The 144179-nt window shown below is 37.6% G+C and overlaps 2 protein-coding genes and 2 pseudogenes across 3 annotated transcripts; 1 reads left to right on the top strand and 3 right to left on the bottom strand.

The window, feature by feature from the left end:
* Positions 1-29293: 29293 nt before the first annotated feature.
* On the bottom strand, positions 29294-46972 carry LOC144366108 (uncharacterized). Its single transcript, XM_078019472.1, has 2 exons — positions 46882-46972; positions 29294-42316 (listed from the first exon to the last, which is right to left on the bottom strand). The coding sequence occupies exon 2, from the start codon at positions 37015-37017 to the stop codon at positions 34681-34683; it is 2337 nt and encodes a 778-aa protein (XP_077875598.1). The 5' UTR covers positions 37018-42316; positions 46882-46972; the 3' UTR covers positions 29294-34680.
* On the bottom strand, positions 45428-47827 carry LOC144366109 (zinc finger protein GLIS2-like; annotated as a pseudogene). The gene is made up of 2 exons (XR_013424972.1): positions 47407-47827; positions 45428-47312 (listed from the first exon to the last, which is right to left on the bottom strand). The product of XR_013424972.1 is annotated as a zinc finger protein GLIS2-like (transcript).
* A 74-nt stretch (positions 47828-47901) lies between these two features.
* LOC144366110 (receptor-type tyrosine-protein phosphatase R-like) lies at positions 47902-125314 on the top strand. The gene is made up of 4 exons (XM_078019473.1): positions 47902-48035; positions 117247-117360; positions 120000-120155; positions 124563-125314. The coding sequence occupies exons 2-4, from the start codon at positions 117256-117258 to the stop codon at positions 124812-124814; spliced, it is 513 nt and encodes a 170-aa protein (XP_077875599.1). The 5' UTR covers positions 47902-48035; positions 117247-117255; the 3' UTR covers positions 124815-125314.
* Positions 125315-131010: 5696 nt separating this feature from the next.
* LOC144366106 (spliceosome associated factor 3, U4/U6 recycling protein pseudogene) lies at positions 131011-134409 on the bottom strand (annotated as a pseudogene).
* Positions 134410-144179: the final 9770 nt, after the last annotated feature.

The following is a 144179-nucleotide window of genomic DNA, read 5'->3' as shown; positions in this document are numbered from 1 at the left end:
GATAAACATGTTAACTTCTAAGGATTATGAATAGATATTATTACTAAAATGTCCACTAATATAGTTCTAATATTGCTAACAATGCATATTTACTCAAATTACAGTTGATAATATGATTGTAAATCTCTAAAGATAATAAGACAATTTAGAGAAACATAATAAAAATATATGAAAGTATGTTGGCCAAATTTAGTAACAGATTATAGATATATTTTAAAACATGATGGTAAATAGAAATGTTCTATATGAATCTGTTTATGTTTATTCTCTTTAGCAAAATTGCCAATGAAACATTATAATCAGGCCCATTTGAAAGTTGATACCACTGTTAAATTTTATATGCTGACTTACAAATGTTATTCGAATTCATGTCGATTTTCCCTTTAGTATCTACCTGCCTTATGTCAAAATTGATTCATGGCTGAACTATGAGGATAAAAATTTAAACATTCCTTAATATTTTTGCATTGCAATTCTTAATACACCATTATACAATAATTCATCATATCTCTGATTATATATAAGGTATGAGAATTGCAATGCAAAAATAAATAAATAAATAGATAGATAGATAAGCAAAAGGAAGTCTAGTAGAGTAGATGAAGGAGAACAGAGAGGGCAGGGAGGATAAGAGGAAAAAAAGGGAGATCATATACTGAAATCAAAATTTTTGCATGTATGATTTTGTCAGTATGAATCCAACTACTATATAACTATAATGCGCTAATTACAAAAAAAGGATAGTGGTTATTCTTTTTAGAACTACAAGACAGTGGAATATATTTTGACATACATACATGGAGCCAAACTTATTCTAATTGAGATCCCATTTTTGTGGTTGTACATCATGTGGAGATTCACTGTAGTGTATTCATATATAAACATAGGATAGTTATATTCAATTTTATTCTTGAGGAGAAATTAATGACTAGAAAAGAATAAGGAATCATTTGGATTCTGGTAATTTTCTGTTTCTCATTCTGAATGCTTGTTACAGAGGTGTGTTTAGTTTTGAAAATTTCATTGAGCCATAAAACTTTCAGCTGTACACTTTTCTGAATGTATAATAATCTTCAATAAACTGTTCATTAATAGTTTACATATAATCAAAGAAAACAAAAATACTAGTAAAGTCAAATAACAAAAAAATTAAACATTTATTAGCTGCCTAAAGTTGTTGACTTTATTCTTACGATTTTCTTATATTTTGATCAAGTCTATTTTTGACCATCAACAAATATTATCTACTGGTAGAATGAAGCAGTAAGCATTCTGGTGAGCAAATAACATCATGGCTATTTGTCAAAGAAAGAAAATTAACACTGAAACAGAAATGGGACCTTGGTAAATGCCTATAGTAAGTTTTTTATTAGTAAGAAATACCTTATTATTACTTTGGTGAAAAGTGAAAAAAAATGCATTTCTAGGGGAAGTAGTAATTTAGGTTCTGACAAAATCTTGAAAACCAGTGGGAAGCATGACTATGAATTATATGAATTATCTTTTTCTGCAAGTGTCTTTTGAATTTGTCATTAAATGTTGTTTCTAGAAGCTACCTTAAAATTCAAAAGTGTTTTCCTCTACGTGCATGGAGGGGTTTGTTGCCTTTTGTAAATAATTTAATGAGATAATAGTATCTATCAAAAGATGAAGATACTGGGTACCTTGAATTGTTCCCAGCTCAGCATCATTGTCTGGAAATAGGCTATTAGCATTATGCTAATAATGCCCCCCTCCGTGAGCAGAAGATGGATAAATAACTAAAATGATGAAAGATTTCATGAGTATTTTTAAATCTAACAAAAATTAAAATTCTAGAGCTGAAAAATCCAATATATAAATTTAAATAGTTATTAATGGGATTAATAGCAGATGGAACTCAGAAGAAAAGAACAATGAATAGAAATAAAGGAAGAAAGCAAGATGGTGAATTAGGAATGAGGCAGCATTTCTCCTAGCTCAGCTATCCAGATTTCAAACAGCAGGAATACTATGTCTCCCTAAGGCTTAAAGTGAAAAATCCTAAGACTCGAGGGCAGACTGCCCTAATCAAACCAGAGACTGTTTGACTCAGTAATCAGATTTTAAAAAATCCTATCACCCTGAGTTTATCAATTGTCCACAGAGGGCTGATCCAGGAGCCCTCCTGGGACTGCAGTGTGGTGGAACCAACAGAAACTGTAAACCCAGATCCATGAGTTTGCAGTTAGGTCTGCATGGGCCTGTAAGACCCTAGCAAACCTGTGAAAAGTCAGAAACTAGGAGGATTTCACCCAGGGGAACACAGGTTAGAGGGGTTTGAGAGAGCCTAGTTCTCCCCAGCCCCGTGAGTCTTGCAGCTGGAAGGGACTGATGGGGCCAACTATAGTGGGTCAGGAGGTTAGAAGGGTGGTAGGAGGGCATTTGGCTCTTGGCTTGCCCAACCAGCTAGTCGGACACCCACCAGGCTCCCAGGGCCCAAGCCAGGTTGGCACCAGCTTAGTTGCTGGCTCTCTCCCCAGTTGGTCCACTGGTCCCCAAGTCCCTGGGACCCACCAGGTCTAGCACCAGTCTAGTACCTGCCAGTGTCCCCCAGACCCTCCAGTCCCCAATTTCTCAACCCTCTACACACCAACCAGGCCTACTGCTCTGCCTACATGGCTTATAGCTTAGCCACTTGCCCATAGGCCTTCATGCCAGGCCACTGCTTCACTGCCAGACCTGCCCCACCCAGCACCCAGCTTCACCACTAGCCCCTACGACCCAATGTCTGGCCCTGACTCACCAGGCACAGGCCATCTGGGCCCTCTGGATGTGGCAAACCAGCCCCCAGGACATGACCAGCTGCTTCTCACCTGCACACCACTCAGCCTCCCCAGAACACCACTTTACCTCCAGGCCTGGCCTACCCAAATCTATCAAGAAGGGAAATTGAGAAGTCATAAACTTCAACCTTCAACCTTGTGAGAACATAATAAAAGGGAAGAATGCACCAATGACAGCTCATACTCCCACACTTAGTTCATATCTCAAGAAAAAGTGAAAACAAAATCAGGTGGGCAAAGTCAGTGAACATCTAAACTCACTGACTGTTTTGTCCACCGTGGTGGATTTGACTTCTTAATTTCATAACATTTCACCAAGATATGGTGGTTGATCTTGTTTGTTTGTTGCAGTTCTGTTTTGCTTTTGTTTTGGTGCTCTCTATTGGGTTTTTGTTCTCTTTAAATGTGTACTGACTAATTCAAGGTCTCCTACACATTTTCATATTTGTTTCTCCCTCTACTAATTTCCTGATTTGTTTATTGTTTGTTTATTTGTTTTTTGAAAGTGTTATTTTCCCATGCTTTGTATTTTTGAGTATTAGGATATTTGATTAGCTTATTTTGATTTTGTTTTGTAGCATCTTTGCAACTATTCTATCTCCCTCCTCTCTCTCTCTCTCTCTCTCTCTCTCTCTCTCTCTCTCTCTCTCTCCCTCTTCATTTTCCTGTTCCTGACACCAAAATTCCACTCTCTCTCACCTCCTTTATATTATGCTATTTTTCTCCTTTCACATTAACAACATATCCTAAGTTACCACTGCATCTACCCTATTCACCCTTTGAAATTGCAAACACTTTTCTACACTCCTATTTTCCTTTCTCATACTCAACTCTATCCTTAACACTTACTAACATTAATTGAGATGTATAACATCTACTTCCACCACCAATGTCACAGCAATAATTAATATTGCAGAACACCTACTGTTTAATAGACAACACCTACTGTTTGATTTTAAACCAGACATAATGCATAATTATTCACTGTTTTTGCTTATGGAAATTGCTGGTCCTACTATATCTATAGATTGTACCAATTAACACTAGATATCAAAATAGGAACTAAGGACCTAGTCTACTGCTGTATATTGTTTGCATTCAGTTTTGCTATCATTAGGCTCCCCCTCCCTAATCTGTGAAGTACTAGTAACATAGAGACACACTGTAAATTCACAAGGTAAAAACTCTACAACATCAGATCCATCCAGATAGATAGATAGACAAACAATATGAAAAAAGCAAGGGAACAAACCATCCCAAATAACCCAGAACACCTAAAGAATAGACTCCATTGACACCACAGTGGAGAAAATGTCAGAGATGGAATTCAGAACGTTCATGGTTAAACTGATCCATGAGGTAAGAAATGAAATCAGAGTAAAAATATAAGAAGTGAAAGATTATTTCAATAAGGATAATAAATCAGTTGGAAATCCTCAAAATGAATTAATCAATACACCAAATTAAAACTTCAATGGAAAGTATCACCAACAGACTAGATCACTTGGAAGACAGTTTCAGGCAAGGACAACAACAAAATACATAATCCAGAAAATAAAGTTGACCATGGAGAAAAGGTTTTAAGAGACCATGAACAGAATCCAAGAAATATGGGATAACACGAAAAGACCAAATTTAAAATTTATTGGGATAGACAAAGGCTCAAAGATACAAATCAAATGAATACAAATCAATAAAATAATATCAGAAAATTTCCCAAACCTTAACAATGAAATGAAAAACCAAATACAGGAGGACCCCAAACGTACAAAATTAAAGCAGACCCACACCAAGGCAAATTATTATGAAAATGTCTTACATGTAAAATAAGGATAGATAGTAAAGGCTGCCATTTACAGGGAAACCAACCCAAGATCTCAGCTGATAACTCAGACTCTCAAACTGAGAAAGTCTTAGAATAATATATACCAAGTTCTGAAAGTAAATGCATGCCAGCCAAGACCACACCCAGCAAAATAAAGCTTGAGAATTGATGATGAAGTAAAAACCTTCCATGATAAACAAAAGTTAAGAGAATTCACAACTATAAAGACTGCACTATAAAACATACTCTATAAAATATTTCATGAAAAGTAAAAGAGAAAGCCAGCCAAAGGACGAACTACACTAGAAAACTGGTCAATTAAAAGAGAGATGAATTCAAGTTAAAAATCAGAAATAAGCAAAAATAACTGGTAATAAAAATTATATCTCAATAATAGCACTGAATGAAAACGGACTAAATTTATCAATCAAAAGACATTAACTGAGAGATTGGATTAAACAAGAAGACCCAACAATATGGTGTCTCCAAGAGTCTCACGTCCTAAGCAAAGACATCCACAGACTGAAGGTAAAAAAAGAAAAAAAAATATCACTCACATGGATCACATAAAAAAGAAGCGGTTTTTAATATTCATATCAGATAAAGTGGACTTTAAGAAAATATTACAGAAGGATCAAAGAAGGCCATTTCATACTACTTAAGGGAATTGTACATCAATAAGACATAACAATCATAAATATTTATGCCCCAAACAATGGAGCACCTATGTATATTACACAAACCCTTCTCAATATCAAGAATAAAGCCAACCATAACATAATAATACTGGGTGACTCTAACACACACATCTCATCACTGGATAGATCCTCCAAATAAAAAGCCAATAAAGAGGCCACAGAACTAATAAATACAACTAATAATTTAGACTTAACAGACATATATAAAATATTTCATCCATCGATGACTAAATATACTTTCTTCTCAGTAGCACATGGATCCTTCTGTAAAATAGACCATATCATAGGCCTCAAAGCAACTCTTATAAAATATAAAAAAATAGAGATAATACATTTAATTATATGAGATTATAATAGAATGAAATTAGAAGTCAATTAGAAAATTTAAAAAAAAATAGAAGCTACCCTAACACCTGGAGACCAAATAATTTGTATTGAATGACCAATGGATAGTAGAAGAAATCAAGGATGAAAATTTTAAAAAATACTTATGGTAAATAAGAATCATAACACAAATTATCAAAATCTTCATTGTACTGAGTGAATTCTTTAAAAGAATAAAATTTCACCAAAGGAAAAAAAAAGCCCTAGAAAAAGAAGAAATTGACACAAAATGAATGGACTACTGAGTGGGAAGTGATGGAGAAACTAAGTCACTGAGGACATGCCAGTGACTATATCTTGTTCCTGCTCTTTCCCCTCCTTACCATCTTCCATGAGATGAACAGCTTTCCATTGCATTTTCCTTCATTCATAATTTTCTGCTTCAGCAATGGACTTAACTATTTATGGACTGAACCTCCGAAAACATGAGCCCAAAATAAAGTTTTTCTCCTTGCGAGACATTTTGGTCACAGGATTGAAAAACTGCCTAAAATACTATATATATTTCCCAAATAATTCAATTCAACAAAAAATACTTGTGTAAATACTATGTGCCTGGTTATGTAGTAAACACTATGAATAACACAAAAATTAAAAAGATGGATACTTGTCCTTAACAACTTATGTAACATTTGGAAACATACAATAAAACAATATATACATGACACCGTGTACTTATTAGGTACTTCACTATACCTGACTTAAATGATGACAAATGAGATTTAAAATGTGTATTATTTTCTCCCACTTTGCACCCTGCAGTTTGTGACAGTAAAGTCTCCTCTTTTGTAAATGTCAATCCAGTATATTTTGCATTGCTAGATTTAAAGAATACATTGGAATTATTTTCTAACAATTTATAAGTCCTTCTACAAATTATCTTCAACTTATTTATATTTTGAATACTGAGCAGACAGTAAGTGCTTATTGGAGTGGGATAAAAGTTATGCTATCTATACGAACCTAAATTACAAAAGGAGGAGACTCAAGGAAGGGTATAGACCATTGACTTACTTCCCTACTGCCCCAGCATGGTTTAAATACATGTCCTATGACAGGAATGTCCCCTGATTTAAGTTCCTGCTTTATCAAGGTAGAAATACCCCTAAGTTAAGATTGATCCTGAAACTCAAACCTACATTTTACCTGGAGACCTTAGTGAATGGCATGAGAAACAGAATGTATTTTCTAGAAAGATGGAGGTGGAAATGTGTCTATCTTTATTTGCTAGGTGGCTGCAATTTTGTGCTCCTGCTGCAGTATGGCAGCAGGGAAACTAGGAGCAATAGCAGTTTCCCTTCAGACGATGCTACAGTGTGGTTTGGGTATGGTTCCTGAACATTCAGCCTCATGTCTGGTTCTTTGGATCCCCAGTGGTCCTACAAGCTCCCCATTATCTGTCCTTTTAAATACATACCTTTTCTTATTTAATTTATCCAGATTCTTTTGCTTCCTGTTAAAAGAAGCGTTGCTAAATACAGTTAGTATGAATGAAGGAAAGCAATTATGATTCACTGATATATTAAAATTGAAACTGAAAGTTTTCTGTACAGGTAAGAAATAAGGGTAATCCTGGCTATCAGAAAGTCTAGACTAGAGAGAAATCCAATTTGTAGAGAACAGACTGGGATTAATTAGAACCAACATTCAAAACTCTGTTCTTGAAATCCTGCCATCTCTGAAATCAGACAAGTCAATATGAAGAAGTCAGACTTCCAATCACTCCAGGCTCATGTAAGGAGAACCTTAATGGCTTATTTTTCTTACTTACCACTATTCCCAAGATGTTCTTATACACAGGAACTCAATAGTGAAATTATGCAAGGACAGAAACAATAACATTTCTGAGAATCTATGAAGCCAAACATATCCTATGTGTGCAGAGTTTTTATTTAAATAATGTGGTGCACGTTTTGTTTTCTCAGCTGCAGTCCATTGTAATGCAGTAATTTGACTTTTAGTTTATGAGTGATTCTTAAGTACCATTGGAGTGAATCCACCAGCTCCTGCCAATGATGAAGATTGCCTTCTAACAAGAGGTTTCTCAAGTCTAGCTACACATTGATGGGGTGTGGGAAGGTGGTTACCAAACACTGAAGCTTGGGCCTCAGCACCAAAATGTCTGAATTGTTCAGAGGTATGGCCTGACCATCAGGATCTTTTCAATTTCTGAAATGAGCCAATATTCAAAACCACATGTCTAACCCTGGCTATGCCACAAGAGCAGTTAGAAACACACCATCTCGGTCCCCACCCCTGTACTACTGAATCAGAATCTGCATCTTTAAAAGGTCGCAGATGAATGGTAGAGATACTAAATTTCAAAAAACACTTTCCTAGACCACTTTCACATTGCCTGTGTTGGGATCATTTAATAAAATGCTGAAATCACTACTGGTGAATAAATATTGCTCTTTTACCTCACATCTTTTCTCCCTTCTCCCTCCATCCTCTCTCACTTCCAGTGGTGTTGGGAGCATCCCAAACAAATGTTTCTCTTCACTTCTTCAGGTTAGTAATTTATATGCCTGAGATTACACATAAAATTTCTATTTTCCTCTGAAAATTAAACATTTCACAATTAACAACTGTGCCTTAAGACACTGAATGCACAATGAAGCATAAGCTAATATTAATTGGGGGGAAGCATACGAGGAAAAAATATTGATGAATGGTATTTTGGATTAAAAGGATACATTCTCTTATAATAGAAAAAATATTTTATCAAACTCATCATTCTAACATTATTAAATTGAACAATAGTATTATCAATTGAGATGTTTACAGAATGAAGCAACAAGTCCTTTTGAAATTTAAAAGTAGTTTTATTTACAATGTTCCAGAGCAAAGAAAAGCTACATAAAAAATTGTTTTACAAGAAAGTGGGTTGGTCATGTGGCTTTTTCTATTTTGTTGTTTTTCCTTTTTTAAAAATAAGAACCTTTTAAGAAGAAGAAATTAAGAAAGCATAGAATATAGTATCTTTTATTGCCATTAACCTATCACATGTTATAATATGGGTTTACCCTGATTATATCATAGATCCATAAATACCAGATATAAGCATACTAAATTGTAAAAGTTGGTGTTTTAGTTTAGAATGTAGAATATTTAAATCTCCTAAACAGAGAAATTACAGAACCTTTGTAACAGTTTTTAAATAAAAACCCAAGAGACTTCCTTTAGGGGCACAATTTATCATCTGTCAGACAGACCAAACTCTGATTCTTTCCCTGTTTTCCCAGAACTTGTTAATGTCTGGGCTGAGATAGGTCTCTCTGTGCCACCCAGGTCACCAGCCTAAGAATGGTCACACTTCATTGCGATTATTATGCCTATATTCCTGGAAATACATTATTTTCAAGTAGAAAAAAAAATAAGCACACAAGCAGATCTGGTTGTCCATTGTTCTATCTCCTACTCCAAAGAGTGCTGGCATGCAGTTGGAACTCAAGAAATTTGTTGAAAGAACCATCTTTAATTAAAATTGAATGACATTCACTTATATAGTTTATCCACTAGAGTTATAACAGAATAAGTTAGAAACTTTCTCATAAACGTATAACCTGTTTTAATTATATATCCATTTTTGCAATATCATTAAATGGAATTCAAACACCCATGAAAAAAAAAATGTCCCACAACTTTTTCTGGCTTGATAACTGGGATACTCAACACAGAATAAAACTAAAATTTTTCTCATAGCGCACATCAAGTACGTGTTACACAGAACTAAAAAAATTATTCCCTGTTTAGTTTTTCAGAAGCATTTCCTTCAAGGTTCTTGACATACTTCAAACAATCCCATGCCAGTCTTTATTTTAGCCACTACTGTGGCTCCTCCTATCTGAGTCTACTCCTGTGATATTGAGGACGATGCCCTTCTTAGTTTTCTAAAGTGCTAGCTGTAAAGTCATACTGAAGGATAACTTGGAGTGATCTTCTTTTCTTCTTTATCAGGGAGCATTTTCTATTCCCTGTGCCCCTCCCATAACAAAAACATTCTGTATATTGTGTATAATTGCAAGAGTCTAACTTGGAAACATCCTGTAATTTTTTAAACTCTCTTTTTTCATCACATACAACCTAAGTAAGTAAGAAGTTAACATGTGACCGAGATGAAGACTGAACACCTTTTGAGGGGATCTAGAATAATTCAGGAAAGATTTTCATACACACAGTTGTTACCCACAAATGCAATTAAAGATATAAATCAAGGGCTTTGGCAGGTGAAAGGTTTCATGTATACTCCTACTCCTTAGCTGGAAACATCTTCTCTGGGCATTATTCTGAATAACCACTTCTGTCAGTGAAGAATTGCTTCCAAGTAACACAACCCCTAAAACAGTGGTTTAAATAAATTATATGTTGCACTTCTTTCACATCAAGAAATGTCCAGAGATAAGTGTTTACTGGTATTGGTTCAGCAGCTCATGTATATCAAGATCCAAGTCTGTGCATTCCTCTTGACCCTTCCCTCAAGGTGGCTTTGTGGTCAAAACATGATGCTCCACATCCGGAACTAATTCATATTCCAGTCATGAAGAAGAAAGGGAAAAGTCATATGTCAGCTGAACCTGACCCTTTGGCAAGAAATTTTCCCAGAAACCTCACTTCTACTTGCATATCACTGCCCACAATTGGGTTACATTGCCACTGTTAATCTTCAGGAGAGGTTAAGATATTGTTTTGAATTAAACATTGCTGTCTCCAACCCCAATCTGAATTCTTTGAGTATGAAAAGGAAAATTAATGTTGTGTAGGCTACATCATCCCCACATTTTTATTATCTTTTCTTAAAATTTCACTTCTGCTTATCTCTCTCTGGCTCCACTATTTTCTCCTAAAAATATCAATATACTTAAAATGTGTATATGCACACACACGTGTATGAGATAAATTCTGATCTACCATAGCACAAAATTTATAATAAAATGAAAAATAAATGCATGTGGGAGAAGTCTTTTTTTATTACAGTAAAGTATAACAATGGTGTTTGACTCCTTAATTTTCATGCATTGTGGAAAGTAAATGGTATGCAGTTTATTCTCTCCCTTTACCTATGAAAGAAAAATAATCTAGTCCAATCTTTAAAAATGCAAATAATTCTCCTCTGATACTTAGATTAATTCTATTTGAAATTATCCATAAAGCTTGATACTGGTAAAAATTTTAATTTGTGCTAAACTGATTTGGCAATCTGATCCTCGGAGTCATATTATGCTAAGATATGAACAGATGTATATTAGAGCACCACAAAAATCAACTATTTTCTCTGCTTTAGACACTCACATGTACCTTATCTGTCTTGTGCATTCCTAACTAGTCTTTACTTAAGAAATCAGTACTCTATCTCCCTCATGATCACTGTTGGTTGTTTTTTTGTTGTTGTTGTTTTGAGCCATAAGCATTGCCTAGCAGGTTGTCCTATTTTGCCCTTTGTCATGGATGTGTGTGTTTAATTGTTGAAAATGAGAATGTACAGACATTCTTAGCAGAACACTTAGCACATAAATTGTGCTTAGTTAATTGTGGTAATCATTGTCAGGATGATTGTTCATCTGTCTTTTGATCTTTTTAAGCTTAGCCACACAGTCTGGTTTTTTTTCACATTCCTAGCAGTACAAAGTCTGGTAGTGGCTCAAAAAAAATCTGTTAAATTAATTATTTTTAAAAGTTTTAAGAGCCCAAGTCCCTTCTTTACTTCATTACCCCCACTCACCACCTTGGATTCTTTTAAAGTTTTATCTTTAAAATTTCAATTTAAAAAAGGAAATTATTAAAATTCATTTTTGCTTCTAGATTCACACACAAATGATTTCCACGTTTCGATCAGAGAAAATAGATCTTTACTCAGTTAAGATGAGGAATTCTCATAGAAGCCATCTCTGATGCTACTTTAAAAGAGGGTGGTCTTTCAAGAGACTTTTTTCAGCATGCTATTAGCTTTATATTGCTGTGTAAAATTATGCTACAAATTTAGCCTCTAAAAAATTACATTGATTTATTATTTAGTAGTCATGCAAGCAAGTGACCTGAGGATGTGTCAAATGGCATGAATCTTTGTACCATAGGAGACTCATGGGTTCTTGATGTATCTGTACCAGCAGCAATACCGACAGCATGAACTCAACAGAAAAGGAGATTACAAAAGGAAAAGTTGTTGGACCTCTAAAATTCTATTAGCAGGAAGTGAGCTAAAAGTTAGGACACAAGAGCCCAGAGGAGAGCTAAGAACCACAGAGCACTTTTCCCAGGCTTTGAAACCTAAGGAGTCTGCAGCTGGATTCAAAATTTCTTTGAATCAATGACTCCTTTTTACTTTGCACTTTCCCCTATTTTGAAACATAATGTCACAGTTATTATCCTGTTCTCTCCCACCATTATATGATAACAGCAGATGAATGTTTATTTAGTATCATAGATCCATAGAGTATGATTATGAACATAAAATTCATCCTAACTGATTTAGATTATACATGAGATTTTGAATTTTGAGCTGATGCCATAATGTAATGAAAATTTGGAGGGTATTGAATAAATATATTTTATATATGAAATAGATATGAATTTTTTAGGGGCTAGAGTGGCCGGTAGTAAATAGCATAATGGTCCCTTGAAGATGTCTTGACCCCCAAACATGTGAATATGATATTTACCTCTCCTGTGATTATGTAATATTATATATTGGGCCAAAGACAGGGAGACCATCTGGTTTAGCCTAATGTAATCATATAAGCCCCAATCTAATCTCAAAGGGAGAGAACTTTTTTTATACCTGTTGGTAATAGAGGAAGTCAGAAGAAGGATTCAATATGTCATATAAGAGGAAGTGAGAGGAAAGGGGGAAAAAACAAGAGAGAGAAATGACTTACAGTAGATGGGGTAGAGAGAGAAGATGGGAGTGAGGGGAGGGGAGAGGAGGGGGGATAGTAGAGGATAGGAAGGGCAGCAGAATACAACAGACACTAGTATGGCAGTATGTAAAAAAGTGGATGTGGAACCGATGTGAATCTGCAATCTGTATACAGGGTAAAAATGGGAGTTCATAATCTGCTTGAATCAAATGTATGAAATATGATATGTCAAGAGCTTTGTAATGTTTTGAACAACTAATAATAAAAAAATATGTCAGCGATGACATTGAAGGCAGTGGGGGCATGAACCAAGGCATTCAGGTGACATCTAGGAGCTGAGGAAAACCTTCAGCAAACAGTCAGGAAGCAAACAGAGACCTCAGCCCTGCAACCACAAGGAACTGAATTGTTAGTAACCTGAATAAGACTAAAAGTGAATTACTCCTAGACTATCCAGATAGAAATCCAGGCTACTCATCTCTTAATTTCTTAATTTCAGTCTTTTGACTAGGTATAGTAGGCAGCTGAGCTCACTTGGACTATTTACTTGTATGACTATGAAATAACCAATCAATGTAGTTTTAAGAGGCTAAATTTGTGGCATAATTTTACACAGCAATATAAAACTAACAGCATGATGAAAAAAAGTCTCTTGAAAGACCACCCTCTTTTAAAGTAGCATCAGAGATGTTCTCTATAAGAATTCTTCATCTTAACTGATTAAAGATATATTTTCTTTGATCACAGCATGTGGGAATCATTTGTGTGTGAATCCAGAAACAAAAAATGAATTTTAATTATTCCTTTTTAAATTGAAATTTTAAAGATAAAACCAAGAATTTAAAGGGGGTTAATGGGGTTAATGAAGTAAAGAAAGGACTTGGGCTCTTAAAACTTTCAGGGTTTTTTTTTGTTTGTTTTTTTTGGATTTTTTTTTTTTTTGAGCAGCTACCAGACTCTGTACTGCTAGGAATGTGAAAATGGACCAGACTCTGTAGCTAAACTTAAAAAGATTAAAAGACAGATGAACAATAATCCTAACAATTATGACCACAATTAATTTAGTACAGTTTATGGACTAAGTGTTCTTCTGCTAAGAATTTCTGTACATTCTAATTTTCAACAATTAAACACAGACATCCATGATAAAGGACACAATAGAACAACCTGCTAGGCAATGCTTATGTCTCAAAAAACAAAAAACAAAAAACAAAAAAACCCAGTGCTTTTACGGGAGATGAAGTACTGATTTCTTAAGACTAGGGACACACAAGACATGTAAGGTAAAAGTGAGCATTTAAAGTAAAGAAAATAGTGTATGTTAAGATTTTTTTCTACTTTCAAATTTATTTTTATTTTATACAAAAAAAACTTAAAAAGTGTACATATTAGTGTGATAGTATTTAATATTTCATCATATGTACAATGTGCAATGTTCAATTCAGGTTAAACATGTCTACCTCCTCAAACATTTATCATTTCTTTATGGTGAAAACTTTCAAAATCCTTTCTTCTAGCTTTTTGAAATGTGTAGGATACTATTATCATCTATAGTCACCGCACTGTGCAGTGGCACACCACAACTAACTGCACCTATGTAGCTGTAACTTAGTACCCATTTTTTAATCTTTCTCTATCCCTCTCTCCCCTGTTTCTTCTCCCCAGCCTCTGGTAACCACCATTCTATTCTCAACTTCTCTGAGATAAACTTCTTTTCAATTCTTCCTATGAGTGAGATCATGTCATTTCTTTCTGTGTCTGCCTAATTTTATTTCCCATTATGATTTCCAGTTCCATCCATATTGTGTTAAATGACAGAATTTCATGCATCTGTATAGTTGAATAGTACTTCATTGTAGGACATGGCTATCTGCTTCCAGGTCTTGGGGCCACACCTGTGGCTGGGTCGGCTCCTGGTGATCAGCCAGGAGGCGGTGCTGTGGGCGGTGACAGAGGAAGCGAACCACCTCCAGGATAGGTCCAGGACTCTTCCACCCTGGTGAACAGCTCCTGCCTTCCCTTACAGACTATTGGATGGGTGTACACGTGAACTTGCTCCACCCCTCTGACCTTTATTCTGATTGACTCCTGTGCAGTATATAAGGTGTGTACTTCCTCATTAAAGGAAATCCTTCTTTGACTGTTCTCCCTGGAGCGTTTGATTGTCCTCCAGCGAGGGAGGGCTGGGTGAGGGCAGCCAGTGGACTTTTACCTCTCTTGGATCGTCCTGGTCGGATTGTGCTTTCCCCACTTCTCCCGCCAGTCAGGAGGACGCGGGGGGGGGGGGGGGGGGGGAGGCGGGGGGCTAAAAACCTCAACACTTCATGGTATCCATGAATCACACTTTCTTTATCCATTCTTCAGTTGTGATGGATACATTGGTTGTTTTCATTTCTTGGCTGTTGTGAATCATATTGCAGTGATCATGGGATCACAGATGTCTCTTTGACATTTACTCATTTCCTTTGGATACACATCCAAGAGTGGGATTGCTAGATCATATCATAGTTTTATTTTGAATTTTTTGAGGAACTTCCACATTGTTTTCCATAATGGTTGTACAAATTTAAATTCCCACCAACAGAGTGCACATCCTCACCAGCATTGTTATCTTTAGACATTTTGATAGCAGCATTTTTTTTTTTTTTTTACTGTGGTCATGATGATTCTTCATTGTGGCTTTGATTTGCATTTCCCTGATAATTAGTGATGTTGAACATTTTTTCATATACCTGTTGAGCACTTGTAAGTCTTCTTTTGAGAAATGTCTCTTTAGATCTTATTGCCCCCTTTTTTAAAATCAGGTTATTTGGGGTTTTTTGCTATTGAGTTGTTGGAATTCCTTATATATCCTGGATGGATATCAACCTCTTGTCAGAGGTATATTTTGCAAATATTTTCTCCCATTCTGTAGGTTGTATCCTCAATCTGTTTATTGTTTCATTTGCCATGTTGAAGTTTTTTAGTTTGGTACAATTTTATTTGTCTACTTTTGCTTTTGTTTCCTGTGCTTTGAGGGTCTTGTCCAAAAAGTCCTTGCCCATTTTAATGTCCTAAAGTATTTTTTCTATGTTTTCCTCAAGTAGTTTTATAGTTTGAGGCCTTATATTTCACTATACACATTTTGAGTTGATTTTTGTAACTGATGAATGATTGGAATATACTTTCATCTTTGAGTATGTGGATATCTAATTTTCCCAGCACTATTTATTGAAAAGATTGTTCTTCAATGTGTGCTCTTAGCTGGCCACAGATGTGTGGGGTTACTTCTAGGCTCTCTGTTCTGTTCCACATGCCTGTGTTTATACCATACTATTTTCATGATTACAGATTGGTATGTTTAAAGTCACATAAGGTAATGCCTCTTGCTTTGTTCTTTTTGCTCAAGACAGCTTTAGCTATATGAAGTTTTTGTGACTCCATATAAATTTTAGGATTTTTTTGTAGTTTTTTCAAGAATGACATTGGTATTTTGACAGGATTGCACTAAATCTATAATCACTTCAAGAAGTATGCACTTTTTAATAATATTGAATCTTCCAATCCATAAATACATAATTTTCAGTGTACAGATCTTTCACCTCTTAGGTTAAATTTATTCCTAGGATTTGTTTTCTTTTGTTTTTTCATTTTGTAGCTCTTTTAAATGGGATTTTTATTTTGATTTCTATTTTAGTTCACTTGATACTGGCATACACCAATGCTACTGTTTTTTAGCTTTATTTGGATCCTGCAACTTTGATGAATTCATATATTAGTTCTAATAATCTTTTGGTAGATTACTTGGAATCTTCCAATTATAATATTCTAAATATACATAATATTATATCATCTATATATTATAACACATATAATATATAATATTATGTTATCTATAAAGTGACAATTTGACTCATTTTTCCAAATTTGATAGGCATTCTTTCTTTCTCTTCCCTGATTACTCTGTCTTGAACTTCCAGCACTGATGAGAGTAGGCATTCTTCTTGTTCCAGATCGTCATCTTTTCTGCATTCAGTATAATGTCAGCTATTGGCTTATTAAAAATGGCCTTTATTATGTGTTTTCCTTCTGTACCTAATTTGTTTAAAGTTTTTATCAAGAAGGAATATTTAATTTTATCAAATGCCTTTTCTTTATCTCTCAAAATGATCATACCATTTTTGCTCTTCATTCTGTTGATGTGGAGTATCACATTTTTTATTTGCATATGTTGAACCGTTCTTGCATCCTTCATATGAATCCGACTAGATCATGGTGAATAATCTTCTAATGTGCTATTGGATTCAGTTGGCTAGTATTTTGTTTGGAGATTTTTGAGTCTATATCACCAGGCTTATTGGCCTGTAGTTTTCTTTCCTTCCTTCTTTTCTTTTTATTTTGTTTTGTTGTATTCTTACCTAGTTTGATATGAGAGTGATACTGGCTTTGTAGAATGTGTTTGGAAGACTTTATTTTATTCATTTTGGAATATCTCAAGGAGAATCAGCATTAACTCTTCTTTAAATGTTTGGCATATTCCAGTAATAAAGCCCCCAGATCCTGGGCTTTTGTTCAATGAGAGATTTTATCTTTATTACTGATTTAATCCTGTTTCCTTTCTTTGTTGTTATCGTTGTTGTTCTATTCATACTTTTTATTTCTCCATGATTCAATCTGGGTAAGGTGTATATGTGTAAGTGTTTGTTAATTTCATCAAGGTTATCAAATTTATTTGCATATAACTAACATATTGCATAGTGAACTCTTTGTGAGCCTAATCCAACAGAAGACTTGCACCCTGACTTTACACGTGAGCCTCTGGCAACTATTATAATCTCTTCTCTAAGCTCTTTTTCTTTATACACACACACACACACACACACACACACACACATTATACTGATTCATATCCACATATTTATATTCTAAAAAATTTTGTTTTTAGATTTTTTTGGGGGAGGGGGTTCTAATGCATTTTTAAAATACATCATTTCCTACTGAGCATTGTAGTGCTTGCCTGTTATTCCAAAAACTCCTGAGGCTGAGGCAGGAGGATTGCAAATTTGAGACCGGCCTGGGCAGCATAATGAGATCATGTCTCCAAATAAAAATTAAACTGGGGATGTCACTCAGTAGTAAAGCACCCCTGGGATAAATTCCAGCCATAATAATAATAATAATAATAATAATAATAATAATAATATTATTATTATTATTATTATTATTTCCTAAACCATTGAAATTAGTCACAACCTTAAACCATCTCAGATTCCCTAGTACCCATCCCTGTAATAATGTCAGCCTTTGAAGATAATATTCTAATACCTCATATCAAAAATATCAGGAATGTACATTTTATATCAAGAAAAAACTGCTCATTAAAAAAAAGAGAGAGAGAAAAAGTAAGTGTGTGCTTTTTAGCTTACCTGTATCCATCATAATAGTTAAAACCATACCCAAGACAGAGGAGAATGCCAACAAATTTTCTTTATAAGATAATTTTCATCCACAAAAGATTTTAGATGAAGTAAAAAAAATACATTGATTTTTCAAATAAGGCTTTTTAGACTTGAAGAAAATTTATAGCTTTATTCAGATAGTTCTTCCTTAGGTTTAGAAAAATGAGGGAGGGAAAAACTAACTTCATATCAGTACATTTGAAGTCATGGACAAAATGCCTTCTAAAACTTCAGGAGACAATGCTATTAGCCAATTGAACCTACTCACTGTGGCCAATTATACTGGTGCTCAAAATACTTTCAGTCTTTCCTCGTGATGCCCTGTCCCTAAGGGAGAATTGTATGTTCTCAACTGTTCAAATAAGGCATGATCTCTGGACTTTTCTTGATCAATTAAATGCAAACTGAAGACTTATGTCCTCTTCCCCTGGCAAAAACTTTCCAAGCCACCATATTGTTCACCAGGAGCTGTCTCCCTCAGCCGTTGATTGACAATATTACAGTCAGAGATGATGGGAAAGGGCTACAGTTGATCCACAGACAAAGAAAGTGTGAACAAAACGTAAATCTTTCATTGCAAGTCACTGTAACATAAAGGTCATTTGTTATTACAGCCTAACCTAAACTACCCCAAAATAGGAGGAAGTTTCCTTCTCAACTATGGCAAAGATGACACTAAAGAGTAGAACTTCAGAAGTACACTCCCAGTGAAAGCTAGGTTAAAGCTAAGGATAGCCACAATCAACAATATTATCTAACAGTGTACTGGAGGTCCCAGTTAGCACTACGGGCAAGAATAAGAAAATAAAAATACAGTACGTAACGGAGGACTGGGATTGTGGCTCAACAGTAGAAAGCTCACCTAGCACGCATGGGGCCCTGGGTTCGATCCTTGGCACCACATAAAAATAAATGAATAGAATAAAGGTATTATGTCCAAATACAACTAAAAAAAATAAATATTAAAAAAAACACATAACAGATGGGAGAAAGATTTTTTTTTCTTTTTTGGGGGTGGGGGTGCGGGGATTAAATTCAAGGCTACTTTACCTCTGAGTTACATTCTCTGCCCCTTTTCTTTTTTAACTTTTTATTTTGAGAGGAGAGCTCACTAAATTGTAGAGACTAGACTTGAACTTGTGATTCTCCTGCTTCAGTTGCCTGAGTCATTGGATTACAGACATGTGCCACTGAGGCCAGTGAAGATTTAGTTTTTCATATGTAGATTATTTCTCTCTCCCTTTATATATACATATATGTGTGTATAAATACTACACATATATATAAGAAAATGCATATTTAAAATAATATACCCAAACTGCCATTGTAAAAAAAAAAAAACCTGAAATTCAAATACTACAATTAATCATAGATTTCAGAAATATTGCTGAATTACGGTCAACATAAAAAGCAACGCAGAATATCAATTGCATTCTTATACAACAATAGCAAACAGCTAGAAAATGAAAATTTTCCAAGTTTCTGTTTATAATAACAATAATAAGTTACCAGAAATAAATATAAGATGTCATAAGTAATGATAAAATATTATTGAAAGGTTGAAGAAGACTTAAATAAATGGAAATCTACATCCCTAAATGAACCTGTTAAATCATTAAATTACATTCAAACTTACTGGTCAGTTTATTCAAGTTAACAAAATCAATTTTCAAATGTATAAGAATGAGAAAAGACCCAAGAATCGTAAATATAATATTGGAGAAAATAATAAGATTAAAAATAAATACAATACAATACCAAAGAAAAATAATATGTATACTATAGAGATTTCTTGGCTAACTATAAAGTAAAAACAATTGAGACAATGTGGTATTGGTGCAGGAATTTAAGGGGAAAAAGGGGAGAGGAAGTGGAGGAAGAGGATAAAGTCTAGAAAGAGACATGCACATATGAAAACTCCGTGTATAACAAAAATTGCTATAGTGGCTGAATATCTCTAGTTCTTCAGGATAGAAGCAGTAAGTTATTAAGGAAAAGATTGTAAATTAACCTATAAATTTAAAACTAATGTAATCAAAGGACACTGTGAAAGAGAGAAATAAAAAGAGAAGGGAGAAAACTGAGAAAGAATATTTAACCTGAATATAAGCAGCAGAAAATTAGCAACAAAGATATATAATCACACATAACTAATTAAAACAAGTACAAGCCAATAAAAATTATCAAAAAACAGAAAGTAAATTCCTAGAAAATGAAAATAGAGGGGCCAATAAACATACGTAGATATGATAAAACTTAAGTAATTAGAGAAATACAAAGGTAAATAAGATTTCCACACCCCTCAACTTGGCAAGTTTTAAATGCCTGATAAAAGGGCAATGTAAGGTTTCATGTATTCCTGGAGGTAAAATGATGCAATTGCTCTGGAGAGCAAATTTGGTCTTATCTACTAAGATAGAGATGTACATTCCCAACTTTCCCACCTCTGCAATGCCTCCCACAACAACTGCCTCATCTCCTGGTGTGGATGCCTCCATCTTGGGACACTGTTGCTGCCACCATCACCATCTCAAGATTCACCACCCTCTATCTTGGGACACTTGCCAGGGCCTAAAGGCCTAGTGTCATGCTGCCGGCAGGTTTTACTCACCAAAATCTTGGGACATGGATGCCTCTTTCTGGAGACAAAAACCAGGGCCTGGAGATACATTATCAAGGCTTCTATAGGTTTGACTATACCTTAGGTCTTCCTGCTAAGTGTGCTGGTAGTTACATCTTGCTGCAAAGGCAGGAGAGAGCCAGGCTCTCCTCAGCTTTGTGAGTCCTGAAGCATGTGGAGATGAGCTGGACTGGCTACAGTGAGGGGAAAGTTAGAAACAGTGTGTGAGGACATCTTGCTCTTGGTTTCCCCAGCCAGCTAGTCCGGCACCCATCATGTTCCTGGGGCCAATTTGTGTTGATACTTGCTGTGTCATGACAACAATATGGTTCCTGGCTCCTCCCCGGTCTGGCATCCACCAATCCCCTGGTCCTTCCAGGTTCAGCCTCAGTCCCACACCCATCAGGGTCCTCTGGTTCCCCAGTCCCCAGTCTCCCAGTCCCTCTTTAGCCACCAACCCATACCAGTGTTTGCAGCTACATGGTCAGCTCACACTTTCAGTGCTTGGTCCTGATCTGCCTAATACAAAGCACCTCTCCACAACAGGCACACAGGTCTTGGTGCTCAGCCCTCAGGACTGCCTGGGAGAGAAGTACCTAACATCTAATAGGAACTATTTGGTTTAAAGTTGTATATTGTTTCTGTTGGGTACTGTTAATATTGATCTTTTCCTTAAACAAGAGGTACTGAAAATATTCAGGGACACTATAAGTCTATAAGGTAGAAACTGTACTATCTCAGATTCACACTTCTAGATGAAAGATACATGAATAACATGAAAAAAAAACAACAAGGGAACAAAGCACCTCAAACACACCAGGATGCTCCAATTATAGAGTCCATTGATGACACAGTAGAAGATGTTAGAGAAGGAGTTCAGAATGTATATAGTTAAACGAATCCATGGACATAGAGGATAAAGTCAGGAGTGAAATGAAAGATAAATTTCAGGAGGTGAAAAATCAATTTAATAAAGAGAGATTATAAAAAGAAATCAGGCAGCACTTCTCAAAATGAAGTAATCAGTAAACTGAATTAAAAATTCAATGGAAAGTATCACCAACAGACTAGACAACTTGGAAGACAGAACCTCAGACAATGAAGACAAAATATTTACTCTTATAAATAAAGTTGACCACACAGAGAAGATGGTAAGAAACCATAAAAGAACTTCCAAGAATTATGGAATAACACTAAAGGATCAAATTTGAGATCTATCAGAATACAGGAAGGTGTAGAGATACAAACCAAAAGGATGCACACAATCTTTTCAATGAAATAATATTGGAAATTTTCCAAAAACTAAAACTAAAGAATGAAATGAAAAATCAAATACAAGAGGATTATAGGACCCCAGATGTACAAAATTACAGCAGACCAACACCGAGGCACATTAAAATTAAAATGCCTAGTACACAGAATAAGGATAGAATTTTAAAGACCTCAGGAGAGAAATATCAGATTACATATAGGGAGAAATCAATTTGAATCTCAGATAATGTCTCAACGCAGACAGTCAAAGCTAGGAAGTCCTGGAATAATGTATTCCAAGCTCAGAATGAAAATGGATGCCAACCAAGAGTTTTATATCCAGCAAAATTAAGTTTCAGATTTGAAGATGAAATAAAAACCTTCCATGATAATCAAAAGTTAAAAAAATTCATAACTAGAAAGCCTTCACTACAGAACATTATCAGCAAAATATTCTATGATGAGGAAATTTTTAAAAGTGAAAACCAGCAAAGGGAGGAGCTACACTAAAGGAAAAGACAATCAAAGGAGAAACTAATTTAAATTAAAGTCCAGAAATAAACCAAAGTGAATGGGAATATAAATCACATCTCAATAATAATCCTGAAAGTTAATGGTCTAAATTCAACAATCAAAAGACATAGACTGGCAAATTGAATATGCTGTCTCCAAGACACTCACTTCATAGGCAGACATTCACAACCTGAAGGTGAAAGGATGGAGGAAAAAACATATTGCTCACATGGACAATAAACAAGCAGGGGTTTTTATCCACATATCAAATAAAGTGGACTTCAAGCCAAAGCTGGTAAGAAGGGACAAAGAAGGACATTTCATACTGCTTGAGGGAATTATACATCAACAAGACATAACAATCGTGACTATTCATGCTCCAAACAATGGAGCATCAGCATGCAACAAACAAACCCTTCTCAATTTCAAGAATCAAATAGACCACAGCACAATAATACTGAGTGACATCAATACACCTCTCTCACCACTGGATAGATCTTCCAAACAAAAACTAAACAAAGAAACTATAGAATTAAACAATATAATCAATTAATTAGACTTAACATACATATATGGAATATGTCATCCATCAACCAGTGAATACACTTTCTTCTCAGCAGCACATGGATCCTTCTCTAAAATAGACATATGCCACAAAACAATTCTTAAAAAGCACAAAAAATGGAGGTACTATCCTGCATCCTATCAGATCATAATGGAATTAAAATTAGAAATCAATAATAAAATGAAAATAGAAGCTACTACAATGCCTAGAGACAAATAACATGCTATTAAATAACAAATTGATAACAGAAGAAATCAGTGATTAAATAAAAAATACTTAGAGGTAAATGAAAACACCAATACAACATACCAAAATCTCTGTGTAGGAAGGCAGTGCTAAGAGGAAAGTTCATTGCATTGAGCTCATTTATTAAAAGAATAGAAAGTCAATGAATAAATGACCTAATATTACATCTCAAAGCCTTAGAAAAAGAAGAACAAATCAACATCAAAAGCAGTAGAAAACAGGAAATAATTGAAATCAATGAAATTGAAACAAAAGATACAATTTTAAAAATCAATTAAAATTTTTGGTTCTTTAAAAAAATAAACAAAATTGATAAATCCTTAGCCATGCTAAAAAAAAAGAAAGAGGGAGAAAACTCAAATTACTAAAATTTGTGATGAAAAAAAGGAAATATCATAAGACACTGCTAAAATGCATAAGATAATTAGAAACTATTTTGAAAATTTATACTTCAACAAAATAGAAAATCTTGAAGACATCAGCAAATTTCTAGAGATATATGACCTACCCAAATTGAATCAGGAGGACATACACAATTTAAACAAATCAATTTTAAGCAAGAAATGGAAGATGCCATCAAAATCCTATGAACCAAGAAAAGCCCAGGACCAGATGAATTCTCAGTTGAGTTCTATTAGAATTTAAAAAATAATAATAATAACAACAATACTCTTCAAATTATTCCATGAAATAGAAAAAGAGGGAATCCCTCCAAACTCATTCTATGAGACTAGTATCACCCTGATACCAAAACCAGAAAAAGACACATCAAGGAAAGAAAACTTCAGATCAATATCCCTGATAAACATAGGTACAAAAATTCTCAATAGGATTCAAAACATATTAAAAACATAGTGCACCATGATCAGTGGAGTTCATCCCAGGGATGCAAGGTTTGTTCAACATACAGAAATCAATAAACATAATTCATCACATCAATAACCTTAAAGACAAGAATCATATAATCAGCTCAATAGATGCAGAAAAAAATATTTGACAAAATACAGCACTCCTTCATGTTCAAAACACTAGAAAAACTAGGGATAGTAGGAATCTACCTCAACATTGTAAAAGCTATCTATGCTAAACCCAAGTCCAACATCATTCTAAATGGAGAAAAACTGAAAGCATTCTCTCTAAAAACTGGAACAAAAAAAGGATGCCTTCTATCACCACTTTTATTCAACATAGTCCTGAAAACTCAGCCAGAGCAATTAGATAGACTACAGAAATTATAGGGATACAAATAGGAAAAGAAGAACTCAAACTATCACAATTTGCCAACAATATAATTCTACATTTAGAAAACCAAAATATTCCACCAGAAAACTTCGAGAATTAATAAATGAATTCACAAAAGTAGCAGGATACAAAATCAACACCCATAAATTAAATTTATTCCTATACATCAGCGATGAATCCAGTGAAAGAGAAATTAAGAAAACTACCCCATTCATAATAGCCTCAAAAAAATAAAATAAAATATTTGGGAATCAATCCAACAAAAGAGGTGAAAGACCTCTAGAATAAAAACTACAGAACAATAAAGGAAGACATAGAAGAAAAAAGACCTTAGAAAATGGAAAGATCTCCCATGCTCTTGGATAGACAGAATCAATATTGTCAAAATGGCTGTACTATCAAAAGTGCTATACAGATTTAATACAATTCCTATTTAAATCCCAATGACATTCTTCATAGAATTAGAAAAAGCAATCATGAAATTCATTTGGAAAAATAAGACTCAGAATAGACAAAGCAATCCTTAGCAAGAATAGTGAAGGAGGAGGCATCACAATACGAGACCTTAAATCCTACTTCAGAGCCACAGTAACAAAAATGACATGATATTGGCACCAAAACAGAGATGTAGACCAATGGTACAGAATAGAAGATACAGAGACAAACCCACATAAATACAGTTATCTTTTATTAGACAAAGGTGTCAAAAATATTCATTGGAGAAAAGGTAACCTCTTTAATAAGTGCTGCAAAAACTGGAAATTCATGTTACAAAATGAAATTAAACCCCTATCTCTCACCCTGCACAAAACTCAACTCAAAGTGGACCAAAGACCTAGGCATTAAAAAAGAGACCCTGTGCCTAATAAAAGAAAAAGTAGGCCCAAATCTTCACCATGTTGTCTTAGGAGCTGACTTCCTTAACAAGACTCCTACAGGGCAAGAAGTAAAATCAAGAATGAGTAAATGGGATAGATTCAAACGAAAAAGCTTCTTTACATTAAAGGAAACAACAAAAATGTGAAGAGAGAACCTACAGAATGAGAGAAAATCTTTACCACATGCACTTCAGATAGAGCATTAATCTCCAGGATATATAAAGAACTAAAAAAAAAAAATCAACACCAAACCCCCCCAAAACCCAATAAATAAATGGGCTAAGGAACTGAACAGACACTTTACAGAACAAGAAATACAATTGAGCAACAAATACATGAAAAAATATTCAACATATCTAGCAATTAGAGAAATGCAAATCAAAACTAAGATTTCATCTAACTCCAGTCAGAATGTCAATTATCAAGAATACAAGCAACAATAAATGTTGGCAAGGTTTAGGGGAAAAGGTACACTCATACAATGCTGGTAGGACTGCAATTTGGTGCAACCATTATGGAAAGCAGTATGGAGATTCCTCAGAAAACTTGGAATGGAACCACCATTTGACCCAGCTTGGTTTATATACCACTCCTTGGTTTATATCAAAGGACTTAAAATCAGCATACTTCAGTGACACAGACACATCAATGTTTATAGCAGCTGAATTCACAATAGTCAAACTATGGAACCAACTTAGGTGCCCTTCAACAGATAAATGGATAAATAAAATATGGTATATATAAATGATAGAATATTATTCAGCCTTAAAGAAGAATGAAATTATGACATTTGGTGGTAAATGGGTGGATCTAAAGGATATCATGCTAATCAAAATAAGTCAATCACAAAGAACCAAAGACCAAATATTTTCTCTGACATGCAGATGCTAATTCACAATAAGGTATGGGGTGTGGGGTGGATAAATAGAGGTACTTTGGATTAGACAAAGGAAAGTGAAGGGAGATGAGGGGTTTGTGGGAGTAGGAAGGATAAAAAATAGAATGAATCAGACAATCAGACAATCAGATAATAGAATGAATTATTACCCTATGTACATATATGATTACATGGCTGATGTAATTGTACAACATGTACAACCAGAAGAATGACAAGTTATACTCCATTTATATATGATGTGTCAAAATGCTTCTACTGCCATGTATAACTAATTAGAACATTAAAAAAAAAAAAAAAGATGTGGATTCCCTGTGTCCAGTCTCAGCAATTCCACTCCTAAGTATGTGCCCTGGAGAACACCCAGAGAACCACCAGAAAGGAACAAGAAAGATCACCATTGTTAATATTGATGTACCATTGCTAATATTGATGAGCCTGTCGTTTATAAAATGGAAATAATATCAACACCTGCCTCAAAGGGCTTTTGTAAGAAATAAATATATTTTGACATGTAAATTTTTAGAGAAGAACTTGAAATAGTGCAAGTGTGTAATATGTGTTAGCAGTTGTTAATGAATTCATTTTTAGGACTCGCTTTTCTTTATTTTAATTCCCAGGAATTACTGCACTAGGCTCAGAGCTAGAGATATTTTCTTTTGAAAGCTCTCTTTTCTCTATAACTCATTTAATGGGCTGTTCCCTAGTTCCTAGACAAGTGTACTTGCCATGTAATACAAGGGCAGCCAGGCCTGCTGGAATCTGGGTGGGGCTTGCACAACCTCTCAGGTCATGCTTATGCTAATCCTTTTGTCCAAAGGTGAACTGGCAGCTGTCCCATCATAGGTTATCCCCAGTGAGGTCTGCCAAAGTTCTCAAAATTATTTTGATCTATCACATCAACAGATGCTAAATCGGGCCAGTGGGCATTTTAATTTCACCCCTTAATGAGATTTTTAATTGTAAGATTCTACTCTCAATAAATGCAAAAGGGAAAAGAAAACAAAGAAAGGAAGATAGGAGGGAAGGAAAAGGAAAAAAACAAGAGATTCCAAATGCTTCTTTTTTACTTTTTTGTTGGTACATTATAATTAAACATAATAGATTCATTGTGACATATTCCTGCATGCACATAAAACAATTTGATCAGTTTCATTTCCCAGGAATTTATCCCCATCCCCTCTTGCCTCCCTCTGATCCCATTCCTCTGCTGGTCTCTCTTCTATTTTCAGAAATTCCCTCTTTTTTCTTTCTTTCCTTTCCTTCTTTCTTTCTTCCTCCCCCTTTCTTTCCTCTTTAGCTTCCATATATGAAAGAAAACATATGAACCTTGACTTTCTGAGTCTGGTTTATTTTGCATGATATGACTCTCTAGGAAAAATGTATATAATTAATAACATAGAGAAATGTTGGTAATTTAGACATAAGCAAGTTTTGCTTTTTAAATAACAATGTAACTTTTTACAAAAAAATTTATATGCTGATATACTTTTATTTTATTCATTTATTTATATGTGGTGCTGAGAATTGAACCTAGTGCCTCACGCAAGCTAGGCATACACTCTACCACTGAGGCACAACCCCAACTCCTTGCCTTTTACCCTCATCTTTATTTCTTACTTCTTTTCTTTATTTGAGTAACTATTCACTTAACCCCAGAATCATTGATTGTCTGAGAAATTCTTTTCTTTCTTTCTTTTTTCTTTTTTGGCACTGGGGATTGAATTCAGGGGCACTCAGCCACTGAGTGACATACCCAGCCCTGTTTTGTATTTTATTTGGAGACAAGTTCTTACTGAGCTGCTTAGCACCTCACCATTGATGAAGCTGGCTTCGAACTTGCGATCCTCCTGCCTCAGCCTCTGGAAATTCTTAATCACAAACAAATTAATATTTAGAACTGATGGGTGCTAATATAATAAAGTGTCATATTTTTCAGCTAACATAATGACATTTTTAAATGGCCCTCTAAAATAGATATAGTTTATTCGCCAATATTATATAAAAACTTATCCTTCCACTGGTGTAGATTTTAGTCACCCTGACCATTCAGTGTGGGAGAAATTCTGAGATAGTCGCCTTCCAGGACTCTAACATGTGGCATGAAATATCTGTTTTATTTGCCAAAACAGGTAAAGCTGGCTGGCTCTGAAAATACCCTCCATCCCAGCCCCGAACTGTTTTCTATATATTTACTAGAAGATATTAGCTTTATATGAACACAAAAGATGTATATTCTTCTTATTAGTAGCCAATATATGTATTTCATAAATATTTATAAAGCATTGTAATGTGCCAGGGAAATAACTAACTTTGTTTCAAATCCTTACTTGATTTCATCTTTATTCTGTATTTACCTATGTGATTCCCATTCTCACAACTAAGACTTGCTGCTCTTCCTTCTCTCAGTCTTTCCCCACTTCCTCAACACATACATACACACACACACATGCACACACACACACACACACATACACACGATGAATATAAGGTTGGTCTGGATGAAGTCATATGGGTTTCCTTTCTTCAACTAAAGTACAATCTGATTCTTGACTTTGAAGTCCAGGTTTTGAATAAGCAATGCATACAAATAACTTATTTTCCAGTAAATTTACTTTTAATGATTTTTCATTTATCTTTATCATCTTTTATGCCCAACATTACATAAGATTTTATAAAAATAACAGTTCTTTACATTGTTTAGAAACTTCTCATTTAAACACTTAATAGAAATTTTTAGTATAAGATAATATTAAAATAGTACAATGAAATAATAATTGTTGGTTTACTATGACTTCATAAGACCACTAAAATGCAAAAAATACATTTTGTCATTTTCAGTAAAAATGCATAGCATTTAAAAAATAATAGTAACCTCAGGATCTGGACCATTAATCTGATGGTCTCTATTCTTTACAAAATACTCAATTTTTTGTTTCCTTGCTCTTTGGAGACAAAGTATCTGAGTACTTTTTTCTTATTCTTTTTTAAAATATCAACACAGGAAAAGAGAACAATTCTTTGCTCTTATTGAAACGGTATTGCCGAAGTCTGGCTTGGCACAAATCAGGAGCCACTTGTCAAAAAGAAACTAACTTTATTTTTAGAACTACAAACGCCAAACAAAACAGCTCCAGGGAAAAACCCTCAGAGCCCAACTGCCACCACCGGCTTCCACAAGCCTCTCTCCCCCACACCAGCCTCTCAACCTCCCACAATCCTCCTGCTCCTGAGGCCGATTGGCTGGGTTGCGTGGGCAGAGCCAAAGAAGTCACCCAATGAGCAGCTCCGTGGAGGAGCCAATCAGCTAGATGTTGCTGGGGCCGCTGTGAGCCAATCATCAGCTGGCAGTCTGAAGGGCAGGGAAACAGCCCAATGAACATCACCGCAGAGGAGCCAATCAGCTAGATGTTGCTGGGGCCACTGTGAGCCAATCATCAGCCGGCAGCTGGAAGTTTGCTGGCAGCTGGATCATCAGCCGGCAGCTGGAAGTTTGCTGGGGCCCCTTTGGCTGTGGCTCTCAACATCTCCCCCTCTCTGTTTAAACAACAAGCATGTGGCTTATGGACCGTGCCTGCCTTAGGTTGTCCAATACATATGGTCCTTACCCGTCTTCGGATGAGCTGACCTCAGGGCGTCAGCCTCCTGTCTTAGGTTGGTACCATTGTAATTGGATCTTACTCATCATTGACTACCGGTCCAGTATACAGCCACACCTGTGGAGAGGTCTCAGCCGGGGGGGGGGGGGTGAGGTTCTTTGCCTCACCTCTGTTGACCTCCAAATTTTAGCTGAATGATCATGACAAGCAGAAGGGAGGAAGATATACCAAGTCAGTTGACGGCTCCTTTTGGGAAAATTGTACCACCGATGATATCATCAGCAAAAATACCCCAACACTACCACAAGTCGCTGCACCAACAGATAGTTCACAATGCATACAAGTGACACATAGTTCTGTAAGCAGTTCAGTGCAAGTTCTGTAAGCAGTTCAGTGATGGCTATTGCAGAAACTGTAGATTAGTTTTATCTTTGTCTTCACCGGCACAGGGATGAAGATAGGAATTCTGGCAATAATGACTAAAGAAAAAATTAGGTAACATTCCAGAAGACACTAAAAGAAAACAATTTTTTTAACAATTTATATTATCTTCATCGGCACTGGGATGAAGATAGAAATTCTGGCAATAATGGCTAAAGAAAAAATTAGGTAACATTCCAGAAGACACTAAAAGAAAACAATTTTCTTAACAATTTATATTATCTTCATCTGAAGATAGAAATTCTGGCAATAATGGCTAAAGAAAAAATTAGGTAACATTCCAGAAGGCACTAAAAGAAAACAATTTTCTTAACAATTTACATTATAGTGAAGAGAATTATTAAATATAATGAAAACGAAAGGTGAGAGTAAACAAACAGATCTGTTAACCTCCTTTTTTGTTTACATATTAAAACAATTCTTAACAGTTATTTACCCAATTTAAATTAAACCATTTAAATCACGTGAATAAAAAAAAAATATTTGGATCCATCTTTTCATGAGCGCTCATCATATATGATATATGGAAATACGTACATTGGACATACGTACATTCAAACATATAACACAAAACACAAGTGTGCACACATAATATAATACATACAACACATAACATAATAGTAAAGGCCTTATAACTTTTTACAGGTAAAATCTCTATTGCAATGTTTAAAAACTCTATAGTCAAAAAAAAATAGAACTGATCAGCAAAACATTAACCTAGGTCTGTATGAGCTCAAAAAAATAAAATAGAACTTCATGATATGGGAAAGGGCAATAATAAAATAGATATTGAAAAAAGCATCCTGGTTCTGTCGCAGATGTAAGGATAGCCAAATTGGAGTTTTGGATATCAGCTATTATGGATTTGAGCTAAATCATCTTCTTTTTGGTCTGTAGAAATTGCTTTAGTTAATCTCTCTGGAATCCAAATCGGCTGCTGTTCTCTCTGTGGAAACACAAAAACAGACCCCCGACTCCAGACAATCACTGGGTCAGGATTTTAGTTAATCTCTCCGGAATCCAAATCAGCTGCTGTTCTCCCTGTGGAAACACACAAACAGGCCCCCGACTCCAGACAATCACTGGGTCAGAACCTTGGTTAATCTCTCTGGAATCCAAATCGGCTGCTGTTCTGGGTCAGAACCTTGGTTAATCTCTCTGGAATCCAAATCGGCTGCTGTTCTTCCTGTGGAAACACACAAACAGACCCCCGATTCCAGACAATTACTGGGTCAGGACCTTTCCATTGTCCTGTTAGAATATCTTTCCAAAGTACCTTGGGCTTATGTACATTTTTTGGACACATATGCCTTTCTGCAGCACTAAGTCCTGATGAATCCAAATTTAAAAAGTTTAGAGTAAAAAGGGTTATTTTAAGTTTATCTTTGGGGAATATATACCCCTTCCCAATTCCATCTTTTTGCTTTAATAAGTACATTTTAATAGTTTGATGAGCTCTTTCAACTATGCCTTGTCCCTGTGGATTGTATGGGATTCCTGTTATATGAGTAATGCCAAATGATGAGCAAAATTGTTTAAAAGAAGTAGACGTATAACCAGGGGCATTATCTGTTTTTAACTGTTTTGGAATGCCCACAGTGGCAAAATTTTGTAAGCAATGAGCTATAACATCTTTAGTTTTTTCGCCGGCATGAAGGGAGCCCATCAAAAATCCAGAAGAAGTATCAACTGTAACATGCAAATATTTTAATTTTCCAAATTCTGGCAAGTGTGTGACGTCCATCTGCCAAATATGGTTAGGCATCAATCCTCTAGGATTGATTCCAAGATTAACTTGTGGTAAAAAGGTCACACAATTTTGACATTGTTTTATTATTTGTCTAGCTTGTTCCTTAGTTATTTTAAAACGCTTTTGTAAAGTATTAGCATTGACATGGAATCTTTCATGAAAATTTATAGCTTCTTCTAGTATAGAGAAAATATGTATGTCACGTGTAGTTTTATCTGCTAAATCATTGCCTAAACTAAGGGCTCCAGGCAATCCTGTATGTGCCCTGATATGTCCTATAAAGAATGGATCTTTTCTGTCCCAGATTAAACTTTGTATAGTGGAAAACAAAGAGAAAACAGTAGAAGAAGGGGAAATTCTACCAGCATCTTCAAGGGATACTATAGCATTAACTATATACTGGCTATCAGAAAATAAATTAAATACAGAATCTTTAAACATCACAAAAGTTTGTAATACTGCATTAAGCTCTACCTTTTGAGCTGATTGTTTGGGTACTAAAAATGTAAAAGTTTGATCAGGTGTAACTATTGCTGCTGTACCATTATTTGACCCATCAGTGAATATATTTGGAGCATTCATGATAGGTGTTTTTCTTGTCATTTTTGGAAAAATTACAGGATGCAATGACCAAAAAGACAGTAAAGGATTAGATGGTAAGTGGTTATCAAATGAAACATTAGATTTGCACATTATTATTGCCCAAGTATTTAACTCATTAGCTAATTCATCAATTTGATTCATAGTATATGGAGTAATAATTTTATGGGGAGAAATTCCAAACACTGCCTTTGCTGTTTTTATTCCTTTGAGTATTAATTGTCCTACAGCCTCAGGATACCTAGTAAGAATAGTGTTAGGAGAATAAGATAAATGTATCCATAATAATGGACCTTCTTGCCAAAATACTCCTGTAGGAATATTTTTTGTTGGTAGTACAATAAATAATAAAGGCAAACTTATATCAATTCTATCCAAATGCATATTTTCCATATATGTTTCAATGATTTTTAATGCCTTTCTTGCTTCAGGCGTTAACATTCGGGGTGAATTTGGATCTGATGGACCTTTTAGGATATCAAATAAAGGTCCCAATTCTCCTGTTGGAATACCTAGATAAGGCCTTATCCAATTTATGTCTCCTAATAACTTTTGAAAGTCATTAAGTGATTTGAGTTGATCTACTCGTATTTGAATTTTTGGTGGACGGACCATGGTTGAGGATAATAGAACTCCTAAATAATTAATTGGAAAATTTAATTGTACTTTATCTATTGCTATCTCTAGATTATAATTTTTTAATAAGTTTGTAAGTGTGGCATAACATTCTAGCAATGTGTTTTTAGCTTTGTGTGCTAATAATACATCATCCATATAATGAAATATTTGTAGTTCAGGATTTTGATTTCTAAGTGGCTGGATTACTTTATTAACATAAATTTGACACATAGTTGGGCTGTTAGCCATCCCTTGAGGGAGTACTTTCCATTCATATCTCTGATCAGGACCTTCATGATTTAGTGCAGGGATAGTAAATGCAAAACGTGGACTATCCTCAGGATGAATTGGAATTGAAAAAAAACAATCTTTAATATCTATAACTAAAACATACCAAGTTTTTGGCAAAGCAGACAATTGAGGAGTCCCCGATTGAGCAGGTCCCATAATGACCATTTCATTGTTAATGGCTCTTAAATCTTGCAGTAATCTCCATTTACCAGATTTCTTTTTGATGACAAAAATGGGAGTATTATGGGGAGATACAGAAGGTTGTATATGTCCTTCCGCTAATTGTTGTTTGACCAGATCATGGGCTACTTGTGTCTTTTCTTTAGTCAAGGGCCACTGAGGAACCCATACTGGTCTTTCTGATTTCCATGTAATTTTTATTGTCTCAGTGGCCCTTTGTGAAAATCCAACCCATGTCTGTCTGTTCCTTGATCTATTTGTATTGGTGCTGCTATACATTGTTCTTGTCTTTCTAATCTTTTTCCTTTCCTAAAACCTTGTCTAGCCATAATAGTGGGTGCATTTTGATTGATATTATTTGTTAATGTCAAACCTAATTGATCTAAGACATCTCGTCCCCATAAATTTACGGGAAGATGATCCAATACATATGGCTGTATAGTTCCTTCACATCCTTCAGGATCCTTCCAATCTAATAGCATTGCACTTCTATCGGGATTAGTCGCCACTCCTAGGCCTCGAAGCGATTGAGTGGCTTGTTGTAATGGCCAATGTTTTGGCCATTCTTGACGAGAGATGATGCTAAGGTCTGCACCTGTATCCAGTAGCCCATTAAATTCATGTCCTTGAATATTTAGTTTTAGCATGGGGCGAGAATCTAAATTTAAAGAAAGCATAGCCCAATCTACACCTGTGGAGCCTAATCCCTTGGAACCTCTTTCTACAACATGACTGGAAAATTTATCATGTAGGCTTGGTATTATTAGTAACTGTGCTATTCTATCTCCTGGTGAAATTACTGATATACCCTTTGGAGAACTGGCTATAATTTTTATTTCACCTTCATAATTGGAATCAATTACCCCAGGACTTATCAAAAGTCCTTTTAGAGTAGAAGAGCTGCGTCCCAATAATAAGCCTACTGTTCCTTTGGGAAGAAGTCCTTTTACCCCTGTGGGAATGATTTGAACTCCCATCTCTGGAGTTAGTACTGATTTGGTGGAGGCGCAGATGTCCAACCCTGCGCTCCCTTTGGTTTGTCTGATGAGGGATCTGATGTGCTGGGCACTACCCTGATGGGGTTGCTGGGGTTGCTGGGTTCCTCCAGTGCTCCGTATATTTGTGGTTTGTGGCCCCGGAGCATTGGGGCCACCTGTCCATTTTTTGGCAACGGAGCCCGATGCCTTTGTCCACGATATTGTGGATAAACACCTTGTCCTTGTTCGTTTTTTGATAATGGAGTACCCTCTATGGTGGTTTGAGGATGGTATTCATTAGCCCAATATAATGGAGTACCCTCTATGGTGGTTTGAGAACGGCATTCATTAGCCCAATGTCTCCCTCTACGGCATCGTGGGCAAATACCCGGTATTCTACTTGTTTGATACCTAGTTTTGTTAAACCCTCCTCCTATGGGGCAATTCCTTTTAAAATGTCCTGTTTGTTGACAATTGTAGCATGTTCTTGGCCTGGCATCTAAAGCCTGTTTTACTGCAGCTGCCACAATTTGCCCTTGTTCATTAATGTCTCTGGCATCTAAAACCTGTTTTACTGCAGCTGCCACAATTTGCCCTTGTTCATTAATGTCTCTGGCATCTAAAGCCTGTTTTACTGCAGCTGCCACAATTTGCCCTTGTTCATTAATGTCTCTGGCATCTAAAGCTTGTTTTACTGCAGCTGCCACAATTTGCCCTTGTTCATTAATGTCTCTACATAATTTAATATATGTGTTTAAATCTTCCTGTTTCCATGGTCTAATGATATCTCTACACCAACGATTCGCTTGGTCATAAGCCAGTTGTTTTATAAATGGCATTGCTTGTTCTGTATTCCCAAAAACTCTGGTAGCTGTTTGAATAAGCCTATCTACAAATTCAGCGTAAGGTTCATTAGCTCCTTTTATTATCTTAGATAATTGACCTTGTAAACCTCCATGTTCTTGTAAAGTCTTCCATGCCCTGACTGCATCTATAGCAATTTGTGAATATACACCAGGATCATATGCATTTTGTTGCTGCCGATCCTCATAAGGTCCCTTTCCTAACAACATATCTAGATTTCTCTGAGGATAACCAGCTGCTGCATTTCGACTAGCCGTCTCCTTGCAAAATTCCTCATTGGCAACCTTCCATAACAGGTATTGTCCTCCATTTAGCACAGCTTTACACATACTAGCCCAATCTGCTGGCGTCATGCTTAAGTTGGTAATGGATTCGACCAAGCTTACAGTGAAGGGTGCTTGAGGACCATAGGTTGTTACAGCCTCTTTTAGCTCCTTCACTGATTTGAAATTTAAACCCTGGTAAGTTCGCTGCCCTCCTACCTCAAATACAGGGCATACTTGAGATCCTGTCTCAGGATCCCAACTATCAACTGCGGGGGTTGGGAGTCTCTTAGCATATGGAGGTGGTGCTGTTGATTGGACACTTATGCCCTCTGGTGATAGAGTGCTGTTAGTAGCAGTCTCCAGTAGAGGTGGCGCTGTTGGTTGAACACTTACGCCCTCTGGTGATAGAATGCTGTTAGTAGCAGTCTCCTGTAGAGGTGGTGCTGTTGGTTGGACACTTACGCTCTCTAATAAAAAGGTCTTATTAGCAGTCTCCTGTTTTAACTTTTCCCCTGATAGATTTTTCTGCTCTAAACTTCCTTCCTCTGTCTCACTATCTCGAAAGACCTTCTTTTTTACTTGAATCTTTTCCTCTTTCTGACTAACTTGAGAGACTTCCTCTTCTACTTGAATCAATATGTCTTCTTCTTCCTCTACCTCTGTCTGAACTGAAGGCTTTGGACTAAGCAAACCAGATACGTTCGTCCACAATGGCAATGTGCCAACTGGCAGAGTCCCTGGGTTGTTCTTTTCTATTCTTTTTAAATCTTCACCATGATGGTTCCATTGTGATATATCTAACAGCTCCTCCTTAAAAAGCCATGGGCTATATTTTTGTATTATATCAACGTATGCCCTGACTGCTCTTGATTTTACTGGGAAGCCTCCTTCCTCTAACAATTTACTTAACAGTCTTTCGGTTTGTTTTTTACTAATTGCTGATTCCGTATTTCTACTATAATACAACCCAGCAAGATAACAGCAAATAAAACCGAGACAGAATCCAATAAAAATGGAACCACACAAAATCATTATATCAGCCTTTCTATCCTCCTGACGTGTGCATCCGTCCTTTCTCCCTATCTGTTCCTCAGACGCAAATAGTTTTTCCTCAGATGTGAGTGGTTTTTCTTCCCTCTTACTCATCTCCAGGGACAGGAAAGTTAAAACAAAAACGAAGCAAAACAAAAGAGGACACTTAAAATGGCTACCCATTCTCTCGCCCTGCCCTCAGGGGCGAGCAGTTTACTTACCCTCAGTTGCTCCCCTTACGGGCCACCAAATGCCAAAGTCTGGCTTGGCACAAATCAGGAGCCACTTGTCAAAAAGAAACTAACTTTATTTTTAGAACTACAAACGCCAAACAAAACAGCTCCAGGGAAAAACCCTCAGAGCCCAACTGCCACCACCGGCTTCCACAAGCCTCTCTCCCCCACACCAGCCTCTCAACCTCCCACAATCCTCCTGCTCCTGAGGCCGATTGGCTGGGTTGCATGGGCAGAGCCAAAGAAGTCACCCAATGAGCAGCTCCGTGGAGGAGCCAATCAGCTAGATGTTGCTGGGGCCGCTGTGAGCCAATCATCAGCTGGCAGTCTGAAGGGCAGGGAAACAGCCCAATGAACATCACCGCAGAGGAGCCAATCAGCTAGATGTTGCTGGGGCCACTGTGAGCCAATCATCAGCCGGCAACTGGAAGTTTGCTGGCAGCTGGATCATCAGCCGGCAGCTAGAAGTTTGCTGGGGCCCCTTTGGCTGTGGCTCTCAACAGGTATTTTATCAGTTTTTTAAAATCAATGTTCCTTCCAACATATTAGGGTGACCTGGAATCCTGCCCGCTGCTTATTAGAAAGGCTGTTGCAATTTCCTCTTCCTTTGTCAAATCACATCAAACACTCTAATCATCTCACTACACTTTGGTCAGTTGAGCCTTCCTCATGCCCTTCATCTATGTCTCTTCCCATGACCACTTGAATCCTTTTAACTTTATGCAGTTGTAAATGCTGAATTATTTCTCCTTTCATCATAAGTCAGCTCCTCCTAGACTCCTCAATTGGCCCCAGACTCTCAGTTTGAACATTTTCCAATCAAATTACACAAAAATAGTAAAGTTGCTCCAGATTTGTTTAATAATGCTAACAAAGACACTGAATTTCCACTCAGATAAAGCCCTTTGCTAAGTAATTTTTATATACCTTGTTACCCAAACTCTCAATAATTCTATGAGGTAGGAAATTTACTAACAGGGAAACAGATCTAATGAGTGTAAGAATCAGGAACTTACATGTGATCACCTAGTTGGCAATTGGGACAGCAGCTAGTCAAAATAATCCCAAAGTCTGTGTTCTTCCTTAAACATTCATTAAATGATGACTGAGAACTGTCTGCAGCAGAATTGCTTGGAAAATTTAATAAAAATGCAGGCTACTGGTCCCTTTCCAGGCTGGATAAATTATTATCTATAAGGGAAAGGACCAGAAATAACACATTTTTAACAATACCTGCCCCTAAATAATCCTTAGGTATACTAAAGTTTGAAAATCACTAAACTGCAAGGCCCACATTCTGTGATACTAAGTACTTGATGATCTGAAATCAATCAAATCTACCATGAGGAAAATGTGTTGCTTTTGGTACTGTGCCTTCCACTTTTTAGTAAAAGGATCTATTAAAACACTAGTAGATATTAGTATTTTTACAACAAATTTGGGTGTTCCTAATACTGGCATTATGCAAACTTAGTGTGAGCCACCCTTGTTTGGTACACACTATAGTAAGGCCACTGCACAATTCTTACTAAAGAGTTGTTGGGAGGCTAATAATAGAATGTCTTAAGACTGTCTCTGATTAAAAATTATGTAAACCTCAGAATGTAGATTAAGAAACAAACAAACAAAAAAAAACCTCCTGTTCAAGATGTCCTGTTCTAGTTAATGAAAATAGTTGTTTAAACTAACTTCCAGAATTCTGTGGTAGTACTGACCACCCCGTCTGCAATCTCATAATATGATTGTTAAAAAGGTTTGCTATGAATCATTATCCAAAGTAACCAACTGCTAGAGAGACATGATTAATTATGTGCATAAATAAAATCACAGCTAACCAACAACAGCCTTTGGCCTAAAATAGTGGGAGAACTAATGGCTATAAAAGGTAAAATTAAAAAATGTTTCTTTCTTATTGGGGAGAAGGACATGAGAGTATTTTCCCTGTGGCATCAAAGGACTATGCAGCTGTTTCCCTTTAACCCTCTGCCTGGTTGTAACTCAGTAGCAATAAGCTGATTTTCAAGGTAATGGCAAAATTCTTCCTTAATCATTAGAAGTGCTAAAAATATCATGTTAAGAACTCGAAAAATTCTTCCAGCTCTGCTTACTTGCACAGTATCTTTCAGGCTAGGTTTTGTAATGGACAAAAAATTGAGAGGTATATATATGTATATTTTACACACACACATCCTTCTTCTGCCTTTCTCTCTTATTTAGGACAACAATGCAAGATAATGAAGAAAGCTTCTCGTGCAGGAAAATGAACTTTAGGTGAGATGCAGCCAGGGTAAGCTTCTCGTGCAGGAAAATGACCTTTAGGTGAGATGCAGCCAGGGTAGGCCGATTACCCAGTGACAACATGGGGTCCCCTCAGCCTCTCCTTAGGGGAAATCACACATCTGATCCTTGCAATTAAGCTTCTCCGTTAGGCAGCCAAGAGTTATCGCTAGCACCCCTTCTAAGGCATTTGTCTTTAGATGCTTTGCGGTGCTGATTGAGTTTCTACGCCTTCTTGCTTGTGCTGTGCAGGGACAACGGAACTTGAGCCCTTCTACCTTCTTCTCAGGAGCATAATGCGTGAAAATACACTATGATCATTATTGAATTTTAAGTCTCGTTTCATACTATTATCCCAAATGTGACTCTACTAGGAATTGAAATCATCTTACTTTTCATCTCACATCTAATTGACTACAATAATCATATAACTCACTGAAGGACTGCCATAGAGTTTGGTCTGTATTAAAGGTTTAGATTACCCCAGTTTATCTAAAACCCTCTTAATCAGTAGAGACAATTGTATTTCATCCTTTTGAATTTTCATAGTAATTTATCGTTCACAGAACTCTCTTGAGGTTTTTTGTGGGTAATTCTCCTTGGTTCCCTTTCCTTCCTCTCTGGGTCATAAACCATTTGTGGTTCTATGTTCCTTCCCCTACCACTTCCTCAAAGAGGGCTCCGAAGCTTCAGGGAATTCTTGCCTCTTCCTTTGGACCTGTCTGTGATTCCCTCTTCTTGTGCTACAGTCACTGGCAGCTGCTTTGCTGATACATTTCCTTATTTTCCACTTTAACATCCAAGCAACCTCTATCTCCTAAGGTAATTTGACCAGAGTAAATGGTTGTTGCCCATGGGAAAAAAACACCATTCCATTTGCTGAGAAGAAGCAGTGAAGTTTTCTGGGGTCAAAAACCCCAAAATTGAGGGTAAATGAATGAGTAATGTTTTTCAAACTTCAAGATTTCAGGGAGAGTTCCAGCAAATATATGTGATATAGTTGACACAGCACAAAATTTAATTAAATCAGTATAGTTCTGAGGTATGCATGAATAGAGAGATCAAAGGAACAGAAAAATCCCCAAATGGATCTTAGCAACAAGAAAAAGAATCATGAATCATAGGTTGAGGCAAAGCATGTCCAACATACTTGAATTTACTTACTAAGTGTTGATTAAAGGTTAGACTTAATAAATAAATACACACTCATTTAAACTTTGAAACGGAGTTTTCTAAAGTAAAAATGTGATGCTACTTTATTTTAACTCACCAAATAAGCAATAAAAATAATATTTTCAAGAACTCAATAAAATGGACTCTCAAACTAAACTTCTCAAAAATGATAATTGGCAGATATTTTCTGAAAATAACTTGGCAAAGTATTTAAAAAAATATTTTCACATACAAAAATTTATTATAAGAAATATATAAAATATAAGATCAATATTGTGTGCAAAAAAGTTAGTACAATATTGCTTATAATAACAAAAATGGAACAACAAAAATCAAACAATTAGAGGATGGTTAAATTGTGATAGATTTATATAGTGGTATATTAATAACTAATAAAAGTATGGAATCCAATGTCAGAAAAGGGTTAACTTGGTTTAAATCTATACATTCCAAAGAAAAGATTGACACTGACTTTCTGGGAAATGATCCTTCATGTCTTACACCATCTGGACTGATTAGAGTGTCTTTGTTGACCTGGAGCCGCAGATGGTTAATGCTAACATGGGATTTAGGTAGATGAATTGGGCCTTGTGTTACCAGTTTGACTCTAACGAACCCTGGGATCTCAATACCTAAGTAAGTTACAAGGCACTCTGTGACTCCATGACTGAATCCCATTAGAAACTCTGCACCTGAAGCTTGTTTGATTTTTCTTGGTTGGCAATATTGTGTTTATAGTGTTTCACATTGCTGGGAATATTAAGTGTTGGTGATACAACTCCACTGGGTAGGGTCAATTGGATGCTTGCACCTGCTCTCTCCCAGACTCTAGCTTCTGCATTCTCTTCTTTTTATGAGTTTAATCTGCATCCTTTTGCTTTAATAAAATATAACCATGAGGAAAATTACATTTAAAACAGCTTAAATGAAATGCTTCTCTTATAATGTTCATGGAGAAAAACCACAAACTGTTTGTACATAAGAACTCAACTTTATTTTTAAACAATCCCTCTTAAAAGTTTTCAAAGTATTATCCAATATGATAACTGGCCATCTTTAAGCAGTGGGATAATATGTCATTTATTTTTCTCTGACTCATTATCCTAATTAATACTTTCACATTTTTTTCATTAAAAACTGTAAACAACAACAGCAAAAACAGAACATGCAGATACACACCAAATAAAGGAAAATGTTTTTATTTTTTATAAGATCAAGAATAATATCAGTGGTTAAGCATCTCTGGATTTAGTTCCTGGTACCAAAAAAAAAAAAAAAAATCATTGAAAAGTGTAAGTAGATTTTTAGCTTGGTTTGGATTTGGAATTCTGTTTTAATAGTAAAAGATGTATAAAATATTTTAAATGTATAAAGCATAGGACATACATGAAACACATTAGTTATTGGTTTTGTGAAAATGGAAGGGAGGAGTAGCAATAAAAGAATAAATACGTGAATAAATAAAATACAAAAATAAACTGTTCTAATAATGTCATAAGATGCCTTCCTCCAATCATTAGCATTTATACTCCACACATGATTTAAGAGAAAAAAATATAACTTTAAGATTGTGTGTTTTGGTTTCATCATTTATTTTTGAAAGTTAATATCTACTTTTTAAAAAATTATGTCTGTAAACTACACATAATGTATCAAAATCCAATGCCCTTTTCCACTTACAGTTTTAAAGTTTCAAGACCAATTTCTGCCTCCTTGACATTTTCTTTCTCCTCTCTCCATTGACAGTGATGCACAACAAGGGATCAGCTCATGCAGCTCAGCAAAATGTGGAGGTACTTCTACAGTATAATCAAAAATGCCATGCATTAGTTTATCTATAGATTTATCAGAAAAATTTAGTTCTACCAGCACTAAATTTGCATAAAACGATCATTCCAATTGAGACTAACTTATCCACCTATGGAAATCATTTAAAATATCAAGGGTTAATTTGGTCTATATGGACTGAATAGAGACAGTAATAAAGTAAGAATCCTTTCATTTTAACAAAATCAGTTGCCTTGTTATTGTTGTAGTTTTAATGTCCTTTTTTACTTTTTTCTTAGATATAATTAACTTTCAGATGGCCTCTCCTTAAGATTATTGAACCAGGTGTGGTGGCCCACACCTTTAATCCCAGTAGCTTGGGAGGCTGAGGCAAGAGGATTGCAAGTTCAAAAGCCAGCCTCAGCAACTTAGCAAGGTCCTAAGCAACTTGGGGAGAACCTGTCTCTAAATTAAATACAAAAAAGTGCTGGGGATGTAGCTAAGTGGTTAGGCACTCCTGGGTTCAATCCATAGTACCAAAAAAAAAAAAAAAAAGAGCAAAAAAGTAATGATACTATCTTGCAAGTAACACAAAGCTCTTTCTGACATTTGTTTGTCAATCACAAATTTAGTTACTAACTTAGTGTTAGAACCAATGATCACTAGAACACCGTGAATACTTTAAATTTCATCAGAACTGAAGACAAATTATATTTGTGTCCCAGAATTTACAACTCTCTTCTTTTCTTTACTAGTAGCATCTTTTTTTTTCTCACAACTCACTAGAAAATGTTCACGTAAGAAATAGTCACAAAATAAAGATGCTGTAAAGAGCTACTAAGAGAAACGGGGATTTTGAATTTCATTCAGTCCATTGCATGATTTTCATTTGTTCCACTTTATTTGGACTCTGGGTCTTTAAGCTGATCTTTACAGTCATTCCAAAAACATATTTGACTAATGTAAACTAAAAGTCCAAATCAGTGAATACTGAGCTACAGGGTTTGGTAGGAATTTGTGTTATATACAAATTAGGAAAGTAACTAATCATGTTTGACATTAAAATAATACAAAACAAAAGTTTAAAAATTAAAGCAATAAACTATTTGGAAACATAATACAACTTTAGGGTAAGCTTTAAATGTATCTAGAATAATTTATGCCAGGTAAGAAGTCAAGAATGTTAATTTTATTCCTCTTTTTTTTCCCCTTAGACAGTATGGTCTGGATAATTTTGCTTATCTGTGGAATATACCAGTTTTGAGATTGTCTTAGATACTGCCTTCATTACCACAAGCTATTTTACTCTTATTTACTCTATGGAAACACACACACACACACACACATACACACACACACACACATTCTAGGGATATATATATATATATATATATATATATATATATATATATATATATACATATTATATATACACATACATATATATATATACATTCTAGGGATATATATATATATATATATATATATATATATATATATACAAACAAACAAAGACATAGATATGTCTTTGTTTGTTTGTACATTTAGCTTTAATAAATTTCTTACAAGTATAATACTTTCTAAATAAATCAGGAAAAAAAATAGTTTTCATTGCTTTAGCTGCTCCTTGTTGACTACAGAGTAATGTCCACACCTTTTCAGCCTGACATTTAAGGTCCCGCACCAGAGGTTCGGAACAAAACCTTCCTTCCTTCAATTTTCTTTTTTCATCTTTGCAACTCATTTTTATTGTTTCTTTATAAACGTCCTCTCACATGGAGGAATATATTGTTATAGTCATTAGCTTATCTCTTTTTTAAACTCTATGCTAACAGCAATGGAGCCAAGAGGAAGAAAAACATAAGCTACAATAGAAAGGCACTTAGAACCTGTTAAAATACTGATATCCTGGAATGTGCAACAATAAACCAACAACAACGAAAAGTATACTGGCCCTTCCAAGCCTGGTCTATCACCAAATCACATGCTGAGCTAATGTCACCTTCCAGTGCCCTATTCCTCTGCTCCTGGGCTTGAGTCAAACCATATATCCCCCAAGCTAAGGACTGAAGGCCTAGGGCCCTAACAGGGATGAGGGGGGTGCTTGGGTCCAGGGTGGACCCAAAGAAAGAAGACCAGCTCCTTTCTACCTTGCTCACAGCCCCATCAAGGGGCAGAGCCAGTGTGGCCTGGCCCTGTCAGGACTGGGGTTCTAAGACCAGCAGCAGGGACTGCCAGGTCAGGGTGACCCTTCTAGGACAGAAGGGCAGTCCAGGAAAGAGTGGGATCAGAACTGCTCAGAGGAACCATAGAGCTATGGAGGACCCCACTGCCATCTGGTGGCTCTTTTGTTCTATGGGTGGGGAATTGGAGGGGGTTGGCTATTTTGCAGCCTACAGCTGCTGGCAGGAAGGGAACAAAAGGCCCAGGGTTGGTTGAGTGGGACATGCTGGGATAGCCTAACTTCTGGAGATTGGGCAGTGGGATCAATAACCTATATCCTTGGCATACTCTGGCTCCTGCATAGTAGTTAGACCCTAGGGGAGCTGGCTGAGTGGGAGTCTCTTAGGATCAGGCTCAACTGAGAAAAAGCCAGAGGCAACAACATCCCAAGTCCAGCTCCTTCCTCCAGCCAGCTCTTCCCAGGCAGAGGGGCTGGGCCTGCCCGTAGCCATGCTTGGCTGCCCAGTCTCCCACAGACCCAGGCCTCAGTCAATGGCCAGAGAGCTCCCTCCACTTCCCCCCCTGCATGCTGTCTTGGTGCCTTAAGACCAGAAGCTGCCTCTTGCCTCAGTACCAGTGCCCTGTAGGCCTCTCCGTGAGGCCAGTCCCAGCTGGGATGACCAAGATGGAGCCTGGCCTGGCCCTGCCTGTTGGGCCTGGATTAAGTCCTAGCACCAGGGCTGTCCATCTGACACCTTCCCTCCCTGGCTCCATGTTTCCCATACGCTCAGGATGCCTGAGTCAGATCCTTCCAGGGTATAGGGGCAAGTGAGTGGTCAGCTGGCCCTTCACCTGGGAATGTTGCTGGCCCTCTGGCAGTGCAGTCTGATTCAGGCTGAATGAGGGATGACGGCAGCTGACCAAGCAGGCCTCCCTTCTCTAGCGAGCAGGAAGGCACCTTGTCATAGGGGTGGGTGGGGAACAGCATGGCTTCTTCCTGTGGCTTAGCCAGGGTCTGCATCTTATCTTCTCTCCCTCCAGGGGGTAGGCCAGAGGGAAAGGGGTCTAGGGTGAGCCTGCATGGGTGCTATGGCCCGGTGGGGGCTCCTCACAGCACATCACATAAAGTTGGGGGTGGTCTGGACCAACAGGAGGGCAGATACTACTTTGCCTGCTCCCAGTGTTGGGACACGGGAAGCAGTCGCTGCTGGCCTCTGTGGCTGATAAGTTGGCAAGTGAGGGAAGACAACCTGCTCAAGTTGGCCCTGGGATGAAGGAGGCACCAGGGTGGGAAACCAAGGACTAAGGGTCCGGTGGAGGATGGGCAGAGGGCTCAGAAGCTGTGGGGCAGGGGCCTGAGGGTGAGCAAGGCCTCAGCACCCAAGAGCATGGTCAGGACCAAGTCCTCACTTGGGACCTGGGAAGGCAACAATGACCTTCTAGCACCATCCTTGCTGCCCAAGGACTGCATCTGGGACTGCAGCTTCCCAGGGAGCACAGACCACCAGGCCCCAGGGCAGTAGGACATTATTGCTATTTTGCAGAAGAGTTTCTGTTCCTCAGGGTGGGGCCCAGAGCTGCTGGCTGAGCTGTCATAGCTGGTAGGTAGGTAAGCAGGCTCAGTTCACTACAGCTGGTTTGAGTAGCACAGAGCCTGGTGGGATGACCACCCAGCCAGGAGTTAGTGCCTCTGGGCTGCTGGCTGCTGAGTTGACGCCTGTGGACAGGTCCAGCACAGTGCCTGGAAGCAGGGGGAGTCCATCGGGGCTTGGCCGGGAGCGGCTGCTCTCCGTCCTTTCGAGGGGAGTCTTGCAGCCCTCTGTGCCCAGGGCCCTACTGGGCACTGACCCACGCCCTTTCTCCCCCTCTGCCTTGCCGCCAGCGGAGCCAGTGAGGAGGGAGACCACAGGCAGACCCAGTCCACCAGCCCCAAAGGGAGAGGGCAGCAGTGGGTTCTTGGCCAGATTGAGGGGCAGAACAGGACCTGGCAGCCCAGGGCCGATACCCCCACCACCCCCGCCACCCCCGCCATTGCCACCCCCGCCATTGCCACAGGCCAGGGCACTGAGGTCGAGGGGGCCAGGGGCCAGGGGCAGGGGCAGGCCAGGCAGGCTGGGGCCTCCGAAGAGGGCAGCAGGGTTGGGAATGATGACCTGAGCCCCACTAACATAGGGGCTGCTGTCAGGGGTGGGCAGTGGTGGTTTAGGGGGTGGGCGTAGCTGCAGGAGCTCCTGCTGCTCGTGAGACACGAAGTGGCCATGGGCTTTGATGTGCTTGCGCAGAGAGCTGGGGTCTGTGTAGCGCTTGTGGCAGCCAGGCATCTTGCAGTAGTAGGGTTTGTCCACGTAGTGGGTGCGAGTGTGCTTGAAGCGGTCACTCGAGTTGGAGTAGCGCTTGTTGCAGCCCTCATAGGGACAGACATAGGGCTTCTCACCTGTGTGGGACCGGTTGTGGATCTTTAGGTTCTCCAGGCGGGAAAAGCTCTTATTGCAGGTGTGGCAGCGGTGCGGCTTCTCATTGGTGTGCGTGCAGATGTGGATGAGCATCTTGTACCTGGCGTTGAAGCCACGGCCATGGCAGGCACAGCCCTCCCAGTGGCAGCAGTACCCTGCATCCTTCTCAGGCTTGACGTGATAGTCATTGACATGGTCCACCAGGTCTTGCAGGAGCTCGAAGAGCTGGTTACACTTGGCCCAGCGACACACCAGCTGCTTGGGCAGGGGCAGCTCTGGCGAGAGGCACTTGTCCTTGGAGGGTGTGAGGAAGGAGGAAGCAGGCAGATGCAGGGCCCCCCCCAGAGCCCAGGGGTAGGAAGAACTGGAAGGAGCTGGGGACACTGTCCAAATATCGCAGTGGCTGGAAGTCCTGTGCTTGTGACCTTATTTGGAAATGGGATCTTCACAAATGTAATCAAGTTAAAATGAGGCCCTGCTGGATTAGGGTAGCCTAAATTCAGTACCGGGGCAGTGGGCACTGGAGGCAGGTCCCCATTGCCCTGGCGTTCCGGGGAGAGTGAGCTGCTGCCATTGGGGGAGTCCAGTCCAGACGGTGGTGACAAGCTGAGGTCCACCAGAGGGGCTGCAGAAAAGCGTCCATCCACCTTCTCAGGAAACTTGGGGTTCAGCAGGAAGCCTGAGGGTGGGGAGCCTGGGGAGCCAGGTGTGGGGCTATCATCCACCAGGCCCAGCTCCCTGTGCAGAGTGCGGTGCCGGACCACACCCAGCACCCTCTCCCGCTTCTCTCTCGCCGCTAGGAGCTTGGTGATGCTCAGCTTCAGGTCTAGCGGCTCGTTCAAGGAGTGCATGGTGATGGGGTGCTGGCGTTGCAGGCAGAAGGGGGCACCCAGCTGATCTTTAGGCAGGAACCTCGGCGGCGGGGGCGGTCGTGCTCGCAGCTGCGGGCTCCGGCGGTCGCGGGCGGTGGGGGGCGAGCGGGGCAGAGGCCGGGGCGGGCGGGGGCCGGCGCGAGGCTCACGGGGCGCGGGCTCCCCTGGCACGGCCACCCGGCGCCCGGCCGCTCCGCCACATCTGCAGCTCGGGCAGGGAAGGTGGCCGCGGCGGCCCGGCAGTGCGAGGATGTCTTAGAGAGGTAGGGAGGAAGGAGGAGGGAGGCGGCGGGAGGAGGGACCGGCGGCCGCGGAGGAGGGCGAGGAGGAGGGGCGCGGGGGGCGGCCTCCCTCCCTCGCGCGCCGGTTCGCCAGCTCCCGCCCTCGCTGCAAACCCCTCTCGCCGCCGCGGCCCCAGGCCCGGGGCGCCAGCTGCCTCCTTCCTTCAATTTTCGTACATCTTTTCAGACAATCAAAAATCCTCCCTCATTCTCCTCTCCCTTCTGCCCGTATTCAGATCTGGATCATCCTTCAGCAGAATATTGTAATAGAACTATAATTTGGATCTGGGATGTCGCCTAATGGCACATGCATTAAAGGCTTGATCTGCAACTTGGCACTATTGGGAGGTGGTACAAACTTTAAGAAGTGGGATCTAGTGTGAGATTTTCTGGCCTTTGGGGACTTGCCCTTGAAGGACCTTGAAGGACACTGTGGGACATTGTTCTTCCCCTTTCTCTTTCACTTTCTGACCATTAGATGAATAGCTTCCCCCTACACCTGCCCCTCACTGGGGATTAAACCCAGGGACACTTTTACCACTGAACAGCATTCCCAGTCCTATATTATTATTTTAACTTTGCTATGTTGCTTTGGGCCCTGCTAAATTGCTGAGACTAGCCTGGAACTTGCAATCCTCTTGCCTTAGCCTCCCACATTGCTGGGATTACAGGCAAGCACCACCATGCCGAGAGATGTAAGCAGCTTTTCTTTGCCATGTGTACCCCACCATGAAGTGCAGCCTCACCACAGGTACAAAAGCAATTGAGCCAACCTTTACTCTGTATAAAGTTATTATCTCAGGTATTTAAATAACGACTGAGAACTAACATTACTGGCAATCAAAGTATGAGCTAACAGGATGAATGGCAGGAATAAAACAAAAATAAACAGACTTAGAGGTCATTTCTAGGTTTCTTTCCTGGAAAGTCCAAAGGTATAGAAACAAACTATGAAGGGAGAGAAGAAGGAAAACCAAAAAGTGAAAAATGATAATACTGTCATTTTGAACTATTTGAATGCTTCAATTTTGCATATATTGTAATCTACAGTAAGAGCATTTGTATCTTCTTTTTTAAAAATATTCTTTATATGCTTCAGTGGTTTTCTTAGTGATAGGTAACTATTAGGCACACAATAAATATTTGGTGAATAAATGAGCAATGCCAATTTTTCACTGACTTATCATTTTATTGATATCTCTTTTATTTAAAAATGTCTATAAATCTTGACACTTATAGTATAACCTAACTCAATTAGCAAAAGTTGAGAAGACTAACAATATCAAATATTAGAGAGGAGAAGGATCAACTGCAATGCATACATGACAGAAAGTGTAAATCAAAATGACCACTTTGGAAAAGAGTATGGTCAATTGCAATGATGAGTTTTTGGTGTGCATTATGTGGTATGTTTTAGATCTTAAATATATGTTACACCTAGTCTTATGTAGCAATTATTATTTTTAATGATTATAAAGCAAAAATGTTCAAAAAATTTGTAGGCTGATTCTAAAGTGTGTTACAGCATGGGATTCAGATTTTTGCTTTTTATCCTATTATACAGCCTACAAATAACTTTTTAAGGAGAAAAAACACTGAGTTATACATAGACATAATTTGTAGGTCTTACCCTAGAGAAATGGCAATGTTAATAACAACTAATAGCATCATATGACAGTAGGACATTTAAGATTATAATGACTTTGCTGGATTCATTTCTTGTTTTTACTTCATTAGCTTTTTTTCCTCATCAAAGTACTCTGAACAATGAACTTAGTTTGTCCAGCATATGGGAAGAATTAGACAAAAAATCTTTTATTTCACATTGTCATGCCCAAAACAATCTTTTTGTTTAGCCAGAATACTGGCTTTGTCCTCAAATTTACCAGGGACAAGCAGAGGGGGTGGTTTGTGATAAATATCAATTCAAGTGTTTTTGTTTAGTTTTTCTATGTAATTTTGCAGCATTTTTCTAGAACTTTATGTGGTCTGATTGTGACACAAAACATTTGCTCTTTGACTCAGTATGATCAGCCGAAACTATTGACCTAGATATTGAGCCCATTATTTCTCATCTCCTTTTAAGAGGTTTTGTCACTAAGCTATAAGGTCCATCTAATTCACCTTCCTGGAGTGTCCTAGCCCATGAGCCATTATACCTGCCAAGCTTTCTTTGTATATCCATCTGTCTCCCTTAGGAAATCACTCAACAATAACATTTCACTATCATATAACATGAAAAGCAAAGCTCTTTTTAACAATGTAACACTTTTAGTGGCAATGATCGTCACATCCATGAATTTTAAATATCCATTTTTCTCTTATAAATGTAAGTTTTGTGTCCTCACATTCTTTGGGCGATATCTGAAGATTTTTCTGTTCCTAAAATCAGTGAATAGCTGAGAAAAACATTTTCCAACAATACAAATCTGCCACAGTTACTTAGGAATTAAAAGAAATTCAGAGAAATTTCTACTTTATTAACATATCAAAAAAATTTTTTATTCACTGTAGGAAAGAAATCAATACAAGAATTGCAAAGAAATCTAGCAAGTAGGAGTTTACCTAGAAATGTAAATATTCTAAATGTCTTGTAGAGTCCTGTTTCTTATAATTTCAATGCCGTGGTCCCATCATCATCTCTCGCTTTGTCTCATTCAAATGACAGAAGTAAAGTGAAGATATTAATTCTACAAGTTAACAAATGAAAAGTCAATAAATGTTTCCTGAATAATATAGTAGGATAAAAAAAAATCTGAATCCTATGCTGTAACACGCTTAAGAATCAGAATTTTCTTTAAGAAATCCTGCCATGAAGACTCCTATCTCTAGCATCTCTGTAACCAATAAACATTTAGCCTCCAAAAAAAGAAAACGCATCACCACCAAGGGAGGCCTATTCCATCATTAGCCAGCTCTACTGGTTAGAAAATTATGTTAGAATTCAATTTACTACTTTGTAGCTTTCCTACATTTGCTCTGTGTCTGTCTATTAGAACAACAAGCCCATCCTTAGATTTACTTAAGGATTTTGAATGCCTGTTTAAAATATCCCCTTAGGGGATGGGGTTACAGTTCAGTGGTAAAGCATTTGCTTAACATGTGCTAGGCCCTGAATATGATCCCCAGCACTGCAAAAAATTAAAATATCCCCTTTTACTTTTTTACTTCACTAAAACATTTCCCAGAAGACAATTTTCAGTCTTTTTTCTCCAAAGAGGTTTCCAAGTTTTCCTACAGCATAGCATTTGTCAGTGTAACACTAAAAATATGGTACTTAGAAGCAGATGTAATATTTTGGATGTTAGCCATTTTATATACCATAGACTTTAAATTTTTATTACTGCAACCAAACACAATTCTAATGCTTGTATAATTCAAGGATTGTTCATTTAGCAAATATTTATCACTGGGCATGGTGTTGTATGCCGGTAATCTCAGAAACTCAGGAGGCTGAGGTAAGAGGATCACAAGTTTGAGGCCAGCCTCAGCAACTTGGTGAAGCCCAAAGCAACAAGACTCCATCTCAAAATTAAAAATTAAAAGGGCTGTGGTGTAGCTCTATAGTTATAAAACCTCTGGGTTCAATGCACAGTATAAAAAAATAATTCACCAAGTACCTACTAAATGCTAAGTTTTAGGTAGGCCTTGGGAATTTAAAATCAAAGAAGGCTTCCTTCCTTCCATCCTATAGCTGTATTACCCTATTAAGTCATGAGGGTTTATAATTAGTTAAAACTCCATCTCTTCTGCATTTGTATTTCTTCAAGCTGATCACTACTATCTATTGCTATGCAGAGAAATTTACCTCCCAAACTGTGAAGTTCACTGACTTTAATCACAATGTTCCTTTTTTAATGGGAAATTTTTATTCTCCTTTTCCAAACTATATAGTCTGCTTGTTATCCCTTTCAACTTGTATGAGGATGAGAAAAAAAAAAGTTGTATTTTTTTTCTTGAATGACCTTTGCAAATAAGACATTTGGGACAGACACCTCTCTGCTCTCCTTAAGTCATGGTGGGCACAATGGGTATTACCAGATCAGAACACATCACTGCTGTCACTTACCCAACATTGTATCAATTGCTTCACAAATCATATCAAGGGATTCACCAATTATACCAAGAGCTTTACTCAGGATACACTGTGAGCATGTTTTTCTGATTTACCATGTTAAAGATTCCATTATGAATGAATATAATGGAATATATAATTTATGTCTTGTTCTCAGTAAACTCATATTGTGATGTCAAGTTCTCCAAAGTTCTTCTAAATATAAATGTTTTATTACTTCACTCTATAATTTTTCTAGGTAATGAGATTATGTTTTCAGGTCTATTGTTTCCAAGTTCCCTCTTTTTATCTTCTGGAAATTAAGCAATTGACTCACAGTTTTCTGTCACTTTTCATCCCCCATCCTTCCCCTTTCTCCCAATTAGCACGAAAATAATGATTCTTCCTATCAAACTAGGCACTTACTAATGCTAAAAATGAAGACAGGCTCACAGAGAGAACAGAAATGGCTGAAAGGAGATGCTTCTGCATGGTGCACACCTGAGGTTTTCAGATTCCTTTCAGTTCCCTTATGATTCTTTAAATGAAAGAATACTTTCTACTACTTAATGGTAGTCCAATGACTGAAGCAGACATGAATAAAATGCCTCTGGTTGCAAATAAGGAATACATCACATGGTGGTGCATGCCTGTAATCCCAGAAGTTTGGGAGTCTGAGGCAGGGAGATCACAAGTTCAAAGTCAGCCTCTGCAACTTAATGAAGCCCTAAACAACCTAGCAAGACTCTGTCTCAAAATAAAAATAAAAAGGGCTGGGAATGTGACTCAGTGGGTAAATACACCTGGATTGAAAGGAAGGAAGGGAGGAAGGAAGGAAAGAAGGAAGGAAGGAAGGAAGGAAGGAAGGAAGGAAGGGGAACGGAAGGGAAGGGAAGGGAAGGAAGGAAGGAAGGAAGGTAAGAAAGGAAGGAAGGAAGAAAAGAAAGAAAGAAAAAGATTTTCTACATACTTTTAATGTGTGCATGAATCTCACCTGAGGATCCTGTTTAAACTGCAGATCCTAGATCAGTGGGTATGTGGTAAGCCAAAGAATCTGCCTTTCCGATGATCTTCTAGGTTGATGCCCAGATTTTCACCCACAGACTACACAATGGGGCAGTTATGGGATATTGGCAGCCTCTCAAAGCTGGAAAACATGAGGATCCAGTATTTATTTATTTATTTTTATACTGGGAATTAAACCCAGAGGTGCTTAACCACTGAACCACATCCCAAGCCCTTATTTATATTTTATTTAGAGACAGGGTCTAGCTAAATTGCTACGATGGCCTGGAACCTGCAATCCTCCTTCTTCAGCCTCCTGAGCTGCTAGATTAGAAGCAGAACCCAGTTTTCTTCCACAGCCTACACAAAGGAACGCAGTCCTACCTGTATCTTGATTTTAACTCAATGAGACTCATTTCATACTTCTACAGAGCTGTAAAATTGTTTTAATCCAATATATGTGGTAATTTGTTATAGAAGCAATAGAAAACTAATAGATTCTCCATACTAGTGTTTTCCTGAATAAAGAGCTAACTCAAATTGTCTACATAATATCATGGGTTTCTCTTTTTAAAAATTATATAATGTTTGAGTGAAACTTTTGTCCTCTGAATTGATACTTCATTTTCAATCTTCAAAACTATAAGGAAACTCATTTTATGTAAGAGTCAGTGGTGTATGTGTATGACAATATAGTATACTTTATTGCACTAACTGAGCATCTGGAATTTGTTTAAAAAGTACTCAAAATTGATGGCTTTCATTTTTATTTTAGAGTAAGATTTACTACTTAAACTAATTAAGTAGAGTCCAATTTTTAAGTGTGAAATTTTGTTGGTTTTTTTAGGTGTTCAAAATGTGTCACCATTTGTGTTTAAAAAAAAACTAATTGAAAACCTATGGAATTATTTTTTTTGTTAAAATTTTTATCCTTGTGGTATTTAAAGAAAGTTCTGCCACATTTACCACCAAATAAGTTTAAATGTCAGCATAATAACTTTTTAATAAACTCTAAATTAGTTATAATCTTGGTTGGAAGAAATCAGTACAAATATTGCAAAGGAAAAACATCAGGAATTGGGCCCCATACATGCACAATCTTTAAACTCCCAGAGAAGGGGGAAGGGATGTCAATAAAAGTATTCTGAAATTTTATGTTTCTAAATAATGGAAGTTTCATCATGCACCAAAATGAAAATTACCTAAAAATAAGTGCACATAATTTGATGGCAAAATATCTGCATCTCAAGTATGAAGTTGCTAAAGAATATAAAAATATGTTTACATAAAGATAAATATAAAGACTTATAAATGAGCTTAATCTATTCAGATATAGTGGCCTCTTCTTTATACAACATTCAACAATCTCTGTTCTAGAAAGTTGACCCCAGGAAGCAAAAGGACTAATTTTCAATGTAAAATGTTCAACAATAAAGAATATCACACTGTCTGTTTTCATCTCCCAGTGGGAGAGGAGATCAGAAAAAAATGTGAGATCAGAATGAGAAGAGCCTCAGTGGATGCCTAAATGGAAAGAAAATCAGAGAAGGGTTCCTGTATCACAATAAAGCAATAGTTAAAGCAGCATGGAACTTTCATCATCAGAGGTTTGAAGTTGCAAACAACAGAAACCCACAGCGACTTTTCGAAAATAGGTATTATTTGAGAACTTACAATGTTGTTCACAATTTTTTGCATTGGAGAGAGGAGGAAATGAGGGCAACAAAGCAAGGCCAAGTTCCAGAACCAGTTCATAAAAGTCACCACTGCTTCTGTCACTAAACATTGGAGACAGGTCTGCCATAGCTTTTGGCACTGAACATCGAAAGCCATAGTAATACTGCTATAGTAATACTGTAGTAAAGCCATAGTAACACTGCTAGAAACAGTATTACTGCCACTTCTGCTGACACTATTCATCTCCAAAATGGATTTTCTCCAAATCTTACTCCTTTGAATCAGTAACTTCTTATTCAAAGTCAGAAGAGGATATCATTCCAACCAGACTGGCAGTCATCAAAAATACAAATAATAATTAATGTTGACAAGGATAGGGGTGGGAATGAACTCTTAAACATAGTTGGTCAGAATACAAATTAGAACAGCCACTATGGAAATAAGTATGGAGTTTCCTCAAAAAACTAAAAATAAAATTACCATGTGATCCAGCTATACCACTCCAGACATTTACACAAAAGAATCAAAGTCAGTATACTTTACAGATACATGCATACCTATGTTTATAGTAGTACAATTCAGAATAACCATGATATGAAATTAGTCTAGGTATCTGTGAAGAAATGAATGTATAAATAAAATATGATGTATATATACATAATGGTATTTAATTCAACTATAAAGAAGAATGAAATCCTGTCATTTACAAGAAAATGGATGGAGATGAAGACCATCGTGCTAAGCAAAATGTCAGATTCAAAAGTATTGTATATTTTCTCTCATATGAGAAATTTAAAGGAAGAGGTGAAGGAGGACATCATGAATGTAAAAGGGAAACTTACTGTAGAGAAAGGGGAGGCATAAGGGAGAGTAAAAGGTGGTAGTAGGAAATTAATCTGATCAAACTATGTTATAAGCATTATGAATATGCCACAATGAAATGCAATATTCTGAATAATTAATATAAACATTAAAAAACTTAGAAGAGGTTGTGTATTTGTCTAGGTTGTAGAATAAAGGTTATGTGCTCACATCATATATAAAAAGTACTCTGGGGATACAAATATCAAGTATGAGAATATCTATTATATAAGACAGACTCTATCTCTCACCTAAACTATAGTTATCCCCTTGTTATCCACAGGGATTGCTTCCAGGACACCTCTATACATAAATCCCACCTTCCTGCCCCCTGTGGAGCCCAAAATTTGTAAATGCTCAAGACCCTTATATAACATGGCATAATATTTGCATATAACCTATGCACATCCTCCTGGAAATTTAAATCATCTTTAGATTATTCATAGCACATAATTCAATGAAAATGCTATCAAAGAAGCTGTTATTCTGTGTTGTATGGGAAATAATAACAAGAAAAAATGTCATTATATATTTGGCATAGATACAATTTTTCTTTTTCCGAATATTTTCTATGTGTAGTTGGTTGAATCCACAGATGTGAAAGGCCTACTGTAAGATATGGAGGGCCTACTGTAATTACGTGTGGAATCCTAGAAATATAAAGGGACTTAAGGTGTTGGTCAACCCTAGCCTCTCAGAAAAGGTATTATCCATTACAAGCAATCTGAATTAAATGAAAGGAAGCATGGAATTCGGTGAGTGTTGGTTTCCTTCAAATTAGCTACAAATTTTTGGAGTAAGAGAGGATGAAAAGATTCCTTCTACTTTTCCACTTACTCATTCTTTTTTTTAAAAGAGAGAGAGACAGAAAATTTTTTAATATTTATTTTTTAGTTATCAGCAGACACAACATCTTTGTTTGTATGTGGTGCAGGATCGAACCTGGGCCACACACATGCCAGGCAAGTATGCTACCGCTTGAGCCACATCCCCAGCCCATACTTACTCATTCTTATACTCACTACCTGAAGTACAAGAACATCAGTTGGTACTTTTAGATTATACCTATGTGTCAACCCCTGTGATGATTCTGAGTACAAGATTAAGTATAATAACAATTATGGATTTACTGAATATTAGTACAATTTTTTATTTTTAAGAGCACAAATAAAAATTTTACTATCTATCTTTATGGTAAAAATAACAAAAAAGGGCTGGGGCTGGGGCTCAGAGGTAGAGCACTTGCCTAGCATGTGTGAGGCACTGGGTTCAATCCTCAGCACCACATAAAAATAAACAAATAAAATAAAGGCATTGTGTCCATCTACAACTCAAAAAAACTTTTTTTCAAATACCAAAAAAATATAAATTAATTATAACTGTATTTTTAGCATACAATTTTGGTGCATTGTCTTCTCCATTTAATGGTTAATGAAAATATTGAAAAACACTGTAAATTGCTTATAAAATTATTTTATTCCATCTTCATAAACAACTTTATGAGGAAAATGGAACAGACTTGTTGCAGTTAGAGACTTGCTGAGGATTACACAAACATGGCAGAACTAAGGCCTCACCCAATTATATCTTAATTTCAAGTTCCAACTCCTAATTCCAAAGTTCAGCACTGATTAAAACATGCTGTAGGAGAAGCCCAGCAAAGTGTATCTTTCCCATTTTGTTTGACTCATTATTCTCTCCTAAGTATTAAAATTAATTATATCAAAACTTTAGAAGGAAAAAGTCTGAAATTGCAACTGGAAGTACTTACATAATTGTAAACCCCTGTGAGCTATTTGAGACCTTGGAAAATATTTTTCTAGAACCCCTATCTAAATAATTTGACTTCAAATAAATTATAGAGGGCTGGGGATGTGGTTTAGTTGTAAAGCACTCCTGGGTTCAGTCTTCAGCATCAAATTAATTAATTAATTAATTGCAGATCTAATAGGTCCCTGTAGAATTAGCAAGGTATTGATGAAGATTATAATAATGGGTAGAAAAGAAGTATTTGTGTGTTTATCATCTAGTCATGTGAAGTCTCACAGTGTCCAGATGTCACCTCTTCCTGTTCTGAGCTAGGAACCATCCTCTTATGTTCTCAACTGTGCTAACTTCATTATCTCCTACTGTGAGACTGTTATTATCCAATGTCATGGCTCATCAGAACCTGTTTGTGTTGAAACAATGCACATCTTCTTACCTATGCAGCTCCCTAATACTATTTGCTGAATGCTGGTTACATCATTACTGATGATTTCGAATTATCCCTCATACCGCCCATAGATATTTTCATCCAGCTGCTGATTTTCTTGTCAAAGAATAAAGATGATTAACAAATATTGTCTTATACAGAGGAGGAAGGAAACCTGGACAATACTTCATTTATGGGCCACATTAAATTTATCATTCAGAATCTTACAAAATATATGCAGAACAACACATTGTATAGTAACATTGACTGCATGGTGCCCTCCTCATAGCACCTCACCAAGAAAGACAGGGAAGGGACCCATGGGTGAAAGGAGAAGAATGTTCATATTTAAACAGGAATATGAATCCTATATCCCTCATGGCTTAAGACCAACCCAAGAGAGCATATTCTGGGAGCACTAACATTGCATAAAGATCTCAGAATCCCTGAAGACTGCACAATGCATAGTTATAAGCCTGAAAAGGAGTGGGGTTGGCCACCCTGGGTGCCATTGGTGGGGATGGGGAAGTACGGGGAAGGAAGCCTGCAAACCCACCCTACTACTAGTTGTTTACTTTTGTACTTTTTGTGCCTTGTTGCTGCCTCATCTATGTCATTATACCTGACTTAAACTCTAAAGAGATTTATATGTGTGAGGAGTCCTGAAAGTCACGAATTCTCTGTAAATACATCTACTCTGGTCTTGGTGAATTTGAGGACATTATGTGACAATTTTTCCTAGTTCTTTTGACCCTCAGTTTAAATATCTGTTCCTCTGGTTGAATTACATCTAAAATTTAGCAACTGGTTAATATCTTGCAATGGTCAATGTTTTGACAAATGCCTGTATGATGCTGCCTCAAAAGCAAATTACCAGTTAAACAAAGTATTGGATAAAATACAAAAATAAAGAAACACAATCTTCTAAGTATTTGCTGAGTAATCTTGCCTGTGGCTGGGCAAATATATATGCTAGCTGATATCTGTTTCGATCTATCCTCCTAAATATAAATGGGCAGTTTGACCTTACAGTTCTGTACTGCTATTAACTGTGATCAAAGCATCCTATGAAAAATTTTAAAGGGATCCTCAGGAAAAATAATGTCTGCTAGAGACTAGTAAGATCAAATTATGGGGAGGAGGAAAGGAAACATTTCTTTTAAGTATAAAGTTAGAAATGTCAAAAGGTTTTTATGTTTGTTATCACTACAGTGAATGCAACACGTTTAGCAGAATACAGTGAATTGTGTTACTTTTGATAATTTCATGTTGTTCCTTTTCAGTTGAACAACACAGTTAATGTTTTATCAGAAATTTACAGTGAATCTTTTATCAGAAATTTATAGTTATTCTTTTTCAATATGTGATTTAATTTCTTTCTTGGTAAATAACATAGTTTTATCTAGTCAAGTATCATCTCTAATTTAATGATAAAATAACAAGAAAAATAAAACCAGAAGCTTTTACCAAAAATTTGGATAGCAAACTTTTAAATTCTATTAAGGGAAGCGTGGATGAGTGGTCAAGTGTAGCTCAAACTGTCAGATACCTTCTGTAGTTAATTAAATGCTTATTTATATGGCATCTGCAGATACCTAAGGCACATGAAGAAAGAATCAGGAGTACTCCCAACAGAGTTTTCTTTAACTTTTGATACAGGCCAAGTTCTTTATCCCTGAGAAATAGTTTGAATAGAGAAGTGTCCTAAATTCTTCCACAGTGCACTTCCTAGCAGCTCCAAGTAATACATCTTGTCCTCATACATGAGAAAGTGTTTAGTAAAACCAGATGGCCAACTGTTTTTATGTCCCGAGGCACTAAAAACTGGGAAGAATAGATTTAAGGTCAAAAAAGTTACATATTCTAAGTACATGAACAGACTCTTGAAAAACTCTGGTTCGCCCATAATTAGATTATTTCATTTATTCTCCACCCAACCTGTACTAAGGCACAGTTTGCTATCTGAAAAATATTATTCTAATACACATTGAGCTCAAATCACCTCTATCCCTAACTTTGTGAAAGTCTATAAAAGATCTATTTTGTCATTTGAAGCACTAAGAAACCATTGGGGAAATAAATGTAAATTTTCAACCTGCTGTTATAATCAACTCAACTTTATTATTGGATATCTTCAATGTCATCCCTGAATACTCAATTCACAGATGTCCAAAAATAAGTGGGTCTTCTAGGCTAGTCCTTTCCAAAAACAAATCACCTAGAGATCTTGTCACTAAGAAGAGTGCAGCTTCAGGATCTGCATTTCTAATAAGTTCCCAGATGATGTCCATGCTACTAGACTAAGGGCAATTTTTGAATAACAAGTTCCCAGGGCTAGATGATATTCAAAATTCTACTGTTGGCACTGACTCCAGCTTCTCCCACAATTTTCTTACAACCTTCTTATTCCCTTCTCCATGACCGATCTTTTATAACCCCTACCCCAACTCCTCTTCTATTTTATATTGATGTGTCTGTCCATGGAGTGTGTAGCTTTGTCTATATCTCCAGTCTCTATGTTTCTTATTTTGAATGAAGCCTTCCACTTCTAGTTTCTGCTCTCTGGAATTCCTGCTTCATTTGTTGTCACTTCCAGAGCTCTTCATAAATGAACCAACATTTGGGTAATAAGAATATAAAGAAAGGGTGAAAGCAGACACCAAAATACCAAAGGAAGTGCAGTATAAGATAGCAATGGTGTCTTCGCGAACCTGAAATCTATTTAATAGAGATCCTAAGTTAAGATTAAATTGCTATTAAGAACACCAGATCTCATGTATGGGTCGAGAAATCAACCAGTACTTGCGAATTCAAAAAGAAAGCAATTAATCACAGCAATTAATTCTTAGTAAGGAAACTTAGTTAAGAAATATAAACTCTAAAAGTTGTATGGGAATAGATCTTGGGTTTATAAAAATAGATAAATTAGCTAAATATCATACAAACTTATAAATACAGTTTGTTAATCACTAGAACTTTTCAAAACATAAAGTTCAGAGTCGATAAACAGATTTATAGAAAGTTAATAAGAGGGAATCTTCATCTTATTAAAGTATGTCAAGAATCAATGAAGAAGGCAATGTGCAGTGTAGGGAGCTGGTTAGGATGACAACAGTCATGGAAAAATAAGTTAGATGCCAGATACATTTTAGTTGGAGAATCAGTGGGACTTAGAACCTGCCTGGCTACAAGAAAAGGAAGAAGTAAAGGATGGATTTTGAATTTTAACCTTGGATGCCTAAAAGATATTATTAGAAAAGCAATAGGGACTGCAAAGCAGGAGAGAGGGTTCAGCAGACATATTGATGGCGTTATCCTCAAGTGAATGTACCCACTAGGTACCTCAATTAATCCCTTAGCCTAGAAGCTGCATTCTTCCCTTTCATTTTTCATTTATAGAAGTCATGTCAGTATTCTCTGTTATCTCTAATGTATCTATAAATCCAGAGGGGGAGGGAATCTCAATGAGAATTTTTCCTTTCCTTTTGTAAATAAATCAAATGTCTAGCTTATGTTCTCAACTTCAGGGCATCCTTTATGGATGTTCAAAACACTGACATTATCCACAGTACTTTTTATGAATTAAGAGGCCATCAATAGGACAATTATCAATTTAATTTATATTTTATACTATGTGACCTTAATATCAATCTGTGCCCAAATTCAATTGTATTTAAAAAAACTATCTTCATTAAAAATTGTAAATGAAAGACAAAAATTGGTTTGATGTACACATTTAAGGATGAATTCTGCTACTCTATTCTCCCAGACTCAATTTATATGAGCTAAATTCCTGTTTTATTTTAAACTTGAAACAAATGAGTTTTGTTATTACCTGAACTATAAGGGTGTAAGGAACTGGGCAGACAGTATTACCCCAACTATTGAAATTTTCTTGGAGATGCTGCCTTAAATTGGTCCTTTTGTTCATTCACTTGCCCTACACTTCAGGCTCTTATCAGTGTCTTAAGCAAAGACAACTCAGACTTTGAACCCTCTGGTTTCCCTTGTGCTGGTATAACATTTTCTCCTGTGTTATACCAATATACAACTGCCATATTCAAGGATGCCTTGACTCTTGTTTTTTGTCCTAGTTTCTAACATCATTTCAAACTAAACCTTTTGTACTCAAGGATGTTTCTGGGCTTTTCACCAGCAGGAAATTTGATGATCTTTACACACAACCTAAATCATAATATTAAAGTAGTGAGGGAAACATGTGGAATACGGCAATTTTATAGATGACAAAATTGAGCACAGATAGATCTATTAATGAAGCAGGGCCGTAAGGCAAATTTGTGGCAGTTTTAAGCCTTGGAACCAAATGTTATATCTTCTACTTCAATGTTTTGTTTACCACAAAAGTTTATTTATTCCTTACCTATGATCCTAGGGCTAAGACCAAATTTAACAGTAATATTATGGTAATTATTTGTACATACATCATTCTATATTCCACCATCTTACTAAGCTTCATTACAAGGTATAGCTAATTCATTTTCACTTCTAAAACAGAGATCTTCCTGGAGTGAAATATAATAGCTACTAAAGCTATTCACTGGGAACAAATTCAAGCAACAGATAAGTAGCAATATCCATTTGAAAGGATATAGAGAATCTAAATGATGTTGAGTAGCTATCAAAATTTATAAAATGGATACAGCTCAGATATATTGTTACCTTAGTAATGCTCCTGGAGAACTACTACCATCAAGGAGAAGTTTCATGGGGTTTTATAAGAAATTAAAACTTTAACACTTCCCAGGAGCGCAGAACTAATTAGTTTGTGTAGTCATGATTCAGTACTATTTCAAAAGGATAATTCTGCATCCCAAATTGCTAAAGGGATGGTCTAACAAGCTGGAAGCTCATTTTGTCTTTGGGTTTCAATTTCTTTTGAAGATAAGTTAAACGAATATCAACAATGACACAAGCATGTCCAACCCTGAGAAGCACAGTGGGTTAAAAATCACAGGAGAATTCCAGAGTCTCAAATCACAGGTTATTCCAGCAACAGCCCACATGAATTTCACCCTTCCCCACCAAAAATCAAAACATTAATTTAAGTGCTTTAAAACTAACATGGCTTTGTGTAAAGCATTTATTGGATGCTTGTCATGGAAATAAATCAAGAGATGGTAAGAAAAAATGTCTTACACAGAAGAACTAGGATTTATGGTTCAGGTCAATATATCCTTCCTCTACCTTTTCTATTTTCCACAAGTCTCAGAGGAGAATAAGCTCAAATAATGAAACAGGAAGAATAAAAGTTGGAACATCTGACTTCCTAAGCCCCCAAGAGAAATTTATCCATAAAAAGGAAAGATAAAACTGAGTCCTGCTTGGTTTCTCATGTACACAGGAAGGCTGACTTTTTACTTTGAACTTTTTATGTGTGCATTTTAAAATAAAGTACATAGGGATATAAACAACAAAGTTTCGTATTAAATACCTTTAGAAAATTAACAAAATTAATTTAATCAGAAAGCTTATTAGTTTCCTGTTTTGTTGTTTTGAGACTGGATACAGACTTCTGAGTTAGTGAAAAGATAAGAATGTATTTTGCATTTTTGACTAACATTAGAAATTGCTGTTTCTCTCTTGAATGGTTTCTCCATTGTTAAGTAATTTTGGCATGGATGATATTTTTTCTTATAATATTTGCAATATTCATGGCAATGACAAAATGACTGCACATATATCAATCCCCCTTGCTAGACTTATAAAAATCTCAAGAGGAAAAGTAACCTAATTGATTAAACAATTACTGTGTTCCTCTACTGATGCTAAGAGTATTAAGTACAATTTTTACAGTAACTTTCGAAAGTATATATTATTGACCTCTGATACCAAAGAGTCTACCATGACACAGCACTCTACAGCCACTAGCAATTGCAGGTGGTCAACCAAAAATGTCAATTAGAAAATGATTTTAACAATCTATGCTATGAAATCACCATGATGTTTTATTAAGATATCACAGAGGCACCTGGGCCCAGTGGAGCATGCCTGTAATCCCAGTAGCTCCAGAGGCTGAGGCAGGAGGATCTTAAGTTCAAAGCTAGCCTCAGCAAAAGCAAGGCACAAAGCAACTCAGTGAGACCTTGTCTCTAAATAAAATATAAAACAGGGCTGGGGATGTGGCTCAGTGGGTAAGTGCCCCTGGGTTCAATCCCCAGTACCAAAACAAACAAACAATCAAACAAAACAGAACATGTTTCAAGTTCTGGGAACAAGGAAATGTCAGATTTTTGGCCTCCTCTTCAGTCCAGGCGCTCAGAACCTCCTCTGCCCGCCTGCCTCTAGTCTCCCTCACCAGTCACTGTATACAAAAACCTTTCTATATCATAGGTTTTATTCCATCACCTACTTCTTTAAAAACATTCAGTGACTGTCCACTCTGTTCAAGAGAAAGCCCACACTTTCATAACCCTGAGCAGAATGGCACTGTTCCTCTTTGTAGTCATCCCGCCTCCATGTGCCTGTGCCAACTGTCCACTAACCAAATTCGAATGTTCTCAGTTCCACAAGCACACCACCTGCTTGCCTGTCTCGTTATCTTTGCTCATGGGGTTTTTCCTCTAGAATGTCGCCTCACCCTCTGCGCAATCCAACTCTGATTCACACGGCAGGGTCCAGCCTGGAGGCTTCCTGCATAGCCCAAGTGTACTGACATTCTCTTAACGCACTCATTATTGATAATGCGGATTTCTCATTTGCTGGTCATTTTTCCATGTACATTTCTCCTACATTCTCATTTGTTTTATAATTTCCTTTAGAGCAGGATACATTGCCTAGACTAAAAAACATTTCCAGTATGCCTTAAAAACAAAGAATTAAGTATCAGACAATGGATTATTTGACAACTCTCCCCAAACTCTCCTTGAAGAGCTGACACTTAAAACACTTGAGATAATTTTTTAATAATTATTCTAAAAATCTAAAAGCTCATGAATAAATCTTTAAGAAAGGGCTTTTACCTATAATTCATGGTGAGATTCAAAGATAACTGGTTATAGTGTGTTTATTAATCAATTAAGAGAATTAAGAAAATGGGAATAAATAAACTCACTTTTTTGTTTTGTTTTTTAAAAACCTACCTAAGTTTGTCCCAACATTAAAGACAAAAAGAGACAAGAATATAACTGGAGGCTCACACACCACATGTTTAAGTATTTTGACGTTATGAATCAAGCTCACAAACTATTAAATAATGTTCTAATATTCTGCCTTTTAAAAAATGCATCTTTGAAATGACCTGAAGCTCAAGTTTACCTTCTCTTTCCTCTCTTGCCTCCATTCTGTATGACCAGTGGCCTCCAAAATTACCCAGGACATCTCAGCCTGCACATCTGAATGTATTCCCTGCATAGGGCCTCCCCTTGGCCACCCATTGGGCCAAGTTATATCTCCTGGCCCCAGGGTCTGCCCCCAGAGAGACAAAGAAGAGACTTTAGAATTATACCAGAAACTATGTAACTTCTAGAAGAAAAGTTAGGGCTAATCCTCCAGGACATAGGCACAGGCAACAACTTTCCCAATAGGAACCCTAAAGCTCAGGAAATAATGCCAAGTGTTAATAAATCATATTAAAAAGCTGCACAGGAAAGGAAATAAAGTGAGAAGAGAGAGCCTACAGAATAGGAGAGAATCTTTGCTAACTATTTTTCTGATAGGGGATTAATATCCAGAATATGTAAAGAACTCAAAAACTTGACACCAAAAAACCAAATAACTGAATTAATTAATGGGTGGATGAACTAAATAGACACTTCTCAAAAGAAGAAATACAAATGATAAAAAAAATATGGCTATAAAAAGATGTTCGACATCTTACTAAAGTAATTAGGAAAATGCAAATCAAAACTGCATTGAGATTTCATCTCAATCCAAACAACAATAAGTGCTAGAGAGGATGCGGAGAAAAAGGAACACTTTTACATTGTTGGGATTGTAAATTAATACAACCACTAAGGAAATGAGCATGAAGGTTCTTCCAAAGACTAGGACTGGAACCACTATATGACCCAGCTATAATTTTGTCATATGATACTGATACATACATACTCATGTTTATGGTAGCATGAATCACAATAATCAAACTATAGAACCAATCTAGGTGTCCATCAATAGATGATGGATAAAGAAAATGTTTTATATATATATATATATATATATATGAATATATATATATGAATTTTATTTATTTCTAAGGAAGAAATAAACTAATTATGTTGTTTGCAGGAAAATGGGTGGGACTTAAGAACATTATGTTAAGTGAAATAAGCCAAACTCAGAATATCATGGGTAGTATGTTTTCTCTTATATGTAGAAGCTAAAGAGGAAAAAGGAAAATAAAGTGTGTGTTGGGGGGTACATCTCATGAAAAGTGAAGGAAAACCATAGAGTATAGGAAGGGGATGGAGAAGGAGAGAGTAACCACTGGGGAACAATATTGACCAAATTACATTGTAATATCATGGACATGTATGGGTGTGTAGCAATGAATCCCAACATTATAACTATAAAGCACCAATAAAAAATGTGGAAAAAATCTGACAACACAAAAAATCTGACAACTCAAAAAATCTGACAACTCAAAAAATCTGACAACTCAGACTTAGGTGACATTTTCAAGAAGCTCAGTTCAGATAGCTTCCCACCCCAAATGAGAAATCATGTGATGTCTTTCCCCTCTATTTATCCCTGCTATCCCACCCTCCTCCCAACATGTCCCTCTCCTCCAGTTCCCAAACACACCAAGCAGAGAGATATCTCTCTTCACATAGAAAACCACAAAGATCAGGCTGAAGTTCTGCAAGCACAACATGTCTTTGGATTATTTCCATTTGGTTGTCTTCAATGGTAATGAATATTGACTCAGTGGTCCAGGAAACCCAAGTTCAGGCTGAGAGTCAGGAATTCCAGAACTCATTATTGAGCCCAGCAACATAGTGCTTAGAGTCTAAGCACTAACATCTTTGCTTTTCCTGATTTGCAAAGCAGGGATAATGATACCCAACTCAGGGCTGGAGTATGGGTTAATTAATGATTGTATGGTGCTAAGTATAAGGAGGCTTCGTGACACAGGCAGGTAACATGCCTTGTAGGAGTGATACATATTAATAATATTGTATTAGACCCCAGCACAGCTATGTCAGTCACTCTGAGGAATGTGGTCTAAGCAGAACTCCTTTATTTCATTTTATGATTATATACTAGGTTTTAGGTTCCTGCTCTAAATTCATCTTTATAATAATACAGAAATTGTTTATTTATGTTCCTCCATTAGTTCTGTAAAGGAAGGGCAGGCTGTGAGTTATTTTGAATTCTGGGTGTGTCACAGTGTTGCTTTTACCAAGTTATTTATTGGACAGACTGGAAAGGAGAGGACTGCACCCATGCCTTGGGCCTAAGGGGAAGAGAGAAGCAAGAAGCTCCCTTGTGCCCGAGGAAAAGTCAGGACTTGGCCTGGCTGCCTGAGTGCTCAGCACACCCTCATCCCAACACAGGTGACAGCTTACTGTCTCTACATCACCAGACTTTGTAGACCTTGGTGCAGAATTGCCCAAACTGTACTTTACAAAACTGCCTTCAAACAAAAAATACTGACTTTCTGCTATATAAGATAGCTACAAGGAAAGTCTTTTTTTTTTCTTTTAATTCTATCAACTGGAGCAGTGAATGAAAAAAAAATTATACTATAGCAGAACAAGAAAACTTTAGGACTTGACTTTTAAGAGACCTCGAAGGATTAGTTAATCCCGACAGTTACAAAACTAGAAAAGAGAAGCAATTGTCCCCTACTTACTGTGTCAAATTCAAATTAATACATTAATGCAAGTTTGAGGCCAGCCTCAGCAATTTAGCGAGACCCTGTCTTGAAATAAAATGAAAAGAACTGGGGATGTAGCTTGGTAGTAAAGTGCCCCTGGGTTCAATGCCCAGTAGAAAATGAGGGAAGGAAGGAAGGAAGGGAGGGAGGGAAGGAAGAAAGAATGAAATCAAACCAAATTTTAAAAATTGAACTTGAGGGCTGGGGCTGGGGCTGGGGCTGGGGCTCAGTGGCAGAGCGCTTGACTAGCATGCGTGAGGCACTCACTGGGTTCGATCCTTGGCACCACATAAAAATAAACAAATAAAAAAAAGGCATCTGTCCATCTACAACTACAAAAAAAAAATAAAATAAACTGAACTGAACTCAAATGCCTGAGTGTTAAGAAGTTTTTGAGAAATAAAATAATTAAGGATATGAAGTTGAAAGCATAAGATACAGAGAAAGCCACTTATTCATTCACTCCATAAACATTTACAAGCACCTAGTACATGCCAGACATTGTGCTAGGAAGAGAGATATAGCAGGGAACAAAAGAGACAAGAATCCCTGCTTCGTGGAGTAGATGTCGTAGGAGAGGACACTGATAATAAACAAGCAAACAAGCCAGCAGGGGAACAGGATATAATGATATGTGCTGTGCAGGTAACTCATGTAGGTGGAGGTGATAGTGTCTGAGTGACCTTTCTGCAGAGGTGACATTTAGGCTAAGATGTGAAGGACCAGCAGGAATCCTTCCTCTGAGGACCCGGATAAGTGTATTCTAGGCCCCACAAACGGGTCATGCTACATTCCTGAGGCTGGGAAGAGCTCAAGCAATTGCTTCAGGGTGGGGGTGAGCAGTGGGAGATGGGGCAGTGAGTCAGGGAGGGGCATGGTCCATTCACGAAGGTCCTGTAAACCTGTGTGCAGCCCCTTTTCAGATTTTATTTAGAGATAGGGTGCCACTGAGTTGCTTAGGGCCTCCCTACGTTGCTGAGGCTGGCTTTGAATTCTCCATCTTCCTGCCTCAGCCCCCTGAGCAGCTGGGATTACAGGCGTGCACCACAGCTCAGACTGGAGATTTCTAAGAGTGGTGGGGAACCCTTAGGAGAGTTATAAGCAGAAGAGTAATAGGATCTGATTCATATAGGAAAAGATGATTCTGGCCTCTCTCTATAAAAAACTGTAACGAGGAAAAGGACAAAAGAAAGGGGGCAGAGAGAATGAATCTGGCCAAATTATATTGTTACACTGTGTGTATGTTTGACTATGTAACAACGAGGAGTCCCAACATGATACACAACTGTAGTGCACCAATAAAAAATATGGGGAAAAGAATAGTGGGGAGCAGAGAAACCAGCTAGGGGACTATCACAGTTAGTAGTTACGTCTTTGTCCTGGGATCAGTATTTGCTCATTCTTGGGAAAACTAATGACAAATTATCATTTTGTGTGTTTTATTTCATATGTCATTGGGAGAATAAAAAGACATAATTTTTTTAAAGGACATTCCAGAACATGCTGAATAAGTAGTCATAGCCAAACATTACTTTGCACAATCTGGATTGTAGACTTATGGCATTTAGTTCTTCCTGGGCCTTTTGACAGTCCAAGTTACCTGTTGATTTCCTTCCATACTTGTGTTAATGGTTGTTCCAAAACCACAATCTTCTCAATCACAAATTCTCCCCCAGACCTATTTTTTTTTTTTTTGCGGGGGAGGAGTATACCAGGCATTGAACCCAGGGGCACTTAACCACTTAGCCACAGCCCCAGTCCTTTCTATGCTTGATTTTGAGCAGGACCTCGCTAAGTTGCTGAGGCTGGCTTTGAACTTGTGATCCTCCTACTTCAGCCTCCCAAGTAGCTGGGATTACAGGCATGTGTCACTGTGCCAGGCTCTAGACCCAATTTGGGGGAGTCACTTTATCTCTCTCTCCATAAATAACATGACTCTTGTGCCAACTTCACATTCTGAACTTCCTCTTAGTGTAGCAAGAAGTATACTCTCCAAAATGTTTACCTATCTGTGCTCAAAATCCTCTTCTCAACCAATGTGCACCTTCCCAATTATTCCCTCATTCTGAAGTGTTTTTTAGTATAGTCCCATCTCCTTTTTGCTCCTTTCTGCTTCTACAACTGCCTAATTTCTTAACATGTCACCCTTCTTCCCTTACCTTTGGCAGCCGCTAGCCTTCTCCTCCTAGGCTTTGCCTCTCCTTGGACTTGTAAACAAATTTTGGGCTCCCTCTCCAGTTGTACTGCCCACCTGCCTATCTTTCAAACACTGTACAAATTCAGCAATGTTTTTCTTTTTGCCAAATCCAATATCCCTTTCACCTATTTGTTGAATTTCCTCATCTGTGTTTTGTTTTCTACTTATGTGAATATTATTTTTCTCTTTTTAGGTTCTATCATTCATTATAAATCTCTCATCATTTATTCAACACTTAATAGACAACCTCCAGTTCTATGGGATTCTGTAAGATCCCTCACTGCCATTCTTTCTTTACCTGTCCACAATCTCTTATGAAGAGCTCCATGAAACCACAAGTATTTTTTTTTAACTTCAGATTTTAGAAAGATAGTGTCTACTTGTAGCATTATACACTGCAAGTGGAATAATTAAAGACAACAAATTGCCTCTTATCAGTGCAGGTCAGATTTTGTAGTCAAATTTTAGTACCCTCCTCCCCCATATTGATGATTGAACTCAGGGATGCTCTACCATTGAGCTACATCCCCAGCCACTAAACAAAAAAAAACCAAAAAACTCAACAGGATTTCACTAGGTGTCCAAGGTTGGCCTTGAACTTGCCCAAGCTGGCCTCTAACTGAACTTGCAATCTTCTTGCTTCTGCCTTCTGAGTCGCTGGGATTATTAGGCATGTGCCACAATGCCCAGCTGCCAAATAAGTTTTGATGTTAATTTGCCCCAAACAAAAACCTTTGAAAAATCTTCAGCTCCTAATTTGTTCTGCTGATATTCCAAATCTATTTCTCTGTCCTGCTCTCTTGTCTCTGTGTGTGTACTTTGTCTTTCTAAAACTTTCTAGCTAGTTTTCAAGTCATTGCTTCAATGCCAACATTTACTAAAACAAACATACTAAATTAACATTTAAAATTAAATTAAATTAAATTAAACATTTACTAAATTAACATATAAACAAACAAAAAACTAGATATCCCCCTGAAAACAGTTTCTTTTCTGAAGAATTTCATTGGTTACCCTTCAAAAGTAAAATCTTTTTGGGGTTGGAGGCAGGACCAGTGATTGAATTCAGGGGCATTTAAGCACTGAGCCATACCTCCAGCCCTTTTTAAAAAATATTTATTTAGAGACAGAATCTTGTTGAGTTGCTTAGGGCCTTGCTAAGTTGCTGAGGCTGGCTTTGAACTCACAATCCTCTTGCCTCAGCCTCCTGAGCTGCTGGGATTACAGGCGTGCACCACAGTGCCTGGCCAGAAGTAAAACCTTAATATCTTTTGGTTCCACTCATTTTTGCTTGCATGATGCATATGATCTATCATCCAATCTCTTGGCTTCATTCCATTCAACAAACTCTGTCTCAATCCAAGCTTGTATTGCTTAATCAGCCACCAGGGCAGTTTCTGGAATTCTGTCCCTATCTGCTTTCAAATTTATTTTCCTATATTCAATCCTTCCATCATGTCAGGAAGACCAATGCCTCTGTCTCTGAAATATTTCATTTATTGTGAAATACCTATTTTTGCTCAAGACTTTATAAAAATTTTTCTGCTTGAATTTAATGACTGGCCCCCACCCAAGGCTCCTGAAAAAAAATTCTACTTCCTAAGCTTCCTTCCTGAACCTTTCTCTCCAGCCAAACACATTCTTCTTAGGTTACTTTATCCTTTCATGTGTTCAAGTGACACCTGGATCCTGATACCTTTCTTAAGTATAAGATAGAACAATGTAGTATTAAATGCTACTGATACATTGTATCTTATTTTGTTGGTAATTTATATAACTGAATTAGCCAGTGTGGTTCCAGGAAACGTCTTCATTCTTTCCTATTTTAGCTAAAGGAAGAAACTCCCAAGGTACCTCATTAACAAGTAAGAAATGAATAAATAAATAGGACATCTACTGAATAAGGAACAAAGGATAAGCCATTGGCAGAATGTTAGCATTAAAATTACAGAAGCACTAGGGATTTCTGGTGTTTTGAATGAATGCTGAGCACATAGATATCTAAATCTCTTCCTTTATTTTATGTACTTGACATTCTTGCACTTCTTTCATTTTCTCCTGTAATCCCCTCAGTAATTCTTTCACTGCTATTTATGCTATAAAAATACAGATGACTCCATTTAGTTCTTCAGGTGAGAGTCAATGAATATTTACTCACAATCTTGAAAACATTTGCTATTTCAAATATCGTTTTTTAAAAAGATGAAGCTAGAGAAGACAACTCATTGCAAGATCAGCTAACAAGAGAGAAAGCTCAACATATGAACTTACTCAACAACTCCCTGTCCCGGAAATTCCTGCTTGGATGTCACTCTATTCCATGTCTTTACAAATGGCTAGAAGGCAGTTATAAATGTAGACATTTAAGGTTGCTAATGTACAGATAAAAATAAAAATGCAAAACAATTCATTAAATTTAAGAGTGATTCTAAAACTAAAGGAAAGAAAAATCCAACAGACATAGCTAGGTCACCTGTAAAGAATACGTACAAAATATAATAGATAAGTTAGACAGGTAAAAAAAAATAGAGCAAAAAAAGAACTGTATGGGGAAATGATATAAATAACAAGTTAGTGATAATCAACAATGTGATAAATTTCTATTTATTTATTTGGTGGGCCTTGCACATAGTAGGCAAATGCTCTACCACTGAGCTACAACTTCAGCCCTTAAGATTTCTTTTAAAATGTAAAATAATAATGAGATGAGTTAGTAAAACTGTTCCATAAGAAAATAAGAGGTAGAAGAATATTATTCATTATACATAAGCTAGTATAGTTGTTTTCATTTTTTCAGTACTATAATTTTTTATTCTATAAAAATCTAAAGATTTCAGTCACATGTCAAAACTGATATGAGCAAGCATCTCTTATCCTGGAAAACATGATGTGAAGCTCACAGGCTCAAGCTCCTCTTTGATCCAGCTCCCTCTTTCCTCTTGCTGCAGTCTCTGATGCACCTGCCTGGAAGCCAAGGGCTCCACGATGGCGGGGAGGGGGCTATCTACTCTAACTCCCCTCTAACTCCCATCCTCTAATTTCCAGATACAAAAGCTGACACCTAGAATGGACAAATGACTTAAAACAGCACAAATGGTCTACAGAAGAGCCAAAATCAGAGCTCTGATCATTAGCTATGTTCAGTGCTTTATAATTCATTTTTTTCCAGTCTTTGTAATAATCTGAGTTGAGTGTCTTTTATATGCCAGGAACTGTGTTAGATATGATAAGACACATGTTCCCTGCTCTAAAGAAGCTAACTGACTAGGAGAACTGTAATTTCTAAATAACAATATGGTGAAATTACTTGGGATATTATAAAATTCCATGAGAAAATGGAAGATTTCAGACAACACCAAATGGAAACTCAGGAAAACTCTTGAAATAGGATATTAAATTAGAATTTCAAAGATAAATAAATGTTAGGACTAGTACAGTTTAAAAATAAAATAGAGGCTGGGCATGGTAACACACACACTTGTAATTCCAGCTGCCTAGGAGGTTGAAGCATGAAGATTGTAAGATTGAGGCCAGCCTGAGCAATTTAGCAAGACCCTTCCTCAAAATAAAAAAAAAAAAGGTTGATATGTAGCTCCATGGTAGAGTACCCTGGGTTCAATCTCTAAGACCACACACATTTCAAAAAACAGAATAGAAGAAAGCCAAAGAAGGTTTTTTTTTAAAAAAAAAAAAACATTTAAAAAATTTATAATATATTATTATTTTGTAAAATATCTGAAAAAAACTTTTGAATTAACATATACATTCTGGTGAAGCATTACCTAACTCCCTAAACTTCTGGAAGTTAGCACTTGCAAGAAGTATTCTGATATTCTTTTCAGTTATTTTAGGCAAAGGTTAGGAGAGAATCCAATGGCACTCATTTGAATAGCATCATAATTAATAGGGAGATGTTTTAAATTAAAAGTTCTAAAATTCTAGCATCAATATCAAAACAGTCCCTTCTTCTCTCACTTTTTTTTGAGGGGGCGCTGCAGGTCAAACCCAGGGGCCTGCATACACTAAGCAAACACTCCACGACAGAGCTATATTCCCAGCCCTCTCTCACTTTTTAAGTTGGGCAATCTTTGTTTTAAGATTCTATAAAGCAAAATCAAAGAGTAGAAATGTTCCTCATTATTTAGGGTTCCTATTTGGATCATCTTGGTGGACAGCATATTAACTTTCATGTTTCTAAGATCTTTATTCAAAGGTAAGCAGGGCATTAGGTTAGACAGGTCTGATGTATACCAAATCACACAGGTGGCCTTGGAATTACTCCTGTAGGATTCATTTATTATAAGAACTGAGATTTCTCATGATCAAAAGTTGTCACAAAGGCTCTAAGCATTTAAGTTAGAGTTATGAGTATGTCTTCTAATCACAAATTTTACTCCCCTCACCCCCAGTTCTTCTGGACATTTTCTTCTATGTTGCTGGTTGAAAATCATTAAAAATATCCCCTGGTGGCTGATAATTAACCAATAATTAGAAAAGGACATGAATATTGACATTTGGGCTTTTCTGTACATGGTACTTGACTAAAGCTTCTAAAAAAGAGTGTCGTCAGGCACATAGGCAGAGGGAAATCAAACCAAGAAGAAATGATGGTCAAATCAATAGTCATGAGAATAAACAGAATAGTTAAAATACTAAATCCCTTGAATACAAGAAACAACTAAAAGGGTCTAAATGATGCAGTCAACAAACTGTCAATACCAAATGCTTTATTCCACCTTCAACTGTCACTTCCCCATTTAGATAATTTTCAAAAGTGTGTTTATGTATATGTGCCTAAACACACGCAAGAACATGCAAACGTATATACATTCTGAAATCAATTACCTTTTTGGCTAAATTATGGGTTAGATTCTAATCAGTACCCTGAGAGGAAAAAATAAATAAAAGGAATAGAAGTTTACAGGGATGCTTTTGTCTGAGAGCACATTACAAACAAGGCTGACACACATTCTACACATTCCATCCAATAGTTTCAAAGATATTGTGCACAGGACAAAGCAAATATATGGTATTACAGGTAAAGAGAGGGATGAACAGGCATCAAAGGTGTGTTCAGGCTGGTGGTGATGAACACCTCACATTGTGCAGAGTGGCATGGAGATTTAACACTAAAACAACACACTGGTTTTACAAACAGAGTCTAAGATAATGAGAAACCATCAGGATGAAGAACTTGGTTCACTTCTCAACCTTAGGACCTGTCAAATCTGGTATATGAAAGGTAATTCTGAGCTGTTGATTGGGAATTTGAAAGTAATCATTCTCTTCTCAAGGCATCTTTTTAAAAAATATTTATTTATTTATGCATCTTTAGTTTTAGGTGGACACATTATTTTGTTTTTATATGGTCTTGAGGATCGAACCCAGTGCCTCATGCATGCTAGGCGAGCACACTACCACTGAGCCATAACCCCAGCCCCTCAAGGCATCTTTATGTCATTTATTATCATCTAATTCATTGCCAAAGTCGGTATACTGCAAATAAGCCTAGGCCAAAGGAAAGTGGCTTTTGAGAGAAGTTTGGTTGTTTTCCTAACACTGGAAGTTCCAAGAAGCCTTATTTAGAAAGGGCTAAATTGTGGAGAGCAGTAACCAGCAGAAACTGTATTATCTGACATTTACTCTGTTGATTAAATGCTAAACAATGGTGAGGGGTGCTTAATGAGGGGGGAGAGAGCTAAATGAATATACTAACAGACAGTGGTCAGGATACTCTCAAGTATATGATACTGAAATAGTCAATAGGTTATCTAAAATAGTAATAGACACTGATCCACAATCAGATTCAACATTATTACAGAGATATTGGAAAGATATCAATGACTCAGAAGGATTTTCTCAGCAATGACTTACCTCAAGATCCTGGTCATAGTACCTGTTTTTGGAATTTTCGTATCTATTCCGGATGTCAGCATACCTACGCCGAGAGTCGAGGCTCCTGCTGCGGTTGTTGGCACACCCATTACACCTGCCACAGCCACAGCCACAGCAGTTTCCACCCCCCATGGAGGTGCTGGATTGGATCAGCCTTCAGATTCTCTCCAAAAGAGAATAGTAAGTATTGTAGAAGGCAAGTAGTATCCCCAGCTACATAAGCAGCCAGAATAGCCTTCCAATGGTCCCAAATGGGCACAGCCAGGGACCTGTGTTCTTGACAAAAGAAGGAACCCTCAACAGGGATTTCTGATCAAAAGAAATATTCTATTATAATGAGGAAAGACCCTCATCAATTCAAAAGAAGACAAACCCTGACTTTCTCATCTCTCCAGCCAAAATGATGCAAAGAGCCTCTCCTGATGGACTCAGGAAAGCAAATGAGCATCACTCTGGCTAGTGACTCCTCTTTATTATGGGGATGATGTCACTAGAGCTTTAATTTTCTCCCGATTGCATGAGCTAGTAGGAATTCAGCTTGAAATTTAAGGATGTCAGAGAACAATAACAATAATTACCACTTACGTACAGCTTTGTATTTGCCCTGTGGTTTAGAATCATTAGCGATTCCTTACAACAAATAGGTATGCTGGTCACGACCTAGGTGTTCCTGGAGGAGAGGGACCTGTCTCCACTGGAACTGGACACACAATCCTAATTTAATTATTTTCAGTCCCTGATGCTTTAAGTCTAAGAAAGTTGTGGATAATTTTAGTTTTATATGCAAGAAATTAACTTGAATATAAAGGAAGTGAAACTAGGGTGAGTAAGGAGGAGACTTTCAGTTTTTCTTCTGAGACCTTCATTTACTCCCTCTGAGTAGAGTGACCATAATATTAAGTCAGAGTTCTATTTGTGCTCCCTCTCTCCTCCGATACCCCTTCTAGAGTAAAGGCAGAGAAGCATTCTCAGTATTGGGCATCTCTCTCTCTCTCACTTAACCTCTTGTCTCCCATACATACACAACAAATTTAAAGGTGATTGAATAACAGAAAGTTAAGGTGTAATTCAGGAGACAAGAAGAATACAAAGAAGATGAAATAGGCCAGGTGCGGTGGTGCACGTCTGTAATCCCAGCAGCACAGGAGGCTGAGACAGGAGGATCGAGAGTTCAAAGCCAGCCTCAGCAAAAGCACAGCACTAAGCAACTCGGTGAGACCCTGTCTCTAAATAAAATACAAAATAGGGCTGGGAACGTGGCTCAGTGTTCAAATGCCCCTGAGTTCAATCCCTAGTAACCCCCCCTCCCAAAAAAGATGAAATAATCCATATGAAAACAGAACTTTTATCTACTCTAAATACCAAGGATTATACTTTATCCGAATACCTTCAGCAATACAATCCAAAGTAAAAACCCACAGAATAGAAAGATAATTCACACACACGCGCGCGCGCACGCACACACACACACACACACACACACACAGAGCCAATAAGCATAAAAAAGAGTTCAACCTCATTCTTAAAAGAAGAACTGCAAATTTAAATAACAGGGTGCCAACAGATTGGCACAAGAAAAAGACGGATTACAGATAGCATTCATGAAGTGACAGGAGAGTAGGTTCAGTCATTCACCGTTGGGATCCTTAAGCCGATGAAACCTTTTTTATGAACAATTTGATAATATCTACAACATTCTAAAATATGTATACTTTTAATTCAGCAATTCTACTTTTAGGGAATTCAGTCCACAGAAATAAATGATCTTAAAAAAACATAGAGACAGTGTTGTTTATGAAAGGAAAAAAGTAGAAACAACTTATATGTGTATAATTAAAGACTGGAAAACAATGATAGTGTATCTATCATATTATATATATGGGATACTATTTTAGCAATTGAATAAAGGCATAATTATAGATACTAAATACAATTGGTGGTCACAAAGATTTTCTTTTCCTTCTTTTTAAATTTTTTTTGGGGGTAATGGGTAATAGGGATTGAACCCAGGGTTGCCTAACCACTGTACCACATACCCAACCTTTTTCAGTTTTTATTTTGAGACAGGGTCTCACTAAGTTGCCTAGGGCCTCACTAAGTTTCTGAGGCTGGCCTTGAACATGTGATCCTCCTGCTTTAGCCTCTCAAGTCGATGGGACTACAGGTGTGTGTTACCGAGTCTGGATAAATTTTTTTTTTATGTTGGAATATTGTATACAGTGTGTAATCCTTTCTTGTTTAAAATCAAAATGAAACAACAACAAAAACCCACAAATGGACTGTTTTTGCTTATATAGATGCATAGGAATAAAGCACTAAAGGACAGATACAAACTAGTTACCTCTCAGGCTGTGGAGAGATTTAAGTCTTTATTTTGTATGTTTCCATACAGTTGGACATTTTTTGGCAGCAAATATAATAATTAGAAGAAAAACAATAACAGAAAGTCTTCTAGTTTGAGTTAGCACAGGAAATGGGCTAGCTGATATATGTTTATATTCTTATTCATACATATGTAAATAATCAGCACCCATAATCACTACTTCAAAGGAAGACAACATGTGGACTTGAGAAGGAAGGAAAATCAAATCAATCCCTGAAATCTCCTTTTCATCCTGGTGACCTCCAAGTGGAAAGTATCACTGGTTGATACAGATAACCTGGATTTTTCCAAAGCCTGCTGTACATAGGCTATCAACCTTTTTTTTTTCTTACAAGATCAGATAGTTAGCCTTTGAGAAAAACAACTCGGATACCAAATCCTACTGTTTATAATGCTCATACTCAGTTCACCAAAGCAATATCCTGCAGCACACACAATGCCCAACCACAACATTTCCTATGTATGCAAAGGCAGCTCTGCTGCAGCCATGTCAGGCTTTTTCAGAGACAAAGAAGTGCTCCCTGTTTTCACCTGGATCTTGGCAATCCCACAGCAAAGTGCTGGAGGAGAAGGGTGTGGTCATAGTCGCAAACCGCCACATTCTTTTTCTGGGGCCCACGCACCGCTTATTTATGTACACATGTATTTGTTGAGATTTTTGCTCTACCTGTGAAAACCTAAACAAAAATAATATTCACACTGGAGCTGAAATGGTGCCCATTGTTTTCTTCTAAAAACAAACAGACACACACACACAAAACAAAAAAAAACTGAACAGATGTATCTCATTCATGCAAAATTTATAAATCATGTTCTTATCTATAAATGCCTACTGACCCTGGGGCCTCCTAATCTAGTAAGAGTCTAGCAGGAAGAGAGACATAAATCAGCATAATAAATGCTGAGTTCCAGGCACCCTCAAGGTAACTGGCAGGGTATTGAGGGAAGAACAATTTGAGGGGGCGGGCAGAGATCACAAAGAAAAAACTATCTGGACAAGATCTTAAAGGATGAGTAGAAGTCTGCAAGTATGCAAAAAGTAGAAGAAAGTTTTTAATTTTTATTTTGAGACAGGGTCTTGCTAAGTTGCTAAGGCTGGCCTGAAAACTGCAATCCTTCTGCCTCAGCCTCCCAAGTTGCTGGGATTCCAGGTGTGCACCACCACACCTGACACATGGAAAAATAAAGTGGAAGGACTTTTTGCCTTTACACTTTCTAATGTGTGTAAAGGCAATAGAACTGACTATTAAGAAAACGGGAACAAAAATAGCCCTTCTAGACAAGCAATCAGGACTATTATAGTTTATAACAAATCAGAGAATCGTAAAAACTATGCATGCATACCTCAACCATTTTTTTAAGGTTGATATGATATTTTTATACCTTTATTTATTTATTTATTTATTTATTTTTATGTGGTGTTGAGGATCAAACCCAGCACCTCACACATGCTAGGTGAGCACTCTACCACTGAGCCATAGCCTAAGCCCCTACCTTAACCATTTCAATTTAACTTTAATCACAATATGGCTCAAATTGCTTCTCCATCTTCAAGAAATGTTTTGAATAGGCAATACTTTCAGAGAGCTCAAAAATGAAAATCTGAAAAAGTCCACAGTAAAAAGCTTGTATCTCTGATTCATGTCCTCTATACCATCACAGACATTAGGTTACTAGTTCTTTGTTGTTGTTATTTAGGTTGTAAATGGACACAATACCTTTATTTTGCTTATTTATTTTTATGTGGTGCTGAGGATCAAACCCAGTGCCTCACTCATATGAGGCAAGAGCTCTACTACTGGGACACAACCTCAACCCCAGGTTACTAGTTCTTTTTTTTTTTTTTTTTTTAAAGAGAGAGAGAGAGAGAGAGAATTTTTTAATATTTATTTTTTAGTATTTGACTGACAGGACATCTTTTGTTGGTATGTGGTGCTGAGGATCGAACCTGGGCTGCACGCATGCCAGGCGAGCGCGCTACCGCCTGAGCCACATCCCCAGCCCCAGGTTACTAGTTCTTAATGTGTACTTCCATACTTTCTTAATGTAACTACAAAAAATGTATGTTTTATTTCCCTGCCTTTTTATACAAAATATAAAATGCTTACACATTTCTTTCTCTCTTTTTCCCCTTCTCCCCAACAATGTATTCAGCCTTTTAAACCAGTAGAGATAGAGCCCAGAGACTCCTGCCACACAGACATCTATGGCTGAGATATTGAAGCCAGGTACTGGACCTATCTATGATGACAGGACACTGGGGTGAGATGAAGGCAAGATTTGACTGAATGAAAACAGTCATTCAGGACAAGGTAGGCCAAAGGGCTCAGCCATCTCTGATCACAACACTAGAAGGTACAGATAATTTAAAATGAAGTCCTAACAGGAAAGTGGAATGTTGTGTTGGCTGTCCAGAAGGATGATGCCCATAAGTCCTAGAAATAAAAGTCACCATGCGGAAGGTCGAACCTTATTTAATAAATGCTTCAGTCTCAGCACTAGGATTGGGGTTGGACTTCAGGAAGTTCTACCTCTTACAGGATGATTTTAGAACTGTCCTTGGTTAGATTAGCAGTGTGGGTGACTAAGAGGCAGTGTGGGAACCTCTTGATCAATGGTGTGGTACAGAGTCCTGGGACAGCCCATCAGTGGAGAGAATATACCCTATGACCGTGAGATAAGGCAGGAATGGGGCAGGACTAATGAGTCTGAGGCTTCTTAAGTGCTTTATATTTGAATGCACTTTGTTCAAAGAAATGAGATGTGGTTGGGGATTGGACATTCAGTGAAAAACCAGGGGACCTATGTGTAGTAGCTATGAAGAAAGAAAAAAAGAGAAAGAGAAATAATGAGAGTAGGAAGGGAAATAGAGGAATAAAACACCTCTCATAGGAGTCAACTACAGGCTGGGGATACAGCTCAGTGGCATAGCATATGCTTAGCATGAGTGAGGTCCTAGTTCCAATCCGAAGAAGAAGGAGGAGGAGGAGGGGCGGGGAGAAGGAACAATTATAAGGGAAACATGAAAAATGAAATTATTAGAAAATGTTTCTCTCTTCTGCTATCTCCAAAATGCTTGTCAAGTTGAATTGTTACACTTATGGACTAAACTAGAACAACCAGGCTAGAAACTGGAGAACACACCTCTTGGAGATTAATTGGGCAATGTTAATGTTGGCAAACTCGATGGTAGTAGGACCATCTTGGAGATAGCTGAAAATAAAGCAGATTTAGGAGCATCCCAATCTCAAGAGTGAGACTGGAGATTCACAGATGTCTCCCACATCACAGGGCGGAAATACATCAAAGAAGACTGAGATGTAGACAAGTGATTTCTGTAAAATGTGACACTAGTGGCAACATCTCTCTTTACCACAGAGTCTAGTCACTTGCAAGGTTCTAGGGATTGATCCCAGGGGCCTTGTGCTGCTAGGCAGACACTCTACCACTAAATCACATCCCCAGCCCTTACTTTTGTCTTTTGTCTTTGAGGGGAGGAGGGCTTACCTGTCTTTTAAAATATACACTTACACACACACACACACACACACACACACACTTGTAGAAAATGAAAAATAGAGACATTTTATCCAGGCATCAAGAGGTAAAAGGTCCAAATGGCTAAAGCAAAAATAGGGGTTTTGCTTGAATTAATCAAATAATTGCCATTTATTCTATTGTGGATCCACAAAGATTGAAAATTTGACAATTTCACTTATAATCACTACAGTCACATACAATTTTCTAGATCAAAATAAATGATTAGAACTGAAGAGGGATTAAAAGATTTTTATGCTAGAAATCATTGAAATTCTCATTAAGATAATTCCACTCTTTGAAGATGCTACATTTTAATTATTAATACAGTGCTCAGTATGCTTGTTTATCTTTTTAAAGACATGCTTTAATTAATAGAGAGTATTCCTTCATGTCCTGGAAATACCTCCAGAGTGGAATTAAGATATTTTCATTACCAAAATGAATTAAACAATAAATGTAGCAGAGTAAGTACATCTATGAAAATAAATATAATGAAATACAAAATAATCTACAATATTAATTCTTTCTTATATGCAAAGAGTTATTCAATTCATGTTTCCCACACATGATACATTATGTATTTTCATTTAATGAAATCACTTCTTTATGCTTTTCTCTCATATGAAATAAAATAGAAATAAATAGAAATAGAAATAAAATACTTAGCCAGATTAGAGGTGCATACTTCTAATCCCAGCTAATCAGTAAACTGAGGAGGAGGATCTCAAGTTTTTGGTCAGCTGGACCTTATTTCAATGTAAAATTTAAAAGGCTGGAAATGTAGCTCTTTCCTAGCATGCATGAGGTCCTGGGTTCAATCCAGGATGGGAAAAAAAGGGGGGAGAAAAAAAAGAAATATTAAAAATAAATACATCTTCTAATCTAAAAGTGACTAAATATTTAACACAACCACTTAAAGGAAAAATTGTTTTGTGTAAATAAATTTATAATCCCTGATAACTTTTCCTATCTATGACTTAAATTCTGGTAACATTCTGATTTGTAGTTATATTTTTTTTCCTAGTTGTTGTATTCAAGAGGCAATATTATCTTTGTAATTATAAATCCTAATTCTGTTTACACAAGCAAGTATATTAAATGTCTTCTCATTTTAATGGAATGATTCTATATACTATTATCATCTTTAAAGAATGCTGTTACAACATGTTAAAATTAGCAAAAAAATAGATAAAACAAATACAGTAACAGAACAGATATAAAGAGCAGGTAAAGTCTGATTGTTTGGGGAAATGTTAATTATTTAACTTTAATGCAAAAAAATTGAATGTTAATTTGAATAGATAGGTGTAACTCAGAGGACTGGATCAATTCAAAGAAGAATCTTTAGACAAATTTGTGGCTTTCTGCTCAGGAAGGAAGGCCGCAAAAAAACTATCTCGGCAGATCTGAGCTTTCCAGGAAATGATCAGGTTCACTGGGAACAGTGGACTAAAAGAAGGGTAGTTTGGAAGGTATGGACAGTTTCCTGGCACCCTGGCACTCATCATAGTTACGAACCAGGATTTAAGCAGAATCAACTTTTGTTTCTTAGTAATACTGGCCACGGTGGTGATTTGGGGGCGGGGGTCTGGTGCTGCTGAACTAATTGCCCAGTTGCCCCTGCCAGCCAGGATATTAAGAAACGCGCAATGGCCAACATATCAGTGGGGACTTCTCACTTCTCCAGCCCTGGAATGACAGCAGAGGGGAAAAGGTGAAGAGAGTCAGGGATCAAGAGAAAGAGTGAGGGAAAGGGACAGGTGGAGGGATGCCGGAGGGGGTGGAAGTGAGGGCAGGGCCAAGAGGAGACAACAGGCAAACCCAGAAGTGACCTCAAAACCAGATCTTCCTGTTGCCGGTATGTGGACCATCCCCGAGGGGGAGGGTGTGAAAGCAGCCTAGATAGTAGGGGCAGTTTCTGGCTGACCTATTTCAGGTGACTCTGGGAGTCAGGGTAGCCTGAACACCCTCCACCCTTGTCACTTCCTTCATGGAGTCCTGCCCTTCTCTACCTGCTCTGGCTCCTTCCTGCACTGGGATCCCGGTTCATCTCTGTGTAGCTTCAAGCCTCTGCCATTTCCAGGTGTTTGACTCACAGATTCAACCAATGGGTGGCTGGTTTCCTTGCTATCGGCCTGTGGTGCAGCAGAGCATCATGGTAGAGAGAGATGCTGCTCACCTCATGGTGGCAGGAGAGCAGAGAGAAAGGAAAAGGCCTGGGATGAAATAGTGCTCCCCCAAGGACCCACCCCCTCCAACTAGGTTCTACCTTATGGAGTTTCCACCACCTCCCAGTTATGCATTCAGCTATGAATCCCTGAATAGATTAATCCAATGATGGGGTCCAAGCCCTCATGATCCAATCACTCCCCCAAAGTCCCACCTCTGAACAATGCTACGTTGAGGACCAAGGCTTCAATACATGAGACTTTGGAGAATGTTCTAGACCCAAACCATAGCACAAGGTATACTTACTGGCCTCCCTTTCCCCAGCTCCCTGACCTCTAGGCTCAGCCTCAGAGTCACTCCTGTGCGTGACACAGCAACCAGGGTTGTTGGCTGTAGCCAGGGAGGATGACCCTGGGCTGAGACTGAACCCACATTGTTAGTGTGAAGAAGAGACTGTGGGTGCCTGTGGCTATACTGACAAACAAGGCAGGGGGTACTGCAGACCCTTGGTTGCCACTCTCCTCGGGAATTTTAATTTTTACCCCAATTCTGAATGCTGCCACAAATTACTTGCTGCTTTCCAGCAATTAACAGGAAATTTAATTGCACTATACCTACCGAGTTATTTTTTTTCCTAAATGATAGAAGGAATGGTTATTAAAGGACAAATATAAGAAATAACTTGAAACCCTAGCAAGGGCCTGTGACTGGGTTTATCAAGGTTTTCCCCTCCAAGTTTTAAACTACTTCTTATAAAGAGAGAAGAATATAATAAATCAATTTGAAAGTAAACATAAAGTGCAGGAAGGCAGGTTATTTAATTTTTTTAATTTAAATTTGATTTTTTTTAATTTCAACTTTTTATAAAATTTAATTTCCCATTTTTAGTGCTCTCCTTGATATTATGCAATTTTAGTTAGAAAGCATTCTGTATTGGAATTTCCCTAACCACTTTCATCAGGTTCTATTGAAACATAAAATATGAGCTAATAACCTTACCATGTCTTTTTTCTTGCTTCCCATTACTAAATAATTTTCTAAAAACCATTTTTTCTTTTTGGTGCTGGGGACTGAACCCCACTGCCTTGCACATGCTAAGCACACATTCTTGCAGTGAGCTGCACCCCAAGCCTAATTTTCATTTTTTAATTGTGGAAAAATAACATAAAATTTACTATCTTAACTATTTTTAACTGTATAGATCAATAGTCTTAAGTATATTCCTATCATGCTACTGATACCCACAACTCTTTTATCTTACACTAAGTAATTTTTTAACTCAATAAATAACATTACTAAAGCAAATGTCTTTTGCATGCATGGGGGATTTCTTTCATAACAAAATACCTTTCACTACTAACCCTTGTTGATCTTATAAGCTGAAGAATAAAGATGTTAACCTTCAAAGCTTGGCAGCTCTCCCTCCCACTGTAACTAGGAAATCCTCCTCCTCTCCGGCAGACAGGTGAGCACGTGAGTCAATGAATGCAGATCATACGAAATGCACTGCTCCACCTCCACTTGGGGAGAGCTTTTCTTTTAAGGCAGTAGAGTTAAATCAGAATCAGATGTTTCTGTGCAAACATCTAGATACTTAGAAGTAAACACTGATTATAACATTTTTACATGTGTTATATATAATAGGAAGAAATGTAAATGCTTTTTATGGGAAAGAACCACTAATTCCAAATATTGATGTGGTATTACTTCATGTGCCTTCAAGTTAGAGCATGGCTTGTATGGAAAAGTACATAGTAGTTAAAGGGCACTCAGGATAGTGAGAAAGAAGGCGGGTGGGGTGGTGCAGCAAAGTGCAGATTGAACTCATCCATTGGTATATATGATATAAATCTTATTGCTGATATATAATAAATATATAATAAAAGTGTTATCTTATAATAGTCTTATTATGTATAAATAAATTCTTTTTTTCTCTGTCTTTTTAGTACCAGGGGTTGAACCGAGGGACACTTAACCACTGCGCTACATTCCTAACCCTTTTTATTTTATTTTATTTTGAGACAGGATCTCACAGGTTACTCACAGTCTCATTAAATTGCTAAAGCTGGCTCTGAACTTGCGATCCTCCTGCCTCAGCCTCCTGATCAACTGGGATTACAGGCATGTGCAACCACACCCAGCTTGTATAAATAAATTTTATAATAATTGTACTATAGATTATCACATATACTAAATTATATAATAATATTACATAATATTTATTTTGTATATGAGTATACTTTATATATATACATACATATGCATATATAAAATATTCCTTTTCAGTACATGTTTTTCACTCAGGGGTTATCTTATAGTACTTTAATTTTTTAAAGTGTTTGTTTCTGGGGAGCAAAATATTGGAAATGAAGTCTTACCTTTTTAAACAGCCCAGATTCTATAGGTGAGGGACCAGCCATCTCACTGGCAGTGTGCAATGTAAGTTCCCAGGACTCCTGTTGGCTTTCATCAGGTATATTCCAAGCTCTATAAAGACAGTAGAAATAGTTATGTCATTGGCATACAGCATGCACCGCCATGCCTGGCTTCTAATAGATGGTTGGTTGCTTACCCCAAAACTATTTCCTTTATTGAAACCCCCATCAACCTCTCCCCACACACATTTCTTTTTGCTAATAACTGATTTTGTTCAGAAACCCATCCTCCTTGTGCGTCAGAGGAAACTCTGTCCAGCCCTCGTAGTCAACCATGATTGGTCTAATTTCGAGATCTGCTCCTCATACCAGTGACTGATTTAAGCATATGCCCATGCTTGTCTCTCTTGCTGACATCACCACATTGATGCCTGGGTCCCTGACTCTCTGGTGTTCATACTTTGCTCCACCATCTGGTGCAATTTTGACCAATGAGACGTGAGGGACAATTGCTGGATGAATCCTGGAAAAGTCTCTATCTTAAAAGATGATTTACAGGAAGAAACAGGTTCTCTTCCCTGAAGGCTTGCGTCATGCCTGCGCATACTGAGTATGATGGCCATCTATGGACATGAGTGGCATTGGCCTAAGGAGAATAGTCTAAGGAGAAAGCAGGACGGACATCTGATGGCAACTTGAACCTTTGAATACATTGTTGAGGGACTGAATTAAGCTGTCCTAAACTGCCCTGAACCTAAAGTTCTTGCTGTGTTAGATAGTAAATGCCCTACTCTTTAAGGCACTTGGAGTTGAGCATCATAACTGAATGCAATTGAACATCATAACTGAAGCAATGGTTGATAGATTTTTGTTGTTGTTGTTCTGGGGATTAAACTCAGGGTGCTCTACCATTGAACTTTATCCCAGGCCATTTTAAAGATTTTATATTTTGAGACAGATACTTGCTATGTTGCCCAGGCTGATCTAGAATTTGTAATCATCTGCCTTGGCCTCTGGAGTTGCTGGGATTATAGGTGTGTGCCACCATGCCCGGCTTGATAATTTTTTAAAAGACCAATATAATTAAGGCTGGAATAAAGATACTGGAGCAAGATCAAGGGCTTCACCTTTTTCTTTTTCTCCATTCTTTTTCTTTCTTTTTTGTCAGTCCTGGGAATCAAATCTTAGTCCTCACACATGCTGGGCAGGTATGAGCTACATTCCCAAGCCTAAATTCAAGGCTTCGAACAAGAATGCCAATGAAGTAGAAAGAGAATTAAAAATTGAAGACCTCAATGTTTCACAGGAGAAACCGAATATTTTATGGAATATCTACAATGAGCCAAGGAAGAAAAAGATAAAGAGGGGAAAGTACTAACATTTCAAGGCAAGGAGATACAAATCAACATGGTAATATCACAAAGGGAGTTATGGATAAGCACTATTTGGAGAACTCTATCTTCTGTATCTTTATTTTAAAAAATACTATTCTTGCCAATTGTGGTGGTATATGCCTGTTACCCCAGTGACTTGGGAGGTTGACACAGGAGGATCACAGTGTAAGGTCAGCCTCAGCAATAATTAGGGAAACCTAAAGCAACTTAGAGAGATCTTGTCTCAAAAAACCAACAAGTAAACAAAAAAACAAACAAACAAAAAAACAAGCCACAACAAACGAAACCAAAACAAAACTAAACAAAAAATCAGGCTGGAGATGTAGTTCATAGAGATGATGATAGAGTACTCCTGTGTTCAATCCCCAGTACCAAGAAACCAAATCAAAACAACAAAACCCAATACAACATCTTTGCATTATATAAAACATGAAGGTACGTTAGCAGCAATATGCTATATTTTGTCTTTCTCCAAATTTTGTACTATAAGAGGAATACTTACACAGAGTAAAAATAATTTGGACAGTATAGATGAGAATTAAAATTAAAAAGCTACACAATTTCATTCTTCCTAAGTAACCACTCTTAAGAGCTCACTTCTTGAAACATTTTATATCCTAAATAAGCACTCAAGGGAATTTAGGTAACAATTGAGAAGTACCTTAATGTTGGAAGGTATTATAGACCCACCATGGATATATCTATTTTCCTTCTTTCTTTTCTTGTTTTTTTTTGGGGGGGATGGGTGGGGGTGGTGGGAGGGTGAGGTATTGAACCCAGAAGCGCTTAAGCTGCATTCCCTGTGACCCTCCTGCCTCAGCCTCCCCAGCCATGGCACCTGGCATTAAAATCTATTTTTGTTCATTGTTCCACTAACCCTAAACCACAATGTTCATCCATCTTTCCACCCACAGATATGCCAAGAGAAACAGTAAGCAAGAGAAGACCCTTTGAACTTGAAAGTTTATTCCAACCACTGTGGACTTATACATTTTAAAAGTAAATGTGTGTGTGTGTGTGTGTGTGTGTGTGTGTGTGTGTATGTGTGTGTATGTGTAGACTGCCATTCTTAATATTTTTTCTTTTTGAAGAAAAAAATGTGACCATTGAATAACTCAAGAGACTGCAGAGAGGAAAGGGATCCACATGGGCTTCCTGAGCTTTATCATGGAGATGGGCACTTAGAATATGGATATTGGTATAGTATTATACAAAGATGTGGGTAAATTTACTTCTTATTTAATTAGCTAGCACCAAATGCTCAAACAAAATAGCCAACTGGCCATCCTCACTGTAAAAAGAACACAAGAATTAAAGACCTAAATGTGGAGTGAAAACGTATACCCCCCAACACACACACACACACACACACACACACAAACACACACACACACACAACCAGGTGAAATAAGATAGGCACTTCAGGTACAAAATGTTAAAGAGGCACTCACTCTTGGGATCATGAGCAAACTTCCAATTCTAATCCCATTTCAAGTCCCCCAAAATGCCAAATGCTCATATTTCCCTCAGAGCAAGTGCCTCCTGAGAGTTCTTACCTTGGTCCCTGCCGTGCATCATGAAGACATGCATGTGTCCACACATAGATACACTCATACAACAGCAGTGAGGAAGATGGAGATGATGGCAGAATGATAATTGATTCTGTTTCTTTATAACTATGTAGATGACCTAATAATTGCTCTTAGGTAGAAGACACTGCTCTGTCTTCTGGCAGGTGATAGGATATAGTAGAAAATCTATTTTCTCCTTATTTTATTTCTGCACAATCCCATGGACATGATTGTCTTCTTTGTGTAATGCTAGAATTTCCACAGTAGAGTCCATAGGAACTGTATAAAAAAAAATCACCATGAACACTTTTCTAGTGGCAAAATCTTCCATTCATCCCACCTTAAGCTTCAAGCTTCCATGTCCTTCAGTTATAAGTTGAACCTTTTTTGCTTATTTAATTATTATCCCACAGATATCTGCAAAACAGAGAATTTGGAACTAAATAACAAATTTGCTGCCCTGTCATTGCCATTAATGTTCAAAGTCATTTTAATTGTTTCATTTTATGCCTAATTCCCATAGTTATATGTGATTAAAATCTAACAAAATATAACTTCTACACAACTCTTCTTACTTAACATTTTCATCATTGAGTAAGAGAGTTAATGAGATAGTATTTTGTGAATCATGAAAGGACATCTGTGAAAATATTAATCTTTATAAAGCTGTTTAATTTAGCAAATTATGTTTGCAAAGACAGATGTTTTAAGGTGGTGGTGCTTAGATTTTATGAGTAATTAAATTCTTCTTTTACTATTATCAATTATTTCAATGTGAGCTCCATGTAATATGACCTTTTTTCTTTGCTGTCATACAAGGGAACTAAAGTAACAGGTGACAATTATTTAAGTTGTACAAGCAAGCATTCCATTCAGCAATGTGAGCTAAAGACAAACTGACTCTCCAAGGTTTCCAAGAAATATTTGATTTGGTAGCCACAATCTACTCTGCTACACCCCCACACCATCTGCTTTCCTCTCGTATCTGTAGGGTGAAAGCCAAAACTTTCTACAAGTATAAGTAGAATGCAGAAGAAAAAGTTCGATCATATTGTCTTTGGAAAATCTGTTTATCATAGATTATTAGTATTACTAGTTGGATGTATTAGTCTAGGTTCCCCAGAGAAACAAAACTAACAGGAAACAGAGATAGAGCTAGAAGTAAGGATAGAGATAGAGAGGAGTGGTATAAAGAGATTTATTAAAAGGAATTGGCTCACTGGTTATAAGGCTAAGAATTCCGAAGGTCAGGCAACAAGCTAGAGACCTAAGAGAACCCATGGTATAATTCCAGTCTAAGTCCAAGGACCTGAGAACCAAAAGAGGCAATGGTGTAAATTCTAGTCTGAGTCCAAATCTGAAGAACTGGACTTGAAGACAGAGAAAATTCTCTTACTTGGCCTTTCTGTTCTACTGATGACCTCAATGGATGGGAAGATGCCCACTTGCACTGGAAAAGCAATGGATTTTACTTAGTTTTCTGATCCAAATGTTAATCTCAACTATAAACACCATCATAGACACACCCAGAATAAGGTTTAACTAAATATCTGGGTATTCCCTGGCCAAACACATAAAAATCACTATCACAAGGACTTAAGAATCCAACTCTATACATTTAGAGCCAACAGAACTGAACTCCATAGATATAAAGTAACTTCCCAGCTTGGACAATTAGTGAAAAATCTAGGCTCATGACCTAAATATTCATATTTTACTATATAGCTATTATTATATTTTTATCCAACTCTCATTCTGTTACATTCCTTTTTAAATTGTTATTAAATCAAACCTAAATATGATGATTTACATATTAATAAATTTTACTTGTATATGTATATGTGCATGGTTTAATAGATATGTGGTCTTGGGAAGGTCACTAATGCACTTGAGACTCAGTTTCCTCATTACTAAATGATAGTTATTATACGTACTTCACAAGATTCATTGGTCAACGTGTTCAGTGTACTGGATCATAGCAAGTGCTATGGAATTGTTAGCTCTATTCTTATTCTTGCTACAAAAGTCTAAAATATCCAAGTTTCTCCTTCCTCTTTGGTCTTAATTGCTGGCCCAGTGTGTCAGCTGGTTTCTGTTTTTCTCTGAGAATGTAACTCATTATAAGGCTAAGAATTCCAAAGGTCTGCAGGCATTTCAGGGATTTCCACATCAAGTTCTGCAACCACAGCACAGAAAAGAGAACAGTGTGTCCAAACTCCAGTGGGCAAGGGGCAAACGTGGTTTAAACAAGTTTGGAGAGATGGACAATGAATGGATCTTGTACTGCAGATATTTTATTCTTACTCCTTGTTATTTTTGGTGTTTCATTTTAGCAAAACAACCAAACTGACATATCTGTCAATGTTCACTGAACACTTAAGCTGTGCAATCCCGCAGCACACTCAAAGGAGAGTGCCACATCTTCAGAGGTTTGCTCCACCTCCAGCTGGATGCACAGCCAGAATCTCAAAAGACCAGAATTCTCTAGAAAGTCATGCATTGAAATTATATCTTTGTGACCGCTAGCTTCTTCAAATCACCTGTAATGAGGTTATTTATGGTGAGCCAATTAAAAGGGTTGGCTGAACAACACGACATGCTGCTGCTCCTTGAGATTCTGCCTCATAACTTACCCTACTTGTGACAAAATGCTGTGATGTGGATGTTTGGGGTGTAGTAAATTTATATATCAAGACTTAGACTGGGGTTATTTATTCAAAACCACCTCTTTTTGAAATGACTTATACATCAGACTTTTAACGTTCTTTTCCCATCACCAAGGATATTTCTCATGTTTATTTTTCAGAGTTGACTTTTTGTCACTTAATGAAACTTCAATAATGCAACATATGAATACCTATGTAAATACATAGATCCATATTGTGAAAAAATTAGTGTCACAAGCTCTTTAATGACAAAAATAATACAAATAACATACATGGACAGTATTTGCAAGAAGTGTATATTAGCTTCTCACATGACTCTCAATTATTTTGAGACATCATGTTGCTGAATCTCAATATCTAAAGATAAAGCTTTAGAGGAGATAAACATGCTAACTCTTGATGAATCAAGAACAATACATCCACATAATTACAAAATAATACATGGCAGTATGTCTAGATTTAAGGTGTTTTATTTTGTACAAGTGCATGTGATATTCATGTGATATGTATAATCATAAATACATATAGACATGGCAAAATGGTGTACTTTGATCTTAAGTACATTGGATTGTTCTTTGAAGATAAAGATTAATATGATCAGAGAGATAAGTGGACCTTAGACTCTTCTTATCAAGAAATTAGGTGCCCTTAAAAAATTGCTCATGGAGCCCCTTGTATTCTTCAACTGTGGCCTTACACCACGTTTTGCCATTTTTTGTTTCCTTCCACTCTGTTATTTTCTGTTTGTCTCCATTCATTTGTTCAACAAAGTTATTGAGCACCTACTTACACACTAAGAATTATGATAGCCACTGGAGAAAATAGGGTAATGTATTTACCCTGTTTACTCACACACACAAATGAGTTATTAGAAACACAGCAGTTACTAAGAGTGTGAGGAGTGGGGAGGGTGCTTCTTTAGATAGCATAATTACAGTAGCCTCCATGAGGATGGACATTTGACCCAATATCTCAAGAATGAGGGCAAAGCAGAGCTTCCAGTTTTGGCAAACTACATTATGAGCAGAAGGAACACCCAGTAGCAAGGTTTACAAAGCAGAAAGGAGACCAGCGTATTTAGAGCCCTGGAAATAGAGGAATATAAGGCCAGTGAATTGAGCTGGAGTCATAGATATGTAGGGCTTTGTAATCCCTGGTGAAGAGTTGGGGCTTCATTCCGAAAAGCAATGGGAAAGAAGTCTTAAAGAATTTCTGCACGGTACAGATGCAACCTTATTTATACTTTTAAAATATCTCTGTGTGAAGAATGAATTGGAAAGGAACAAGAATGAAAATAGAGATGCTATAATAGTACCCAAAAACATAGGTAATGGTAACTTGAACTTGGTGCTGACAGTGGAGATGGATCCAGTGGAAAGATTTATTGCATATTTGGAGGCATCACTGATGGATCTGAGGGTGGATTGGGTGTGGAAAATGCAAGGGAAGCAAAGAATTACCAGATGCTCTCCAGGTTTTTAATCTTATACTGTTGAATGATTTGACATTCCCTTTCTACAGTGGGAATGTTAGAAGAATTGGGAAGGCTTAAGAATAATCAGAATAAGAAATTTTGGACACAAAATGTAAGATTCCTTTTAGACATGCCAGTCGAGAAATTAGGTAGCAGTTTGCTATAGGTGAGTCTGTAGAATTCAGAGGAAAGACCTGGACTCCATATAGATATTTGGAAAACATTAGCATATAAAGAGGGCATAAAACCTGGAACTGGGTAGATTTCCTAGGAAAGGAGTATGCTTGGCAAATAGAACGCATCCAGGAAGGAACACATCTCATCAACATTTAGAAGTTGATTGGGAAGAGGAGCTAGCAAAGGAAATGAGAAGGAACACCCCTAAAGTTGTAGAAAAGCAGGATTGAACAATGCCATAGAAGCTAAGAGAAGAAAGTTTCAGGATGCAAAGAGTAGTCCATTTTAGCAAATAGCTGCTGAGAATTAGGTTGAGGACACATCAATATCTTTTGGGCAGGTCAATATGGAATTCCCTGGGTGATATGGACAAGGTTGGGTTCTTTCAGTTGTTGGGACAGTGTTAGACAGGAGTGGAAGAGTGAAATAGAGAAAAGGATGAAGCACTGACTACAGATGATTGGCTTGAGGATGCAAGAAAAGACAAAGAAATGGAGAATAGGTACAGATGTGGACCCTAAGAAGATTTCATTTTCAAGATGGCTCATGGGTATTTATATGGTAATAGGAATAGCCTACTAGTGGGGAAGGAGCTGATGATAACAAAAGCAACAGCATAAGAAAATTCTTGAGACCCCAACAGGGGGTAGCAGCATAATTAGAGGATTTGCCCTTCATAAAAGCAGGAAAGTTATCTTTCACAGGGAAGATAGAGATGTAGCCTTCATAGTCACTGTATGCCAGAGTAGAGTGGCATTCATCAACAGCTTAATAAATGCTGGACATCCAATCCAAGCCAAAGAAACAACAACAACAACAAATAGTAGATCCAAAGAGCATGGAAAATGTAGTGTATGCGAGAGAAATGAGAGAGAGGGATGTGACTTATTCGTACTCCTTGATTGGTTATTGTTTATTTTACAATGGGTTCTTTATTATCCTGATCAGACAATCCAGTTAAATGATTAAAAATCATACTGGAGAGCTGGGGCTGTAGCTCAGTGGTAGAGTGCTTGTCAAGAATGCATGAGGCACTAGGTTCCATCCTCAGCAGCACATAAAAATAAACAAAGAAAGGTCTTCTGTCTATTTGCAACAAAAAATAAAAATTAAAAAAAAATCAAACTAGATGTTTCCTATGTGGTATTTTGTTCGATTTGGACATCTATCGTGATCCATTACCAATATAAATGCTCAAATGAAAAGAAAATGTGTTTTGCACCTTGGTTAATTTTAGTTTCAGACCCATGGCAGTGGCCTAATCAATTTCTTGATGCATTTCATTTTCCTTAGTTTCCATAATTATTTTGATCACTGATAAGATCACTGATTTGTTAAACCAAAACACATATTTAAGATCACATTTCTATTTTGCCTTAAAGGTAAAAGTGCTAATTGGCACTTTCTAGGGTCTAATTCACAGAGAGAGTTAATATTTGTTTACAAGGCTAGGGAAGCTGTAATGTTAAAAAAGAGAAAAAAAGTATACCCTGATGAGGTTCACATAAACACACTTTTATTGCACCCATGAAGGTAATCAGATGAATCTTCTATGGAAGATAGATTATCTGTTATTAAAATGTATTAAATGCATTTTTAATATGGGAATCAGCAAAATATTTGCAAAAAAACAATTGTTACTTTGTAGTTGTCTTTCTCAAAATATATGAGAGCCAGCAATACTCAAAAATCAAATACTTTGAAGAATGCACATTAAATATGATGCATTTGATAAGCAGATACATTTAAGATTTTTCTGTCTTTTTTTTTTTTGTATCAACTATGGTTCTACTGTTGGTAATAAATCCTGAAACTTTGTCATTGCCTTTGGAGAAAAAGAATGATAAATTCTGAGGTACTCATCTATTTCTCTAGTTTAAATGTAATACAAACAGAAGTGGTATTTATACACATTCTAATAGGGTGCATGAATAATGAATGGTGCAGCTGCATTTTTATCATCTGGTGATACAAAGTTGAAAAATAATGTCCTCAGAAGAATTCTGATGAGTTACTAACAAACATGTGAATTGATTCTCACACATTCAATGGAAGAAAAATTACTTTATTTTATCCTAGAGTTATTGTGAAAATTCCATTCATGGCTCATTAGAAAAATCATCAAAAATTGATCTCATCTTTTATTATGTTCTGAAGCTATTCCAACATCTATTTACTTGAACTTTCTTGAGACTTCAAGAGACATTTTATAATATTTATATTTAGAAAGAATTTCAGCTTAGGGAATAGAAAATTAAAGTTAATTGAAATTGGGGGTTATAACAAAAGGGACACTGAATTAGGGTCATTTAAACTGAAACCCAAATGATGAGTGAGCCAGTTGAAAGAAACAGTGACAAAGAGAATGGCATGTTGGAGTACACAGCATTCCTAAAGTTGACAGAAACCCATATGCATCCCTAGCAGTATGGTAATATAAGGGATGACTCGCATGCTCGCTGCTGCCTGCCTCCCACTTCCAGCACATTGACTATCACCAGGGCTCTAGCCCATCCTGATATTTGTTGAGAATCCCTAAAAGACATCAGTTCTCTCAAAAGCACAGTTCTTTTAACTCTGCATGACATATGCAAGAGAGAAGTTCTCTGCTCTTGTTCTCTGAGGTCACCTGCTCTGGGAACCCCATGCCTACAAAGTAGTTACAGCTGTTGGCAGTGTTGATATCCACCTGTGGCTGTCCCAAGGCTTCCTGAACTGATGCTCATGGAATTGATATTTGTACCAAGGACACTGCTGTCTGGTGGGTGCTGAAGCTCCAGCTTGTGTCTCATCAGGAGGACCCATGTGTGCTGGTTAGTTGTCTGAGCCCCCACTAGGCTCTATATGCACCAAGGAAAGGGGATTTCTCTTCTGCCTCCCTTCTGTCATTAATTTGCATTCCTTATTTATACATGTGCCCAAAACAACATGGGATTTGGGGTGTATGTTTGTTTGTTGTCTTTATTTCGGCTTCATTTCCCCAGAGTTCTGACACAAGTCTTGACCTACCCTCCTCTTGACTCTTCTTCCATTTCATTCAAGTTCCTTGTTCTTAATCCCTCTTCAGTGATCCAGCTTTCACTTTTCCTAGAACAGGTTTCTTCTGAATAAGTGTCATAGTCACTCATGGCAATACACACATGACTATGTCTAGCTAATTGGTCTTCTGAATATGACAGATCTTTAAGATTTTTTTTCAATTTTGTGATTATAGATGAATTGAAAAACGTACATGTACAATTCCAGAATCTCCATATGCCAATGAAATACTTTAGAGATAATATATCTGGCTGAACTAGCCACTCTCTTCTCCTTTATTTCTTTAAACATTGCTAAATCATTCTTTAGTAAGGAAATATGGCTCATTTGTGTTATAAAATAGAAGTATGAATACAAAAATTCAGTTTTTCTTCATAACTGTGCCCTATATAAGAACCTCAAAATTATTTAAAACTTAAAAGTGTTACAGTATTTTAATACAATTATACCTTATTATCTATATTTTTAAAATAAGCTAACTACATTGTGTACAACCAGAGAAATTAAAAGTTGTGCTCCATTTGTGTACAATGAATTGAAATGCATTCTACTGTCATGTATAACTAATTAGAACAAGTGAAAAAATGAAATGGAAAAAAATAAGCTAATGGAATAACACAACTTTGAAATTTGTATCACTCATGATATATCACTATTGACAGTTAACTATGGTCTAGATAAGAAATAAGATAGAAAAGTTCATCAAGAGACAAAACATTCTTTTTCCTACTAAACAAAATGGGTTTAACCTTCATTTTTCTCCTGAAGAATAGCCACGTCTGTCATTTAGTGGTTGTCATTTAACCTTTGTGGGTTTCAGTTTCCTTATCTATGAAATAGGAACACACACAAATATCGAATGCTAACATTTAATTGAGGGCACATTAGATTCCAGGCAACATACTATTTTAGTCAGTTTTTATGCTACTGGGACCAAAAGACCTGACAAGAACAAAGTAGAGGAGGAAAGTTTATTTGGTGCTAAAGGTTTTAGAGGTCTTAGTCCATAAATGGCCAACTCCATTGCTCTAGGCCCAAGGTAGGGCAGAACCTCAAGACAGAAGGGTGTGGCAGAAGAAAGCAGCTCAGGAGGTGGCCACAAGGAAGCAGAGAGAGAGCTCTGCTCACCAGGGACAAAATATAAATCCCCAAGTCATGTCTTCAGTGACCTACTTCCTCCAGCCACACCCTATCTGCCTACAGTCACCACCCAGTTAATCTCTATGGATTAATCCACTGATTAGGTTACATCTCTCATAATCTAATCATTTTACCTCTGATTGCTTTTGCATTGTCTCATGCAAGAGCTTTGCGGGGACACCTCTTATCTACACCAAAACACTCATTATATACCTTAGAGGATTTATCTCAATTAATCCCCTTAATAATCCTACAAAGTATATAGATTACTATCCCTTCTTTCAGAGGAAGAAACTGACCTTGAGAGGGCTAAGTAATTAGCCCAAGTTCACCGAGCTATTAAGTGGAAAAGCTACACTTCAGACCCAGATGGTCTGACTCTTAAGTTGTTGCACTTAACTGGTGTGCTGTACAGAAGGGAGATAATGTTCAAAAGTACAGGAGTGGTATTAACTCTGAAATCACTGTGGTTATTTTCCCCTGGGGTATGTGGTTGAAGTTAGTCATTTCCCCAAAAGAGCAATTGCATTCCCTGTAACTATCGACAGCTATCATTCCCCAAATATACATGATGATTCTTCATTTTAAAAATCTTTCAAATTCACCCAACAGTATCATATTTTATTCAAATCCCATCACCCACAAATAAATGTTTTTGTATCATCACAGAACCTAGCATATTTATGAAACTATAATTAAAGTCTATATATAACTTTGTATTATGCTTATTTCACCTAGTATTAAATCATGGACTTGCTTTGTTCATTCATTCAAAAAGACATTATTTATGGAGCTTCGGCCGTAAAAGCATTGTCCAGGCTCTGTGGGTCATCAGTAAGCAAAACAGCCAAAATTCTTGATCTCTTAAAGCAGACCTTTTAGTAGTGACAGTGTGAAGAGTGCTACAAAAAAAATATTGAGCAGAGTAGAGACAGACAGTTACAGAAAAGGTGATATTTTAAAAATGGCCTGATTAGAGAAGCCATCTCTGCAAAGGTAGTGTTTGAACAGAGACCTGAATAAAGTGAGGGGGTGAGCCTGCAAAGCTCCCTTGGGGAGAGAGTTTCTAACAGTGAGACATGCAAAGTCATGAGGCCAGAGGGAGCTTGGAGTGTTTGAAGAGAGCAGCAAGAAGACCAGAATAAATGGAGAGAAATAAGGAAAGAGTGGCAGAAATTGGGGGAGGGGTATTCTAGCAGGAAGATCAAGTACGGCCATATCCCATTCTAATTTTATTCTGAACAAATTGAGATGCCCCCAGAGGGTTTTAGGAAAGTACCGACATGATCTAATTATAATGGAATTTTATTCAGCCATAAAGAAGAATGAAATTTTGTCATTTGCAGGAAAATGGATAGACCTTGAGAATATTAGGTTAAACAAAAGGAATTGAAACTCAGAAAGCCAGGGGTCTTGTGTTTTCTCTCATATGTGAAAGCTAGAGAGGAAAAGGGAAAAGAAAGGTGGGGAGGGATGGGGGTGGAATATCATGAAATCAAAGGGAGACCAGTAGAGTAGAGGAAAGGAATGAGGGGAAGGAGAGAGAAAAGGGATATGATATTGGCTAAATCTGATTGTTATATTGTGTGCATATGAATATGTAACAATGAATTCCACCCTTATGTACGACTCTAATGCACCAATAAAAACATGGGGAAAAAATCACTCAGGCTTTGTGTGGAAAATCAACTATAAGGGGCAGAATGGAAGCAGAGAGACCCATTAAGAGTCAGTCTGTTGCTATGGCCCATAAAGAATGCAAGAATGATGACTTAATTCTGAGCACATGGAAGACTGAAGTTGCCAATTATAGAAAAGAAGAGAAATGAAGAAGGAACAGATTTGGTGGAGAGGTAGATAGGATAGGAATCAGGAGTTGAGTATGTGAGTCATCTAAGTGGGTATTTCAGTATGCAATTGGATATACAAGTCCAGTTCTGAGGGAGAGGGACTGATTGAGACTAGAAAATAGAAGAGACCAAGAATTGAGCACTGGTCTGTATAACTTATAAAAGTCAGGAGGGTGAGGAGGAATAAATAAAGGAGACTTGAGAAGGAGTGGCCAATAAGAAGCCACCCTAAGAAAGTGTGGCATCCTGGAAGCCCAGTGAGGAGATAGTATGGGGGGACAGGAGGAGGGCTCAGCTGTGTCAAAGGCTGCTGAGAGATCCTCCAGGTGAGGAGTGAGGAGAACCAAGTTTAGCTTAACAGGAGCTAATACACGGAGGCAGGAAGCAGAACTGGAAACAATAAATAGGAACAATGTGATGTTTTTTTTAAGAGGGGAGAAACAAAAAATCATGGCAACTGGATGAGATATTTTGGTTTGTTTATTCTAATATGAGAAATATTACAGAATATTTGAAGGCAGATTAGAGAGGTCCAGTAGAGAGAATAGAGTCATCATGCAAAAAAGAGAGTATTAGATGACAATTACCTCTTGCTGATATACCATAATTGATTTAACGTTTTTGGCTATTGATATTCATTTAAGTTGCTTCTGGTTGTGTGCAGTAACATTGCAAAGAAAATCTTTGTACCTATTTAATTTGATTCATTGAGGTCATTCACTAAGTTAAGCATGCCTACTTGGAATTACTGGATCAAAGATCAGGAGCATTTTAAAGATTCTTGACAGTGCCCTTTGCTTTTAGAAAAATCAATCTACATTGCTACTAGTAGTACATAAATGGTTAAGTTTTATTGCAATATTATTAAATTATGCCATATTATCCTGACACCATAAGTTCATAGAATCCCTAAAGTACTTCAGCCTCTTTTATTCTAACAGAATAAATTTAGTTCTTTGAAGACAATGTTTTAATTACCTTCATTCCAGCATATTTTTTCAAACCAAATATTTCCCTAATTAACAATTACTATAATCATTGATCTGAAATTTCTCTGTGTTTAATCACAATGGTGTACATATGGTATTGTTGGAGGGATAATCATCAGTTTTGTGATCAGACCAACCTGTATTTGAATCCCAGAGTCATTACCTGTGCTTTGTATAAATCACTTTACTTTTCCTATAAATAAAAATATTAGCAATAATCTCTGCTTTCTAAATTACAATGCATGTTAAAATGAGATACCTGTAAAGTCCCTAGCATCTGGGAAAATTTGGTGGAAATTAAATTAAAAGTTCTACTTTTAAAAGAAACTTACATTTATTATAAAAAGAGCTTGTGAATGTGTAATTTTCTTTTAAATTCAAAAAGAAAAAAAGAATCCCTAGTGCACCACAGGCCATAAAGTTCTCATCTTACAGTTTTGTTTATTATCATGAAAAACAACAACAAAAACACATGAATTTCAATGCTAGTAACCTGTCGAAACAGCAAGCACCTGGGGTGTCTCTTGGGAAAGCACAGGCAGCTACAGTAGACCTGGGACCAGCACTGTCTCTAGAAATAATACCAGGCAGTTATCTGCAGGTGACTAAATGAGGCTTCATCTCAGCACACAAGCTTGGAAAGCTTTATGATCAGTCCAGCCTGCTTTGGTGAGGAATTAACACAGAGAACAGTACAAATGGAAAGCAAATGCATCGAGACATCCACTCAATTTCCAGACAGGTAAGAGAATCCTTCATGTAGGTGAAGCAGGGCATCCTATGCTTGATATTGTGCCTTTAGGAGGGTAAATACTACAATTTATGTAAGTGTCTGTTCATGTGCATGTACGTGAGTCAGCAGAGAACCTTCATGATATCCTGGGAAATAGTTTCAGCCTCAAAGTCCGAAAATAAAAGACAACATGATGCAATTATTCAGTGTATTTTAATAGTGAAGACTCACAATCATGTGGAGTTTCTTGCAAAATTCATGATTATTCCAAAGAGAGTTGAGTTCCAAACACATCCACCTGACCAGAACTCTAAAGTTTCATAAAAAATATTGAGTGAAGTATATATTTTCTGTTTTGTTTAGTGTTGCTCCCACACTGATGTTGGGGAGAAGATGACCGGACTTCCTTTGAAAAGAAAAGGAAGGGGTCACCATAAGCTCAGTCACTACAGTCACTACACTAGACATTTTTATAATCATGGCACCTGGGGAACCTACCTTTGCATGCAGACTTCGCTGAGAAACTAGTTGGTATCTTTCATCATCATCGGCTGTGGGGATTAGTCAATGAAGGTTTATGATATGAGATGTCTCTAGCCTAATTCCCAGGTAGGGGTGACAGCTTGGTTGTTTTCCTTTGTTAAACCAAGGACCTTCTTAACTTTAGTTGTTCTTATAAGCATTACAGCTTTCATTAATAATTATACACAACTTCATTGATAATCTATCTATACAGGAAAGGCTAACCTTGGATAGAAACCCTCACAAAACATTTAGCACACTAAATTAATTTTTTTAAATATGTATTAAGTTCTCATTGTGTTCTTAGCATGACATTAAGTTTTGGGCCCACAGGGAAGAAAAATGAAAATTTAGGCTGAGTGCTTAAAAATGATATAATTGTTCAGATATTGGTAACAAGTTATATATAATTCTGACTTTATCTGTGGTCCTTGATGATGAATAACAATGTTGAGAAATAATGCATCTGGTATTTCCATCATCTTAATAATAAAATTGGATTAATTTCCTCTCTGATTCAATAATGCAGAAAGCAGTCGTCAAGATGGCCCAAATAAATCATTAGATTCAAGGAGTCAAGCTCTATTTCCCACAAAACATAGGGCTGCCAAGTTTTGTTTTAGTCTTTTGAGTGCATCTCTGGTGTGAGATACGAGCAGATAATAATATTAAATGAAGGCTTAGCAAAAATTTCAAAGCAAGAGTTGGGGTTTAACAAAAAGATTTGGGACTAATGAGAAAAAAAAATTACTGATTTTCTTTTAATGCCAGTGTATCTATACCTCTCCATATGAAGAGGACTCACATTAAAGGTCTCATAGAAATTAAGGCTTTAAAGATATAGCCTCTTATTTTTGTATGCCCAACTATCTTCCCCTACAGCTTTCCACAGTCTTGAATTTACTTTTCAAAATTGCTATCGTGAATTACTATGTTGATAATTGATGCTGGACTGTGTGGTATGAAATTAGTCATTTCTATATTTAACTATAACAAGGAAGAATAAGCTATATATAGTCTCCTTTGTTTTTCTGATCAATGCATGTGCTTCTTCTATTAGACTACTTAATAATTAGATCAGAGATGGAGCAATCCTAATCAATGCCAGACCCCAATCATGCTGCAAGGAAAAAGAGCCTCACTGTGAAGACAGAGAGGTAATAACAGGATGAAGCTGGCACAGTAGGCTGTGCATTAAAGTTATGTTGCAGACAACATCTCTCAGATTCTTGCTTTTCCAGAAATGAGATGGCTCTGGAGGTGCCAATCACTAAAATAACACATTGTGGGAAATTATATGCTTATTATTATTTTGCCATATCCTTCTGCCGATGAAAGCACCATGAGAACAATAACTAAAGCACATTCCACACTCTGTCTTTATTCACTTTTAGTTATGCAGAAAATTGTTAATTCCCACTGTGACAGAAAAATCAAGATTAACAGGGATAAAAGTTGAAAGGATGATAAATCAAAGCATTTTCATTTGCATCTCAAAAACACATGCCAATAAACCTCACTTCATTCTACCATGTTTCTTGGAGAACTGTGTAGTTCACCAGGAGAGTGAAAACAGAATCCTATTATAGTCATTGAAGTGAAACATAAACTCCTTCATGGAGGGACTCAAAATGAAAGTAAATTTATAACATCTTTCCATGGAGTGTTAGACTCCAAACCACCCTTGTGATCAGACTGATGTTTCAGAGCCTGTATGGTCTCCCTCCCCTTCAGCTCCAGTTTTTGCATGTGATCCCTTGCAAGTCCTGAAATCATATATTTCTGTTGATTGAATATAAGCACATAAAAATAAAAGATAACCATCTCCTTCTTTTACCCATATCTGGAATAAAGCACCAATGGCCAGTAATGACTTCATTTTTAAAAATATGTGGTATTTACATATATTTGATGGCTTGAGGCAATATCAGACAAGGACACAGAGTAAGGGGAGGAGGGATGGTGATTATAATTTTGCCCTTGGACATCTATTTCCAAGCAACCTTAAATGCCTCTTTGAGCTTAGGTTAGTCTTGACTCTTATTGGATATAGTAGTAAGTCTCCTCTGTCCCTTCAGGAAAGCTCCATGATTCAGGCAGTCATGACAGTGAGGATTAGAGTTTTGTCATCTTGATGAGGCTGGACGGAGAAACCTGAGTTTTTCTGACCTCATTTTTCAAACAGCAGTGGCCTGAGTTGGGTTTTTGTCCACACGGGGTTTCTGCGTGGCCCTGATTCCAGCCATTTTCAACTCAAACGTTGGCTGCTCTGTTCTACCTCTAGCATCAGAAATGCAGAAGGAAGAGGGTGGGGCGGGGGGAGCCACCCAGGATAGACTGAATAAGAGCACTGGGAATAGGAATAACTGAGAAAAAAATAACATTTAGTACAAAATAGGAAACATAATCAGAGGAGCCGAAGGTGGAAATTTCTGTTGACTGGAACATATAATAACAAGACTTGAAAACTCTGTTAAAAGCCAGTAACTTGCTATTATATTTGTTTACTGTACCCAGGATAATATCTAGTCATGGTTAAATCGTGATTTTTTTCCTCCTGCCTCTAAATAACTTTGTATTAAACCTCTATTTTCTTCCGTTTCACCCATAGATATGTTTGTAACTCTTATAAAAATATTTTTACAAATATAAGTGAATGCAAAATCACACAGTATAGGAATGATCATATCATAAAAGTACATAGAATATTATTTTATAATTTATGAAAGCTTTATCTCCTCCAGTGAATTTGTTCTTAGGAAAGTCCAGACCTTTGCTGTTTTATGATTTTTTTTAATAGCTTATTATAAGGAAGGAGACTTACTCCAAAATATACTGAATTTAAAGTTTTCAGCACATTGTACATAAAACCTCCTCTTTTAACGGACAAATTTTAAGAGTTTCTGAAGGCAAAGGAGTTCTTTTCACAAGAATGTATTGAGGAATGTAAAAGAGGACACTAATTAAGAGGTAATATTAAAATAGAAGAGACACTAGTGCAAGGAAGATAAAACTAGGTTATAAAAGGCTTTTTAAATGAATAAGCTAAGGGATTCTAACCTAAATTACCAAGGCTGGCTCTGTTATTATTATTGATATTTAATTTGTAGCATTAGAAGAAAGAAAAGGGAAGATGATTATAAATTTAATGCAACATTACAAAGAATCTTCCCTGAATTTGGAATTTATAGTGAGTGCTCACAGCAGCCTTGGTTTAAAGGGGCAGAATAGAAAATGAAGGGAAGCAGAAACTCCAAAATCAAAGAATCTTCTTAAAGCATGCTATTCTGACCTTCAACCTTAAATATAGATTCTCTCCAAAACCAGATTATACTACTTTAGCAAAACTAAGCTATTTTGACCATTGCATTTTCCTCTGTTGTAGGCTTCCTGATTGACTTTTGGCTAAAACTCCTTGACAGATGTAAAAATCAGTAAATGTAAACACTGCAAATCCAATCAGGCCACTTCTTCATGTCTTGATATTATTTACTGTTCTGGTAAATAAACTCAAGACCTTCATTTAATCAACAAAGTTGTTATTTCAGTTTCCTTGTTCTGAATACCCCAAGAAGTAGATCATTAAATTTTCAGCATCAATATATATTGAAGACATATCTTTAAGCAAAGCTGACTGAGCAGTTTTGTCTGCCAGTTCTAGCTGTTTTATAGCCAATGGTTTATGTAGTTGTCATAACTAGCAATGTAGTTGTCATCAACATTGGTTAGATGAAGAAACTGAGGTTCAGAGAGAGTTAATAATTGGACCAAGAACATAAACCCCAAGTTTGAACCCAAATCTCTCTGGCTAACCCATTCTTAACTATTATTTGATGGTGTAGCAAAGTTTCTTATTTGGTATTTGCTCACCTATCTGCAACTTCCAAACATACAAACAAAAATTGTTGATTTGTCCTGTCTCCCTAACAATTTTAAAAAGCAGAATAGTCAAAAGTTTTTAAATATGCAAGCACAAAATTCAAAAAGGTCTTGAATATTGTTCTTGTCACAAGGTCTTAGCCTTTATTTGAATTTTAGATATCATTTCTCAGTCAAATCCAATATTTGTTTAGTTTCTTCATGAATTTTTAATTAATTTGCTAATTAATTGATTTTGCAGCCCATAACTGCAACAGAGCAAATGTGTGCAAAAGTCATTAACTTGTTATTGCAATTGTTTTCAAAATATTAATCACATCAAAACTCTAGTATTGTTATTTAATGTGTTAAAGGGTAGCTCATCACTAGTATAGGGATCTTAGGAGGAAAGATGAAGTCACCTAAGATACTATTGCTTTAGTATATAAAGGTGAAAGTACTTAACTGAGAAAAAAAGACTTTCTCCCTGTTTACAGTCCTGTTTTTGTCCTTTTGTTCTGCGAAAAAGTTGGTCTGATGATCTGCCTATTTCTTCATATACCACACTCCCTAGAACCTCTTAGAAGTGTCAATATAAACTAACAAATGCTAATTTTAGTTTATTAATATCAAGTTGCATTAACCCTTTAAAACTCATTAAATGAACCTCCCTTGGGTATAAAAGAAAGTCTACAATTGTACATAATGTACCTGTATTGCAACATGATGAACTTGTACTTTCACCTGAGTTCCAGTGAGGATCACTTAGCCTCCCAATGGACCATGAACCACATTTTGAGGATCACTATCCCAAGGTTACTCTTTACTTCCTCATCAACAAATCCAGTAGCCTTTTCTTGATCCACAGTTTTCTTAACCAATGCACTCCACTGCATTGATGAACCTCTTTTGGAAATTCTCTGCTTCTGATTTCCATCATAACCACATATCTTAATTCTCTTCTGATCTTTCCACTTCAATAGACACCCATGCTGAAACCAAGGCCAACTAATGAGAAAAATTATAGTAACAACGAGCCTATGGTACTAAGTGTTTGTGCTTGAATGGAACAAGAAATAACTTCTCTCTCCTCCTGCCTGAGAAAGACAAAGGAAACAGGCCTGTGGAGGTCAAAATGCCTCTTTTCTTGCTTGTAGAGTTCCTGGAGATGTGACTTGGCATGACGATGATATTCTTCTATCACTGCATCTTCTTAGGGAGATTTATACACCAGTCACAAGCAGTACTAGTCAACTATGACCCTCTTCTGCAGAAACAGGCTTTACAACTTCAGCACCTGCAAACAGAAGACCAGATTGTCTGACCTTTACAGGCGAGCAGACCCCAAAAGAAAATTACAGAGCTGCATATACCCCAGTATCATATTCTAAATGCATCAATAACCCAGCCTGCTTCTTCTCCCCTTGGGAGGCCGAAAAGAGGAAAAATCCAGCAACATTACTTTATTTAAGCTGCCACCACACAGAATAAAACACCAAGTGTTTCCTCCTAAAATCATGAGAAGAGAAAAGCTATAGAAATTTGATAGTTATGACATCACATTAAAATAGATAAATATTTGAATTATGTATGAGTATATATAATATATTCATATTACATATAATTATTGTATTATGTGATATGACCTACATACCAGAAAAAAAAACTAACATGAAAAACACTACAACCTTATCTAAGGATAATGAGATAAACGATTAAAAATAATATTTATTTCTTTTTTCTAATTCAGTGTATTTTCTAAATCTTCTATCATAAGCGTATTTAATTTTTATAATTAGATAAATTTTTAAATTCTCAAATTAGTTGCAAGAAATGGACATTAATACTGGTTAAGTGTAAGTTTAATTTACAACCAAAAGAATAGCACACAACCCAGAAAATTAATGTTGATTTCACTTATTAAGAGTGGATCTCAAAGAGCTGATAAGATTAACTTCTGACTTTTATCCCCTCTTTAGTGGTATACTAGTCAAAGTATCAGAACTATATTAAATACCAGTCAGAACTACATAAATTATAAATCAAATGTAAATTATGAAAATGAATCCAGCGTATTCTTTAAATGATTAGGGATTATGGGTGGACTGCTCACCTTAATGTGACCTTCTCAAGTGCACAGCCCTCAGGTTTTTGCAACCATTTCTAAGCCAGCCATGTAACTCAGATTCTTCCATTTAGTAAATATACAACATTAATTATGATGATCCATGTAGTCCTTCATTTCACAAAGATTTTATTAAGTATCTACTACATGCCAAGTTCTATTCCAGGTCTTTGAGAGACAACAGAGAAATAGACTGATGAACTTCCACATCAATGGAGGCTATATTCTAGTAAAGAGAAAAAGTGAATAAAATAATAAGTAATAAGTAAACAAGAAACTGTAGACTAGTGTTAAATGTAATATGAAAAATAGATCAGGGCAATGTAATTGGGAATGGGAAGTCTTCTCTGAGGAAGTGACTATTAAAATGTCAGTTGAAAGGCCAGAAAGAGCCACCCACACTAATGTTGAACAACTCTCCTAGCAAGAAGCAGGTGAATAGCAAGAAGATCATGAAGAAGAAATGAGCATAGATTTTGAAGGGATTGGGAAAAAAAAAGAGTTATTTGAAGGAAATGAGATTCAGAGAGAATAGGAGTCAGATAAAGTGTAGGCCCACAGAATTCAATTTTACTTTAGGTATGATAGAAAGTTATATGAGGGCTTTCAGAGGGAAAAGAAGCTGAACTCTTTGAAATAAATATTTTAAAACAGGTACAAAAGACCAAAAACTTTAAAAATTTTGAATCACTTCCTGCTTAAAACAACTAAGAGTGCATATATCGTGTAGAGTCCAGGGCTCTGCTCTTGAGAAGCTGTGTTCAGGTGAGTAGGCCACCTGTTGAGGGCAGTCATAAAGAGTAAGCTGGCAGAACTCAGAAGATAAAGCAAGAGAGTGATCATAATCACACATCAGAAAAAGCAAGAGAGTAATCATAATAACACATCAGAAAAATTGAAACCACATTAGAAATTAAAGAGGTGGAATAGATTTTATTGAAAATGTAGCATATCAAGATACAGATAACAAGTCTAGAAAAATTTTCAACCGAATAAAGACATCCAAGTGGCTAGAGAAAAGTACATAAAATAATGTGGTTAAAGAGAAAGACAAGGAATATATAATTGCATATATATATATATATTGTGCCCATGATGAGATGAAAATATTTAGAAGAAAAATCTTCAAATGTGTAATAAAAAAATTTCTGAAATAGAATCTAGAATCAATCAACAGCATACCCCACAGTACAGAAACTATCTACCCAAAGAAATATCATGGTGACTTTTTTAACTTTAAAGATAAAGACTTCTGTGAGATTACAGGCAGAAAAAGCAAGTTATCTACCAGACAGGCTAGCCTCAGGCCAGAATATTTCTCACAGCAACTTTCAATACCAGAAGGCATTGGGATAACAGCAAAAGAGTTCAAAAGCAAAAAATAAAAATAAAAATCGAATCAAGAATTCAATATCCAGCCAAGCTGTTATTTATTGTTAAAAGCACCATAAATACAATCTCAAACATACAGTGCTTCTGGAAATATAGCACTCATGAGCTTACTTGAAAGTAGTAGATAATGAAATCCAGCTAAATAAGATAGATGTCAAAATAAAAAATTCAAGAATGGAGATATCCTTCTGGAAAAGAAAGAAGAAGAGGAAAGACTGATCACAAACACTGAATTTGTTTAAATATAACTAATACTATAGAACTACAGAGATTATACTTACAGAATATAAGCAGCCTATCATATCTGAAGATCCCACATTCTCCCATTCAACCAACTCTGTATGGAAAATATTTGAAAAATACATGTGTCTGTACTGAATATGTTTAGACTTTTTTTAAAAGAGAGAGAGAGAGAGAGAGAGAGAGAGAGAGAGAATCTTTTTTTTGTAGATGGACACAACACAATGCCTTTTTATTTTTATGTGGTGCTGAAAATCAAACCCAGTCCCACCTGTGCTAGGCGAATGTCTACCGCTGAGCCACAATCCTAGCCCATATATAGACTTTTTTCTTGTCCATTATTTCCTAAGCAATATAGTATATCAACTATTACTATAGATAGCATTTACATAGTATTAGAAATTATAAGTAATCAAAAGATGATTTAAAGTGCATGGTGGCACACATCTATAGTCCAATAAACTCTGGAAGCTGAGGTAGGAGGATCACAAGTTCAAGGCCAGGTTGGGGGACTTAGTGAGAACTTCAGCAACTTAACAAGACCCTGTCTCAAATTAAAAAATTAAATAAAATAAAAAGGACTGGGGATGTAGCTCAGTGGTAAAGTTCCCCTGGGTTAAATCCGTAGTACACCCAAAAATAAAGCCAGTAAATTATGTAGGTTATATGCATATACTAGCCTATTATATATAAGGACCTTGAACATCTGCAGATAGTGTGTCCTTGGAGAATCTTAGAACAAATCACCCATGAATTCTGAGAAGCAACTGTATATTCATCAGGGAAAATAATGCTAACACAACCCCCTATCGTGTGGTTTAATACAATAAGAATGTCTTTTTAACTCAGGTCACTTTTTAATGAGTGTTGTTGGACCGTGTCTCTGCTTAATGCACTGATATGTGGCTCAGATGTCTTCCTTTGGTGACTCCACAGTTTTCAATGCAGCTTTAAGGTCATGCTGGACCCATCCAGCTAGTAAACAGAACAGAGATAGAGTAAAGAAGGCACCCTCATTCTTAACTGCCTGAGAATGAAAAATGTCACTTTATTTTCACTTATATTAATTATTCAGAACTATGAATAGCCTTCATTGCACAGAATATAATGTAAATATCACAAAACATTACAATATACAAGTAATACTCTTCCAAAAACTGGGAGATCATCACAAGAATTGGTGGGAAGAAGTGTATATTTTCTCATTTTTTAAGGCAGAAGTTAATAAACACTTTCTAAATTCCATAAATTAAGAAATAAAGGTTTAAATATATTATCATGCATTTTTAATGTTATAATTATAGACAGTATAGGCAGAAAACAGAAAAACAAAAGCAAAACATATTACAACATATATCAAAACATAAAAAACTAAGTAAATAAAAATAAACAAAGGTAATAACTTAAGTAATGAAGCACAGCTAAATCTGTTAAAATAATAAAAGTAAATAAACTAATCTGTTAAAAATAACAAATTATTAGATGAAAATCAAAACATATTTCATGATGGCATGTTTTAAATATAGAAATACATCCCAGATATAATAAATAGAAAAACAACTTGTGGAACAATATGTGTGATTTAATCCAATTTTTATTTCATAGTAAGAGATATGATGTATAATGTACACATTTTATTTTTATGTAATATACACATAAAAATATTTGGAAGGAGACACAAAAATGGTTAGCAATGTTGTTTCTGGGGATTTAGGTGAATGGTTAGGAACAATAAACATATTTTCACTTTTTACCATATATCTTTCCGAACCTTAAATTTTTTTTATGATAAGGTCATTTTTGTTATGAAACTGTAAACAAGCAAAATAACTGAAGTCCAATATGGTACTATTGGAAAACTGAACAGTACAAGCAAAGGAAGAGAGAAGAGAGGTCAGGGAAGACTGAGAGAATGGTCTTTGTGTGGGGTCTACAGGAAGGAAGAGTGCCCTGCTCGGGAGCCACACACGCACTGACACAATGTGGAAAGTGCGTGGCTTTTAATGAACTTTAGATGTGGCTGGAATACTATGTGTTGTAAAGAATCGTGGAAGGAGACTAGAAGGACAGAGCAATTTTGTAGAACCAAAAGAGTTAAGACCATTCATAAGAAAATAGGATCTCCTCAAAGTACTTTGAACATAATAAAACTTGATTGGGTTAGCATTTTGCACAGTTAAGTATGGTTTCCATGTGAAGACTGAATTAGAGATCAGGGGAGAACGGTAGGCAACCCTTCATGACTCTACTCAAGTAGTCCAATGGACATGATAGGCTTGGGGCCAGGATGTCTGAAGAAAGATAATGGAAATATAGATAAAGAGAAGATGGGTTCACCACTCAAAGAGATATTGAAAAAGTGGAATAGACAGAACTTGATTACTAATTGGATGCCATAATGGTGGAGTTAAGAATAAGGACAAAAGAGTCAACATAACTTCCAAATGTGGTACTTTGTCACATTATATAAAAGCAGAAAACAAGCAAATTTGGTTATGGACAGGAAGAAAGAGTGAAAAAAAATACGTTCAGTTTGAGTAACAATGAGTTTGACATGTAAATAGAACATTCAGATAGAGAGAAGCAGGCATAAGACTCTGAAACATGAAATAAAATTCACTAGTATGTACATAGTAGTAGTATGTAGTATGTACATAGTAACAGACAACAAATGCCAAGTTATAAGGGGGGGCCTGGGTGGCAGTATAAAATACCTGTGACAGATGAGGGGGTTTCTACTCAGTTTAGAGGCATAAACAGAGAAATCTTTGCTTTTACTTCTAGAAATCACTTGCCAATCCAGCTGCTAACCATAAAGGGCAAGTTTGAATTGGCCAAGAGTGAAAAGATTCCAGGTAACAGAGAGGGTACATTAAAGTTAGAAAGAAGTGGGTGGGTTCTTCCTGACAGGTTTTGGTGGTTAGGAAAGCTGGGTCCTTTTGTCATTCTTGGGAATTGAGACAGCACTTCTGTTAGGGGCTTTGAGGACATCTCAAAAGGGAAAGAGATGGCTATTTGGCCTTCCTCCCCCTAACTGGGTCAGTGAATATAATCCTGACTCTTACTGGGTGTCACTAAGGGACAGACTATGCTGCCTAATAACATCAGGAGGGGACAAACTGCCCCCCTCCCAGGCAAAAATAATTCAATCACCCTTTAAAAATAAAAGGCTAAAAACCAATCACCTACAGTTCAAACATAATTCTGCTGCCTAATCCAAGTGCTATATTCTAATCAGCCCTGTCAGTCTGATTTATATCTGATGCACATGGCTTTAACTAGTTTAATGAACAGTCTAGTGACCAAAGGAAGAAAGTCTTGATACAAAGTGCTCTTTCCAAAAGGGGAGAGAATTGAACAACAGCAGAGGAGGTAGAGAGGGATGTTGGGAGGGGAGGGGAGGGGAGGGGGGATAGTAGGGGATAGGAAAGGTAGCAGAATACAACAGTCACTAATATGCCATTATGTAAAAATGTGAGTATGTAACAGAAGTGAGTCTGTATTATGTATTTGGGGAGTTCAAAACCCAATTGAGTCGAATGTATGAAAGATGATATGTCTTGAGCTCTGTAATGTTTTGAACAACCAATAAAAAAAAAAAAAAAAAAACAAAGTGTTCTTTCCATTATGAGGGAGTACAGTAGTACGGGAAATGACTCCAAAACCCCTTAACAAAGCAGAGACCCAATAAATTTATATAGAAATTGAGTTTGAAACCTTGAATTTTTATTATATTTATTTGTATGTTTATATATATATGATATCAGTAAAAGCACTCAATTGTCCATCTATGGTCTGTTCATCAGCTTTCTCTTACTCAATTTTCAGCTAGTAGAGAGTGAAGTCTTATCTTGGCTCATGTTTTGGAGGTTTCTGTCCATGGTCAGTTGGTCTAGTGATTCTGAGCATGTGGCAAGGCAGCACATCATGGCAGGAGTATGTGGCAGAAGAAACTGCTCACCACATGGTAGCCAGGAAGCAAAAAAGAGACACAAAGGGACTGAGGACAGCATTCCAATATCCCTTCCATGGGCCCCCCTATGACCTAACTTGCTTCTACTAGGCCCTAATTCTTTAAGGTTTTACCACCTCCCCATGCTGCCATGGCTGGGGACCAAGCCTTCAGCACATGGGCCTTTGGGGGACACTCCAGATGCAAACTATAAGTATTTGAAACTCCATTTGCATTATTTGCGACTGTAAAGTGGCTTAGCATTTTGCATTTAGAAAGAACATTTTCATTTCTTTGAAATTAAAATCCTAAATCATTTGTGTTTAAAGGATAGAAATGATCCAATGGGTTTAGAATTCAGACTAAAATATATCTTGCACTGTTGTATGGTAACTTGAAAGCTGTGACCTTATTATTTCCTTGGGAATTTGTATTCTATCATTGTTGTGATTTCATATAGTAGGTGAGGAGGTGTTGTACATTTCCAGTATTTTGGGGGGGAAGTGGATAGCATACATTCATTAACTCCAAGTAATCTTATGTGAAATAACACTCTCATTTTTTCCAGAATCCTTTCTTTATCCTAAATTGCACTTTTGTACATATTAGACCCTCAAATACACATGTATCTGTGTGTGCTATATCTTAGCATTACTATTTTATGGTAGAATACTCAGAAATTCATGCATTCACCATAGAATCAATCCAGCTACAGGCAAGCAGAGAACTGATGCAAATTATTCAAATGTTTTTATGCAACAAGCCAGATGATTTCAATTTCAACTAATTACTTCAACTCCACTTTAGTTGCATCGTCTAAATTTCTGTCTCAAATGCACAGCTTTTACCTTCTTGCAAGCTTTTACTTTTTTGAGTGCTTTTAATCTTGAGTTTCTATTTCACTTCCCATTTACCTTTATAGTCTGAGACTTTAATACTGTTTCCACAGTTACAAGCCACAGTTAATCATGGCCCTGGGAATTGAGTTCTCAAGTGTACACACAACCTCCTTGACTCTCAGTTCCCAGCGCAGACTGTTGGCTACAAATCCTGACCCTGGGGATCTAGGGCACGGCCTGCCTACTCACCCTGACTGAAAAACACTGGTGGTAAGCCAGAAGTTAAGTGGCAATCCCCGATGTTTTAGGAAATCCATTTGATGAACCTTTCTTTGATCTTGCAAAGGAAAGGGAATAGACAGTCTCTGACAGCTTCCACAGCCTGGCAGAATAGAAAGCAGTTGCTTGAGGAAAGGAAGCTTCTGATTCTCAAAGCCACCAGCTGACTAACCTGGGTTTCCCAGGTAGATATATGAATCATGCTTAAAAGTATAACACTGGTTTTCCTCATTATTGCCTTTTCAAATCCTACTGGCCCTTCAAGGTTTAGCTCAAGTTTTGCTTTCTGCATTAAATTATGATGTTATATGTTGGAAACATTTTAGGCTATAGAAAAGTGGAAAGAATAATAGAGCAACCATTTGTGTACCATTAGATGGTTTTTATTTAATAAAAATATTACTCTCTGGGACCAGGGTTGTAGCTCAGCAGTAGAGTCCTTGCCTCACATGTGTGAGGCCCTGGGTTTGATCTTCAGCACCACATAAAAAACAAACAAACAAACAAACAAAAAAGGTATTATGTCCATTAGAAGAAGAAGATGAAGAAGAAGAAGAAGAGGAGGAGGAGGAGGAGATAGTTGTTAAAAAAAAACTATTGCTCTCCGGAAGAGGATCACATTGAGACAGAAATCACCTTGCCCAAGTCCAGTAGAAACTGATGTTGCATGTGGTGAAGTGAATCTAGAACAGAGGGTCCCTTCCAACTTGTGAGTAAATTCTTCTAGGTCTTGCTTGGGTTCACCTTTACACTTTCACTGCCTTTACCCACAATAAGCTCCATACCTGAACCCAGATTTGAAACGGAGTTATACTTCTATCACACCTACCTGGCTTCAGACCAAAGGACTCATGTGAACCTCCAATATGTATCAACTCAAAGCTTGAAGGAAAACATGTAAAATTATTGAAGTTCTTGGTCAATTCTCTGTCTATATGTTAACAATGTCTTTGCTCAGATTTCTAACATTTTCCTTGTTTGGAGTTAATTTGTGTCCCCTCAAAATATATATGTTGAATTTCTAACTCCTCAATACCTGACGATGGGACTTCATTTGCAAATAGTGTTTTCAGGCATAATTAGTTTAAGTGGAGTATACTGGAATAGGTTAGGCTCCTAATCCAGTAAGACTATAGTGGCCTTATTAAAAGGGAAAATATAAGTACAAGCACTCAGAAGACATTATGTAGACACACAGGGAGAAGATGGCCATGTGATGACAATGGCAGAGATTGGAGGGGTGCATGTTCAAGTCACATACCAAAAACTGCTGGCCAATAATAGAAACTAGAAGACCCAAGGGAAGCTTCTCACCTACAGATTAAAGAGGAAACATACCTTGATTCAGACTTCTAGCCTCTAGAACTCTGAGACAATAAATTTCTGTTGTTTTAATTGAAATATAATAAAAACAAATATATTTTCTAAATGTTGCTTCCAGGTTGCTTTTCAACTTGTGTTTTCACCAACACAATTTTCCTTTTCCCTTCCCTAGAAGCAAGTTGTTGCCTCTTTGGCTGTTAGAAATGGTTTTACAATGATTCTGCCCAATTCTTTGCAAGGAGTCCAGTTTCAGCTTCCTAATGTGACCAAGCCCCAGGGTCCCTGCCCCTATGAAATCATTAAGAGATCCTCAGGAGCAAATGTAGTCTGGATATTTAGCTAAGCCTTCCATCTTGACCCAGAATCATTCTATTTTACCTTCCCAAACTGCTTGAGGTTCCTGTGGCATTGGGCATTTGGTCTAGTTTCCAGTCACTTGTTTTGTACTAACTAAAAAACTTGATGTATAGAAGATATGTTATTTCCTAACAAGACTACAAATTCTCAAAGCAGTATCATTTTCCTTGAGAGAAGGCTCAGTTTAAGAATTCCTACTCTATAACAGGTTGCACTTGTAAGCCAGCCTCTTTATCAGAGAAGCGTGTCCTTAGAAGTGTGCCCCATTTTATAGAAGATGTGATATTGCAGCACCCAATAGCTACTGAGAATCTATTATGGTCAAATCAGTGAATTAAGCATTCTAAGGACACATGAAATGCATAAAGATTTGGTTTGCCTACCTGGAAAGTATCTATCTCAAATTACTAAAATGCATTCTTGAAAATACATAGTGAACCAGATCATGATTTAACTGTAGTAATAGTACTCAAGACTTAAATTAAGGCTATCTTAACTAATATCACAAGTTGATTTGTATTTTAGGAACTTTTTAACATTTTGACATTTTTCCAAACATTGAATATAAATCATTTACCTTAGACCAAAGCATCAGTACCCTGGACTTTACAAGAGTTTGCAAATCATTATTGCACTTCATTTATTTGCCTTGCACCGGCAGCAGACCACTATATAGAGAAACTGCCAACTCAGTCTTTATAGAACTTACACAGCATCTTTGTCTCTGTAACTGTGAACACAAATTAAATACGTCCTTCAGCTTGGATAGCTGAAATATATTTGGCCGCAGATTCCATCTGGACTTGAACAAAAGCAAAATAAACCCACAGCATGTTGCCATGAAATTCTTTATTAATTGTCCCTTTATTTGTGTTTTTTGAAAATAGTTAGACAAATTGTGCTATCCCATAATTAAAATTCACATAAAATACAGCTATATTTCCATGAAAATTCAATAAAGTACCCAGAGTGTGAACTTAATAGTCACAGAAATTTTTGTGGTCAGTCATCAGTCAGGAACCAACTATCCTAAACCAGAAACTTACTAAAATTTGAAATTTTCTTTTTTGTTTGTTTTTCTTTTCTAGACTCTGCAAATGGATGTAAACAAGCTGAACATAACCCTGCTTCGGATATTCCGCCAAGGAGTGGCTGCAGCTTTAGGACTCCTACCCCAGCAAGTGCACATCAACCGCCTCATTGTAAGATACCTACACCCATGTTCCCAGAATTCAAGCTGTTTCTTATGTCATCTAAGTACTCATGGTGTAGTTCTAATAGCTCATAAGCCAATTCCTGCATACTACCTATTTTTACAACAATGTTTCATTGACTGAGTGGAGCAAGTCACCTCCGCTCATTCACCTTGGCTGCTTTCATATGTACAGCATGAGATAAGAATAATTGCAACTCAAGTGTTTGGCCCATGAAGCCTAAACTATTTACCGTCTGGCCCTTTTCAGGAAAAGTTTGTCAACCCTGTCATAGTTCAAGACTGGGTACCCTGGTAAATATGAACAAAGGGTTCCCAAAACTCACCTTACTAACTTGAAACTACTCCTCAAATATTCCCCTTTGGAGCTCTGTATTAGGTAAAGCACTATTTCCAGAGAGTATCAACGAAAACCCCTTCTAGCATATCAATAGAAAATGATGGATAAAGAATACACAAGGCAGAGGACTTCGAATAAAGAAGAACTAGTCCTTGCAGACAGCAGCCCAAATGGAATGTAAGCATTGATAGTTCAAAAAAGCCAAGAGAAAAATTGGATGGGCATCTGAAGTGGGGATCAGGTAAACCCAGAAATGCTCTGCATATACCCCACGTGAGACCTAACTGTCAATCATCCATATCCATTCTTTTGTCTCCTTCCTTAGTGCTTGGGAAGCTGGATGTTAAATATCATCTAACTACATGTTCCCATCTATACTTGGAGGGGCATGTGAGCAAAGGGGAAAAAAAGGGGAGGAGGTCAAATTCAGATCAGATGATTTTTTTTCTTTGTAAAATCTAATCCCTAAGGTTCATATGAAAAGGGACTTTAGAATTTTTGAATCGTTTTTAAATTGTTTTTAATTTCCACTGCATAGGAAGTCCAAGCAAAGACTATAAAGAATCTCCCTGCCTTTAATTGTCATGTTCCTGCTTGAGCTCAACCTTCCACTGTCTCCACATCTGTGTTCCTAACTATGGAAAGAAATTGCTTTTTGTTTTGATTTAGAGTTATGTTTCTTTTCATTTTTCAGTGTGTGGAGGATGAGTTGTTTCATTCCCCAGAAAATGCTTTCTTCTGTGAGCTAACCATTTTCTGAGACTAAATAAGGTTTTTTAAAAAGATAAAGTTTCATTTCAGTTTCACAGAAGAGGACAAATAGCATTTTCTAATATCCTTTAAGAATAAAGTAGGTTATGATGTCCAGAGCATATCTTGCTCAAGTGAGAAGATTTAGGTATTACAGAGATCTTGGATCTAGATATAGATTTTTTATATATACACATAGACACACACATGCACACACATATGTAATTAAGATATACTTTTATTCGTAAAGACTAAATGAACATAATAGTTGTTTTCAGAGATGAAAGAGGATTTGCCACACCTGGAGAAGGACATATCTATCCTTGGAAACTGTTGGTAGCACTGTTAAAAGTAGTTATTATAGTGAGCAGAGTTATAATACCTGAAGCAGCAGAGCAGGGTGATGAAGAACATGTGCTTTGGAGACAGACAAGAAGAACCACACTCCATTGCTAGCTAGCATGGCAGTCCCAGACGGGTGATCATGGACAAACCACTTATGTTTGTGAGATGGAGATAACCATAATGTCCATCTCCTGTGACTGTTTTAATGAAATAACACAGGAGCATGCCACACATAAAACAAATGTTCTATCCTTCTATTGTTATTAGGTTATAAGCTATTTAATAAAGTATCATAAGCATATTTCATGTCAGTGTAAATATTGATTGTCATTGTCTGTTGTTCCTACTAACACAGAATCTTTTTCTGGATTGCTAGTAGTACATCAATTCTTCATTTTATACATGGGTGAACTTCTGATAAATTGCATGCAAAGAAAATTTTCTAGCAAAAGAGAACACTATGTGACAAAAAGAAAAGACTAACAATAATTTCTTTTTATAATTGTATTGTTTAAGTTGTAAAAGAGAATGTTTTCATGTCAATGGTACTTTTTGTCTGGTGTTTGTTTTTTGTGTATGTGGCATATTGTTCATTTATGGTAAGAAATCTGTCTCCATTTTTGGCTAGTGAGGTAATATTAATAGGAAAAGTATCATACCAATGCATATATGCATTTCTTCCAAAGGGTTGATTTTTAAAATGTGACATGTCTGAGGTGAACCAAGTCAAGGAAGGGACTTCATTTAGCAATATTAGCCTTGGCTAGTACAGCCTTTACCTTCACAAAGTCATGAGGAAAACACAGAGAATAGTGGTGGTGTCCACTAATGCTATTACATCTGCTTCTATTTAATTCACTTGATTTTAAAACACTTCTTTAAACATAACTACTCAGGGAGCATCTGAACAAAATATTCCAAAACTAAAAAATATGAAATGGAAAATAAACCAATATCTAAAGAAATACAAAATTCCAAATTCTGGAGAGCCACTTAACTAGAAGGAGGCCATTTAAAGAATTTAGATGTCAGACTGATAATATTAACTCCATCAGAGAATAACAGACCAATGTGAACTCCAGGAAACTTTAAGGATTCCAGGGTTATGATTTTCTGTAATGTTTCCAAAGGAAAATATTATACAACATTGCTTAAAATGTCTATAACACCTACAAATAATCTGCTTTTACTAGGAAAAGAAGAACAGTGTTGAACTATTTGTGTCTCCCATAAACCGAAAAGCAGGAATTTCTGACGCTCTGCCATCCGAGGAAGTGTCGCGTTCACTTAACATCAATGTTTTACATCAAAGCTTATCCCAATTTGGAATCACAGAAGTCTCCCCTGAGGTATGGCATTGCATGGAATATTTTATTTAAAAATTTGCACACTTAGCATGATATGGTAATCCAACCCCACGAGGCTTTGAGATGAAAGCTGTTTATGGTATGTTATTTGACTTGGAAAAAAAAAAATCTCCCAAAGGGTCAGAATTCTCTGCTCTTCAAACTAGTGATGTTTGTTCCTTAAAGAAATTCATTTTCATATCAAAGTTCCACTTTTTGACACTTTCTTCAGAAATTTTATGGCCTTGTAACTTATTTCAACTTAACCAGTAAATTTAGTCTAGAAGGAAGACCAGTTACATTACTTGAAACTGATGTCAAAACAAACAAAACCCCCCAAAAAACCAAACAGAAAAAAACCCATTATTTGTCTTTTCTTCTCAACAGATACACCTGTCCACATGGCCTTCATTGGGGAAAAATGATTACTTTAGAATTAAGTTGGAATGTGTCTTTTCCTTTGCTGAGGAAACCAGACATAAACACGGGCAATATTTGCTTTATTATATTTTCCAAACATAACATTTTTCAAAATTTCCCCTACCACCTCCTCCATCTTGCTTCTGAGTATGTTTAGTCTCCACAAACTGGAATGATCAACATCCTAAACATAGGATGTTTATTGGATGTATATAGGATGTAATTTGATTCAGAAAATCATAGAACTTGACCTGGAGGGAACATATGAACATTTTGCTGATACAGAAAGTAAGGTCCACAGAAATGAAGTGATTCCCCTGAGGTGACAGAACAAAGTAAAAAGCAACACCTAAGATCTAGGTATCTTGATCTCTTCTATTCTATGACGGCTACAGTGGCGCATACCTGTAATCCCAGTGACTTGGGAGGCTAAGGCAAGAAGATTGCAAGTTCAAAGCCATCCTCAGAAACTTAGTGAAGCCCTAAGCAACTTAGCAAGACCCTGTCTCAAAATAAGAAATAAAAAGAGCTATGGATGTATCTCAGTGGTTAGGTGCCCCTGGGTTCAATCCCTAGTGCCAAAAACAGAAAAAAAAAAAAAAAGAAAAAAAAAGAATCTACTCTTCTTCCCAGTAAATTATACTGCTTCTCATTCAGCAAATATTAACAACTATGATATAAAAACCTTTGGTACAAGAGAGTTTGAATCCCAAGGCTGACACTTAAGATGTGTGTGATCTTGGGCAGGTCATTTAACCTTTGCATAGTGTCACTCTGAGTCTCAGTTTCTAGAGAGCCAAAATAAGTATAGTTCTTATCTTATAAACTTGAAATACAGATTAAAATTTTTAGATATATGTCAAAATCCTCACATTGAATAGGCACTAAACAAAATAATTTGAATACAGGATGGATTGGCAGAGCAGGAACATGCAACCCTCCTGTGGTATCCTTGGAGGAATGGTTCCAGGATCCCCAAGGATACCAAAATCTATTGGTGCTTAAATTTCTTAAATAAAATAGCATAGTATTTGCACACGGCCTACACATATTCTCTGATATACTTTAAGTCATTTCTAGATTACTTATAATACCTAGCAGTTTTAGTCAGGGGTTTTTTGCCACTGTGACTAAAGGATCCAACCAGAACAATTTTAGGGAAGGAAAAGTTTACTTGAGGACCCGGGTTTCAGAGGTCTTAATCCAGAGAAGGTTGACTCCATTCCTCTGGGCTCAAGGTAAGGCAGTACATCAGGGTGGAAGAGTGTGGCGGAGGGAAGCAGCTCATATCATACTCAGAAGAGAGAGAGTCTTCACTCTCCAGATAGAAAATAGATACCCCAAAGCCATGCCCAATTCCCACCTCCTCCAGCCACACCCTACTACTTCAGTTACCACTCAGTTAATCCCTATCAGGGAGATGAATTCACTGATTGGGGTAACACTCTTATAACTCAATCATTTCTCCTCTGACCCTTCTTGCCTTGTCTCACATGTGAGCTTCTGGGAGACAACTCACATCTAAACAATAAGAGTAGCATAATAGAAGTACTATATAAATAGTTGTCGTACTGTATTGTTTAGGGCATAATGACAATAAAAGTCTGTACATGTTAAGTAGAGGTGAAAAAATTTTTCCCTAAGATTTTTCCATACATGGTTGACCAGATTTGCAGATGAAGAAACTACAAATAGGAAGGCCACTATATGTTGTCATCATTGAATGGTGACTGTGACAACAACCCCCATTGATCTTCCTGCATTTAGTCTTGTCCCCCTTCCCTGTCCCTCTTCTCCAAAGACACCTGTGGGGACTTTATGTTTGTTTTGTTTTTTTCTTGCCACTGAAGTTATCTTTGTCAATGTCAATGCAGCTTGCTGTCCCAATTTCATGATTCTTCTTTGGCTTCCAAAGTACCTCAGAATGAAGTCTGGATTTCTTAGTACAGTAGGTGGTCCTAGATGGGCAGGACTCCATCCATGTTGAGAACCCTTTCCTAGTTCAGTTTCCGCAGCTCTAAGCATACAAACATCACAAGCCCCCACATGTTCTCCTCCTTCAGTGCTGTTTGGTACATGACTTCTTCTATGGACCTTTCATTCTGCAAGATGGGTCTCTTGAATAGCAGAGCCTTTCCTTGTGCCCTCACAGACCTGGGCATGCCTTCCTTGTCTTGTGTTCTCCTTGAACAGAAACCCCTTGGCCTTCAAGTCTGTCTCTCTGAGGTAGGTTCCCTGAGAGCACGTGACCTTTCTTGTAGCTGTATCTTAGAGCCAGCATTTAGTGCCTGGCATTATAAAGGGCACACAGTGAAAACCTGAATCAACAAATAGCCACATGGCATGCTCGGTTGTATCCAAAGTCAGAAAAACAGATAAGCAGACAAGCAAGCAAATAAATAAATAATATAATTACTTCTCTCAATGACTTCTTGAAGAGCAAGTAAGGTACAGAGAAACAGAATACAGCACTATGCCCATGCCATGAGAACTTTGAAGAGGACTCCACCTAGTGCTCCCCAGAGGCCAGAGAAGAGGGTTAACAAGAGATTGATTAATCTCCTCCCAAGCCCTACGTACATCTGAATCTGAAGTGTAATCAACTTTGTGTAATCAACCAACCCCGTTTCTCACAATTTAGGCCCTTCACAGCAGGACTAGCACACGATGCCTAGGATAATTCCTCTTTAAAATTTAAAAAAATGCCATTGAGCTCAAGCAGGAACATGACAATTAAAGGCAGGGAGATTCTTTATAGTCTTTGCTTTTGCTTGGACTTCCTATGCAGTGGAAATTAAAAACAATTTAAAAACGATTTGATTGAGTTTCAGTTTGATAAAAAGTCTCATAAAGTCTTTCTCAGGGCAAATATTTTGTCGAGTTTACAAATACTTGATGTAGTTTTCTAGGTTTAAATAACAATTGGAAATTATTTCAAAGTCCAGGCACCTAGAAGACAAGTTTCACTCAAGGCTTTCTGAGCCATTGCAGGCAATATACAAGGGTACATACTGACCCTGGCTAAAGGAAAAAAAAAGCTGCTTTCAACAAGATTGAATTTTAGATGAATGGAATCATTTGAAATGACTTAGACTTTGTTTTTCCTCATCACAAACCAGTTGGTTTCAAAATTGAAGTTTCTTTAACTATAAATCTGTAATGTCACTACATTATAAAACAATTTCGTTCAAGAGGATTTGATGTCAGTGTGCTATTTTCTTTAAAGAAAGGGAGACGTCAACTGAGAGACAGTCACATTTTATGAATGTTTCTTCTCCACTCTTCCACCCCCAAAGGATTGAGTAAAAGCAATAAAAATAAACCTATTTATTTTACCTTTCATTACCCAATAACTCTGAACTTTGTCTTTCCTGTTACTTTAAATAAAATATAATGCCCTAACAATTTATATGGTTGGGATGGTGCTTCTTGAGATTTCGACAAAGTAAACACCACTTGGTAGGGGGGGACTGATGTGATAAAGGGTGGAGCAATGATTCTGATAGTGTTGCTGTATTTATGAATGCATCATGCGCTTTTGTTTGCACCTGTTTAGCTTTTGTTTAAAAGTAAAAGCAGTGTTCCTGCGCTGCACATAAGCCAGGGTAAATTACCAGGGAATTGATGCGTGGGAGGGGACTTGAGAGTAAGGAACGCTTCAGAAACAAGTTTCCTCAGCACGGAACAGAACTCTCTTACCTGTGAACCAGGTAGCTCCAACAGAGACAGTGAGGAACTTTTCCAAAGGCGAGGTCCTCCTATGCTGGGCATGCCTGCCTGCTCCTGTTCCGGAGATTGCAGGTCTTTTGATGTATCGGGATGGCTGACTGTTGTCTAGATCAGTTGGAGATGCAGCGCAGGCAGCGGGGGGTGTAGGTGTGTTCCACTACACTGAATGGAATAAAGCTAAAAATATTTTAGTGTTTAAATAAGAACGCCAGTTTCCTCGAGCTCTCATTTAACATCGGACTTTCTGTTTTGCTTTTAAAGAAAAATGTTTTACAAGGGCAGCATGAAGCGGACAGAATCTGGAGCAAAGAAGGATTTTATGCTGTTGTCATTTTTCTCAGCATCTTTATTATTATAGTAACGTGTTTGATGGTAAGTTGGCTTCTTTGTATACTTTTTCCTTTGCTGAGTCCACTACTTAATGTTATTGGATGCACTGCCATTCAAATGAAGGTTGAAAAGACTGGGCAAAGAAGCAAGACTGTAATCCTGTTATTTGGGAATATTCGGTGACAAGCAGAGTGATTGCTAAAGGGAAGCCTGTGGAGGTGTGGATGCTGACCTGCTTAAGAACAGAGCTGTAATTGCACTGAAGTTTTTAGTAACTTGATCAACCCTGAGAATGAAGCTTTAGACCGTGATTTACTAAGGTCACTGAAACCCTCAAAGTCATTTAAGCCTCATGGGCATACTTTAGGCTTACTTTATTCCTTCTTTTATATCATCTTTATGGAACTCAGGAAAATTTTTAAAAGAAGAAATGTGTCTTTGGGGCAAGCTTAACTCCCTAAGGCAGAGTTATTTCCTTACTTTTAAAGGCTCTTGAAAGCATTCTATGAAATACCAGGCATGCAAAAGAGGTGATTATAGCCTCACAGGCTAGATCACCTCTACCAACTAATATTTTAGGTGAATACATAAGTATAAAAGTATGCACTGCAATAGTTCTGTAAGTTACAATGTGTTCACTTTAAAAGCATATTAATAATTTTTAAAACTAGAACTTCAAATAAACCTAATGCACTAAATTACACAGTGCTATTTGGTGTTGAATGAGTTAAGAGTTATCTTTCAAGTTCAAATTTTTTTATTTCTTTGAAAATTTTGTGACATGATGTAATACTAGAAGTTTATAGATGGGCTTTAATATCTTTTTTCCTATGTGCTATTGTTTTTAATTTTGCATATTTTTCAAAAACGCTTCTTTTATACTTTTTAAATGTCCCCAAAATAGACATTATTCTGCTTATTCTATCTACAATTAACAGCATTAGCAAGTGTTTTCTGGATTTTGCTCATTCGTGCTTCCCCTGCTGAGAAGGGGTTTATGGTAGAAAGATTGGGGTTTAGTCCAGAAAGAGAGAGGCTGAGTGGATCTAAATTTGAAGGATATTAAATTGGGTAAAGATGGGTCTGTTTCCTAGAAATCGAAATCCTGAAGTAAACCACAGGGCTTGGAGGCACATGGCTACAATCTCAGCTACTAGAGAAGCTGAGGCAGAAAGATCACAATTCCCAAGTTCAAAGCCAGCTTCAGCAGTTAAGCAAGACCTTGCCTCAAAATAGGGGAAGGGAGATGTGCCCCTAGATTTCATCCCCAGTTAAAAAAAAAAATGAAAAACATCCTAAAACTTCCACTCAAAGGTATTTTTTAGAGATCAGGAATTAAGAAAGATTTCTAAAAGTTGCAACCCAATGAACAAAAGAATAAGCTAAGAATAACATTAAAAATAGATCTTTATATCTTAAAGGTAGAGATTAAGAATAAAGAATTTTCATGAAAGAAAATGGAATGTTTTCCAGAAATTGTATCAGAGACCTCTAAGTATTTCTTACTGTTTAAAAAGGTTTGATTCCTCGTTATGGTTAACTGCATTTTAAAATATGGGATTCTTCTTTCCTTAACATAGGGAATATCAAATGTTGTTCTCTATCTTGTCACAATTTCGTTGTTTTTCTGTTTTACATGTGAAAAAGGATAGAAGGGGCAGGGGGTGAAGCTAAATGGTAGAGCACTTGCCTAGCATGTGCAAGACCAAGAAAGTAAGAAGGAAGGGAAGAAAGGAGGAGGGAGGGAGGGAGCGGAGGAATGGAGAATAGAAAGGAGTAGAAAGTGACAAAAATGGAGATTGACTGGGGGAGTAAATGGTTAAGATTCAGAAGAGTGAAGGAAATGATAGGAGAAAGTTGAGAAGCAGATTTATATGCAGTCCTCTGTGGCATAGTTTTCCCAATCTATAAAAGAATATCTGTTCTACCTGACTTCAAAGGATACTGTAAAAGTAACAACCAACATAAATGCCCTGGTGCACTTGAGAAGGGGAAGGTAGTCTAGTATTTCTTTTGTTTTTGTTCTCTGATTCCATTTTAGAATCTATATGTACTAGGTCAGTTATGTTTTTAAAATAGGAAAACTGAGATTTTTTTTCTGAATTGATACAGTTGAAACTGCCATATGACATCTGAAGTATTTCCTTAACTGAATTAAATTTTAGTTTTTTACATCCTATTTATAAAACTATTAGTATATTTGTATTTATAAAATTTACAAACATGTACTGAAAAGTTGGCCACTAGCAATATCAAATTAATTTATACTAGTCTGACAAATGAATTCATTTCCCACAGTGAGCCCAGGGATTGGAGAAATAAATTCAGATGCTTCCTAAATAATATGCAGATAACCTAGAACCTGTTTGTTCACCCGTAATAAGCAGAACAGCAGGTCCATTTCAGACTGTTGTAAAGTTAAGCCAGACAGATGTCACCTGGCTAGCACAGCATGGGGCCATAGATAGCTCCTGTTCCCTATTTTCCCTCCTCTTTTACCCCATCCTTGTCCTCTCGGAATCCTCCACTTGTCACTCATAAGGAAACTGTAAACAGACTGGGTTCCAACTGCCCAGAAAACAAAAAAAAAATCCCCTTCCAGCCCGAGAAAGTACATTTTCTTCAGTGGGGAGACAGGACTCATAAATCTCCAAGTTTCTGCACATTTCCCCTTTAGGCCACTGTATGACTAATGACCAATTTTATGGAAAAGAAATCAACAGGCAAATGAGTGTGTTCGCATTATTTCCCATTTTTCTTTCTTGATTTTTCTCTTTGGGTACTAAAGGGCAGAGAGAAGCATCCCTGAACGTGCTATTAATATAAGATACATTTCAGATCTAGCAGTCATAACTTGGAATTGCCCGAGTTCCCAGCATAACTAGTCACATCCCTGCATTGGTTTTATATGGCCAAAGGACCTACCATAGCCACACCTTCACCCATCTGAGAACAGGGGCAACTCTTTTCCAGATATTTTCAAGCCACCAATGTAAAAATTAGAAATTTAGGTAAGTCTGCCTCAACATTATTAGAACAAATCAAGAAAGGAAGTTTGGGTGATTGCTATCAATTAGATTAGTGGGTAATTCATTCCATCAATCCATTCTGCCAGAGGATCACCACAGACCTGTTGTTGGCCCTATGGGGAAAGAGGAGAACAAGACGATAAGGACCCTATTCTCTGAAGCCTTTGTCTTTAGAAACACAGACAATAATTAAGTTAATTATTTTCAAATAATCAAATAGTGAACACACTGTGTGACATCAACACACTGTGTGACAACATTCTGGGAAAGGCTAAGATCAGTGGTTGCCAGAGGTTGGGAGGCCAGAGATGGTTAGACAGTAGGTTTTAGAACAGTGAAACTCTTCTGTATTGTATAATGGTGAATGCATTACATTATGGATTCATCAAAACCTGTAGAAAGTTCCTGCACAAACAGTGAGCCCTAATCTACACTGTGGACTTTAGTTAATAATGTCAATAGGGTTCATCACCTGGGATGAATGCCCCACACAAATGCAATATGTCCGTCACAGAAGAAACTGTTTAGAGAGGACAGAGGGGGGGTATATGGTATGATGTACTTTGCCCTCAATTTTTCTATAAAGACAAAAAATGATCTAAAACATGAAGTCTGTTCATTCGTTTTTTTAGAGATCAAGTTGTCATAACTTCCACAGAGAAGATAACATAATAGTGAATGACAGAGCAGACCAACCTGAGACCTTTAAGACATGAAAATGTGAGGAAAGGACTTTCTAGGTACAGAGGGTGGGATGGTGCTGAGGCAAAATAGACTTAGCCTGTCAGGCCTCAAGGGGAGGATGGAAATGCTGTTTCCAGCAGAGTCTTAGGTGAGTGACTAAAGGATCACAGCATCTGCCAATAGGGTGTGGTTGAAGCAGAGGGTGGAATGAAGTGCAGAAGCTGGAGTGTCCTTCTGGAGGTCACTGCAAGAGAGAGGTGAGGGTGGCCCAGAGTAGGGGGCAGTAATGGAGATGGAGAGAAATGGAAGGCTGAGACCTAGATGAAGGTAGAACTGACGGGACTACAGAGCCCTGATTCTCAGGGAGAGGTAAACCCTAAGGCTGACTCCTAGGTTTGGAGGCTTGGCTGCCTGGATGGTGGTGCTCCTGTATGCAGGAGAGGAACACGTTGAGGGCTGGGGAGTAAAAAGAGGGAAACATCTTTTATGTGCATACAGACAGTTCTCGAAAAAAAAACAACAACAACAACAAAACCAGAATGATTGACTTAAAATATTTTTCTTCAATTTTAATATGAAAGAGTCAATCTAAAAAGTAAACAGAGGAACCAACAGTACACAGAATGGAACTGATACTCAGAGAAGAATAGATACTACCTGATAGACAGATTGAAGATAAAGCTACATTCAGATGATGCAGTTTTCCACAGGTGACTTGACAGTTCACATTTAGGGACAGGTGGAATGTGCTTCTCTGAAATAAGCTAATCATTATATGTGTACAAATGCTAAAGTCAATTTAAAAGACCAAAAAAAAAAAACAAGGTAACAAATGCTAAAGTCAGTTTTTTACTTGGATCTGTAAGTATTTACACTTAGTGTGTGTGTGTGTGTGTGTGTGTGTGTGTTTCTTTTTCTTTTTTTTGACAGTGAGGATTGAAAGTAGGGCCTCACACATGCTAGGCAACTGCTCTACCACTGAGCCATATCCTCAGCCCCACTTAGTCTGATTTTTATACTGAAGTACAGTGTGTTATACTTCTGTGATCCTCAAACATATATATATTCCAATTCTGTTTTCCATACATTTGTTGATTCCATGACCAAGAAAAAATAGAACTCAAAATTTTCCTTCTGGCATTAATTACATTCATGAAAGATCAAATACATGTCAAATAATTAAATAAGGCAAAAAAGAAAAGGATTAGGCTTAACTATCAGGTATAAATTGATGCTGTACTGCCACCTATTGTCTACCCAAAGAATTATTACATGCATTCCTGAGCTTCAAAGTTCGAAAGTTTGCACTTGATTATTTCCTAAGAAGCTTAAAACACCACTCTTCTGAATTAAGGCATTGGCTGCAAGGTTACGTATGCTTTTTTCTGGATACAAAAGAAGGAGGAAATTTAATTCACTAACAAACTGCACAGATAGCAAGCTTAGCATTTCTTTACCATCACTGTCGAGTGGTGACGTGACCATTACTGTGCAGCCTCCCTGCTGTTGACTTGAGACTCTGTATGAGATCATGGGCACATACCATCAGGTAAACCTAGACCTAAAAAGGGCCCTACTGATGCCTGGTACAGTCATCTTACTGTAGAGTTCCAGATACCATCCCTGAGTCACTAGTCACCTGGTGACTATGCCCAGGCTCAAAATGAGGCATCAAATGACACCCAGAAGATAGACCATGGGAATCTGACAAATTTCAAAACAACAAACTATTTCCTCTGGAAAGTCAAGGGTTTTGTGTTTAATAGAGTAGATTCTTCTTTCAGAAGGAACGCTATCTTCCAATTTGTATTTTTAAAAGATGAAACACACAATATTAACCCTAGGGATTTCAGAGGCTTGCTAGACTGGCCATTAGCTATGCTATCTTGGGTTAGTTACTTGACTTCTCTAAGATGAATTTCCTCATTTGGGGTTATAATTTCAGTAATACAAAATGTTTTGTCAAGTACTGGCATATAGTAAGTGCTCACTAAGTCTCAGCTATTTTTATTATGCATGTCTGAATGTCAGTTGATATTTCCTGAGTAGCTTACAAGGTATCATGTGGATGGCACTTTGAACTAGCGTATTTTTCAGCCTCAAATATGAAATGATACAGAAATGAGAATATCTCAGTTGGAAGATGTCTTAGAAATAATCTAGAGACCAAACTTTCTTGTTTTGAGATGAGCTCATTGAGGCCCAGTGACAGTCATTGTCCAAGGCCATATGGCAGAGATAGGAGTAGAGAACTCACTTGACAAATTGCTGAGACTAATTTCAGATTCTCAGTAGATGAGTTTTATGTTCACAAAATCCCCGCTGGATGGAAAAATAAAAACAATTTTTCAGGCTCATTCACGTTTTAAAAATTCAAACATCCTCAACGTTTTAGCAATATAAAGAACACTGTTCTGTTGATACCAAGTGTTTAGTGTCAAAAAAATGGCAACAGAATGCCAAAAGTCTGCCATCTAGTGGTTGTACAAGAATATCAATCTCCTGGTCCTTGTGTTCTACCAAGCAATGCTCCCTAGTGCAACCAGCCTCTACTCTCTGATCATATCCATTTTCCTGGGCATATTGATTTTTATTTATTTATTTTTTTCCTATAGAAAACACATGTCGCAAATATTTTGCTTTTAGGAAACATAAAACAGTCGACGTGTGGTTTACAAATACATAATAGAAAAAAACAACCCCTGTGAACAAAAGCCCACCAAGTGCTGGGTGTGGGGCCCCGGCCCCTGCCCCCGCCCCTTACTAAAATAGGCCGTTCTGGTGAGTCGCCAGCATCCGCCATTTCTCATCTTTTAAAAATTAAAAGTGACGGGCACGTGTGCTGTGCAGGATGGGGGAGAAATGTCTTACAAAAAGGGCCAGAGGTGGCCCGGAGCATTGGGACAAGTGGATCTCAAGAGCCATGTTCCAGTGTCACTTCTGCTCCTCATTTTTCAGGACACAAAAGTCCGTAGGGACAGGCGCCCTGCCGGCCGTGCCCTGCTCCACTGCCCTCAATGTGAGGGAGCACTGGGCGCCTCTTCCCCTGGACACTGCCCCGTCTGAGCCCCGCGGAGTCCAGGGGCGCAGGAGTGTGCACAGCCCCTCCTTGGCCCAGGCGCTGCTGGGTGCTGGGTGCTGGGTGCTGGGTGCTGGGTGCTGGGTGGGCTGCCTGACCAGCGGGAAGTAAGGCATTTCCTGTCCTTCACAGCGTCGCTTTCACTTTCTCAGAAGCAACTTGGCAAAATCAGCGTTGGACATCTTGGGCGCCTCAGCGGCCTCAGAGGTGGGGACTGCTGGGCGCGGGGCAGGGCCGTTCTCGGCCTGACCGGCAGCAGCACCCGGGCGTTGCAGGGCACGCGGCAGCAGAGCGAGCTGGGTCCTTCCCTTCCCCGTATATCTGCCGTGGCACCATGGGGCCACCTGGTGCTCTCCTGGCCTCTGGCTTCTCTGGAACTTTCCTCTGAGGGGGGTTACTGATGGCCACTTTAATGACATTCTCTTTGACTGTCATGCCGTCCATCTTCATCACAGCCTGCGAAGCCTGGGACTCATTTTCATACTCCACGTAGGCCAGACCCTTTGGTTTGCCAGCCCGGTTGGTGACCAGCCTGAGGTCCTTCACAGTGCCATCCATGGGCCTTACAGATGTCCTCCAGTTCCTCTTTAGTGCAGGAGAAGGGCAGGCCGGAGATGAAGAGCTTGTGTTTCTCCAGGGCGGTGCTGTACCAGAACACCTTAAAATCGGGGTTCTTGCTCTTATCCACACAGGGGGACACGAACATCGGCCTCCCTTCCATGTTCTTCCGGTCCAGCTCCAGGGCCTTCAGGGCAGACTGCTCTTCTTTGAACTCCACATAGCAGTAGCCTCGAAAGTCCCCGCGGTTGCTGAACACGGGCCGGATCTCCACCACCTCCCCGCAGGCCTCGAAGAGAGGCCGGAGCTTGGCAGCGGGCTCCCCCATGCTGTAGGGCAGGTTGCTGACGAAGACGGTGACGCTGTCCTTGCTGCTGTCGTGCAGCACCTTGGGCACCTCCCGCCTCAGGGCAGCGGCCTTCTCCTTCTGCTTGGAGGGGGGACCGACGTCCACAGGGGCAGGCTTCTCGGGGACCCCCTTCTCCTGGCCCGCGTCTGGCTCTGGCCCGGCCGGGGCCACGCTGTTCTCCACCCTCCTTCGCTTGGAAGGCTGCTCTTCGCCGTCCTCGCCCCACTCCTTGCCCTCCTCGGCCTTGCGCTTGTCCCCGCCACCGCCCGGCTGCTGCTTCTTTCTCAAGGCTTTCTTCTCCGCTCGCACCCTCTTGCGCTGCTCTGCCTTCTGCTCTTCCTGCTGCGCCAGAGCCGCCTCCTTCTCTGCAGCCTTCACCCTCTGCTCGGTCACGCGCGCCAACCGGGTCTCAGTTTTCTGAACAGCTATGTCCCAGTCTTCTAAAGTACCTTCCATCCTCTCCATGGTGAGCAGCACCTCACACACGTGCTCGGGGTAGTCGCTGGTGCACTGCACGGCCCGGTGCAGAGCCTAGCGGCAATGCTGTGTGTCGCCGTGCGCCCTTTCCAGGTTGTAGTACTCCAGCCACATGTTGGCGTACTTGGCGTTTCCTTTGGTCATGATGCTGTCCCAGAGTTCCCGAGCTTTCTGCATGTTATTGCACAGTCGCGCCTCGATCCTAGCCCAGTTTTGCATGATCACGCAGCTCGGATCTCCACTCTCATTGAACCTCTCCTCGACCTCCTGCTGCAGGTGCTCCAGAGCGCTCGTGAACGCCGACCGCAGCTCCTCCAGCTCCTTGCTGGAGTCTTGCTTGAAGTCCACCCTCCTCCTCAGGTAATCCAGGTACGCCTGCCAGATCTCCACGTAATCGGTGGCCTGGATGAAGCCAGCATTCAAAGCCTTCTCAAAGGTCACAGAAATCACTCGATGCTCAACTCCATGCCTCTCCATGGCCAGGAGATAGCGGCTCCACAGGGCAACAGTCCAGGGGCAGTTCCTAACAGCACGGCTGTGTGCAGACAAAACCAGATCCTTCACTTTCAGCTGCCGATCTAGGTACTGACTGTAACGGATCCATAAGTCTGGGACGAGGCAGTTCTCGACAAGGGCCAGCTCAAAGATCAACTGAATACGAGCGGGGTCGCCCACCTTCATCTCGAAATCGATGTATGCTTGATATTCTGCCAACCTCGGTGCCTCTGCTTGTAGCAGAGCTTCTTCATAGGGCTTGTACTTCTCCAACTGCTGCAGCGCCTTGTTATAGCTCTGAACGACCGACTCTGGTATTGGGTCTTCTGACCATTCTTCATACTCGGCGAATGTGGCCTCCATATCGTAGAGGGGGATCGCCAGCTGTCGCCGGAAAAGACTGTGGACTTTCTCAAGCCGAGCAGCTTCCACAATGGCACTTTCAAACTCTCGGTAGGCCTCCCAGATGGCCAGTCCTTTGGTCATGTGCAAACCGACAGATGAGAGAGCCCTTTCAAATACAGAGCGAACCTTCTCAAGGCCACCTTCTGACCGATCCCACCAACGGAGTACTGACCATACTCCAGCCAAATGTTAGGACAGATGTAGTCCTTCACGGCTTTCTCAAAGAGCTCATAGACGTGCTCGCGGTCCAGGCCGTCCAGGGCCATGCTGATCTCGTCATGCAGCCACTCCAACCAGAGTTCTTCAGTCAGGGGAAAGATCTCGCTCATCTTCTCGCGGGCCACCCTCACTTTGGTAAGTTCCCCCTCCAGGCGCAGCAGCCTGATGAGGTCCACGTGGCAGTTGTAGTCATACATGTTGATGGACAGCTGCTCCTCCAGCCGCTCGATCTCCAGCTGGTTCTTCTCCTCCTCCTCCTCGTCGTACTCCCACTCGTAGTCCCCGGCGGAGCTGTCCGCCGAGGAAGCCATGGCGTACTCCTCATCCCCATCGCTCTCGCTCACACCTTCCTCCTGCTGCTCCCACCCTGGCCCCATGGTCTTGTACGTCGCAGCGGCTACAGCCCGCGAGAGCACTTTCCGCCTCGTCCTAGCTGCCTTAACTTCATCTTCCTCTCCCTCAGCCTTGGGCCCAGCCGGGGGCTCAGCCGAAGCTGCGGCCCACATGTTGATTTTTAAATGGTGACTTGAAGGCCTGGAAGCCATCTCTCATAGCACTGAGTGCATACATTTCCAAATTCCCCTAATATCTCACCAGTACAATGCAAATCATCTTTTCTCCAACCAAGGCTGGGGACCTTTGCCCTAGAACTCCTATTTGGTGAAATCTGGGCTTTGGGGTGCTTCAGAGTCTGTGAAACTTACCCAAACTATCTCAGGACTAGTAAGATGAAATTTTTGGTCTGGGATCACTCTACATGATTAACAAACTAAGGAATCTACCCAGCAGCAGGCTGGGCTCAACAAGGTGTTGCTTCCTTAGCACTAATCCCAGAGGAAGGAATGATCCTATTCTAGGCAACAGCAGAGAGAAGCAGAGGCCAAGGACCACACAACACAGGAACCATTGCCTGAGCCCCAGGAGAATTAAGGAATGCAGAGAGGTCTGAGGCTCGAGGAGGGGATCAGGTTTACCAAGAGTCTCGGGTTTCATGCATGATTTTACATGCTCTCATTTAGAGGAGCTGAAGATCATGGTTCGTTTTGAGCTTCTATTTGTAACATTCAAGTTGAACAAGTTCAGTTTACAGTTGTCAAAATACAAAAGAAAGATTTCAATTGATGGAATTTTCCTTTTAAGGTTCTTAAATTCCTATAATCTAATGGCAGAGAATAAAGAATGGCACTTTCCTTTTGACAGCATATATTCTCCCCCACAAAAGCCAAGTTCATATATAACAAACTAACAATGCAAGGGAGAGTGTTTTAAATTGCTATCCTTGCTGGGCTGGGCTTGGTGGCGCATGCCTGTAATCCCAACAACTGTGGAGACTGAGGCAGGAAGATTGCAAATTCCAGGCCAGCCTCAGCAATTTAGCAATGTCCTGTCTCAAAATAAAAACAAACAAACAAAAAAGGGCTGGGGCTGGGGTTGTAGCTTAGTGATAGATTGCTTGCCTAGCATATGTGAGGCACTGGGTTCAATCCTCAGCACCACCTAAAAATAAATAAATAAAATAAAGGTATTGCATCCATCTGCAACTAAAAAAACCATATTTTTAAAAAAGGGCTGTTTGTGTAGTTCAGTGATAAAGTGCCCCTAGGTTCAGTCCCATCCACAGTACTACATCATATATATATATATATATATATGAAATTTATACATATAATTTATGTATATAAATTATTTATATATAAATTGCTATTCTTTGTAACACAACACTCCTAAGGATGATACTACCATGGAGCAGACAAGAAGAAAGAAGCCCAACAGAACCTGGTTATAGGTACAGGGAAGAAAGATAAGCCTTCAATAACCAGTGGCATTCTGAGGCATTATCCCTGAGCCCACCTGCTCCAATCAACCCACCTCTGATCACTGTCAAGAGACTTTTGTCATCACACGTGAGCTTGCTTTGAGGGACAGAACAAGATTCAGCTGTACCAGAACTCTTTGCTAGACGTATTACCAGGGGGAGGCTGAGAAGCATGTTAGCTACTGTCTTCCTTCACGTCCTGTCTTTGGGGAGTGAAGGGAGAAATACCTTGCATTCTTAAGGTTCCAAGCAAAGCTCTTCTTTTCCCTATCAGCTGATTTTCATGACAAGTTTTTTTCATGACCATGCAGCTGATAGTAAGAACCAATTTTAGTAATTCCAGAACTATGTGAATATATGCTTCTGAAAAGCAGTTTTTCTGGCCTTATCACACTATCATGCCTTTAGTTTTCTGATCTTTACCTGTTTGCATTTTTTTGTTGGATATAACCTACTGCATATCCTTTAGAGGAGCAAGTGAAACAGTGGCAGTTATAGAGACATGAAATCTGTGGCTCACCAGGGTGACATCTATTTCCCCTTGTCTATTCCAGCCACCACTCTCCTGGTTTCTGACTTCAGAATGACCTCAGTTTTGTTTCCAGCTATTCTCTGCCATCAGGTCTCTCTTGCAGTCTCTAACCCAATCTCGCTTTGCCAAGGATGGATCTTTCTGGTATACTCTCCTATGAAAACCTTCAGACGACTCAGCACTGATTAAAGTCCTAATTTCATAGTCTAGTATTGAAGTGCTTCCATCTTTTGGTTCCAGTCTGTCTCTTCAAACATAGCTCCCTGATCCACCCTATGTTCCAGGCAGTTTAGCCTCATTGACGGCTTTTACTCTCATCTCCTGGAGTGAACTTCTTACAGAGCTCCAGGTAAGGAAGTTTTCCTTTGTTTCTTCTGTGACATCTAACAATCTCTGTCCCATCGTAGATACTCAGCAAGGGTTTCCTAGCAAGTACAAAGCTCTTTCTGCAAAGATGGTTTGATTCATAACTTCAGCAGCTGCTTGGAGAGCCTACTACTACTTATTGATTGCTTCAAATAATGTCAATAGAAAGCTCTGTTTCAAAAGCACCTCCTCTTAACCACCATGGTTACATGCTGGGTGCTCTGCCTGTTACTATTTCCCAGAAGTCTATGTGACATTTATACATTTTTGTTATAAAAACAATATGAAGACTATGTTTAAGTAAAAATGAGCACAGCCCGCTCTTCCTGTTAGACTGTGCCCAATTTTCACAAATATTGTGAAAGTCCCTTCCTTAGTCATGAGTACAGAAATAAAGGTCTGCTGTGTGCACAGAGACGCTGACACATGTTTTTCCTCTGATCACTTCTTTATTTCCACATCTACAGTTTATATTTGGCAAGTTTGCCACAGGTAACTTCCTCCTACAGTTTTTCATATGTGACCTACGTGTCACATAGTCAATGACTATCCGGGCTGGTGAGTTTGCATGATTAATACACAGGGCTAGGGAAGTCGTGTAATTGTGGTTCTCATTCCTGTGTGTGGCTGGTCAGCATTACACAAGGAAAAAAAATGCTTCCTTGTTCATAGCCTGCATTTCTAACCAGGCAAGTCGGCCTGAAGGGATGCATTGTTGCCATATGGGAGCCAGGTGAGAGCCAGTGTGAGCTCAGCATGGCAAGTCACTCTACAGGAGTGACTTGCAGAGCACCTCCTGCTAATGGGGGATGGTCAATGTCAAATGATACCTTCATAAAAGGGCCTTGTTAGAAATCCACTCATACCAGCATGTTTTGTCTGTTTTACTTTATGATCTTCTTTAGGAAATGAAGCCCTGCCTTCCAAAACTATTCTCATTATTCTAGTCTGTGCAAGTTTCATTTACTTATTGACTTTTAAGGATTGAGACTTCACACATCTGCAGTATGGGTTCTGTAGTAAATGATTTGTTTTCATCATTGATACAAATGATGGGATATGGCTTCAAATATTTATAAGAAGCATAAACAAATATAGGAAAATGAATATTTAACTGAAGAGAGCTGGGTTTGGGCCCTAGCTCAGCTGCCACGCAGCCATGTGCCCTTGGGAAGTCCCTCTTAGGATTTCAGTTTCCTAATCCCAAGTGAGCTTCATCTGAAGTTCTCCAACTACAGTGGCCACCTAGGAAGTTGATTAAGATGCAGAGTCATGGGCTTTATTGCAGACATACCCAATGTGAATTTCTCTAGAAATTCTAGGGAATTTGCTTTTTCCCTCAGGTGCTTTTCCTAAGTTGTTTTTTTAATCAAAAAATAAAAACTAAAAAAACAAAGCATATCCCCTAGTAGATTCACCAGATCCTCCTAGATTTTGATTTGGATATTTAAGCAATACATTTTGAGAAACACTGGACTAGGTGACTCTTTATATACTTTTTAAAAATCCATACAACTGGTTTCATGACCAGGCTAAGTTGAATTCACAATATCTTTTCCAAAAAAGAGCTACTTCAAGAGTCTATCTGTCCTCTTGATTTCCTGTATGCCTTTCATGGACACAGAGACATTAAAAAAAAAAAAAAAAGATTGGATTGCAAGATTTCCTATTAGCTCAATTGGGTATCAATTATTTTATTTACTTAGCAGCAATAACATTATGATGCTTAAATTATATTTTTATTTTACAATGTGGCTAAATGTTGCCAATAATCCAAAAAGAAAATAAACTTAAAAAAAATAAATAGGAGAATAATTGTCTATATGAAAAAGCTTCTAAAAATGAGCAATTCATGAAGTCAAGAAGGAGATATATAAATTCAATTTAGATTTTTCATTTCAGATATTGTTTAAGATGGAAAAAAGAAGATATTGGCATTTCCCCACTTTTGGGAACTATTTTTCATCAAAAAAAAATGAAAATTTTTTTTATCAAATTAATTTCCTAACCTGTCGTCCTTTCTTCCTTTAAAGGAAGAAAATAAGTCTTAGTGTTCCCCATTTAGGACATACTCAAAGTGTTTGTTTCTTGTTACCAAACTAACAGATACACCTTATATCACTAAACTTTAAATATGAGAAAATGATAATTTCTATTAATTTATTTTGAAAGCAGAAACAAGTTGATGTCAAACTATTTTGTGGATAATTCCAATGCATTACTATTTTATTCTTTCACTTCCCTATCAAATAATTGATCTGTTCTACTAAAAGAAAAGGAAGATATCAACCAACCTAATGAAACAACAGGTAAAAACTTGGATTCCACACTTAAAATGGAAGCAAACTACTGAGAATGTAAAACACATCTGGATTTACTATTTATCTGATCACAAGATCAGCTGCACAGACACCGAGGGAAGAAGACCTTGTGGTATCAGAGGGGGAGATCTGAGGGATGACTCTGCAGTCCAGGGAGAACACAAGGATTTGTTGGTAATTCTCAGAAACCAGGAGTCAAGGAGGCATCCTTCCCCAGAGCCTGCGAAGGGACAAAATCCTGCCCCCACCTTGGTGTTGCGCTTCTAGCCTCCAGAACTGTGAGAGAAATAAATTTATGTTGTTTTAAGCCCAACAAATTTATGGAAAGTTTTTAGGGGCAGCTCTAGGAAAGTAACACATGGTGCTATTCCAGTGAGATGCACGTGCATTTTAAAAGCAGACTTAGCAACAGGTTGAGTGCCCCAGAGTTCAATCCCTGGTACCCTCCCCACTCAAAAAAAGATATCACTGATGCACAAATAAATAATAAAACTATTTAGAAAAATCCCTAAATTACTCAATGAATCATTTTCTGAATATGTATTTAATGGCTTTTATCATCCCCCCCCCCATATTTCCCTACTAGAAGGGATAATTAGTGGTAAGATGATTTCACAGATGAAATTCCACAGAATTGTCATTAGATGCAACTCTGAGTTGATTTCCAATAATAGATATTAGTTCCAACCTTCAATTTTGAATAAGTATGTAAGGGATAGCTAACCAGAGATTTGAAGGAAGCCTGTGCCAAGGAACAGTGTGTGCTTCTGTGTGACACTAACTGGCACCTACAGAGAACTAGTCATGTTGACCTCATAGAAATCAATCTATCATCAATGAAAGTGTCTGGCTCAGATAATCTGTGAGCTCCTGACTCTCCTCCAAAACACACATGTTAGCTATATGTATTAGTTCCCAACAGTCATATATTCAGTTACCAAAAACCTCAGTGGACAAACATGAAAATGTTGAGAAAAATCTTCAAAATTCACTTTCAAATCAGAACCTCCTTCTGCTTTGTAAGAAAATGAAAATATTGTTTGCTCTTTTATCATACTGAAAAAGCAGACATCCACATGATATTCAATGATCAGAAACCTCTCAAAGTGAGAAACTACTCCTTTAAAACCTGAACTTTGCTTTACTTGAGAAAAGAGTGTTTGGCATTAAGCTCATCTTCCTCAAAGCCACATTACTGCTGAGTGAAATAACAAAACTAGATTATTTAGCATGACAACCTGCTGGGCACACTTTTCTGAGTGGTTATCACAAACCCTACCTCAGGTGACGATTGAAAGGCCCCCAGCCAAAAGCAAAGTGATTTCCAAGAACTGTATAAATCAACCAGAAATCATTTTGCTTGGCTCTCATATTGCTATTATGAAGTATAATGAATACAAACTAAGAAAGAAAAATCTGCTGCAGGCTGAACATTCCCTTTGCCTTTTCTTCATGTTCATGATAGACTTTGGTTCGTAAAGTACCATGGGATTGAAGACGTGTATAAAGTTCTCCAGCTTTATAAGGACATTCTGCAGCTTATATCTGGTTTCTGGTTACTAGCATATACCTGCTTTGGTAGCTCAAAGGACAGACTAATGGGTAGCATACAACTGTATCAAATGTGGAAGTAACTTTTGCTCAACTGGAGTATAGTATATTTCCAAAACATATTGAAAATTAGTTATGTACCAAAAATAATTTGTTGATAACTTCATAAGCATATATTATGTTCTAGGAACTTGGCAATCATTACTTCATTTTCAGTAGGCCTATTTTAACACAGCTCCATTTTAGAGTTGAGGAAACAGGAGAGATCAATTAATATATTCATTCACTTAAATATTGTCAACATGAACATAGTTTAATTCATTTATGAGTTACTAAAAAAATCAAGCAGACCATAGATGTTTAAAATATAATTGCTATTGAATTGATCAATTCCAAAATTGAAGGTACTTTTCTTTGTACTATGCTAATTCTCTAAATAAGAAGGGGAAAATATGAGAGAAAGGGGGAGGGAAGGAGAGAGTGAGAAAGTATCATCTCTTTAGTTAAAAAAAAAAGAGGAAAAAAATAACTTCAGTACTTTTAATTGTTCAGAACATTCAGGCAATTATTTTTCTATCCTTTCCCTGTCCAGCTAATATAGTTGTAATTACAATGTAGTTACTGAGTACTGTCAAAATCCTTTTTATATATTTTTGGAACTTAAAAAAAGTGCTTCAAATTTGTTAATGAAGTACAAATTGAGGCAAAGTTACATGACTTGCTCAAGATCATCATATAAATAGGAGAGCTGGGGTCATCTGATCGTTCATTTTTTATATGACTATGTACTACACAATGTTCTAAGTGTTGGAGATTTATATGTAAGTGCAATACAGTGCCTGCCTCAAGAAGTTTACAGGTCTGTGAGTAATACTCTAAAGTAATTAGCAATAAATATGAAATAATTAAAACCCCAAAGAATCAAAAACATAAAAGAATATCTTTATGACCTTGAGATGGGCAAGAAAACTTTAATCCAGACATAAAATCTACTAATGATGAAGAAATAATCATAAATTAGACTATAACACAGTTAAGAATTTCTGTTCATTAAAGGATAATTAAAAGAATGATGGCTACTTTTATGTGTCAACTTGACTGGACTAAGTTAGCAAAGCATTATTTAAGGATGTGTCTATGAAGGTTTTTCCAGAGGAGATTAGCATTTAGAATCAATACATTGAATAAAAAAGGAGATTCTTACAAATGTAGGCAGTTATCATTCAATCCACTGAGGCTCTGTACAAGATAAAAAGGCAGCCAGGGGAAAAAGAAGAGTAAATTCACTTTCTCTGTTTGAATTGAACCATTTGTCTTCTCCTACCTCTGACATTGGCTCTCCTGTTCTCTGACCTTCAGGCTTGGACCAGAACCTAGCACCATTAACTCTCCTGGTTCTTAATCCTTCACACAGGCTTTGGAATTTTGATTGAATTATGGTATCACTTTCCTGGTTCTCTAGCTTACAGCCTACAGCTAGGATTTTGCAGCCTCTATAATGGAAATAACCAGAGTTACAAAAGATATTCACAAGACATTACAAAATGATAGTATTTGGAACATACAAAGAACATACAAATTAATGTAAAAATTAAGATATTTCAATAGAAAACACTTCACAAAAGAGGGTAGCCAAATGCCCAATACACATATGAAAGATGAGACACTACATTGTGTACGACCAGAGAAATGAAAAATTGTGCTGCAACTGTGTACAATGAGTCAAAATGCTTCTACTGTCATATATACCTAATTAGAATAAATGAATTAATTAATTTTTTAAAAATTAAAAATTGCTGAATCACTTCTTTTAAAACCCCCTGTTCCTGATAATGGGGAGAATCCTATCCTTTAGGACAGGAATCCTCTGTGTTTCTCCTTTTCTACCAGAACAATAAACCTTCTTTTTCCTTTTTCTCAAAAAGAAAGAAAGAAAATTGTCTGATGTGGTGGTTTCCGGTAATCCTAGCAACTTAGGAGCCTGAGACAAGAGGATCACTAGTACAAGGTCAGCCTCAGCAACTAACCAAGGCCCTAAGCAACTTAGTGAGACCCTGTCTCAAAATAAAAAATAAAAGGACTGGGGATGTGACTGAGTGGTAAAGTGCCCTTGGGCTTAATCCCTAGTACCAAAAAAAAAAAAAAAAAAAAAAGAAAGAAATAAAACTACAATAAAATATGACTGCATATACACTAGCCTTGATAAAATTAAATAGATAAAATTTAAGATGTACATAATGTGAAACAAAAAATTCATACATTACTGGAAAGAGTCAAAATTGGTATAAAACCTATGAAAACCAAACAGCACTCTGTTACCCAACAACCCAATTACTATTTATATTTCCAAGAGAAATACATTTAAGGCATGCATGGTGGTATACACCTGTAATCCCAGTGGCTCAGGAGGCTGAGGCAGGGGGATTGCTCAAAACCAACCTCAACAACTTAGAGAGGCCCTTAGCAACTCAGGGAGATCCCATCTCTTAATAACATATATTAAAAAAGCTAGGGATGTGGTTCAGTGGTTAAGCATCCCATGTGTTCAAAATCCTTGGTACCAAAAAGAGAGAGAGAGAAATAAAGAAAGAGAAAAGAAAAGAAAATGTTCACCAATACACATGTACCTCGTCAGTATTTATCTAAAAAAAGTTTAAAGTCAGCATACTATAGCAATACATAAATATCCATATTTATAGCCACACAAAAAAGTACTTGCCACATAATTGCAAAATTAAAAAGGAGAAGAACTATAGAAAGAAATGAATCTATGCTAAGACTTCCACATTCAACCAAGATATAGTAACAGGAAATTGATTTAATGTTCTACCTGAAACAACTAAATCCTCAGATAAAATATAGGATATAATGATGGATTTTTGTAACACTAAGCATGAAGCAATGAAGGAAAGTGATCCTGAGAGATGAAAAACAAATGAGATCAACCATACCATTGCCCAACTCTAGCCTGGAGAGAGATTTCTGGCCATGGCCCAGGGAAGAAAAAAAGAGCCATATTGCAGAAAGACAGGTGAATTTCCCAGGAGCCAATGGTAGCTGGAGTTTGCAAAGCAGAGTAGTAGAGAGAATGGAACTTCACACAGAGTTCTCCAGAGCTCTGCAGAGTTTTCCTCCATTCTCCAAACAAGTATTCATTATCATAGGATATCTAAAGTGCTACCTATGGCTAGAGAAAGAACCATCAGAAAGAAACAGAGGGAATATTATTAGAGTTTACAAAGAGACTGAGACAATTACTGTTCCCCTAGCCAGGGTGCGAAACCTCATGGTTCATGGGTTACTGAGGAGACTACTCAGAAGAGTTCTGCCCAAATAGTGGGCAAAATAAATCCTAGGAAAGGCTGTTCTGGTTCTATCTAACAAATTTTACATAGAAGATATAAAGGTATTAGTATGTTTCCAAGTAACTTATCAGTTGTCCAGAAGAAAAGTTCAAGAATATTTATAAGAAAACAAAATAGTCCAAAAACTACAAGGTTAAATTCCTGATGTCTGACAATCAACAACAACAACAACAACAACAACAAAAAATCACAAAGCATGCAAAGGAACAATACAATCAATAGTAAAGAAAATATCAATTAAAACTGTTAGACAGTCATTAGACATGAGCAGTGGATCAGGAGTTTATGAAAATTATACAGAG

Source organism: Ictidomys tridecemlineatus, chromosome 8, assembly GCF_052094955.1.
Source record: "Ictidomys tridecemlineatus isolate mIctTri1 chromosome 8, mIctTri1.hap1, whole genome shotgun sequence".
In the NCBI taxonomy this organism is placed as follows: Eukaryota; Metazoa; Chordata; class Mammalia; order Rodentia; family Sciuridae; genus Ictidomys; species Ictidomys tridecemlineatus.
Note: the sequence above shows the minus strand (reverse complement) of the source record. Positions and strands in the feature narration are given on the sequence as shown.

Bases quoted from the DNA above. Each gene is read 5' to 3' on its own strand.
- LOC144366108 (XM_078019472.1), bottom strand. From the start codon at position 37,017: ATGGGTAGCCATTTTAAGTGTCCTCTTTTGTTTTGCTTCGTTTTTGTT.
- LOC144366110 (XM_078019473.1), top strand. From the start codon at position 117,256: ATGGATGTAAACAAGCTGAACATAACCCTGCTTCGGATATTCCGCCAA. The intron at 117,361-119,999 runs GTAAGATACCTA...TGCTTTTACTAG, and splicing joins TGCACATCAACCGCCTCATT to GAAAAGAAGAACAGTGTTGA. The intron at 120,156-124,562 runs GTATGGCATTGC...TTGCTTTTAAAG, and splicing joins TCACAGAAGTCTCCCCTGAG to AAAAATGTTTTACAAGGGCA.